Raw genomic sequence first — 115,717 nt, forward strand, 5'->3', positions numbered from 1 at the left:
CCGGCCCGCCGCCCGCTCCCCGGGAGCCCCGGGCCGGGCACACGGTCCGGGAGCGCGTCCTTCGCTCCCGCACTCAGCTGGCACCGGCCGTACCAGGCGCTGGGCGGGAGCAGCGCGCCCTTTAGCCCTCGCTCTTCCCAGGCCCATCCCGTCTCGGCTCCCCGCTCCACACACCTGCTCCCTTGCCTGTGTCCGCACACCCCAGCCCCGGCCTCTCTCCTCCCTTCCCCTCCTGTGGATTCTCGCCTGCCGCTCCCGCTCCTGCCCTTCCTTTCACATCCCTGTTTCTTGCATAGTCCCCTGCGGAGTTCCACTCTTTCTCCTCCACCTTGAGTCTCCACTCCCTGTGTTTCTGTGCTTTTTCCTTTTCAGGGGCTTCTCCCGTTTCCCAATTGCCCCCTTAACATTTCCCATCATCTCCATCTTAAGACCACAGGTCCTTAGCAAACCCCTGTCCCTTGCAGGGCTCTCGCTGTACCTTTCAGCCCTGTTCCTGGTGCCAGTGGCTGGTAGTGGCTCCTGTGCCCTGCCAGGACTGGGTCCCTCCCAGCTTACATCCCCATCCTTCTGCCAAGGTCATTCAGAGGCTGCACAATGTTGGTGTTGGCACAAAGACATGGCAAAGAACATTTAATGTGGGATACGAGAGAGTGGGATGCATCAGCTCAGACTTACTAAAGTGACCCTGGGACTAACTTTAATTTGTTTTTACTTGAGGATTAGTATTTAGGAAGCAATAAGCCACTTTACATGTAATGCGATCTTGCTCGCAAGTTTCACTTCATAACAAAACAAACAGGTACTTAAATAGTTGATGATTAAGTAATTTGCTATTTGTAGCCTGAGCAAAAGTCGTGTTCAGTATCTATCACACTGAGAGAACACTATCTTCTATAAAGCAAAAAGAAAAAAATCAGTGCAATTCTTTTGCAGTCTTTGTGCAATAGATTGGTATCACATTTCCGAGGACAATGTGTATGAACAGCAGTCCCAAGGTCCCACGTGGGCAGACAATTCCTGTCAGTAGAGATGTGCAGGTAGAGAGGGCAATATTTGGCCCACCACCGTCTGAAGGCACCAGGATGGACTCTGCAATCTTTGCGTCTCTTATTAATCCAAGAGGGATCTCTGCCCAAAAAAAAAGACCCTGCAATTCTGCACTATCAGATCAGAGAGGCATTGCAGTGAAATCTGTCTAGGTAAATCGCAACTGAAAGCAAATTGTTCTCTGTAAAGCAAAGATCTGGGTGGCCACAGCAAGGGCATTGAGTGCTGATCTTACAATTTCAGTTAAAATAGTTCATAGGGCAGTTACAATTTCATTAAGCAAGACGAGGATAAGCTTTCCCATTTTGGGGAAAGGTAGGTGAACTAAAGGGGAAGAAATTTCTAACCTTTGCTCTTCTGAAATCAAGGTCCCTAGCAGAAGCAGCACGAGCACAGAGGTATTTTGATGTTCAGTGATGCAGTTCATTTGCTACTATACAGGATTTTCAGAAGGACCAATTGACTCACAGAACTTGAGTTCCTAATCACTTTTGGAAATCCTTCTGGGACCTTGATTGTGTCTTGGCTTTTCAATATCTAAAAAAAAGAGGAAAATCTGCCAAGTGTTCATCTGCTTATCCCAGCCTCTCTGTAATGATCCAGGCCTGTGCTAAAAAAAATGAGGAAAATCTGCTCCTTGGTCCTTAGCCAAGTGTTCATCTGCTTATCCCAGCCTCTCTGTGATGATCCAGGCCTGTGCAGTGGGCAGGGGCATGTCTGCATTTGGTATTGTCTCTGCTGCTGCTGCTGCAAAAGTGTTAGAGGATATTGACAAGAATGCAGCTTTAAAGTAGTTCTTTTTTTCTAATGCAGTTTCTGTCTCCAGTGGCTGCCAGCTGAAGCTTTGCCTGGTCTCACATACAAGCTATTTCTTTGTGTTACATGAACAGCTCAGGAGTGTTTTCGTGCAATGTTATTTTCTCAGAGAAGCCTATCAGAAGTGAAAGGGAAACTGTGTGCATGTCCTGACTTCCCCACCTCAAACAGGCACTGGGAAACTCATTCTCATTAGTTTTTCTTGGGAAGGGATTGACCTTATGGGATTTCCAGACAGTTCCTTCCACAAAGCTTTTAGAAATGGACTCAGAAGCTTAAATGGCAAATATGGTACTTGTATGTAATAAAGAGATGGCTCAAATGACAAAGATTTTACAAACTGAATATAAGTTGGAAATTTGTTGGTGTTTATTTAATATTAGATTAATTTTATGTTATTTCAAAGACTTAAAAAATAAATGTTTCATCAATGGTAAGTAGGTCCATGTAGGTGAGAGACACCTCAGAGTATAAATTAGGAATTTGGATAGAACAGAAATGGCTTGCATATCATTTTACATTTTATTTAAATAACAGAAATATTTTATGTTTAATCTAAGTTAGGAGTACCTTGGAATATAAACTAGGAATCTGGATATTGCAGAAAGATTTTACATTGCATTTAAATGCAGGCACTGATAGAAAAGATCCCAGCTCAAATCCATTCCCACTGTAGAAGAACCAAGCATCAGATGAAGAAAGGAAAAGGGATACAGGACTGATGCCATCATAACGCAGTCAGATTTGTCTAGGTATGTGCATGCCATGCTTTTGGTGGGGTTTTTTTGTTGGTAGTGTTGCAGTCTTCTGTCCTGACTAGTGCAGGCAAGAGGGATCTCATGTGGTTCATCACAACATTTTCTTCTATATCAACTGCGGGAATTTAACAAAAATAGCAACCAGTTCTAATTTTGGGTGTGTGTGGTATTTTTAGCTCGCTATCAGTAGGCAAACAGAGAGCAGTAATTACATGAGCATGAATTTATGGGGGTTGGGTATAACAACACAAAGCATTAAGTCCTTCTGTGTGTGTTTGTGCTTGAAAGTACTCCTGCTGGGCTATGTTTGTGGTGTGCAGGGTGGGGGAAAGACAGCAGGAGAAATCTGTTTATTACACATGGAGGAGGTTGTCCTACCTCCAGCAATGGCTGGAAAAGCTGCAAAAAGTTTCTCACATGCAGGTGCCTCTGGAATGAGGGATCTGATGGAATGGGCTCTGCCAATGGGTCACGGAGCCACGTGCTTTTTTTTTGCACTTTCAGATTTACTATTAACACAAAAGTGACTAGGAATTAAACTGCTCAAGAACCAGAAACAAGTGTACCATTGAGGACTGGAAAAGTTTTATTTGAATTCATCTCTGTGAGATACTCCTGAGCCATTTTCTTGCTGGCTGCTCCAAGCACAGCATCCCAGTTCCAGGGGCAGCAGTGTCTGCAGGATTCATCCAGTGTGGATTTCTATTTTGTCATATCCAACTTGTCTAGGCTTGTTGGTGGTTTGTGTACTGGCCATTGCACAAGTTCCCAATGCTTTTCATGTCAAGTAACCTGGTGCTTCCTTCTACACATGAGGAGATATTGGGCTTTTTTCTTTCAGTGCAGATTTATTTTCCAATCCCTAAAGAAATGCAGAAAGTGCAATTGCTTCCCTTGTGATGGCAATTTCCATACTGACAATAAAGTATTACATTTAGACAGCAGAATTAACCTCTCAGTGAAATAAAGGGGGGGCACTACAAATTCATACCTCCTGAGAGCACTTTTTCAGGCTATTTGCTGAACCAGAAAGGCAGCATGTCATCTATTTATATGCTATATATTGGAAAGTTTTCTTTTCAGGCATAAAGCCACTTTGCTGTTTTGGCTTTATAAATGCTCTGTGTGTGTATCCATGTTTATGGAAAAGTTAGTATTTCTGGAGATGAGCATGTGTATAGGTAAGGAAGATCCAGAGTGGAGGTCCATTATGGGATTTTCCTTGTTTTTATTGGTTTGTACCCTAACCACCATCAAAACAAGTGTAATCTTATAATCAAATATTATAATCTTACAAAAAAACATTAATAGAGAAGGAAAAGTAGTCCCCATTTTAAAAAGAAATTCCGTTCATCATGGAAGTAAATCACAAAATCTAAAAATGTTTACAGTTTATCATAGAACCATAGAATGACTTGGGTTGGGAGGGAGCTTTAAAGACCATCCAGTCCAAAGCCCTGCTGTGGGAAGGGAACTTTCCATTACATGAGGTTGCTCAAAGCCCCATCTTTCCTGACTTCAAACACTTCCATCATGGGGCATCCACAACTTCTCATAACCATTCTAATAATTTTTAAAATCCTCTGTATATTCAGTTTAAATTCACCCACTTTTGGTTTAAAACCATTGCCCTTTCTCTTATCACTACCTCAGTAAAAAGTCTTTCTCGTATTTCTTATAAATTAAAGGACAGCAATAAGGTCTCCCTGAAGCCTTCTCCAGGCTGAAGAACTCCATCTCTCTCAGCCTTTATTGACAGGAGAGGTGTTCAAGACTGAATTCCACCAGGGCAGGATGGCTGCAGTCTGAGCTATCACCAGTTTTGTCATCTCCAATAGTTCATCCCTACTGATAAGCAACAGGACTGGTAATGTTTCTCCTCTGATCAAGTTGTTTGTCACCTGGGTTAAGAAATCATCCTCAACACCCTCCAAGAGTCTCCTGGATTGCTTACAGCCTACTGTGCTGCTTTTCCAAGAGATATCAAGGAGTGCCCCAGCAGGATGGGAGCATGGGAGCACAGTGTTTCCTGTAGTCAAATTAAGAAAAGTTCATCAACAGCTTCCCTTGCTCTGGTGCTCTGCAGGAAGACCAAACTTGAGTTTTCCTTTGTTGACTTGCCCCTAGATTTTACTTATAAGCCATCAACCTCTTGATCACTGGTTTTCAAAGACAGTTCAGTGCATTCAATCTATTTTTTCACATGTAGGGCAAGCACCCTGCCCTCTGTCCTTGCCTGTCCCTTTTGGGCAGTCTGTAGGCATGGACTGCAGAGTTCTGATGTCAGTTTCTGTTTCTCCCTCAGGTGTCCTATTTCCCAGGTTAGAAACCCATCAAAAAGAGCTCTGATTTATCTAGTGACCAATCCCCTCGTGATTTATTGATATCTACAAGCAGGATGTGGTAATAGTTGAAGTATTAAAACATGCAGGAAAAGAGGTAAAGGCTTGTCCTGGGAATCATCATCAGATGATTTGTAGGAAAAAGCATGATGCAATTAAATGGTTAGATTACAAAACAGAATGTAGGTAGGGCAAATGCTTTCATGTCTATTTTTATTAAAGCAATCTAGCTGAGCCTCTGAGAAAAAAAACTACTCATGGTAGGAGAGAGGCTTTAAAGAAAAAGAAGGAGAGGATCCCAACTCAGCCCAAAGCTGCTTGCTGGTGGATGAGACCAACTTGTGGTGGCACTTTAGGTTTTGGCGGGCTTATTTCTGTCATGAATGCATGGTGTCACATGGGATGAAGGCCAGCCAGAAGCTGGGAGGGGAGCAAGGAATTGGCCTGGAAAGGGTGGGTGGTGGTCATTAGAGCCAAAGTAACCTAATGCTGTTCATGTCATGTTTTCAAAAGTGACTGGTGGCTTTCAGACCATGGTCTAGGTACCCTAAGTATCTAATTTTCAGAGGGCATTTTCAGTTGTTCTGCTCTGTTCCAGGATGCTTTCCAATGTCCCACTGTAAATGGCAGTATCCAAAGTCACTGATCACTTCCAGGTCTTGTCTGTGGGCAATAGGCATTTTCTAGGTTACTCTAAAATGAATGTGAGTCACTAATCAGTTCAGATACAGTTTTTTACCACTGTGTTTGTTTAAAGCAAATCACTGTTATATTTCCCAGAGGAAAACACTGCCAGTACTGTCAGCAATACATTGATTTTAAATCAGTAAGACTGCCATTGATCTTAGCAGCTATTTATTGCACATGTTCCCAGCAGCCACTTTCTAATGGAATTTTAGCAATTTAGTGGGGTCACTTGAAGGTCTCAAGGAAGCAAGGGAAAAATTTGTATCCTGCAGGAAGTACCTCCCTAAAACAGTGCCTTCACTAGCAATCACAAGACAGTCAGAGTGGTGCACTTCTCAAGTTTTGGTGAATCCTGATGATGAATTTTCAAGACATGTATAGTTCTTATTTTATTCAGCTTATCCTGGCAATATAGACATGGTTTCACCTCTGTCTGATGAATTCCCTGAGCTGCTGGTTGCTGGAAGCTGGAAAATACAAATCAAATATCTCTGGCCTCTTGGCCTCTTCTGGGGATCCACTGGCAGCCTTAGCATAGACAAACCCTTTGCTTGATGCATCTACCCTCACATGGAAAATACTGGCATAAAAACTGGTCCAAGTATGCCTCTCTTTATCTTTTCTTTCCTGCAGAACTTGTCCTTTTTCACCTGAGTTTAAGGTCTTGCACCAGAAGGACAAATTCTTGTTTGGGTATGCCATTTCCAATGGTTTAACAGAAAGCAACATACAAAACATTCTTCTCTCACAAAAGCTATGTTAGTTGCCATTTTCATTCTGTTTTCTTGCGTGTGATCTCAACTCCAAAAGTGTCACATGGATATGCAGGCAAAAATAGGAGGAGTAGGAAGAGAATAATAATTGTCAAATGTTTGAGACAAATGATAGTTTATCATAAAACTGAAAGGGATAATAGGGGATAAAGGGAGGAGGTGTCTGGTGCATGCTTTGAGTCAGGCTGGTGCCCTGCCTTCAGTGCCCAGGTTCTGTTTTGGAATTGCCACGTGCACAGAGGTTCCTGCCGGGGCTGTTACATCCCTGTGTCCTTTGGGCAGGCATCTTCACCCTGCCTGGTGGGCTGGCTCTGCACTCTGGGTGGGACACAGGCCACGAAGCCCACAGTCCTCCACAGTCCCGGTTATTCCTGAGGAAAGGCATTAAGCTTTGTACAAATAGCAGAACCACACTTTTCTCTGCCTCCCACATACGCTTAACACACATCACCCAAAAGCCACAGGTAACACAACCACTGGACAGGTGGCTGTAACTTTACCTGAGACTTCACTTGTAAGAGTGCTGTGGTTGTATTTCCTTGCATACTACAGACTGCAACATAATCCAGCAGATAAGGAAGGATGAGGGCAGAGGAGCTCCGTAAGGAAGTGGTGGTGTCCGTTGTCGTCCTGATTTTATAAGACTTTGTTAAGCCTTCTGATGTTTGCATTCTTTCAACAAACTTTCTCACACACAGTTCTGTAAATAACCTATGTTTTGCATTCTTTCATGGAGGTGGAGAGAATTGATGGACCCTTGGTCTGTCCAGTGGCATTGGAGAGGTGGCACTGTCACCCTCCAATCCACTGTCACCTTTGGAAAACTATAAATGTTGGAGTCAGAAAATAAAGTTCTTCTTCTTCTTCTTCCTTTTTGTTCCCCTCGAGAGCAGCAGTGTCTGTGTCATCATTTCGTGAGGAAGTGGTGGTGTCCGTCACCTCCACCACCTGGCACTGAGCCCAGCAGGGAGGATGTTCTCTCTGGCACGCTTCTTGTGTGTTGTGGTGGGGACCAGGACAGCAATGTGATTGTGTCAGAGTTCCTAGGCCCTTTTGCAGGTCTGGATTATAGCATGGATATAAGTACCCCCACAGACAGATAGCAAAAGGGAAGGTGAGAGACGGCATGTTCTAATAAATAAGAATTAAATATGACCTGGGCTTCCAGCTGGGCTCCTCCGCTGACTCAATGGATGATTGTGAGCACATTTCGTGGTTTCTGCACCATTCTGCAAAAGGAAACAATGGATGACAGCTGTCTTCAAATCTAGCTTTTCCCTTTATATGAAAAGGCTAAATGCAGCCAAAGTCTATTCCTTTTTTGGACAAACATCATTTTACCTGTGATTAAGCTCTAGTGCTCAGAAGTAGCACAGCCCACAGGCATCTAAAAGTGTGGCTGGTGGGCAGGAAGGTGTTTGAAGCAGAGCCCTGCTGTGAGCACAGCAGGGGCTGGGGAAGGCTGCTCAGGAGCTGGTCACACTGCTGAATTTCTGGCTAATACTCGGCCAGGGCTTTTTGGACCTTCACAATGGTGCTACAGTTCCCTGTCACTATGGAAACTGGTTTTTGAAAAGGCACTAGTTTTAAAAAGTGAATTGAAACCAAAACTTGTGCTTCGTTTTCATTCCTGGCTCTGGGGTTCCCCTGGGAACAGGCAAAGGCTCCTGGATGCTGGCCTGCCTCCTCAAAACTCAAACTCAGGTTCCTCTTCCTGAGAGCCACAGCTGAATCAGCAGCTGGTTTTTCCACAGATACAGGCAGGAATCACGAGAGCTGTTAAGTCAGCAGGAAATAACTTGAGAGGAACAAAAACCAGTGTCAAAGTAACACAGAGTGGTCTGACCCCCCGCCACCCCCTGCATTACATGGCCCACTGGGGACAGCCACAGGGAGTGCAATAAAATTATGTATGGCTCAGACAGGTTCTTCTGAGAGCATTAAACACCTAAGAGAGATTCTCTAAATTGCTTTGTTCTCTCAGGTCTTGCCAAAGCTTAGATAGAGGAGCCCAGGAGACATCACTGGAACCTGAAATTCCTTTGCAGAGACTCAGTGAGGGCAGACACTCATCTCCTTGCTGTTCCTGCTTCTTTCCTTGATTTCATGATTGTGTCCATGCAAGTCTCTGTGGAGCTCAAGTCTCTGTGGAGCTCTGCTATACTAAAAAGAAAAGTTTGGGGGATGGAGAAGTCCAAGAGCAGGGCAATGGGTAGCCTGAGGTAGAGAAATGAAGGAGGGAGGTTTTTGAGTGAACTTTGGCACTAAAGGAAATCCTCACTTAACTACGTTTCTGGGATAAGTTCTGAAAGCCCTGCGTAGGACATACCCACTTGCAGCCCTTTTGGACACCTAATTAGCAGGTGCCAGGGTCCAGGATATGAATCAGAGTAAATAATTTCTGTATACAATTGCCAGAAGGAAGTGAAGAGTCCCCCAGGGAAGACCCAGAAAGCCAGGTAATTACAAAGAACTGGAAAGACAAGGCACAGTGTTCCTTCTTTCTGAAATTTCAGCACCCAAACCCCATTCCCTTTTCATGTCCTTAAACAAAATATTCATGTTTAAGACAAGGAAATGGAGGAGCGGAATGTTACAACAGCATCCAAATCTTATCCAGTAAAACCAGCAGAAGCAAGCAGCTGGACCTGATTTTTCCAACAAATTTACTGCTAGTCTGTTATCATGTGGCTGTGCTGGGTTCCTTGCACCTCTCAAGCCTTTCCACCATCCCTTCCCACTTGCTGTGTCAGCATCTTGCCATGGATCCCCCAGCTCTGCTAGGGGCCTACAAGAAGCCCAGGGAAAAACTGTGAGTGAGTCCACATGGGAAGGTGCCATTGCAATGAAGAGGTGCCTGCTCATGTGCAGAATTGTGGTGCAGACCCTGCTCTGGAGCACAGGGACAACCCTCAGCCCAAATGTCAGAGGCTGTCCCTTGTCCAAGACCAATACACTGTCTCCGTGGCAGGCAGGAACCTGACATGACACAGCCAGGGGCTGTTGGAGAGGGAAAAATCTGTTGTGGAAATCTGACATGACACAGCCAGGGGCTGTTGGAGAGGGAAAAATCTGTTGTGGAAAGGACCTGGTAAGCTCCAGGTGCCCTTGGATGAAGGCATGAGCCAGAAGCTACCAGCCCATGTAAGGAAGCCTTTGCACCCCTCTTCCACTTGCAGTTATTTTTGCTCTGTTCTGCTTTCTTTCCCCTGGGGTTTTCTCCTCTCCTGGGCTGCCAGGTCCTGTGCACTTTGGCAGCAGTGCAGTCCAGCACTGCTGGACACGCCATGCCCCAGCCTGGGAGCTCCTGCTCGCAGCGTGCTGACTGCCATGTCACCCAGCCAGAACTGCAAGGTGGCAGGTGAGGGCAGACAGACATGCACCCATCCAGCCACCTGGGCTGACACTCATTGCTCATTCTGATCAGAAGGATGTTCGGAAAAGAGAAGTGAGGCAGGATCCATGTTTGATTCATTTCAGACACAACCAGTATGCCAACACACCAGGAAAGGAGAGCCTGGAGAGGTGCTTAGGATATCTATTAGCATTTCCCCCTGACCTGGAATAGCATTTTTTTCTGTCTGTGAATGTCCTGGGTGCTGCAGTGGATAAGCTTGGGAGGAGCTCCTTGGTCAGCCACGCTACCCCTGTGCTTTACCTGTTTTAAGCTGCCAATCTGGAAGGCATAGCCTTGAATTCAGGCCAGCATTTCTTTACCATAAATACCTATGATAGCAGCCTCAAAGACAAGGATTTTCCCGACAGACTTAGTGGTCTTTTTAACATTTCACTGTGCTACCAAGGCATTAGACTTCAAAGCACTTTCTGGTTTGTGGCTCCCACATCTTCACAGGAAGGACGAGTTCTGCAAATAGAGGGCATGAGTGCCCTGATGGGAAGGGGAGATGCTCTTTCTGGCTCCTGTCCTTTCCACCTGCACCAGGGCTTTAGCACAGGTGCCAAGAGCAGAGAGAGAAGGCAAGAGGTTTTAGGCTGAGCAGCAGTGTGGTAGAACCAGGCTGGGACCAAGCTATTGGGCTGCATCCCAACCCACTTTACGCTCCCACAGGCAGAGGAAAGACAGCAAGGTCACGTTTGCCCTGTAATGACTCTGTTCTAGGAACTTGGGGATTGAATTACTTGAGGTAATTCAATCATTAGCTTTTGTTCTTGGAAATATTTTAAAGTCATTTGGGATTTTTTCCAGCTATTCCTTAAAAATGTCCAAGCTTCAAACATTTGTCTGTGGGCGAAATATGGAGGAATGTTAGAAACAAGATCAGAAGTAGGCAAAGCTGACATTAACTGATGTCTTTGGAAAACAATTTCAGGCTCTGAGAAACATAAAAATCTGGATACTGGTGGCTCCCTTCTTGGGGTGACTGACTGCCTTACTAGAGGATTGCTTTTTAGCCAGCACCTTTCATTTGGGGAAAAAATACAACAATTGTACCTTGTACAATCTGTGTGATCTCCACCATCCTTCTGCTCATCCTGTGCCTCATGTTCTCTGCAAGAAGAGGTGGTTACACTGGGATTTTTATTGAGACTATTGAAGATTTTTAGCAAAAGAAGGAAAATTGTTTTACAAAGGAAGATCTGGATGGTGCCTACAAATTTCTGTCCATATTACTAACCATCTGGAGGAGGCAAGTAATTTAAAAATCCCTATTTTGGCAGTTGAGACTTAGGCAGCATTTGGGAACTGAAGTCTAATACAATTACTCAGAAAGCAAGTTAGACTGCATTCCAAAGTGACTCTTATTGATCAAGTAAATAATGTGTCCTTGCAGTTATCATCTCCTATATTCTTGCTAAACACGGTGCTAAGCTGGCTGTCTCCTAATCTCTCTTCCGTGGAGCAAAACCGAATGCAAACAGAAGATAATGAAGATCATCCTACCCTTTAGGAGAAGTCCAAAGTGCTTCCCTGCACTATTATCAATACTGTCATATCAGATAAACAGTTTTGAATTTTTCCTGTTTGGCATAGAGAAAGGCTCTCTCTGTCACCAGAGTTCATGCAGCCTCTAAAAGAGAGTCAGCAAGTGGCCAGAGCATAGTGCATAATAAATCCAGCATAAATAACTGAATCTACATTTAGATCAATGGGTGAATTACAAATGTTTAAGAAACTTAAAGAAGAGATTTGAGATATCCTAATTTCTAAAAATAGAGTTTAATTTTTTTAAAAAAAGCTGTTAGTTTTTAAAGGTTCTGGAGGGTTAACATCCATTTGTTTTCAGGAGGTGGAAACAGTCAGAAGATGACAATGTGGTTCTGCTGAGATCAGCTCAGATGTCTGTCCAGAACTGCTGACTTCAGGGTCTGCTGCTGAGTGTCTGTTTTTCACCTCATGATAACTCATGTGTGTTCATGATGTTGCCGTGAAAAAAATACAATTCTTTTAGCAGTTAAACTAACTTTGTAGTTAGCTCCTATAACTTGAGAGCGTGGTATGTGTTCCAGCAGACAGTACACTAATGCTCATGCTTTGTTTTGAGTAATTAGTGGGAACAAGGATTCGCTTCCAGTTGAGCTGGAATTTTCATGTTTTTACTCCCTTGGTCACAGATGGCTGCTTTCAAGCAGGATTGGGTAGACTGGGCAGCAAACATCCCTTCAGCTCAAGCCTCTCCTCCAAGGCTGGATATTGCAGTGCAGCTGATAATGCTGAAAAGTGGAATGGCAAAAGAATTAGGAAACTTTGAGCTCTGTGAGACATGTGCACATGATCTCTTATCGGAGAGACACTGGAAAGACTCATTCATGCTGTCTGTGGCAGAGTCCATCATTACTGCTGTGCAAGCAAACAGCTCCAGGGTTCATAGAAACACCCCAGAGTCAGCCCTTACTTTCGGATTAGTATTCTGCCTCCTGTGTCTTTATCAAGCAGACAGGATTGGAGAATACTGCACAGGTGCATGTGCTGTTGTGCCTCAGCAAAACAAGAGGCATAACTGGGAGCAGGGAGAACACTCACTGAACTTGCAGTTAATGTTACCTGGTTTTAAGCCTCAGTTCTGCCACAAACTGTCTGTTTGCCTCTCTCCATCTGTCTCTCTCTGGGTGCTTGAGTGAGGCACAGGGCAACCTGTGCTGTGGTTGGCATTTCTATGTCTTGCTGTAATAAATGTAGTGTAGACCTCTACTTCCCAGTGTTGTGCCTAGGAGAGTTTGCATTTCTGCATAAATGCCTGATGGAGCAAGCTGAAATAGCAGTAGGAACACAGAGTAAAACAGGTGTTCTGCATTTCAAGTCCTTGACCTGTGCCTATTAAAGCATTTGCAGCAGGACTGATCACCAGCCTGTTCAAGTTAATGATAGACTGTGCATTCACCTCCATGGGCTTCAGATCAAGCCAAATGAAATTAACTACAGAAACAATTGGCAGGAAAGAAACAATTAAAAGAAAAGCATAGAACTGGAGGATGCAAAAGAGTGTAATGGCAACAATGCTTAATCACTTAGAACTGCTTAAAGGCTCTTCTAGGCAAATGATTATGAGTGTTTTGTAATTATTGTGAATATGCAGGATGACAGAAGAATTAGATTTTATATATAAAATATATTACATTGGACCACTAGACACTGACTTCTGCGTAACTGCATATAATTGACTTTACAGCAATAAACTGACCAAGAAAATGACCACCCTGTTGATTAGAATAAGCGAAGCTGTAAAGACAGGCCAGCCTTGCTAATGTTCAGGCTACAGGCACCAATGCAACTGCTCTGGTCGAAGGCAGTGACTCCAGAAGATACAACATTTGGCAGTAATACCAGTCAGAGATATTTTCCTCCCCAGCTCCTGGGCTTGCTCCATTTTCCCCTTGCTCCTGCCTGCCCTCCTGCCAGCACAGACCTTGGTACAGCCTTTCCATGAATCACATGGGGAAATGGAGCCTTTCAAACAGTCACACACACAGACAAGCAAACAAACATACTTTGCTGGGTTACTTTTTAACCCAAATTGGCCCCAGATCTGGCTTGGAGCATTGGCTTTGGAGCGTGGGTGTTGACACCAGCACCAGGATAGCACAAGATGAGGAGTGACAGGATCAATGGGGCAAGCACAGAGCAGAGGCTGGTGGGCAGCTCTGAGGCATCAGCCAACAGCATTCCAAGTCTCCTTCTCCATTGCCAAGGGATCCACAAAGCTCTCATATGATCTAAAGCTCACCAGGAATACCCATATTTGGGTTTCCATTTGTTTGTTTTAGTGCAGTCAAAGGGTGTTTTACAGTAACCATTTGCTTTAAAAAAATTTTTTAACCTTGTAGGAAGTAATGGAGTGTTGATTACTCATTCACTAAAATTTAGGAGCCTGAATATAAATCCTCCTCGCACTCCCATTCCTAGCACACCATTATTCCAATTAGGAGAGCATTTAAGATACTTAAATAATCTCCCATTCAGCTACGTGTATGAGAAAATGCATTCACTCAGTACAATAATGCAGTTGTGCCGTTTCTCTGAGATGACAAAAGAGAGGGGTTGGAGCCATTTTTGAAATGAGTAACTGAAAAGTAAAAGCTGTCAGACAGACTGGGCATGAGAAAACACGGAATCAAATAGCAGATGTGGGAAAAAGCCTCTCTGCATGCACAGACAGCAAAGAACAAAAGGAACAGATACAATGAGATACTGCATTTCTTCACCAGCTAGAGAGGTGTGTTGGTTTGGGTTGACTCTCTTTCATACTGGCCAGGAAAACAGAGCATGAGTGGACTGATGTTCTTCTGACTTCCACTGATGCAAATCAGGAGAAACTACGCTCAAGCAACTAATTTCAGCACAGGCACAATGACATAACAATGATTTAAGTGAAAAAAGGGTTCAAGCATAAAAGAAGAGGTGCAAAGCCTGGCAGTCAGCCCTAGCACTTTGTAACAGCCACAACATTTTTTTGGGGCTGACCTAAAAAACCTCAGAGTCCCAGCACCAACTACTCACAGCACAGATGCTGGGACATTTCACTGTACAGCCAAAGGATCAGCAGCAGAGGAGGCCTGTGTTTAGCCACAGAGAACAGAATGACATTTTTACAGTTGTTTATGTCTATTTGGTCCATAAATATTGAGAGAAGATTCCTTCTGGCCAGTCTGTGGATCCAATTAATTTGTTTTTCAGTTTCATATTTGTGACTCGAAGTTCAGAGGTGACTTAGGGTTGTGATACACAGCAACCACAGCTGCTAAAAATAGACCACAGAAATGTAAAACACAGAGCAGCCTTTAACCACCACATTCCCCTGTACCTCAGCTCTTTGAAGCCCCTGTACTTCATCACATTCCTGTATTTGGAGGCATGGAAGCCTACGGTGGTTGTGAATTACCATGTCCAGAACAACATGGGGAAGGAGACAAGATTAAGCATCTCAAAGAATCATCCCAAGCTGCTGGACACATGGCTGAACTCTGATCTGTCCCATAGGGATGTGTGGGGAAATATTTTCCCTCAGGAAAGCTAGGATTTCATCCTTTTCAGCATGGCATGGCATTGATTTCAACTGCAAACAGTTATTAAAATAGCAGCCTGGAAAGTCAAGAGGGAAGAGAACAGAAAGGATGTGACGCGAATCAGAACGATGAGATTTTGATCGATTTTTTTTCTTGCAAAGTCACAAGCCTAGAAACAAATCCTACAAAGCAAAGTAAAGATTCTCTCCTTTCTAAGAGTGGGGAAATAGCCATTTTTATCCTGAAAATTTTCTGATGATCAAGTATAAAACAGCACTGGAGAAAATCTATTAACTCAGTGATGGTGGAAGTAGGCTCACCTAAGCCCTTGTACCCAGGGCTCTGTTGCACAGGGCTTGGCCCACCTTGCTGGGTCAGGGGACCTCCAGCTGGGGTCTGCAATGGGCACCCTGAGCAGAGGGCACTGCCCTGGGAGCAGCTCGGTGAGCGGCCAGGGACCCTTCCAGTTGGGCTGGCAGGGATAGGGTTTTCCTGACTCCCTCCTTGCTCTCCTCTGGATAACTGAGCTGAAGAGGAGGCCTGGAAGAGGCAGGAGAGCAGCCACTGAGGAAAGGTGTTGGGCCAAGAGGGACAGGACAGCTTCAGGAGGTGGGGGTAAGGCTGGAGAAGTAAGGGAAGGGCTAACATAGTGGCAGTGGAGGTGTCTAATCTTGAACATGTGTCAAAGTAGACACAGGAGAGACCAAAGCAAGGTCAGTTAATGACCTGCTTCTTCAGGAGCTGCTTTCTAATACTGTAACTAGGAGCAGTTTCCTGACTGGCAGGTCTGGGAGACATTACCCCACATAGAGATGCAATTTATACTGTTCTGCTTGGCACATTCTTTTTCTCAGACCAGGAAAAGGAGAAGCTTTCATACAAAAAGCATAAAAGGTTTGGATTTGGCAAAGAAAAGCAACATTTACAGGCTAGAGGGATGCTACGCAGTAGGAAGGGATGCAGCAGAGACCTCTGCCATTAATGATCTTCTCTGAGTTTTTTCAGGTGATGTTGAGGTAAAGTTACTTGTCCAAGTAGTTTCATCAGTAAAACCAGCAGCAGTGCAGAAGGTAGCCTGTGTTTCCTTGCTCTCTGACAGCCCCCATCTTCCTCATCACTGGGGGGAGTCTAACCAGGCAGAACTCTCTGACAGCTCAACAGTAGAGCAGAGAAGAGCCAGGCTCTGCAACTCCGTTGTGAACAATGCAGTATCTGTCATGATCCACCACATCAGGGCTTTAGGTTTTTTAGCTGCCTGTACCTAATTTTGTATTTAGGGCCTCCAATTTTGTGCTTATGGCATAAATTTGGCATTTATGCAATACTCCAGGTGATCAGCCATAGTCCTGTCTTCAGCACCTCTTTTCTGGCACTTTTCCCTTCTCTCACTTCATCCAGCTCTGACCTGGGTCTGCCAGTGCTCCAGTGATACCACAGGGTCTCAGAGCAGCTGCTGACAGGCAGATGGAGATCTCTTACACATGGGGAAATGTAGCTCTACCTAGAAATTATCTATGTCCCATAATGTCCCAGTCCTCTTAGACAGTCCTTCGTTCCCATCTCTGTCTCCAGTGACTGTCACCTAATCCATTCCTGCTGTACCACTTCCTGCATGCAGGGGTATTTGCAGGAGGTGTGTTTGCAAGATCACATTGGGCGATGTGTTTGTGCTCTGGATTAGTTTAATGGAACGGCAGTATATCCTGCAAGACAGTTTCCCAGCTGGTAAATCATGTTTAAACAGTGAAAAACAAATATGCTTTCTTGTTGCTCCAGTCTTTTTGCATCTGGTTGCTTAGCATTGTTCCTATCTTGTGTCCACTTTACAGTGCTTCAGCACGATTGCCAAACAAACTGACTAAAAATCAATTAACAGAGATCAGAGGGAAAAAAAAAAACAAACCCAAATGAGATACAACAGCCACTATTGGGATACACAGACATATCAATTTGGCAGCCAGTCAAACTTCTTAGAGCCATCGGCTGTGCTCATTAAATGTCAGAGTTGTGAATTTTCCCCAGGCATTTTCAGCAAATGCTTGAACATAGCCCAGCTGAATTGTAAGTGATTTTCTTCCCCAAATTTCAGGTAAAAAAGATTAATGTGATGCCTTGGGTTTTAGCTTTTATATTTTTCAGATTCTCTGCTGCCTGGTATGCAACTCTGAAACTTCATATTAGATGTTAGTAGGTTCTCTTCACAGGGTAGTTAAACAAAACAATCCCTTCCAGCTAGACAATCAAGGACAACAATCACCCAAAAAGCACAAACTAGAAAAGATGGGGTAAGCCAGGGGGATGAGACTTCATGGCCTGAAGCTGTAATTGGACCATTGAACCCCATATGTAGATGAACCAAAACTTATAAGAGTTTTGGATGCATCTTGGATTCTCCTGGGTGTAGCCCTGGCCAGGCTCTTATGCTGCCCAAGGTGTATTCTTTTAAGGCCTTTCAATAAATACCTATTTTGTCCATTTAGCTCTGTCTAGTCTCTGTTCCAGACCAGCCTGTCAAGGTATCAAATGAGAAGAGATGACAATTAGCAAGTCCATACCACAGTTTTAGTTCTAGAAGCAAATTTCTCTGTCACAAAGCCAGGTGGTAAAATTTTCCTTTTATTCCAAATAAAAATAAATATTTTCCCTAAGTACTTACAGGTACTTCTCAAGCCATGTCTCCCATGTGATACAGACTTGAATTTGAATGCCAGTAGAACTAGTACCAAGCTTGTATTCTGTAATGCTCATTTATACAGCAGTGTAAGACCTCAAATCTTTTTCTCTACAAGCAAAAGTGATAAGGCTTCTAAGTGTATTTTGGTGGGAGTTTTTTGACATGGAAAATTCAAGAAGCAGGAAACCTTCTTTAACACTCAAGCTTGGAAAGAAAGTTGATGCTGTTACTGGAATATGTTTTCTTTAATATCACAGCAGCTCACAACTGCCAGGAGGTGACATAAAATTAAAGATAACTAGGGTGAGGTAGAGAAAACTGCATTCTTCTACAAACCAGCAAAGAAAGAGCAACAGCTCCGTTCCCCTGAGCAGTGCAGGAGAAGGCATGGCCAGACCCCGAGAGCTCCCCAGCCCTGTGAGGGTCTTCTGCTCTCCACATCAGGAGCTTCTCACTGGTTTAGATTCAAAAAGCATAAATTAGAAGATCCAATGGCTTGCTGTTTTGTATGGGCTTTGGGAAAACTTTGTGACAAGAGTTTATACTGAGCAGGCTTCAGTATAAAGAAGGTCATCTTTTTGCACCTGACAGGATTTCAGTCAGGTATTATTCAGGTAACTCTGCAGAAACTGGGGAGGTCTCTCACTACAGCCTGGTTACCCAGGGTGGTCTAGGTTGTGAAACACACACCTGGCCAAGGACTTCAGGATATGACCTTTAATTCTGAACATGTTGTGAACCCATTCAAGAAAGGACCTGGGGGTGAGGAGCAGGCAGAGGCCATTCTGGCAACATCCAGGCCTGGTGATTTCTCTGAAGGTGAGACCTTTTTAACCTACACCACAGGTGGATGGGGAGCTGCCCAGCTTTGTAGCCAGGGCCCCAAGCACTTTGCAGACCCCTCTATAGGATAGCCATTGCCTGGAATCTTCATGTATGTAAGCATTTGGGAAAATGTCCAAGAGTCACTCATTCTCCTCTGTAAGAAGGAGGTATTGTTGCTTCCGGCACACAGCATTACTATTGCATTATGTAAGAACCACCATCAGTGTTTAGATTAATGCTGCTGCCTGTATCATATTTCAAAACAGCAGCTCTGTTGGCAAATGCTAGCAGCTCTGTGGCCTTTGCTCCCAAGCTCAGGTTGTGTGGATCCAAACAGAGGCAGGGAGAGAGGGCACCTGCAGCCTGGCTGAGCTCTGAGCTACTGAACAACCACATTGGGAGCTGCTTTGAGAGTAAAAAATCTGTGTCAGACACTGCATTTCTCTAGCACTCGACCCAAAGGTATCAGTTCCTTTGCTCCACTGCTCAACAGCTTCAGTAGCACTTTGGTAGAAAGCTGCATTTATTTATTTGAGTGCTGAGTAGTATTTTCAGTGAATAGGAGAGACAGTTACCCTGGCTGTTCCTTGCCAGGAAGGAGGGTATGCATCCCCACCTTTAACGTGCTAGTTCTCAGGAAAGAGTTAAAATTGTAACTACAGCTTCAGAATCTGCAGCTCTTTGCGCCTTGTTGTTGTTGGGTCAGCAGTTTGCCTGATTAAGGAGCCCTGACCTCCTCACCTCTAGAGGAAAGTCCAAAGGAGGACTTCAGAAGGTTTTGGGGTTGTTTACCAAAAAGCAGAAGTCCAAAAACCCATATAGGGAGGCAGCCTGGGAATACAGGCCAAAATAGATGACGTAACATGCTGGAGGCTTCCAACTTCCGAGAGGGAGTACAAATCTTGACTCATAACTTTGCAATGTCCCTCAGCCATTTGCAATGCCCCCTTCATCCCAAAGGATGTCTCCTTTGAGTGACATGAACTGGATCTTGCTGGATCTTCAATTCAGTGCCATAGTTACACTGCTTCCTGTAATCCCTTTGATGCTGAAGAGAACGACTTCTCTATTATCTTTACTTTTAAAACTTGGATTTCCTGTGTGGGGGAAGTCCTCATGTTAACAGCAAGCAGAGAAAATGCTTTAAAGAAGTAGGTGAATGTGCTCAGATTGTGAAGCAGCTGATCTAAAGGCAGCAAGACCCTTGGGGAACCCTGGGCCACAATAGTTGACATTTCAGGCAGGAAACTATGGTTTATTTAACTAACTGAACTGAAAACTCCAGGGAATTTATACAAGTAGAACAGAATTAGTAAGAGCATTTAGCTAAGACACACGTGAAGACTAAAACTCCTATGGCTATGGGAAAGAGGGATTTTACATCTGGAAGTGGAAGTGGCCTCTGCTCTTTGATTCGTGTAAAAGATCAGGTGGGCAAGGGGTGCCATGGAGGGGTTCCTACTTGCTTATCAGCACAGCTGGTTCCAGTGGCTGCTGCTTCTCCACACAGTTTCCCTTCAAGCCACAGAGCTGCCTTGAAGTTTCTGAGATGAAATAGCACAATCTTGCAGCCAGGCTATTCTGCTCCTAAATATGCATGTTCTTTCAAATGTACTTTTGAAGCACTTTTCTGAGTTAAAAATTACCTTTTTGATCAATAATGGTGTTTCTTTTCAGAGGTTTTATTCACTTTTAGCCATATGCAGTAAACACTGTGATTTTTCACTTCCTGTGGCAGTGAATGATATCCAGGAGTTTGACTTTCCTAGAGGATCTGGCTACAGACACCAAGGTGACAGAACAAAACCTGTCTAAGTCAGACAACTGTAGTAACAAAAACGGAAATTGAGAGAATGGCAAAGCATAAAGGCATTCATTATTCATCAGTTGATACCCTGGGGAAAAAAAATCTGAGCAGATTTTGGGTTTCGCAAGCCAAGTCTGACTTTGCCGGGTCCTGACAAAGATCCCAAAGGTGAAGTGCTCAATGATCTCCTCTATGTCTGATCAGCACAGACATTCCCTATGGTCCAGGTTTCTCTCTTGCGTGTCCCTCTCCCTCCTCCCTCACACCCTACTGCCGGCCAAGGAAGTGTGCCAGGCCTGGAATGCATTGTCCCAGCTGCACTTGAGCCTGTCTGACAGTGAAAATGGCAGGTAGGTGTCCTTCTGCAAAGCAGTGACCTTAACCTCCTTCTGCAGCCCACTGGGAAAGCAGAGTTCAATGAACAAGTCTGGCTGCACTGCTGAAAGCCGTGGCCTCAGGGGAACGAACTTGTTGTTAGATTTGTTTCCAGCTGGATGGTTCCTGGTCAGCTTTATTGTGCAATTCTTCAAATTCTGATGCCAGTAAAAATAAGCCAGCGATGCAGGCTGAGCAGAGGTTTCTTCTCAGAGCAGCTGTGCGGGCTTAGGCCATCCAGAAATTCTTGTGGGATGCCCACTCCAAGAAAAGCTTGGCACAGCCCTGTTGAATGTAAAACCCTCTGAGATGATTTTTCAGTCTCCTGCAATTCTGCACAAATCTTGGCATGGGCTTGCTCCTCCCTGTACTCCTCCTCTGCTCAATTCCTGTGTGCTGCAGCTCTTTAAACATTCACAGTGCACTACCTGGAGCAGAGTGCTTCAAAAGGGAGTGAGTCTGCAACACCAAATCATCTCCTGCTGAGCATCACCAAATCATCGCAACCTTGGGCAGTCAATCAGATTTTGTGTTATTTAAGTTGTCCTAAAGGCTACATTTCAAAATCTGAAATGTATGGATTGAAAAAGGTGGCAATAATTCATTGTGCTCAAGCTGTTTAGAAGCACTGAAGAGATCTTGCTTGAAAAGATGGCTTTCAAGAGAGGGAATTTAACCAAATACCACACTAGCTTGCTCTTCAGCTACAGTGAACAAAAAGTCTTCAGAATATTTAGAATCCGATATTAGCTAACAAGTCACGGAAACAGGTGTTAAGACTCAAACTCCTGCTTGATGCTGTATTTGTAATTCATCCAGTCGTTAATGAGCCAGATTCTTGAGTAGTATATATGGGCACAAATCCGCTTAAGCCATGCAAGAATGTTGATTTATGCTTGCTACAAATCTGACCTTTCGTTCAGTGCTTCCTGGTAAGTTCCAATCCTCTTTGCACTGTTCATTTAGTGGAATGGAATTAGATTTACCAAGGTATGCTCTGACAAAATGGATTGATTTTCCCTTATATTTTTGTGCCAGGGATAAAATGGTGGCCTATTTCAATGTAGCACTGTTAATAAGATAGGTTTTTTGAAGGAAAGTCAGAAATTATAATATCATTCATTACAATGCCACATGTTTTTATTTCTCAAAGTTATACCAAATTATACCATATGCTCCACAAATTACAACCTCCTTCTAGGAAATCTGAGATATATCTGCAGAATAGAGGTTAAATAAGTTTAGCTAACAAGAAAATGCATAAAAGCTTAAATGTATGAAACCAAATCATTTGCTGAGAGTGTATTGGGATGAAAATACCCTTGTATTTGCTTAACTGAAACTATTTTGCTCCAAATGACCTTATGTTCTTTATTTCCAAGTTCACAATTCCTGCACTGAGACTCAGCACACTGCACAAAGCCAGACTTACCAGGAGATTATAATCAAGAATCTATTTTATTGGTTCAAATATAACACTCTCGATGTGTGACTATGCTAACTGCATTGTAAATACAGCTCAGGCCTGCAGAGAACTTTGCTGAGAAGATTGTGTGTGAGATTATGCTGCTGTGAAGTGCTCAATATGGGGGCTACACTCAAAACACAGAGCTCACATAGGAGGCAGCAGCCTGTTTGCTAAAATCTGCTTCCCACAGGTAGCATCTTACACTGCTGCTTTCAGTCTGCACCAGCTTTTGGTGACCTTCCTGATCAGACTGAAGCAGTTTGCACTGAATTGTTTACAGCCTGGACAGGTAAAGAGTCCTCTGGCTTGGCACTACAGCCACGGGGACTTGACATGAAAACATTAGCTCGGTATGAATGGGGTGTGAATGGCGGTGTAAAAGTGTGAAATCCTTAGGAAACCCAAGAAGGAGCAAAGGAATGGCATGTGGAGCTTCTGAAGGCACCAGGGGATGGAAAACCAAGAGCTGCCTCCTGGGTAGATTGCAGACTTATGCTGGAGGCAGTTTTTTCCCAGTCCTGACTCCTACATCCATACTGGAGCTAGCATGTGGCCAGCCATGGCTCCCAGGTGAACCCCTGACTTGTGCCAAAGGTTCGCCCTCAGCCCCATCTCCTGAGTGGACCATGGAGCTTTGTGTCAAGCCTTGTCACTGGTGCCCTTGTTATCCTGCTACTCCTGGGTGCCTCCTGGCCCTGATTCATTAACTCTGGTTTGGGAAGAGTTGGTGGACCCTGTTATCAGTATGCAGGTCGGTGTGCCAAGTTCAGGAGCTGGACACAGTAACTGAAGGCACTGCCTGTGATGGGACTGCCTTGGCAAATTAAGGAAATGAAAAGGAAATTTCATTTCCTTTTGGGAAGGGAAACGAAATCTCACGATTTCAATGGGGGTCACTTTGAGCAAGCTTCGGTCCATGTCCCAGCACTTCATGGCCACGATTTCTTAATTTTTCTTTTTTCAGTATCCACGCCATATCTCTCATATCTATGAGATATCTCTCATATCTCTCAAAGTTGTGTTTTCCTCCTTGATTTTCTCCCTGCTTTTGCAGCATCTGTGAGCTTAGTTTTGGTGTGTTTTAGTCCTTTGCACTGCACCTCATGTAATCCCAGTCCATTTTCTTGTAGTCACTAAATGTCCCAATTTTCTGGGTTTTTTGAGTTATTTTCAATTTCATTTTGTTTGATCATATCTCCTTTCCAGAGTGTTTGCACGTCTTTCTGTTTCTGACTTGCACCATGGGGGCTACACGGCCACAATCATCTCCATTCTCATACATGTGAAAGAAGGAGTGGAAACTCTTTATGAGAGAAAGTTAGTTGTGAAATCACATTAAAATAAAATAAACTTCCCCTTCTATCTGCTGTTGACAAATATGACTAAAGAAAACACTCAGGATAACACTGATTTCCAGTGGAGGTGCAGGGGTTTTTGTGCCCTTGATTCTGGAGTTCATTCACTTACATGAAGGAGATCAGATTTGTCAGTCTTGGAAAGTGGGGGCATTTGGTGATGAGGGCATGAGTTTCTTCAAGGCAGGGAGAGGATGAGATGAAGAGGTGCAGTAAGTAGGTTAACATAATTTTAAGAAACACCTCATTTTAGGTTGCTTTCATTTGGCAGCTTTCTATATTTTTATTTACATGTGTAATATAGTAGAGATCAATAAAAATGTCTAGGAGCCTAACTTTCAGAAATGACATAGCCCTTCCCCAAAAATGAAGTAGATCCTTAAATCAGGCTCTCATTTGGGAAATAAATCCAAATAATTCTCTGTGTATTTGAAAATAAGGTATTTTGGCTTCCAAGCAATGTGAGAAAATGTGCCATCCATTTGATCTGCTTCACATGCCACAACCATCTGCAACTGCATGTGGCAAACACATTTCTCAGCTTTGCAGGCATGTATGATTATGAAGAGCTTCGAATAAAATAGATAAACCTTTGAGATGCTCCTTTTGTTGTTTACGTGTCTCTCAGCAGCGTTCTGTGGGAAGCCCTCCTCCTGGAAGGCTGCGGGGGAGGGCTCTGCGGAGCCTTTCAGCGCTGTTCGGAAGCGGCTGAGAAGCGGCCACGGTGAACAGCCACGGCTGGCACCAGCAGAGGCTCACAGATGCTGCTGTGAGCACGCCTTCGTGCAGCATCCCCGCGCAGTCCGGGCTCCGGCTGCCGCCGAACCAAGGGCGCGACCGCCACCTGCCGTCCCCAGCGCGGCCGGGAGCGCCGGGAGGGGCAGCAGCCGACCCGCCCCTGCCCAGCCGCGGCTCCCGCGGGACGGAGCCTTCGCTTCCCCGCTGCAGCTGCGGCACTTCCAGCCTGGGCTTCAGTCCTGGTCTCCGATTTATTCCTCTGCCGGTTCTATGAGCTGGCGTGTGCATCAGCAGCCGGCAGTGCGTCCTTATGGCAATGCTGGCTGCCGCGTGAGATGGGGACAGAGAGGGACACCTTGCCGAGGCAGCTAGGACAGCCAGCCTATACGCATGGCTGTGTCTGGATAGGTGACACTCAGCAGCGCTGGCTGTGGCTTTCCGTGCTCCTGCGTTACCCATTTCTCAGAGATTCCGCTCCAGCTGGTCCCTGAGCTGGGAGCTCGGGTGCAGTGCACCAGGGGATGGGTTCAGTGCCGTTTCCAGGCAGAGCGCTTGCCCGCACTGAAGGATGCACCTGTTGGAAACGGCTTCGGAACTGAGGCCGCTGTCTCTCAGTCCTGTTTGCATCTGGGATGCTCTTCCCGATGTCTCATGTTTCTCCCGTAATCCAAAATCAGACTCATCCTGTCACAGAGGAAAGCCCTTGCTGCTCTGCAGTCCCTTACATGTGTTGTTTGCTTTCCTATTAACTCTGTCATATCTGGGCACATGCCTGCTGTTCAGTGTTTAAATACTGTGTTTTCCACTTTTCTGCAATGGTGACTTTTTTTTTTTCCCATTGCCTAATTTTTAGGATCTTTGGAAAGGAGTTAATTCTCATAGAACATCATGAATACATATTACAGAGGGGTTATTTTTGTCTATTTCCCATACACTTATCTTTTGGGATTTTTGACAACAGGCACTTTAAAGATACTTTTGTTAACTTAAATATTGAATAAGTTAAGCAATTAATTGGTTTGGGATTTTGGCTTTTTTGTTATTGTGAGGGGGGTTTTGGGTGATTTTTTTTGTTGTTGTTGTTTTGTTGTTGTTGTTTGGTTTGGGGTTTGGGGGTTTTTGTTTGTTTTGGTTTGTTTTGTTGTTTTGGGGGGTTTTGGTGGTGGTGGTGGTAGCTTTAGTTTGGTTTTTTTACCCTTTTTAAATCTTCTTTCTTCTCTGATTGGGAGAATACTTTGCAAATACAGCTATTTCACCAGCTGGTGTTATTAAGTATCACAATCCTCACTTTCTGCCAGATCTACTTTTTTTTTTTTTTTTTTTTGGCAAAAAATGCACAGTATCATAATCCTCACCTTCTGCCAGATCTACTCTTTTTTTTTTTTTTTTTTTTTGTTCATGTGGTCATTTTTTGATGATGAAGAAGTCAGTATTTTCATCAGTAGAGTCCTGATTTGATGGGTGGTCCAAAGGGCCCGTTTCTTCACTCTCATGACACAGTTTATCCCTGGGGTATGCTGAGTGCTCACAGGCAGTCACAGTGTGATGCAGGTCACTGCTTGGTGGGGTGCAACCTGTTTGTTCACACTTATCCCTGGACTAAAAAGTTTCATTGCCTTTGTTTAAAGCATGAAGCTGAAAATTGTCCTAGAAGAACCCAAGAAAGTTACCTGAAATCACTTTTCATTACTAGGGAAGTTTGTTGACAGTTTGTTTCTGTCCCCAGTGCACAGCAATGTAAAAGTGATATTTTGTGATTGTTCTGGATTTGAAATAAATATATTTTAGATGAAAGCAATTTTTGATCACATGCACAGGAATTCAAGTTCTCTCTTGCTTGCATTCCTGTGTTAAGAAGCTGTACCTGTTTTGTGACCTGCTGAGTCATTAAATAATGAGGTGCTGGAGTTAAACCTCTGCCTCCACTGACACATTTAAGTACCTAGAAAAGAAATTTCTAAGTTTACTTTGCCTATAATAAATTATGTCAAGCAGGCTCATTTCCAGCTCTTGGTTTTAGAAGGACTCCTAACACTCTCTCACATGGCCATCCATCTCACAAGCAAGTCCAGAAAAACACAAATGGATGAGTACAGAATTGGCTGTAAACTGGACTGAAATATTTAAAATTACTATGTTGCTAACTTGGCTGGACACAGCAAGCAGAATTCTGCAGGAGTAGCACAAATCTGATATTTTTATTAAATAATTAAATGGCAGAGCAAACAATGTTCTTGCCAGCCCCACTGGCTGGGGGGGCAGGAAGCGTTAGAGGACAGGGCTAGGATCTCAGCACACTTGGCAAATTACAAAAGGGGGAAAGGAAGTAATTCAAAGGATGTGCTTTCACTCTCTGCAGAACTAGCAACATCAGAAATGCAGGCTGTGGACTTACTGGTCTGATAGCATCACGGTATAACCTGTCATGGTGCTTAGCAGGGATCACAAACCCAACAGGAACCAGCCATGCCACCACAAAAAGGGCAAATAGCACTGGGAGCTACATAAAAAGGAATATTGTTTGCCAGGCAAATGAAGCCATTCTACTGTCATGCTTGGGGCTAGAAAACCTTCAGTCAGGGTATTGTATTCTGCTTGGGATAGAGAGTTAGAGGTTTTATGAGGAAGCATTGGAGGAATTGGAGTGGTTTATCCCAGAGAAAGGGGAGACAGTAGGAGGGCCCCAAATATGTGTGCTTATATCTAAGGACAATAAAGGGAGAGGACAATAAAGTCTTCTCATCAGCTGTAAAGGCTCAGTGAGCAACAGAGATCTGGGTTAGATGTAACAAACTGCTTTCTCAAGGTGTAGATGAAAAAAGAATGAGAGAATAATATAGGGAATGCCAGCCTTGCTTTCTGGGTTTCAAATGCAAATTGAACAAGTGTCTGTCAGAAATTACCTAATGCAATTGATCCTGCTTTTTGGGTGGGAGGAAGAAGGCAATTTCTGTCCCTGTTTTTCTGATATTCCTGTTTGGAGCCAAAGACCATAATTTATACATCTAAGTTAGATGTCTAAGTTATACACTGTCAAGACCAGCTAATTATCATCCCAAGGCTCTTCCTTTCCATTTCTGTTTAATATATCATAAGGAAAAAAAGTCTTAGTGATTAATAATTCAAATCAGAAGCAGCCATAAAGTAGGCTGGCACTACGCTATGCAAACTTGATTTATTCAAATCCATGTTCTCCAAGTCCTAAACTTCTTTAGAGCATATATGGCAGCCCTGCTAATGTCTAACCAGCTGATAATCTGGAGACCTGACTGTTGGACATCAGGATGATTCAGCCTAGTTAATAAATGCCATATTGGAACACCCATTTAACTCTACAGCAGAAAGAATGCTGTGTGAAAAGGGGAAAGGAGACCTCACACAAATATTACTCATTCACTCATTCAGAAAATGCTAAAACTCAGGCTCTGAACAGCCTTTGATATTTGACCTCTGTAGATGGACTGTAATTAAGATTCTAATCCTTTAAACACTTTAATACACTTCAATTCAAGTTAATAGGATTAGTCACATGCCTGAAGTGTGCATGGCTGGGGCTGAGCTATTGTTGAGCACAGCTGATTAAAAACTTGTAGACACTTTATGGTGGAATATGGTCTTTTATTGTCTAACTCTTTTCTAAACAGTTCTAGTCACAAGTAATATCCAAAAGTGAAGGTATTTAAGAAAAATAAAACTTATCCAAGTTCTTGCTTAAAAAATATACACACAAGAAGAACAAATCTGTCTGAACTTTTTCAGCAGCACCAGTCAGAGGCTTGAAAGGAGAGATGGGAGATCTGAGCGGCATTGTATTGGTTTTCTGGAAGATGTAGGCTTAAATTCTCAGACTTTTGCAATTCTTTCAAAGCTAGGGTGATGTCAAACATGCACAGACTCAGACAGAACAAAGAGTTACAAAAAACGGAAGAAGCGTTTTCTATCCTGATTTGTATTTTATAGAAACATCAGTTTGCTTAAAGGCACAAAGTTGTTTCTTCCCCTGCTGCTAACAAACTAGCTGGGCTTGGGAGTCCTGGCAAGCCTAGTCTGGATCAGCTCATCACACTGTAAACGTGTGCAGGGATTGTGAAGAGTGAAGATAATTTGGGAAGCGAGTGAAGGCACAGGGAGGACAGAGGTGCAGGCACACACAGCACGGAGGTTCCCATTTGTTGCAGGATGTCTGCCAGAAGAAGAGGCTGGGCCGCATCAAGGCACTGTGCTGACGTGTAACTTGTGCTAGAGCTGGGTTTAAATGCCACGGGAGCAGTCTGGGAATCCCAGCACAGCTCAGCATGGCTTGCTACTGCCCCATAAAATGCACACAGCACACATTACCCTCCCACTGGAGAAGCACGGAGGTAAATCCCCTCTGCTGAGGGATGTGATGTCACAGTATTGTCATTTACAGGAAAAGCCAACAGCTGTGGTTAGGGGTTTCCAAAGAGTGACATGCAGCAGACTGCAGCTGCAGTGCCATTCCCTGGCCTGCTTGTAACTCCTCTTGTAATGCAGGGAGAGATTTTTTCCTCCACTCATCTTGAGGATCGCAGTCAGCAGAATGAAGTCTGCATTTAGCCAAATGTTCCTGCCAACTCTAACGTGGACCAAAGAGAGCACGCACAAAAGTCAAAGAGCAATCATCGCTCTGTCAGTACTGCTGTCATACAGGAACCTGAGTCATACTGAAAACCTCTCAAGGAAGGGCACAGTGGAGATACCAGAAATTCAAGCTGGAGCAGGGAAATTCTGAGATGAAAGCACCACAGCAGTGATGAGGTAGCAGATAAGACTGCCAGAAAATAGCACCACAACCTTATAGACAGTAGCACAGAAGGAAACACAATGACAAGAATGTGAGGAAAATTGATGAAGCACTAACTTCCTGTGAAGAGAGCCACACTAGGAAGTATTAAAGTAAGAACATCATAATACAAAGAGGGCAGGAACCAGAGGAGGTGATCAGGTCTGAGTCAGAAGTAAAAAGTCAGCAAATGGAGATGAGAATAAAAAGGGAAAAAGAGAGAGGGATTAAGTTCTTACAGGATAAGGGGTTGAATTAGGACTGTCCCAAGAAAAAGCAGTGGTAGGTCAGGAGGACTGTCCACCCTGCACGGTCTGACGCCATGCAGAGACACCAGAGCAAGCATTAAAGGAACAACTTGGATCTCCTGTGCTCAAGAACTACAAAGGCCCTGCAAATTAACTGGTGCAGTGCCTGGCTCAGATAAATTGCTCTGTCCCTGCCATCAGCTAAGGCCTCACTGGGCATCTTTACACCAGGCTTACAATGTGACTTATAGCTATGCCCAGAAGGGAATATCAGATACAACAAAAAAGTGAGGGCACTGGAGAGGCAAAGGGAAACTGGAAAAGGCAGGAAGGAACTGGAGGAACTGAGAGTGAAAAGTTGTCAAGTACTAGCAGTGTTAAAGAATTTATGCTAAGGAAGGTTTAAATGAAGTAAAAAAGCTTTCTTTCAGTGCCCACGTTTCTAGGAGAAGCAGTGTGGAGTAGAGGAATTTTTGTCAGATGGATCTCAGATAACAGATCCAGGTGGTAACCAATGCAAGGGAAATCTACATTCAGCTGGTGTTCTTGCACAATTTTCTGGTTTGTCAGACTTAGAAAAATATTTAAACATACACACACAGAGAGCATTTTGTTTGGCCACTCTGCTGGTCAGTATTGCTCCTGGGAGCCCTGTTTATCCAGCAGTATTCCTGCAGCTGGGAGAGCACTGCTGAAGCAACTGTGACACCCCTACAAACCAAGCACCAACTCTGAAGCCTCGACAAGCCAAGAAAGATTGCTGAGGAAACTTAATCCATATTCCTCCTTTGTTACAGGATTTCTGCCTAGCTGATGTCCACTCAGGGACGAGCTGGCAGCTGGGAATGCAGGAGGGACGGGGGCAGGTGTCAGGGTGTGCTTGGAGCTACTGGTCATTGCCCCCAGAGGCTTTTTCCTTTCAAACCACCACAATTCTGTCACTGAAAAATGGAAGAGTTGCTATTGGAAAAAAAGAAGAAAATACAAGTTTTTGATGTTTTATTGACACATCGCCATGCCGAGGTTGGGAGTGGTAATCACAGAATCATAGAATGGATTGGATTGGAAGGGACCTTAAAGATCATCTAGTTCTGACCTCCCTGTAGTGGGCAGGGACAGCTTTCACTCGACCAGGTTGTGTCAAACCCCATCCAACCACTCCTTGACCACTTCCCGGGATGGGGAACCCACAACTTCTCTGGGCAAGCGGTCCCGGTGCCTCACCACCCTTTCAGTAAAGAACTTCTTCGCGACACCTAACCTAAGCCTACTGCCTGTCAGTTTGAAGCCATCACTCCTTGTCCCGTCACTCAGCCTCTCTCTAAGGCGTTTCAGGGGCGCAGCCGAGGCGGGCGGAGGCACAATCCCGGCACCGGCGCCAGCTGTGAGCGGGGGGCGGCGAGAAGCGCCGGGCGGGGCCGGGCGGGGGCTGCCCCGGGGGTCTCAAAAGGCCGCCCCCGCCGCCGCTCCGAGCCCTGCCGTCCTGCGGGGCTCCCGAGACGCATCTCGCCGTTCCCTCCCCTCGTCCAGCCCCGTTTCCCGTGGCGAGGCTCCGCCACAGGGAAGTGACGCCGGCGCCAGGCGAGCTTATATAAAGGGTAGGCGGCAGCGGGCGGAAGCGAGCGGGGCCGAGCGGGCGGGGGGCGGCGGGCAGTGCGAGCGGGGCGGCTGCCGCAGCCCCCCGTGTTCCGGCCTGGCCATGGATTTCCACAACATTCTCGTGATGGCCTCGGAGCAGCAGGGGCTGAACGCGGTGCCGGTGAGCTCGGGGGCGGCCGGGGCTGCCGGGGGGCGCGGGGCCGGGGCGCGGCGGCGGTCGGGGAGCCCCTCCGGCCTCGGCCCCTGCCCGGGCAGCGCCCGCCGCTGTCTCTGCCGGGCCTTTCGCCTCGCCGGCCGGGGCTGCTCGCTCCTGGGGGCTGGAAAAGCGGCTGTGTGCGAGGAGGGGGCGAGCGGGGCCCCTTCTGTCAACAGGTGCCGGCACCCCCGGGCTGGGAGCGGGCGGCCGCGGCTTGCCCTCCTGGCCTGGCAGTGCCGACATCCCTCCCGGGAGCGGGGCCGTGGGGCCGGGGAGGGCAGTGCCCAAAAGCCGGCTGAGTCCTTTTGTTCGCTCTGAAAACGCGAGTCTGCCACGTCTCAAGTGCGAGTCGGAGACAAAGTGACAAGTTTTGGGTGAATGGGCTGCGTTGTCTGGGGTCTCGGTGTGCGCCGCGAAGGAATAAGGAGTAACAGCGCTGTGGGGAGGGCTGGCGGAAGGCTTTTGCTGTATTATTAACATTGTTCTGAGGGCTGCACTTCAGCAGCTTGTGTTTTAGCTCAGGCTGTCAGTAACATGTGGATGCCGTGTGCAAGAACCCACTGACTTGCCTGGATGAAGTCTGGCAGGAGGAAGGGCACGTGGCCTTTTCATACATTCGTATCCTGGGTTCCATTCCTCTGGGAGGACCCAAAGTCATGCGTGAATATAAAAAATATTTTCTCCTTACTAGCCACCAGCTAGGGAGACGCTGTTTGCTCTTCAGCAGAGTTGCCAGAGTTCTGTTTCCGTGATTAGTTTGCTTAAACCCAGTGTAAAGGAGGGGTAGTTGTTTTTAGCAAAAGCTGTGGGAAAATCAGAAAAAAAATACTCTCAGCTGTACAGCATGTTCATTTGAGTGGTGTCAGAACTAGTGAATATCTCAGTGTCTCTGTATCATTAGTAAAACTTTGGTAATGTTCACTAATAGCGTGACCAGTTGATAATATGTACCAACCATATGGTGGATGTGAAATTGATCAGATTCCATTGTGGGTTTAAATCAACTTTTTTATATTTAGGCATGTTTAATTTGTCGCTGACCCTACATAGGAATCTGGTTCATAACATGAATAATAAAATAACAAATACAGAAATACTTTAAGATATTTAAATGCCCATTTGGTTGGTCTTAAGCTGTTTCACTAAGTTGTCACTGGGTTATTATAATTATTATTTTAGATATTTAAAGCTTCTCTTTACATTCTCAGTTTCCCCATGCAGCTTTACTGTGTGACCACTACTTTTTTTGTCACAAGTTTTAATCTGTGATGATGAATTGATAAAATATCTGCCATAATCTCCATTGTGGCTGTGATGGTGGAGGGTGGGGAAATCTCACTTCTTGTGCAATGAATGAGGGTTTAGCTACTCTTTTTAGTAAAGGCAGCAGTTAGGATTTGCTAATTCCTGATTAACTCATGGAGTGAGAGTGCAATTGAATCCATAGTTGAAACAGTTTGGTTTAACACATTAGTGTTGCAGCTTTTAACTCTGAAGTTGGCCCCGGTCTGAGCAAAAGCAGAGCTGCACTTGGCACTGCTTGAAGCTATTTGCAGCTGCTGGGCTTTAAAAGAGAGCCCATGGAGATTTTACAATCACTGGACATCTAAACAGCTCCACTGTGTTAAAGCTAGTATATTAAATGTGTTTATATAAGGAGAATATAATTATTTTTAAATACTTTTATTAAAAACACCATATAGACTAATTACACATTTACTGGTATATAAAATTACTGGGTTTCCAGAAATGTTAGTTGCTGCATTAACAAGCATATCCTCTGAATTTCTCTCTGAGAAGTTTGTTTTAAACTTTACAGTGCACCTAACTAAATGTTCTGTGCCCTTTGTAATGAAAACCAGTGACATGAACAAGTAGTGTACATTCAAAGTGTATATAAATATATATACATACTATAACAGGTCATGTTTAGTTCAAAGTGGAAACTACATAAAAACTAAGAAATAATGTGGCCTTGTATTGTAAAAGAGAGGCCTGGATAAAGTAGATATTACATCATGTCCCTGTAAAAACAAATCTGCTTGTTCATCTCCCTATGGAAATCCAGATTCAAAAGGAACATTGCTGAAATCAGCCTTTTGGTGCCCTTGTTAGTTGCATGAGGTTTTGTTTCTAAATAAGACAGTGCATATATGAACTACTGCCTAAGCTATTAATGATGTGCTGCTAATCATCTTCACAGCAGTTGCTGAGTAGAGCCCTGGGTTTTCTCTAATATTCCACAGGAGTTTCATTGCTGTGTTTTGTTACCTGTGTTCATGTTAGCAGTTCATCAGATTTTCAGTATGGTCTTGCTTTGACTAGACATGATAACAGTTAGGAGATTTAATGTTGACTTTAGAGAGGTTTAAATAGATTGTGTCACTCTTTTTGGTGAAATTGGTATACTGTGTTATGCCACGTGTTTCACATGACATGACGAAGCACTTTCAGATATTTTTATTGTAGCTGTTCTTTAAAATATGAAATTTCATTGCAGCTTAAAAAAAGAAAACCCTGAGGACAGTTGGAACCAAGTCATTATTTTATTTCACCTTAGTTTCTAATAAGTTATTAATGACAGTATAAGCATCTCATATTGCTCCCGATTCCTTTTAACTGAGGGTGAAACTTTGGTGTACAGAATTTACAGAAATGCGATACAATTTAAACCACAAAGAGGTGACGCAAAACTGAGAGAACTCTTCATCCACGTCAGCACTTGTGAGGTCTCACTGTAAGTTGGACTGACACAAAGCCACCTCCAGCGAAGCTGACAGATACAAGTAGCCAGGAGGAATTCGGTATTTGTGAAGTGAAACACTAACAGAATCCCGGAGTTTGTTCGGAGGACCTTGAGTTACGGAGCCTGCCTGTCGAATTCTAATCTACAAATTATCGAGCGTTTGCCCGCAGGCAAGAGAAGCCCAGCATGAGAAATAATGGGAATGGCTGTCAAGTGCAGATTGCTGCTGCAGGAGCAGACTCCCATCGATTGATGTGTGTGCATTTATTGTGTGTTTAAAACTGGCCTCAAAACTGGGCTAAAATTATTTGGGTTGCATCAGCCTCCACAGGAGGGAACTGCAAGGTCCACAATGTGAAATGTTGGCAGGGCTGGGGAGGGCTTTTGCTCTCAACTTGACTGACCTGATAGTAAAGTTCCACACTGTTGATGTTTAAATGCTGACTAGTAAAATTTCCAGCTTTTCCTATTCCTGGTCTCTAATTTTTTTTTTTTTTTCTTTTTGGCAAAAGAAGATGAAAATGGGGACTACAATACCACTACAGAAAGGAAAGAAAGGAAAGCATGAAGTTGGGTTTTTTTTTGTTTTTTTTTCCCCTCTGTGAATTGACTTCTCATAGAAGAAATCTGCCTTTTTTTTTTTCCAGCTAAGGGTTCTGCTTGGGTGTTGTGGCAGCAGTTGCAAAATTGGAAGAAAATATTTTTTGCTTTTTTAGGAGTAAAATGTACGAACCTGTTGGATTGGTTTTGGGAGAGAACAGTGTGAGCGGATAAGCTGAGCATTTTATCTTTCTCCTGGTAGGAGTTGTTAGGACCTGAAATGAAGCGCATTTAAACATGCTTGTTACCTGCTATTTACTTTGTCACAACCAGAAATTGAAAGCAGCAGTTGCGAAATCACCGTGTGTGTATTCTAAGACAGTCTCACTGCAGAGTCAGCTGCAGAAGCTTTGGAAATACCAGTTCAGGATGAAGGGCAGAGGCCCCTGGGCAGCGAACACAAATGGCCACTTACAGTGTGGAAAGCTGTCTTTTGAGGGACTGGCATTGACACAAACAAGGATGTGTGTGGTGGATGAACCATTCTTGATGTTCTCAGAAAATTATACCCTTGTCTTGGTTTTAAAAAAGACAGCTGTCTGCTGAGGAAGGCAGCAGCCTTTCTTGAAATGGGAAATGTAAATCCCCTCCCTCTGAATTATTATTAATTTTTAAATTAAGAGGCTCTTAGGCCAAGATACAGGAATAGGAATAACAATTATTTACTAGGAAAATTAAAATAAAAATGCAGTAATACAAAAAACACTGACAGAGTCAGAATACAACCTGAAACCCTGTGGGTCAGGGTGTTGGTAACAGTCTGAATAAATGGTGGCTGCAGTCCTCCTGCAGTGACAGATGTGGTTCTGTTGAAGCAATGATCCTACAGAAGGATGTAGTCTTTCTTTGAAGGTCCAGTGGTGGTGTAGATGGGCCTGGTCTTCCTTTGGGAATTTAGTGGAAAAAGGCTCCCCTGGTGTACCAGTGCTCAGATTTTTATCCAGGTAGGAATGCTTGGTTCCTCCCCCTGGGCAGAGCATCTCACAATGAGATGATGTAATTTTATCAATCATGTGGTAGGACTCAGTGGCCCATTTACAGCAGATATCTCCCTGATGGAAGATGGGTGGTGGAAGAGATAAAGAACATTGCCCCACCTGGTTTCAACAGATGGTGATAGAGTACTTAGTTCTGGTTACATCTTGCATTGCAACTTAAGACAACCCTGAAGAATATTTGGGGGAAACGGGGACTTCCCATTGGAGAAGGTTACATGTCTTGGCAAATGACAAGGAAGAACAACAAATGATAAGGAAGAAATGATCTGTGAAGAACAGGCAAAGTGTTGTAACATGCTAGTGAAAAACAAGCAAATAAAAATCTCCTCAGTCTGTGAGAGCCCCTGCAAGTTGCCTGCAGTGGATAACGCAAGTGGAATTGTCTTTGCACAGCATGTGCAAGCCCATTTTAGTAACTGAGCTGCTCAGGTGCTCTGCTCGAGAATTGGGTTTGGCAGAATTGATCACTTGCATTGATCTTGCATTGCCAACTGTGTAAATATTAACCATTGTTAAAAGCAATACTACTACTGCTACTTCTGGCTGGCACTGGTGTTTGGTCTAGGCCCCTTGGGGCTTCATTTGGGAGCCAGAAAGTATGCAATTATTTTATAAATTCTGTTTTGTAGTCCAAGATTTGGTTCTTGAATGCTGACATCAAAGTAGCTACAACTCTGTCAGGATCATGTGCCACATTTTGAAGGAAGTCAGTGACTTCAGAGCAAATAGTCACTGTTTACAGCTCGAAGAGTGCAGTGTTCTGGGAACAGCATGACCTGCTCTTTCCTAAAGACTAAACATTTCTATTCCTCTGTTGATTTAACCAACTTAGCAATAGTTATTAAAAGCCTCGATAGTGCAGCTGCTGTTTGGATGGTATAGTGACGTGTGCTGGCTTATTTGGCCTGCTTTACCTGCAGTCTGATGCATATTCATTTGCACTGCATATAAAACACTTTATTAGTGTTTGCAGAATGAGTGTATGGTTCAGTGCTTTTAGAAAGGCTGCAGTTCAGCAGGTTATTTTATGCTGTTACTGAATGAAAGTGAGCAAGACTTGTATCAGCAATAGTACAGAAAATGGATATTCATTTATGAATTGTTTTGCTGTATTTTCTGTTGTTAGTCAGCATTAAGAAATGCTACTGATTGGAAATGTAAATTTTGCATGATTTGTTATGTTAACAGCAGTCAGAAACGAGCTTGTCTGTCCAGCTACTTTACAATCCTGCTCCTGGATAGGGCTGTTGGTCACAGTGCAGCAAAACAAAGCCTGAAAACTGCTTCCCCATCACTTTAATTCTTTATAAGGTTTCCTAACAGAATAGATCAATCTACATTTGTCTGCTCTTTAGCAGTTTCCAAAGGTGCTCCTTAGGCACAAAATCATTTAGGCTGGAAAAGATGCTTGAGAACTACACAGTTTTTAAAACAGAATTTTCCAAACTGAGGGCACAGTTGAAATGGAATAATTAAATGAAGCTTTGCCAAATTAGGTTACCAATGGCAAAACATGACGTGTTTAACTTTGTAAGATAATTTACAGAGACATCATTATATTAAGATGAGTATACTACAAAGTACTACAAATAATTTCTGAGGTACTAATTTGCTTCCGCCTGTTTCTGACAGGATTTTGACTGATAGTGTATGGATTGCTTTGCCTCTCTGTCTGTTCCAGTTCAAATGGAGTAAACCAGATTTCTTTGGGACACAGAGCCATGGGCCACATTTGAGCAAAAGCTGAGAGGCAGCGCTGCATGGCACTTCAGGTTTCCTGAGCAGTCAAGTCCTGGAACGCTTTTGGTGCAAACAGGAAAATCGATTCTCAGGTTTTGGTAAACTTCCTTGCAGAGAGGTGAAGCTCAGTAAATGAGCTTGGCTGTAGCAGGTATTTCATGTGATGAGGTGAGATGGCAGGTTTTAATATGCAATGTATGTGGATGGTGCACCTTAGTAGTTGTGCTCTGGTCATTTCAGAAACTGCTTGAGAAGACTACAAGTGGCTGGTATTGTAGCTGCCCTTCTTGGAGCCAATTTTGGATGCAGCTTAGAAATGAGCCTCCAAACCTTGCTTAGTGCATGTACATTGGAGCTAATTTATGGGTTTGCATGTTAGTAATTAAAGTAATCCAAGATTATTCATGTGCTGCTGATCAATGAATCAGAAATGAGAATGAAGGCTTCCATTGTGTGATATTGATGTTGAGTTAGGCTGCCAGCCTTCTGATTATTGCTTCTAAAACATTTGGATGTAGGTTTCCTTACCAGATATTTTGTTTTGATTATTTTAGTTAAGTTTCATAAAGCTTTATGAGGACAGAAAGGTATTTATAGAAATGCTGACTTGTGTCAGCATTGTGGCTCTTTAGTGATACTTTTTTTATTTGGGTCTTTTTTCACATCTCTTTCATTTGGTGAGAATGTTAATGTCTCATGGGGGAGATCTTGGTTCAGATTTTAGTCTGTTGGCTTACTTTTGAAATTAACAAAAAGCCCCGCCCTCTCAAACCTCAGTTTTGGATTGGAGTTTCTTTTATTCCTAAATATATTCTGCTTTCCTTCTGCTTCTGGGTTCAACTGCCTTCTATTGTATTTGTCTTTACAACTGTCTCTCTCATTGCTTTGGTTTTTTCTTTTGTATTTTGTTTGTGGGAAGAAGTTAAAAAAATTTCTTTTTTTCCCATTTCAGGCACAACCTAGTACATTTGTGAAAGGCCGTGTCTGAACAGGTGCAGCACACTAGTGCAAGTGGTTGTTATAGAACCCAGTAAGAGGCACTTGGGCACTTAACACTGATTTAAGTAACTTTTATTGGGTATAAGAGAAGCCAAAAAGGGGGTAGCATAGATAACTTTACATCTGTTCAGTTGCCAGAACCCCAGGTTGAAGAGCTCTGGACAGACTTTTAAGCATGGCAAGCTGTGCAAATCCTGTCTGTGGTGCATGTAATCAGTGTTGTAGTCTTTAGAGCTTTTGCAGGATGTCCTGGGAAGTTAATAGCACAATTTATTATTTCCTCTGCCAAGGAAAAGGATGTTACATGAAAACATGCAGCTTCACCTCAGGATATAACGAGATATAGAATCATAGGCTAGGAGCCATTAATGGTGATCTAGTCCAACTCCCCTGCAATGGGCAGGGACATCTTTAAAGAGATCAGGTCACCCAGAGCCCTGTCCAACCTGACCTTGACTGTTTCCAGGGCTGGGGGGTCTACAGCCTCTCCTGGCAATCTGAGCCAGTGTTTCACTGTTCCCCTCAAACTTCTAGTCAGAATCTATCGTCTTTTAGTTTAAAACCAATATCCCCTGTCCTATTGCTACTGTCTCTGCTAAAAACTGTCCCCATCTTTCTTATAAGCTCCCTTTCAGTACTGAAAGGCTGCAACAAGATCTGCCTGGAGCCTTCTCCTCTCCTGGCAAATTACACCACGTGCAAGTGCTGTAATTGCCGGGGGGGGCTGTGTATTCTCTCACAGTCAGTGCTGAGGTCACACTGATCTCAGGTGATAAGTTGAGTTTCAGGTCACCTGGTGTGTGGGTCACTAACTCCTTGATGTATGGCAGTATTGTGTTTAAGGTCACTGCCAGCAGGAACTAAAATCAGTATTGTTGGTTTTACTTGAGCCTATTTATTATTTTGGTAAAGTCCATTCCAGCTTTTGGAGTAATTCAATTTTTTGAGTTGATTTATCTATTTTTGCTGAATTCAGTAACCTTAAACTGAAATGAGTGTCTACAAGCAAGCTAAAAATGGAGCTGTAAACTGCAGTCTGGAATTTAATTGACTCTGGCAGCTCGGGCTGTAGTTTGCTTTTGGTTGCTCTTGGTCAAAGACTAAGGCTGAACTGAAATACTTTTATTCCATTACTAATGCAGCCATTGCATTCCTTATTAGTCCAGTTCATTTCACTCATTTTGTTTCCCTACCTGTCTTGTGGTTTCGTGTTCATTCGTTCCAAAAGCTGAGTGAGCCCTTTTGTGGGTGTATCCACATATTGTGGATGGTTCCATGTGAATGTATCACACTCAAAAGATAGGCAGCAATGTGTTTTGAGATAAAATAATGATTTGACAATTCACTGGAATTTAACAAAGTTCAACATGGGTTGACAAGGTTTAATAAGTTTATGCAAGATTCATTTCATTATTTAATTAATGGAAGAAACATACCAAAAAAAAAAAAAAAGAAGGTTGAGTTCAAATTCATTAATTTATGGGCTCATTTAGAATATTCAACATGGGTTGACAAGGTTTAATAAGTTTATGCAAGATTTGTTTCATTATTAAATTAATGGAAGAAATATACAAAAAAAAAAAAAGAAGATTGAGTTCAAATTCATTAATTTATGAGCTCATTTAGAATAATTCTCAGGGACTGGCAATGCAAAGAGCAAGAAGCACAGTCCTGTTGAGACACAAAGTTCTGAGTGGACTCCTTGCTTTCTAAACTCAGTTTGGAGTGGCTGGATCCATTCTTAGTCTCAGGCTTGGTCAATGGTATATATCTAATGGAATTATGCATACAGTGTTTGTAATAATATGGGGTGGATGAATTAGTAATGTTTCATAACACTAATGCAACATCCTCTCTCACCTACTGAGGATCTGTCATGAGTAAGGAATCTTTCCACCTTGGGTAAGGAAGGATCTCTTAGTTTCAGGTAAGGAATGTTTAACCCTGAGAGGCATCCCTGCTCAGGGGTTACCTGGCATCCAGTTAAGCTGCAGTTCAGGCAGAGCTCAAATCAGGCTCATCCTGATAGCAATATTTATAGGGTGAAGTAGTTGGCTGCTGGCCAATGGTATGGACAAGACAAATGTCCTTATCTTAGTGCTGATATCTTGTTCTGGACTTTGGTTATCTTGCTTTTCTGATGATTATGAAGAGAAAAAAATTGTCAAGACATATCTACTCCCTTGGACCAGGCACTTTCTAGCTTGCAGGTTTATCCCAAGGACTTGGGGCTGGTTGCTCAGCCTAAAAGTACAACTGTGAGTCCAGTGTATCCAGCACAACCCTCAGTTTCCGTGGGAATTCATTGTTTACTCTGTACCATCTCTGTGCTTAAGTCAAGTACAGGACTGTCATGCAACTCCTCAGTTTTAAAGACTGATTTTTTACATTTCTTAACTCTTCTGACATATTTCTTTGTTCTTTGCAGAAAAGGTACAGTTTGGCTGTTGGGCCTCCCAAAAAAGTTCCCAAAGTCAAGGGTGTAGAGTCTGCAGCAGTGCAAGCATTTCTCAGACGACAAGAAGAAGAAAAGAGAAAAAAAGGTAAAAGTACAAAATACCTCCTATGAGAGACTTTAAATTATTCTTTGCCATTTGTCACCTTATTAAAATTTCTTGCAAATACAGCTGCACATCTGTTTCAGAAATTTATGCATAGACCTGATGCTGAGAGAAAGCTAGAGCTAAGTAAGGGCTGGGGGTGTTTACTTGCTTTCCTAAGGGGTTAAAACATTATTCAGCTACATTAGGATTTATGGCTGGAGATTGAGAAAGCATTTAAGGTGAAGGGCAAAAAACTATTTTAACTTTCAGTAGCTTAGCTGTGAAAAATTCATCTGTGTGAAAAATGGAAAGAGTTGCCATTGTTCTGTCTTAATCTAGTGTTTCAATACAGTGAATTTTAAAGAGTCTCTGAGACATGATTTCTCCACTTTTGTACTTCCTTTAGTCTGTGGAATAAACTAGTACTGCATTGCTTCTGATGTTTTGTTAAAGGTAACCAAATCTGATGGACTGGATGGCCCAGGTTATTCCTCCTCTCCTGGGCCAGTCATGACTGTTTCTTAATCCTGCTGCCAGGTCCAGAAGCAAGATTAGGCACAAATTCCACATGGAGCATGCTGGTACACTCTGTGCTGTCACAGCCCTTGACAATAGAATAACACAGACAAGGAATGATACCTTTATAGGGACCCTATATGAGCAGCCTGATCCATTTTCTAGGAATTTTTGTTTTCTGAATCTTTTTGGTATTTAGTCCCTACTCCTTGGTCTGTCTGGTATTTGGTATTTAGAGGTCTCATTCACCAGCTAGTTCATCCTGACTCTTGTCAGCAGGTCACAGACACAAGATAGAGAGAGCATACTTATGCAGAAAACAGCTAAGCCAGAACAGTAAAGATACAGGACAGACTGTGGAGATAGAGTCCTGTGCCCTATCACACTTGTGTAATGACCAGCTGCTTGTTTATCTGGGTTCAGCTGCTTCTGTGTGTCCCTTATATCCCTCTACACAGACACACACTTTGGCTACTTTCCAGTTATTATCTTCCCAATACTCTCCCCTTCCTCAGCTTCCTTACATTTGATTGTAAGTTCTGTATAGTTGCAGGATTCTTTTGCTCAGACTTGGAACTCCATCCACTACACAGAAATCCCATAACTGCTGTACCTCGTTATACAAAGGTTCTCCACAATTTTCATAGCATCCTGGAAAGCTGCTTCTGGAAAGCCTTAGTGGGTTTTGTTAGAGCAGCATTTCACTCAATTGCTTGCCTTTGTTGGAACAGCTGACACAGGAGGGTGTTGGCAGACCTGGGGTCACTTTCTTGTCTATTTTGGATAGCTATTAGCCAGATATCCTTAAGTGACTGTCCTAAGTGGTTTGTTAGTTTGGAAAATATTGACATAAAAAGTAGTGCTTTTTACTTAACTTCCTCCTGGTTTTCTTGCAGCACTGGAAGAAAGAAGGAAGAAAGAGCAGCTCTTGGCGAGGCGTATTGAACTGAAACATGACAGAAAGGCAAGAGCTATGGCCTCACGAACAAAGGATAATTTTTATGGCTATAATGGTGTTCCTGTTGAAGAGAAGCCTAAAAAGAGGAGGGCTTGTGAGAATGTTGCTCAGGCCTCAGAGGCTGAGTATGCAACAGAAGATGAAACTGAGCAACTTGAATACAGTCAGACGGAATCTGAGCATGAGCAAGAAGAGTATGAAGAGAAGCCATCCAAAGCTGCAGTGAAACCAAAGGCACCTCCCAAAAGTGCACCAGCACCTCTGAACTTTGCAGAGCTCTTGAGGCTTGCTGAAAAGAAACAACATGAACCGGTGGAAATAAAACCAGTGAAAAAGGTAGAAGAGAGGCCCAGAACAGCAGAAGAGTTGAGAGAGAGGGAGCTTTTGGGACGCAAAAACAAAAAAGTAGAAATGCATAAGAAAAGTGAGAAGGAGATGAAGCCTACAGGAATATCCAGTTCTTCAAAAAAACTGTCTTCTCAAAAAGCATCTGTAAACACAAAACTAAATAAAAGCTCCGTAGATAAACATTCCACATCTAAAAGCAGTCTATCGCTTTCTATGGGTAGTATTGATAAGAAATCCAAAACACCAGCATTGTCTGAAAAACACCCACGGTCGTCTTCTTCCAGACTTGATCAAATGGAAAAAACCTCACAAAATGGTTCCTTAAAAAGCTCTACTGGTAGCAGTCATGATAAATTACCTGTCAATGGTATGAGAAAGTCCGGCTCAGGTTCTCACGTGCCACCCTCAAAACCCACGGCCAATGGGGCTCAGAGAATGCCATCTGTGAAAGAATCCAGCCTGAAAAAGTCTGCCCATGCAAAACCAGGAAAACCTGCGGCTCTTCAACATGGAATCAACTCCAATGCAAAACGATCTGGCAGCAGCTTAGGAAAAGGAGGACCTGGACATCCCGGTGGTGGTTCAAGTGCAGGACCGGGACGATCAAGCAGCAATCCTGGCGTGGGACCGGGAAGGCCAGGAAGTGGTTTAAGCTCAGGACCTGGGCGACCGGGCAGCAACTCAAGCACAGGACCTGTGAGGCCTGGCAGCAACTCAAGCACAGGACCTGGACGACCGGGAGGTGGCTCAGGCGTGGGACCGGGAAGGCCGACGAGCAGCTCGAGCACGGGACCTGGGCGACCGGGCAGCAGCTCAGGCGTGGGACTTAAGCGACCAGGCGGCAGCTTGGGCACTGGACCGGGAAGGCCGGGCAGCAGCACAAACATAGGACCAGGGCGACCGGGCAGCAGCCTGGGAACAGGACCAGGAAGGCCAGGAATCAGTCCAAGCACAGGAGCCAAGCGACCAGGCAGCAGCTTGGGCGCTGGCCCAGGGAGGCCGGGCATCAGCACAAGTGCAGGATCTGCGCGGCCAGGCAGCGGCCCGGGCACAGCTGTGAAACCCAAGTGTACTGTCGTGTCAGAAACCATTTCTTCTAAAAACCTCGTCACAAGACCTAGCAATGGACAGATGAATGGAATGAGACCTTTTCCAGGGCATAGACCTGTTCTTCATCCACAAGGTATGCATTTATAGAACAAAGCATTTTTTCACTGTTGTGCTTTAACTCTAATGGGCAACTAAGTACTGTGTAGCTGCTTGCATGCCCGCCCTGTCCCCCAGTGGGGAGAAGAATTGGAAAAAAACCAAGTGAAACTCGGATAAGAACAGTTTAATTGAAACAAAATTAAGCATAGCAGCTTTTAATTTATTTTACTTATTTTTACCTATGCTTGTAGTTTTTGAAATACAGGTGGTGTGAAGTATCACATGAAAGAAAACTAGGCAGCCTGTGATGGATACTGGTATATGAATGCTGTTAGAAGAAAAAGAACTGAAGGATTTGCTTCCAGCATGGCTTTATATTTGGTCTATAAAAATTTGTTGTGTCCTAAATAACAGATGCTTGAAGGACTAGATGAGAAATCACTCACAGGCTTTACATTTCAGTGTTTTGGCAGATTTATCTTATCAGTGGCAAGCTGTTGTAAAAATTCATTTCTGATCAGGAGCAAGCAGTGTGGAGTGTAGTGAATAAGTGCCTGGAAAGCCATGAGCAGAGAACAGATATCTGCTGAGTGGTTTCCTCAGGATGCCGTTGCCAATCCTGATAGGTAATCTCCTCTAGCACAACTCGGAAGTATTCTCTCTTGCTGAATTTCTAAGAAATGCTGGTTAACCTGAGGCAGACGTTTTCCACCATGAAGCCCAGAAAATGTAGCAAGGAGAAGTACTGTTAAATTAAAATTGTGTGCATGTTATTAGTTAATGATTTTATTCTCTCCTGTCATTTAGGTCTTGGAAGACCACCTATTAGTTACAAGAGACAAATAGAAGATGATGATGATGATGATGAATATGACTCTGAAATGGATGACTTCATTGAAGACGAAGGGGAACCTCAAGAAGAAATATCAAAACACATTCGGGAAATATTTGGCTATGACCGGAAAAGGTAAGAGAAGTAACAATTTTAAGATACTGCACAACAAGCAGTAGAGCAAGTAATTATTCTTCCTAAGAAGGGATATTAATTCATTACCTATTTTTTAATGTGCTACAAACTGATATTTAATTTTCAGGTACAAAGATGAAAGTGATTATGCCTTACGTTATATGGAGAGCAGCTGGAGAGAGCAACAGAAAGAAGAAGCTAGGAGGTATGCATGGATTTGAACTTGGATACAAATTGCAAAGTTGGCTTGCTGAAGTCATAGGGCTAAGCTAGCGAATATCCACTCTGCTTTTAACAGCAAGCCTTACAATTTTTTATAAGAAAAATTAAGTAAAAGATGGAATTCATACAGCCAGTGGTGAATACACTAAGTCCTGTATGTCCTTATCTATCACAAACCTTGCTTGTTAAGAACTAATAAGAACCAAAACCAATTCACTTCAAAAAATATTTTATAACTTATACATTTCATTTGAAATTCCAAATTCTTTATTTGATCCCAAGCATTACAATATTCTACCAGTTTGAGGTCTGGAAACTTTATTTGTTTTTATCTATATGTGTGTATGTCTATTTCTATAGAAGTATAAAAAGTATGCTGACAAGCCTGTATAGTCACTGATTTAAATTATGAAGGTGATATTTTCATGTTGGTTTTGGCCTTTGGGCTTGCAGAATTCTTAAGAGATAAGCTGATTACTTGGTTTTGTGTTTGTGAAAGCTATAAGGGTTTTCTATAGAAAATGCAAATATTGGAATGCATGGAGTCACCAAATTCTTTGGTTCTACTGAAGTTTCTGTGTGATTATTCAGAAGGTGCCTTGAACATTAGAAACTTGCATCTTTGAAGTTACAGTCAGTGTTTTTATTCTTTTCGGCTCCTGAGGATTGTCTGCAGCCCATGGAAAGCTGTAGTCTGTTAAGAGGAGTTAGGAGAAATAAATGGAACTTTAAAGTGATTGCTGGTAACTAAACTCTGTTAACATCTTAGAGTGAGATTTTGTAGAGTTGAATTCCTGACTCACTTTTAACTACATGTTGCATAAAGGAAGTGGAGATGAGAAACTTGAATTAAATTCAATATTACTTTTTCAATGGATGTGTTTCAATAGCTGCTTTTTGGGAGGAAAAAAGACCTTATATTTTCCCTTGAAATACTTGATTCTGATCTTATGATTAAAAAAAAAGTTGATTTCTTAAAGCTGCATTCATTCTGTAATTAAAGAGCTGATATGAAATTATTCTTCAAATCAGCTGTAGTACTTTTAGCATTGCTTTTTGGGTGTGTAGAAGTAAAGCCTCAAGTGTCTTGAGTAGCAGTGTAAAGGATTTAATCTTGTTTGGCAGCTTGAGACTCGGTGTTCAGGAAGACTTGGAAGAGCTGAGACGGGAAGAAGAAGAACTGAAACGCAAGAGACAGTCTAAGAAGCTGAGGACACGTTAACTGACTTACGGTGTTGACTTTGTTCATGTTTCTGCTCCCCTCTGCCTCCATACATCTCTCATTCTACTTCAGTTTCCATTTGCTTGTTAGAGGGCAAAAGAATATTTAAAGGGATTAAAGTACTGAAAAGCAAGGCTTTAGCTTGACCTAAATAAGATATTTATTTTTAATACTTGCCAGGGTTGGTTTTTTATGAAGAAATTAATGCACTAATGCATATTAAATGGAATAAAATTAATAGATGTTTCCATTGATTTAACCAGTTCAAGATGCCAGCAGAAATATTGACTAGCTATGCACTGACTTGGAACTGCGTGGGCCACGTACCAGTAAACCAATTTTGCATTCACTTGAAAGTAAGGAATAGCATTCTTCTTCCCTGATATTTCTTGAGACTTGGAGAGATTGTTCTATATCCTGTCCTGTTTCACAACCTGAGCCTCAGAGTGTTAAAATGTCATCTTCTGTACAGCAGTAGCTTGGGTGTAAATTCAGCCACAGCCCACAGGTGTTGAAGGCAATAAAGTGCTGCAGATCTGTAGAATTGAGGACCCATAAAAATAATTTGAACCTCTTTATTTCTAAACAGAAAAGTGCATGTCATTTGCAAACTGTGCAGTGATGGATATGGCCAAAAGATTATGTTGGCTTTTGCTGTGTCTGGAATTCCAGTGCCAGTCTAATTCAGTATGAGAAACACACACCCTGGAAACAGAAATTTCTAGTGTTTGTATGTAACCTGTGCTTTTGGGCTCAAGCATATGCTTGGGAATTCTTCTCCTGCCCTGTAAATTTTCAGATTTATTTAACAGCTTCTGCTGCTTTACAAATTGTGTTTTTTCTTGCATTAAACATCCGATGGTTAAATTATTTAAAATGTGAAGCAGTCATTTATCTAATTAGTTGTACTGTTAAGAAAGAACATCAGACTTAAGTTCTGTTAGAATGCATTTGCAGCTTTTCAGTATTAACATCATGTTAACTAGTTAATACTTGTGATTGATTTCAGCAAGCCAAAAACCTAAAATAATATGTATAGCAGGAGACTTAGTTCAGTTACTTACCTTAATGCCCACATTTGCACATTATTTCTAACTATGCATATAAAGACTGTTTGTTTCAGTAACTGAATTTGTTTACAATCAGCACAGGATTCATGTAAGTCGACAGGAGTTGCACTGAGACCTTAAGCTCAAATCTGGTGTTGCATCTACTTGGATTTCCCCAAGTTGCCCTCCAAAGCTCACCAGTGTCACTACTCAGCTTTGCCTCAAGCTCCAGGACTCCACTGGTAGCATCTGCCTTCAGCTGCTTCAGGCCATTATGTTTTAATGCTAGGAATAGGTCAAAAAGTAGAAAAAGAGCTTTGGGCATTGGTTGGGGGTGGGGAAAGAGGAAAAATTACCTTGTGGAAAAACAACAAAAGGACCTTTCCTACTGGGGCTACTCTTAACAGTGCTGCTTCTAAGAAGCAGTTCAGATAGCAACCTGTAAGGAACAGTCTTGGAAGCTGCTGAAGTTTAAACATCTGATTCTTAATGTGAGAAAAAACAGCTTTGCCTTTTTAAGATGTTTTCTGTCAATGGTGTACCGTTTCACTGCCTCAGCAAATACTGATGTAAGTTACTGGTACAGATTCTCTAGACTATCCCAGTATTGGCTGACACGGAGCCCAGGTGAGGATACCATTGTTGCACTAACTTTCTCTGTTAACTAACAAAAACTGTTTTTCAGTGTATGCACTTGAGACCATGCAAGATAATGTAGCCTCACTGTCTAGAAGTGTGTTGTATTCTCTGCTGCATTGGGACCATCTCAGATCTCCTGTTGGAGATTTCCTGGTTTCTAGAATTACCCATTCAGGACAATGGACTATGGGACCATGATCAAGTTCTGGGTTTGTACTTTTTTATTCTTTTTAGCTGGAGAAAGACTCGAGGTCCATCAACCCAGACAGCTGTATCATCTGTGAGCAACTTCCTGCCTGGCTGGGGAGAAAAAAGTCTCTTATGAAGCAAAAGAAATATATTAAGTTGAAATTGATTCAGTTGGGAAAGAAATCTGCATTTCAGACAAGTACAGGTTAAGTAAAACCTGATTATTTCACCACTTTCCAATTATTTAACCATGCAAGATCAGTTAAACTTCTTAATCTGTAAAGCACTTTGTCATTTAGATGGTGACTGGAATGTACTCTGCTAGCCTCCCTAAGACACTGTATAACTTTCTTCACACAGTGATCATTGCTTAAGTTTTGTCTATTTCATATGAAAAATTATTCAAGGACACATTTGTAATTTTACAGTCAAGAAGTACTTTCTCATAATTGGCATGGGATGCTGATGGGTTTCCTATTTTGTACAAATGTTTGGCTTTTAATGTGCTTGCATATTTGTTGCATATTTGTATGTCAGCTAGGAAGGAACTAAACTAGTTTTTAAATTCCTGACCTTGTATCCAAAAACCTGTTTACTGTTTGCCAGATTAATAGTATTCATCTAATGACAGTATTTCAGTACTTCCAAAGTGCATCTGAATTTGAGGTGAAGAAAAACTGGAAGAATGCTTACATTGGTCTATCGGGATTGGATGTTCAGCTAATTTAATTGTATTTAAGGAAATTCTGGTTTGGTTTTTAGAGTTTTAATTCACTGTTTGACAATGTGCCTTTTTACTAAATTGTGTCAAAAAATAATGAATGTAGGAGGATAAAAAGGTTGGTTTCTGCTATCTCAGATTCTATATCCTTAAACTTGAGAGTGTGAAATGACATACTTTTCATAAAACCCTTCCAGGTCTGGCTTTGATTGCACAATTAAGGTAGCTACTTCTTTACTGCTAATGCTAAATCAAATGAAGGGCACTTTCTATTGATGACTACTTTTTGAAAATGTCTTGTATTTACACTTGAGCTGTACTTCACTTTACAGCGATGTCTTTTGGAGGCCAGGGTTTTGCATATCACAGGAAGCCTTAGTGTGCAACTCTGTGCTGTGCTTTAAAATAAAAATCTTTCAAGAAGTATATGAGATCTCTATGGAAATCTGGATTTATTTTTGTGTAAAGCCCAAAATATTGTCCAGGAAAACTAATTTTCTTTTTTTTTTTTTTTTTGCATTTTGTAACATAATCTAGTAGCTGATACATATTTCTAGATATAGCATATTTCTGGAGACCAAAACTTGTCAGAAAATAAATATATGGAGAGACTGGTGTTTAAATTGTGGTGAATGTACTTCTATTTATTTTGGTGAGTGGGTGTGATGCAATATTAAAGTGTTAGTGTGTAAATAAGGGTGCTTCTAGTTTTAGCCAATGGTTTTTTTCCTTTGGGGATATCATGTGTGCACAGTGTCTTTTTACACAATGTGACAAAATCAGGTTAAAAACTCATACATAGCTTACCTGCTCTGGTGCTGTCAAGGAAGTGTGTACTTTAGCACACACCAAATGCATATAAATTTTGCAGAGTATGTATACAATAAATTATAGGCATTAAACATTTTACTGCTATTTCTCATTGGTTTACTTTTATAAAAGATTTATCAGAATTACTTCCTGCTGTTTCTTCTGAGCTCTCACATATAGCAGTGTCAGTCTGAATGTTCTTGGAGAATGGTTCTCATGCAGCCAGCAAGAAGGTATGAAAAATGTAATGGAGTCACTTAAGACTTCAGAAAAGATGTGAAAGTTCCTGGTGTCTCCTGCAGTTCAGGCTGTGACATGGTATGTATTTGGAGGAACATGTATTCAGAATTATAATATACCTGAGTGTGCCCACTGCCTTTAATCTTTTGCATTTGAAGTGCTCACAAGCAGCATCCTTCTGGATTTCCATATTCCTGTATAAGGAGTCTGAACTCCCTTGATGGCTGTCTCCTCTGGAAGGGTTTTCTGCTTTGATGGTGGAAATAAATGATTGTTCTGATCAGCTAATGCTGTGACCCACTTCCAAATGGATGAATGGATACACATCAGTGAGCCCACCTGCCTTTCTGAGGAGAAGCAATGCTTGCACATTCTTGTGCTTAAAAAACCAGTCTTTAAAATATTGCAAATCTGCATTTAATGTGTCCTATGACTACCTTGTTTTGAAGGCATGAAATCCTATCTTCTTTGGAGCTACCTTGTATGGAATTCCCATGAGATTTTAAATGTATCTTAATAGCTGTGATCAGGCGATCTCTGCCACTATTTCAGGGCAGGGGTGTTCTGTTCAGGTGGAGGGTGGTTCTACATTGAGTCATTATCTCAACCCATCCAGTAAAACTACTTCTGGAAGCAGAATTATTTTATTCAGATTGGGGATAAACAAGTAATTACAGGTTTCCCTTGTTTGAGGGCAGCTTTTAGTTGAAGTTTATTTGGAATAAGATTTCAGTTCCACAAGACAGAACTGAAATTTATTTATCCCATAGATAGCCTCTTCTTACCCCTGGAACTGCATATGGAAACATTTGTTTTTCCACGAGCCTGGTAATCTAAAAAGCCTGGGCATACTATGCTTACCATACTCTGTGGAATGAAATTAAGGACAGAGGTAATTCCTGAAGTAATCATATATATCATGAGTTTAGTTCTGACTTCTCTGTCCACAGCTGTTAGTTCCAGCTGTCCATACCACCTGGTGCCTAATTTGCTTTGAGGGTTCCTCTCTTTTGTTCTTTATGGAAGTCTTGGGTTTTGCCTACATCCTTCTCCCTCCACTGGCAAATTCATGATTTTTTTTTTGTATCCTGGATGTAACTTTCTCAACATTCCTTGCTTAAGAATAGGCAAGTGTTCTGAACTGACGCCATCTCTCATACTGTGTCTGAAAGTTGATGGCAATCAACAATTTAAAGAATCAAGACCTTCAGTAGGTGTTTTTGGTTGAAGGAGTTGGCTTGATTCTGATTTGAAAAACACTTGAGTGTAGAGTTCCAGGTTTTGCAGTGTATGGGAATAACTGAACACGTACCTGTGAACACATTGAGTACAAAAGGCTGTTTGAGTGCCTTACATGCACTTCTCTGTGTATGAAACCTCGTGTGAATTTCTTCAGGAGAGGTAAGTAGCTTCCTTGAATGATGCAACTTAGGGTACATGATGTTTGTTGTGGGTCTGTCCTCAGCTCCCTATCACAATGAGGCAATAATTCTCCCTGCCACCTTCTTCCAGCTCTTGTGTTGTATGGATGCCTTGCGGTCCTTACATATGTTCAGTATGTCAAGATTTGGCCAAACAAAGAAATGTGTATGGTAGAGAAGAGCGTCTGTGGACTGACCTGCTGCTCTGTAGCTGATGGATAACACTGATTATGGTTATTTTTGGGCAGGAGGGGCACTTGGTGTGGTTCTTGATCTGTACAGAATGTGCAGGAAGGGTTTCTGGAACCTCCACAGTAGTGTCAAATGTGACTGTAAATGATGTGTAGACAGGCACCTGGTCGCACCTGCTCCTGGTGAATGTTGGGAGTTCAGGCAGAGGGATGTGCTGCTGTTACTGCCCTCTTCCCCAGCCAAAAGAAGGGAGCCAGCCACCCCTTTATTAGCCTGGCTTCTGTTTGCCAGCTGTGTACACAGGGAATGTGGCAATGGCAGTGCATGGTGCATGATGTGGCCCAGGGCTATGGGGAGCCCTGTTTACAAGCAGTGTGAGATGCTGAAGCTGGCAGCAAAATATAACACTTTTGTGGAAAGTCTCTTCACTATTTTTACAGTTGGCAATGAGGGTTGATGTACCTCATAGCTGCTGGCTGAAATCTAGCCTTGGTTGGTTGGTGCTTTGTAAGTGATTATGACATACAAAATGTCCCAGTGTAGATCACACACGGGTGACTTGCTGGTTGTTCAGAACAAAGGGAAGCATTGAGATAAATAATGTTCTTAGTCATGATATTCCCAGAGCTGGAGGTGGCTTGGGTTTCATTAGGAAGCTTGTTCCTGCCACTTGTGCTGTGGTTGGTCTGCAATTATTACCTGGTCTCTGGTATCTGGGATGGTCACTTGAGTATATTTTAGAAGTGCAAATTTTTCCCTTAGCATGTAATATTTACAAGTTGAACTTGTAATTTCCATTCCATTACTCTGAAGTTAATTTAGACAACTCATAGCATTGCATGATTTTCTCCACAGGAGAAAATCCTTTAAAATGCTTCCTGGATAGTAGTTTCATGTTGTTGAGAATAATTTCCCCTGGCTTTTCTCTAAGCTAGCAACGGTATAGATACAGGATGTTCACAGGCAAGCAGAATAATAAGACTAGTACTTAAAGAAAGAAAGTTTGAGGCTGTAAAAATGTCATTTTCATCTTGTGTAGAGCTGAATAAAATTTCAAAGTCGTATGCTGCAAGACAAGATCCATGTCACCCCAAGACTGTCATTTTGCTTTGCCCTCTCCCTTAGCACTTGAGAAATTGCAGTCTATTTTCTGTTTCATTAACAGTCTTAACTTTTCTACCAAATCTCAAAGAAAACATCTCAGTCAGGAAGGTCTGTACTGCTGGCAAAATGCTGGTTTTTAATACATAGTGTAACCTTTTATGCAATGAGGAGTTGTAATAATAGAGTTGGATGTATTGCTTGATAAGTCCCAGTTTGGGAGAAATTCTACAGCTTGTTTGGTAAGAATACATGCAAAATTCTATGGCTTCATTTAAAGGAGTGTTCCCAGTGATGGGGGCAGAGGAACTACTAGAGGGATACATGGAGTAGCAGGGCTGTGTCTTAGCCTGCTAGCAAGATGTTTCATTACCTAGAGATAAGCTGGCAATACTCTGTTGATGTAATACAGAGTTATTCATTGCAAATGATGTTTAGAAAAGATTTTGAGTCAGAGGGCACAGACCCAGGCTGGAACTGAAATGAGTTGGAACAGTGAGTACTAAGCAACTTGCATCTGTAGTTTGGGTGCAAGCTTGGTTAAGGGTGACTTGTGAGCCTTAAATAGAAACACTACTACCAGCAGCAGTGTGTCACTGCCACGGGGATGTGGTCGCTGTCCTGGTTGCTATGATTATTTTGGTTATGTGTGAACACAGATTTTTTAAATGTTTCCAAACATCAGACTTATTAATAACTGTAAATATCTATCAGACTTTCCCAGTTATTTTTACTGTGAAATAATAAGAAAAAATTGGATGCTTGAGATTTAAGATTTAAAAGGAATGTTTTATTCTCAAACATTAGTCTATGCTAAGACCTTTGTAAAACAAAATTATTTTCAAACTGCCACTTAAAAGGTTTAGATAAATGTTCATGCTGGTCATTCTGTAACAGTTTATGTGAAGATGTACTATGCTTGCTGGGCAAATGATGTGTAGCACTTGCTGGAATCTGCAATGCCAGTTCCTGAAGGACTGATCTTGTGCTGCTTTCCAAACTGAACATTGAAGCTGTAACATTCTTCATTACATCACACACAACTTCAGCACAGAAGCAGAATCAGCATCATTAAGCATTATATATGATGGAGAAGCTTAATGAAGGTTCTAAACCTAATTATTTTCTGCTATGGCTGTATCAACAACTGTGCTTTTAGTTACTGTCTGCTTCTGGCCTTGTATCAGTAGCCTCAAGTGAGGGAGCAAAAAATTGTATGAGCTTGCTCAAGATCTTGCTCCTTGTAAAAACGTGCTACTATCAAGCTCGGTCTGTCCTGTTCTGTCAGTTTTTCTGGTCAGTTAAGGGGATAGAACTGGCATTTGTCAACCTTGCTGGACTTACTGTGTTTCCCACTGAATTGGCCATCACACTTGCAGGGCCCACTTTCCAAAAGGCAGTTTTCCAGTCTCGCTGCTATGTTGTAGGGAGGCTTAAAAAATAAAGAGACTAATGTAGGGAAATAAATTCATGCCAGGTTTGTATTTACGTACTTGTAATTCCATGAAGTTGCAAATCAGTTTTGATACCGTCAACACAGAGGGAAGAAATCCCCGCATCCCTAAAAATCTGTGTATGGTCACAAGGATGTTGGAGGGGAAGCTGTAGAAGTGGTGAGGTCACTTGGCTTGTTCCGCCTGAAGGAGACTGAGAGATGTCATTGCAGTCTACAGCTCCCTCATGAGGGGAAGCAGAGGGGCAGACACTGATGTTGTTCTGTGCTGACCGGTGACAGGAGTGGGGGACATGGCACGGCGTGGTACGGGGAGGTTCAGGTCGGATAGCGGGAAAAGGTTCTTCACCCTGAGGGTGTTTGGGCACCGGAACAGCTCTCCAGGGCAGTGGTCACAGCACCAAGCCGGACAGAGTTCAAGAAGCATTCGGACAACGCTCTCTCAAGCACACAGTGTGATTCTCGGGGTGTCCTGAGCAGGGCCAGGAGCTGGACTCCATGATCCTGGTGCGTCTCTTCGAAATCACCACAGTTTGTGATTCTATGAACGACACCTTGATTTACTGCATCCTTAAAGCTTGTTCGTTCACGCATGTCCTTGACTGGACGCTGGCTGCTGCCTCTTAATCTAATGAGGCTTGAAAGTATACAATGATCTTACATCAAAGAAGATCCTGGCTTAAGATAATCTCGACACATTCCACACTGTGCAACACCATGGCGGGTGGAAACAGCCCCTAGCCCAGACGGTCACCAAGCGTTTATAACGCCTCCCACTCGCAGATACTTTAGAAGGATACTGAAAACCCCCGAGCCTCCCCAGGTTTTTCCCTTCCGAGCCCCGCCCGCCTCCCTGAGGGGCGGCGCTGCCCCGCGCGGGGCCCGCCGGGAAGCGGCGCGCGCCGCCATGGCGCTGGCGGAGGAGGCGCTGCGCCGGCAGCTGGGCAAGGTGCGCGCGCTCGCGGGGCCGGCAGGGGAGGGGGCGCGGGCGGCGCTGAGGGAGGGCAGGGGCGGAGGGAGCGCCGGGATGGCGCCGCTCTCCTGGGGGTGCCTGCCGGGGGGCTCCCGTCCTCCTGCCCCGTCCCTTCGCATCCCGGTGCCTGCGCTGTCCTAATACAGCCGAGCTTTAACTTGCGCCACGCATCAATTTACCCCCCGGTTCACGCCGTGCCTCACGACTACAACCTTATTCTTCACTCCTCGGAAATCCATAACTTTTGTTTGTTTGGTTTGGTTTTGTTGTTTTTTGGGGGGTTTTGGTGTCATTCCCCGCGTTAGCCACTCCCCGCCTTAGGAGCACGGGCGCGTTGTTGTGGCATCGCTCTGAGCCTTTTAATTCCCCCGTGGGAAACTGAGGGGGCGTATTTAGGCTTCGGGCATGCCAAATAATTTTGGGTGAGAAATGAGGAAGGTCTGTGTCTGAGTCACCCCGCAAATCCTGTGATCTTTAGAAGAGGACGAAGTGCTTGATAGGAATGCCTCGTTTGGTATTATGAATAGAAGGAGGCCAGACTTTGGTTTCACAACCAGGTATATCAACGCCTCCAAAAATTGCCCTAAGTTGTGTAGACATTCATAATTAAGGAACGCTGGATTCTTTTTCTTTTTTTTTTTTCTGCATGACTTTGCAGAATATTCATAATTAAGGAACGTTGGATTCTTTTTCCTTTTTTTTTTCTGCATGACTTTGCAGAATCCAGTGATGGGAGAAGCTGACTGAAAGGTGTTATTTGTCAGTAAATGTTTTCTTGTAGACTGTGCAAAATAACTGTGCCATGCCCGTAGCTGTCACATTGCTGCTGGGGCAGCAGACCCAAGAGAAATTCGATTTTAGTTACTGGTCTGTGACAATTATTCCAAGGCAGTGAGCAGCTCTTTAAGCCACTGTCAGGCAGCAGTTTTGTTTGCTTAGGCAAGGTTTCCAAAAAAACAGCACCAGGTTTCCTAAAGGAGAAGCAGAGACTCTAGTCTAGGAAATGGAAAGTACTCTTTGTAACTCTGGGATGTGGGAGGATGCAAATCTCTTGGAAGTTCAGGTATTGGACTAGCTGGGGACAGTCTCAGTGAAGCAGCAGCAATTAATTTTCTCAGCTCTCAAGAACAACTTAAAAATGAAAAAAAAATCCTGGAGGCTAATTTCTTACACACTTGACACGTTTGTGGAAAGTGACATGTTAGTAAACTCTCCTAAAATGTGTGCAGGTGGACCTGAGTTTAACTGTGTCAGTAAGAAAATAACCTCCTTTTCCTAAGAGGTTCATATTTTTATATTCTTTTTAATATGGGCAGAGGAGACTAAGTTTTACTAAACTTCTACTCACACAGCTGTAAAGGGGAAGAGATGGTATATAAGGAGTGATGTTCAGAATTTCAACAGCAGACCTGCAATAGAGTCAAAGCTTTTGTAATCGATTCTTTTTGATAATTTTATTCACATCAAAACTATTTATAATACTGAAAGTAATTATTACCTTCCCCTTCTTGTGTTTCCACCTTCTATAGTGTCCTTTTCCCTATCTCTGTACAGAGGCCTTTGAAGTAGAACTTTTTTCCTTCTTTTTGTCTCCCTCTTTGCAGTACAAGTTCAGAGACCTGACCATAGAAGAGCTGAAGGATGTTAGCAAGACCTACCCCAACTTCACGTTCTCCATGAACACATACAGTAAGAAGTGATACACTTACTTTGAACTATTTGTGGGGATTCTTACTTGCCACAAGTGCAGACTGTGTGTAATAGAATGTGAATATATTTCTGTTGTGTTCCTGTCTTTATGTTGACTGTCAGTAAAATTTCTCATGCCACGTTACTGTTCCTGAATGCTCTTCCAAGGATGCACGCATATAAAAACCTTGGCAAGTCATTTACTTCACCTTACTTCAGCTTGCCAGTAATTATGAAAGACTGATAGTTTAAATTATTTATGTTTAACACCATTTTCCCCATAATTCATTATTGTATTAAAAGTATTTTGATGGCTTTAGGTTACAGAGTGTGCCATCCAGAATCCATCAGCCTGACTGGAAATTCCCACAACATCAGAATTACCCAGGACAAAGGGTTTTCAGTCTAATGATGTGCTTCGTTGTACCAATGCAATTTTTGTTAAAATTTCATTAAGGAAATATTTTAAAAGGGAGGGGGTGGCCTTAGTAATATTCTAGCCTTAGCTCTTTCAGAAGCATTGTATTTGATTTCTAAAGAAAAATCACTGTTGTGTATTTGTAGTTGTGGATGGGATTGCTATGCCAGGTTTGAAAGGCATTGTTTCTTTTTAACTGTATTTTTAATTTCAGCCTTCAAGGATGGATCCCAGAAGGACCTCCTGAATTTTAGTGGCACTGTCCCAGTAAAATATGGTAAGATAAATCAAATGTAATTTTCTTGCCAATCTAAATGCAGAATCAATCTAAATGTAGAATGTGTTGGGTGCTGCCTCTTAAGAGTTCACCATGCAGTGTCTCCAAAGGGGACTAGAAAATTCTTTGTTTGAATTGGCAGAAGTCACTTCTACTGCACAAACAAGTGCACAGATGCTTAGATAAGGTGCTATTAATTAAATAAGTAAATGAACTATTTAAAAAATAGTGTTCTTTGAGTCCATCTTGGCAAGCTCTTTGATGCTAAAGGAGCTTGTGTGAACTCTCTAAGACCTACACTTGTATAGTCAGTGTCCAAAAATAACTTGTAGGCAGTTTTTTGTTTTCAACTTTGAAGTCTGCTGCAAAGCTCTTTATAGATGCTTTTTTGCACTAGGTGTTAAGTCATAAAATAGGTTTTATGCATATATTTCATACTTTGCTGGGAAAGGGGGACACAATGGCTGAGAGAGGACCCTGGGAAGCAAAATCAGCAACAGACCTTTATATTAAGAAAGGCACAATAAGCAGCATTTCAAGTTGATCTGGTTTTATTAATTAGCCTAAGTAATATAAATATTTTCCAGTGTGAATCTGGAAGTGCTCTGTCAGGCTTTTTTCCTTTGTTACTACCAAGTGTGAATTACATCGCACACGACTGGGCTTAGGTGCCTCTTCTCAGTGCAGAAGTTAATAATGGCTTTTATTTTAGCAGGTAATTCCTATAACATACCTGTTCGTCTGTGGATCCTGGATTCTCATCCCTTTGCTCCCCCCATTTGCTTCCTGAAGCCGACTGCAAACATGGGCATTGCAGTGGGGAAACACGTGGATGCACGGGGCAGGATTTATTTGCCCTACCTGCAGAACTGGAGCCATGTAAGAGGTGGGGTGGCTGACAGGGGAGGGAAGCTCTTGGGAATACTGCAGGGTATCATCTGGAGCTTTCAGACAGTCTGAGGCTTGCAAAGGCACTTGGAAGTAATTCTAATGAAAAAAGGGACTGATTCTTTACAAAGACCTCATGATGCTTTATTGCTGTGGATAGTGAGACCAGTTGAGTATCCCTCAGGAAAGTTCACTGTAAGTTTCTGCCTTTTGGGTATGTCTCTTTTGGCAGAACTCTGAAACAGCACAGAGATTCAGAAGTCAGTGGTGTTGCTGAATGATTTTATGCACTGTATTAAATTAGTCACTTAAATATGACTGCCAGGCCAGTAGAAATTATTCAGTGAATGCCAGCTTTTGTAAGTGAATGGGCTGTATTTTACATTATTGAGACAGAAGTTCCTAAGGGAACTTCTGCTGACTTCACAGTGTGTTTTACCTGGAGGAGGACTGAAATGCCAGAACTCTGGACAGTTGAGCTCATCTAAGAAGACTGAAATAACTTCTCTTTAGCTAGGATTTGTCCCTTTTATAATACTGGATGTGGCCATATCAGAGGCTTCCATATATTTAGTGGATGCCTTCAAAAACTCCTAGCACTGGTAATTTCAATTTTAGAATTCCTCTTGTTAAACTCCTCATGCTCCTGTTTTGAGAAAGTATTTTCTCAAAGTGATGGTTTTCTCACCCTTAGGTGTTTGTGTAAATGGTAAGAGTGTCAGTATTTATCATTTGATTAAATTTTTTATGGCTCTGGCAGTTCGTAGCTGATACCACTACATGAAATAGCTGTTCAGCTGGTTTGTCTTCTGTTTGTCTGCTGTATTTCAGCCTAAATCAACTGTCATTGGATTAATCAAGGAAATGATTGTGAAGTTTGAGGAAGAACTTCCTTTGTACTCACTGTCATCTTCTGATGCAGCCAGGCAATCAGAACTTCTCTCCTATATTGCAAAGATTACTGAAGGTGGGGATGTGTTCATGGACTCGTTTCTAATGTTTTTTATAAATATATTCATTTATTGTCATTACTTCATGTCACAAAGAAACCTACATGGTTTATATTTTACAAATTCTATGACCATGGTCTGTATGCACACCTGTAACAGCAGCAAAGGGAGTGCTGGTTTTGTGGTATTAGTGTTTAGCTTCCTGCTGTTGTGATGCTTGAGTATTTCTACTTAGTGAAAAAAACATTCCTGTCTAGAGAGGAATATTTGTTTTACACCTTGCAAGTTGTGATGGACTTTCTGTGGTCAGTCTTGACTGCTATTTTGAAAAAGTCCATGTAACTTGATTTAACTCTGGCACAACCATGATCCTTTAGGAAGCTGCAATACTTGTGTTGATGCAGTGTGAACCAGCACCCAAGTTTGTGGTTTTCTTTTAATTGCAGGAGAGTCTGACATGAAGTCAAGGAGTAAAACTGGAAGCAGAAATGAAGGATATTTTAACAAAATCACTGTTGTTGGAGCTGGAGATCTTGGCATTGCATGTGTACTAGCAGTTGCAGCAAAGGTACAAAATTATTAAAAATAGCAAGATGCCTGATTAAGAAAGAGGATTCCAATCTAGTTCTTAATATCTGACACTAAGGAATACCTCATCAGTTTTAACAGCTGTCACTGCATAGGTCATTTGTCCCTTCAGTTAACTTAGGGATACACAGAGGTGTTAGTTTGCTGCCCTGGTTTCTCAGTCAGCTTTTTTAATTCAAAGGGTTGAGTACTGAATTCACTTACTTTGAAAATCCCTAAAGGATTCTTGTCTCAGCAGTAGCCACTTACAACTGGGATCTCCTGGTTCCCTGGAAAAGGGTAGTCTGTAGATGGGCTGTACTTCATCACAACTGTATGTTAGATAAAAGAGTAACAGCATTTTTAACAGTAGTTTTTAGCATCAGGAACAGTAATTTTTGACTTCCCAGAGATAGTTTAGGAAGTCTAACTGGAAAAAACACATTACAAAACAAACAAAAACCTCACAAAACTAAGTCCTTTTCCTTGTCATTTGGCAGTAATTTTGACCAGTAATTTTGCTTGATTTGTACACAGTACAGCAAACAATGAAATGGGAGGAAATTTGGTTTTTATTCCTCATTCCCACATGAACAAGTTTTGTTTTGCTTTATTACTGACCTGTATTATTTTTATTCATACAGGGTGTTGCAGACAAGGTGGTTCTTTTGGACCTTTCTGAAGGCGCAGCAAAAGGAGGGACCATGGATTTGGAGGTTTTTGCTGTGCCAAATGTGGAGATCAGCAAAGGTATGAGATGTTTTTTCTGGAACAGGAGTGGGTGCTATACTGTGTGTGCTTGTGCTCATTTTAACAAGAGCAGGACACCTGGGGAGATACAGTGGTACATAGGCTGTCTTTTTTTAAAAATCTGTACTTGCAGGTAAGATGCTAATGCTGAAATTGGACTCATGCAGAAATACAGAGAAGCCAAGCTAGAACTTCTTGTCATGGGCAGAGAGAGGGAGGGAAGGGGGAAAAATATTTGCATAGGAATTAGTGAAGGCTGTGAAAGCAGTGTTCAAAAGGCTGACAAATAAAGGTGTGTTTCAAAGTGCTGCTTTTCTAGCTTGATGTTCATTAAACATGCACATGGCCAATAGTGAGTCCTTGATCTCTATCACTGCATGCTCAATGAGTTCTTAATACCCTTGTCTCAGTCAGCTGTGAGCATACAAATCAGCAGAGTCAGTGCCATGTGTCTCTAATTAGTGATTAGTTCTAGCCTTTGATGGTTGCAGAGGTCGAGGCCATGCAGCTCAGAAGTTTTTCCACAGGGAGAGCTGGAGATGAATTAACATTCTTGCTTGCTTATGTGTCATGTTTCCATGTTCCTTGCACCCTTTGCAAGATTAAATGAGGGGTTTTCGTATGCTTCCCTTTTCATTTATCTTATTTTGGGGACAGGGACTAGTTCTGGTTCCACCAGGCATTTTTGTGGCTTATTCTGCACCTGGCATTGCCTGCTGTACATTCTTTGATCTTATCTTGCAGGTTTTACTGCTAGCACACCTTTTTGCCTGAGCCCTGGTTGTGCAACTGTACCACAAATCTGTTTGTGCCTCTCTGGTTGCCTGCTGTATGTTTGCACTTAGCTGTGGTACAAGAAGCTTGGTAGTGTTACAATACTACAAAATGCTTCTATACTGTCACCTGCTATGTTAGTATGTTTATATCTAGTTTTGGGGCAAGCTAGTATTAATTATATCCTGCTTAGTATGGTTTTAATTTGTCAGTGCATTAGACCTCTGCTTTGGCTTTAGTTGATTCCACAAGTGGTGCAACAGACAAATCACCCTCTTTCTCTGTCCAGGCTGATCACCTGTGTGGCACTCAGATATTCAGAGATACCTGCTCAAGGCAGCTTTGACTTATAAATTACTGCAGCAAGTGTAGTTGTGTGTTTCTTTGGGCTAATAAGTATAATTTGTCTTTTATTTGAGTTAATAAAGAGACTTTTGGAGTGCTTTTCATGGCTGTCTACATGTCCTTATATTAAGGTATAAGGTCAAAAATTATAGAGGAAGCCTCAGATAAAGGAGTAAGTCTTTCCCCTTCTTTAACAGTTGGAATAAAACTTAAGGAGCCTTTTCACTGATTTTTTTTCTTTCTTGCCAAGAAAACTTGGAAAAGTTTATCTATCAAAGCTGTTTAGATGTTTTCTGGTCTCTGCTCTGTAACCTTGGACAAATGGTCGTCTGCCTTTTTTGTTTGACACCTATAAAGCAGGAAAGTAGCTCTGTGGGAGAGCTGTGTTTTATTGGTGCTGTGGAAGTGCCCTAAATTCAACACTGCAGGATATGAGGGGACAGGAGGCAAAGAATCCCTAATTAAGCTGGATGCTGTAGTTCAGCCTTTAGAACAGCTCTTGGTTTTGCATCCAAAACTCAGCAGAATGACATAAATTTCAAAATTTATTTTCTTTCTATTTTCAGATTTTTCTGCTTCAGCTGATTCCAAAGTTGTGGTGCTTACAGTTAATTCTCTGGGTAATGCTCAGACTTACCTTGATGTCATACAAAGCAATGTGGATTTGTTCAGAGGAATTATTCCAGCAGTATCCCACTACAGTCAGAATGCTGTTCTCCTTGTTGCTTCTCATCCAGGTATGCTGGTACTTTGCATAAGGTTCTGCCCCTCACCTGGCTTCTTCTCTGGCCTGTTTTAAAAATATGTTACTGCTGAATGCACCTGGTTAATCAAAAATTCTTGCTACTCTGAAAGATGTTTTCCTTTTCAGCTTTGAGCAGGACACTGTCTTTGAGGGTTTTTTCTTTACTGTTACCAAGATAACAGAAAATAATGTACTTTGTTTTGGTTAACAGGTATGTATTTCTGTATGTTTCTGTGGTTTCAACCTGACTGTGTCTACATCATTAGCATCCATTGGCCATTGTCTTGTCAGTTGTGAGTTTTATGTGCTCGTTTCTCCTTGCAGGAGGGATAGATCCATGTGGGTTATGTGCCATATGATCACACAGGCTACTCAGATACAAAGTATAGCATTAATAGTAAATATTGCAGCTAGATTTTGCTGGAAGGTTTAAATTTCCAGGCCAGTGGTACTGTAAACTAAGACAAAATAAAATCACTGCTTAGGAAAAGGAAAGAAGTGTGAGCCTCTGTCCTGTAATGCATTGAAGACAGCTCTTCCTACTCTCTTACCATTATTGTTCTTATTTTTTCACTTCTTCCCCACCCAGCTTTATGTTTTAGGTTGAAATAAACTACCAATATGTTCTCACATGCTTATGCCTTTTCTAAAGTAATGAAGTCCAGAGTTTTTCATAATGATGATTGCAGTTGAATTGAATTTTGAGTTCATTTACAACGTTTGACAACATTATTTTTTCTTTGTCATTTAGTTGAAGTAATGACGTTTGTGTCGTGGAAGCTGAGCTCGTTTCCCAAAAGCAGAGTAATTGGAGCTGGTGCCAACCTCGATTCAGAGAGATTTCGGTACATTCTGACCAACCTTTTGAAAGCAGAGGTGCTGGCAAAAGATGCCTGGGTTATTGGTGAACAAGGGGAAGACAAAGGTAAAGTGATGCTTTTTTATGACCATGTGCATGTTATGTCCTGGCAGTGCCTGAGTAACTGAATAATGAAAGAATAATTGAGAAAAGTAATGAAGATAATGAGAAAAGTAATAAGAAGAGTGGTAAATTCTCATAATAATGGCTTTAAGTAATGCAGTTGTGGGGTACCAAATCCACAGACCTGGAATAGCAGCAAAAGTATTTGGCCTTTGTCACAGGAAATAAAACAAACCACAACCTCAAATGCTTTTTTTTTTTTTGGTTGTTTCTCTTTAGTACCATCATGGACCAGCTGTAATGTAGGTGCAAATCAAACAGAAGCAATGGCTGCTCGTAACTCAAGGGAAAAGGTGGCTAACAGGTAGCGCCATTATAACCCTTTTTATTTTGTTTTCTTTCATGTTTAGGCACTTGGTGTTTACATGTTCTTCAGCTCTTGAGGAAGAGGGCGAAGCTTGCTCTAAAATGTTCATACATTGAATTTATAGGAAATTGTAGGTCAAGTCATCATTCACTTTTATGGATCTGTATATGGTCACTGTTTTTCTGAAATTATTACTAACATTGTGCCTGTGGCAATGTAAAGAGACACCACAATATAAGCAGAATATCAGAGCTGTTTGATTGTGTATTTAAAACAAATACTGGATGGGCCTTCTGGCCCACTTTTCTCAGAGCTTGTGTTGGAAGCATTTTCTTCCAAGTCAAGCACCAGTTTGGAAGAATTTAACTGACTTAATTATCAAGTTACACCTCTTGGTAGAAAAGAAAATTGTTACAAGTATAGACAAAAATTATTGTAAAGAAATTCTTTTCAGCAATTCTTTATTCTGTTGTGTTGTTTTCCAACACAGAGAATCATATTTTTATAGTACACTTTACCTGATATGGTACACTTAAACCTTTATTTTGGGTTTTACATAAAAACCAAAATAAAATGAATTACAATCTCAACATCACATTTTTCTCCTTTTCCTGGTTTATGTGTAGAGCTATGGAAGTCCTGAAGGGAAAAGGTCAGAGATCTTGGTCTGTTGGGCTGTCAGTTGCTGATTTGGCTGACAGCATTCTGAAAGATAAAAGAAAGGTTCATTCTGTATCCACTCTGGCAAAGGTAAATGTGTTATTAATACCTTTTGGTTGGTACTGTAATTGTATTATTTATACCAGATATGTCCATTAATTCCAGCAGCACAGACATCTCAGTGTTCTGAAGTAGTGCTACTGCCATTACGTTCTTCCAATAACAGCTCTCAATTCTAGTCCAAAAATGAGCAAAAATCACATACTGTTTTAACCTGAAAGCAATAGTAAAACTGCATTATTCTCCTAAAAATACAAGTCCAAAGAGAAAATACATTTAAGGTTGCTGCCCAGCACCCCTAGAATAGCTGGATTTGGCAAATGAAAAGTAAATTGTAGTTCCAGAGTACTTAGTATTAAATGTAGGCTTTTTTAGGAGCCAAAAGAATTTTGTCTCTTTTCTGACAGTGCACAATGCATTTTCTGCCAGCATTTTATTTGATTAAGTTTGAAACAGCTGGTTTTTTACTACTTAGTACTTTCCTTCAGAGGAAAAGATTATGAAGCAATAGTTAACTTAAAATTGTAGACTGAATTTTGTTTGAAGTTTCTCTAAGAGGCTTCACTAAAGCATTAGGTCACTCCATATGATGAGAAAACCCATGTAGAAACATTTATTTGTCACTTCAGTTTAGAGCCTTCAGAAGGACAATTTGCATGTTCCTGTGCAGGGAAGTTGAGCTGGCTGCTTATTTTATTGAGTACAAGCACATACCTAATTAATTCATTATGTTTCAAGTGAAGTTTTTAATAATTCCTGAACTAAATATAGATACAGAGGAGTCACAAGTCTCTTAAAGTATCTACAGAAGGTAAAATGTCCCAGATTACAAAAATAAACACAATCTACAATGTAAACTTGAATTATAGGGATACAAGTTTGATAAATTCTTTTGCAGAATCTGTATGGGATCAATATTTGAGAAATTTTCCACCATTCTTAGGCTGCATTATTTATTTTGTTCAGTCCTAAAAGAACTGATACTGTACTATGACGTGTCCCTGCTTGTTCTAGCTAAGAAATGGTGCTTAGTGATATAAACTTTGTCTGCATTATAGACATCTATCTATCTTGGAAAAATGCCCCAGTTGTGGCATGGTTCACAAATTTTTATCTGCATGATAATATTTTACAGTTTCTATACAGTAACCCACTGCACACTATCTAAAATTAATAGAATTTGACCTATCCAAACATGCCATATGTTGGAATATCCTTGCTTAATTAAAATAATCAAGTCATTTTGTGTAATTGTACGCTTTTGTGTAGTTGCAGCAGAAATAAGTAACTGTGTGTGTGACAGTGTTCTTTGTGTCTTGTTTCAGGGATGTTGCAATATAAACAGTGAAGTGTTCTTAAGTCTCCCATGTGTTCTTGGAGCCAGTGGAGTGATTGAAGTGGTCAGGCTGGAGGAAGACCCACTGGTGCAAGAGAAACTGCAAAGCAGTGCAGGCTCAATTCATGACCTGCAGCAGCAGCTGAAACTGTAAGGAAGGAAGCCCAAGGGAAGCCTCTCGCCTGCTCACTGGAGATCTGCAAGGCAGAAGAGGTTGCTTCGTATATAAGGATTTCTGTAGAAAGCAGGAAGCTTTGTTACTTTACTTTCCAAAAGTGCTTTCTCAGTTTAGGTTTAAATAATTTAATATCACACTGTATGGCAATATTTTCTTTGAAAAGTGCACTTTTGGTAGCCAAAATGAGGCAGGTAACACACAATGTTTTACCTAAATTCAGGTGGCACTTCCCTGTGGGTTTTGGCTGCCAGTTATAGCCTGATTCTTGGGTTATTCTTAGCTTTTTGCACCCCTTTACATGGCAAAAGAGAGGGGCTTACCCAGCTCTGCAGAAACTCCAGCTTGCAGAGCCCACTTGAACCTTTCCTCACGGCTTTCAGATGCTGTATCTGAGGCTTGTTTAGGGTACAGTCACACTCCAGCTCCACAGGCACTGGGGATGCAATTCCACAGCTCCATCTTCCATGGCTGTCAATGCTCTTATGTCAATGGACTCCTGGTATTTTGCTATTTACTAAGGGGAACGTGGTGTTCACAGTATCCTTCAAACCTGAACTATTGGCTATGGATTTCTGTTCACACTTTATCATGTCTGAAATACTCCAATCATTTTATTTTGTGAGGATATTCAGAGCATTAAAGCACCTGCAGTTCCCACTACACACGGGCAGCACTGGAACAGGGGCTCTTCCTGAATGGGAGGAGCAGGAGCTGGGCTTCAAATAAAGATAAAAGATAAAATCCAGCAGCTGAACAGCACAGGAGTATCTTCACATTCAGACGTCAAAACAAAGCCAGCTGGGAGCTTTACATCAGCCTCAGGAGAAGGCAACAGAACCCATTACCCTCCTCCCTGGAGGCCAGGGATGTGATGAAAAAGGAGGATGTGGATTTGTAGGTAAAAAACAGATGGTTTTGAGATCAAGGCGTTTTTTGGGCTCTGACCTCTTGATTTACTACTGGTAAAAGACTGTGTTGCTCCTGATTGTTCCTCAGCATCACATGGCAGGCACAGAGGACTTGGGCTCCACTCCTGCTGTGTGCAGCTTAGGAATGTCATTCTATGTTTACACTTTGAGAGGTGGCTGGTCGGAAATTTTCCAAATATTGTTGCAAATTTGTTCTGAGCAAAAGTAGGATCTGTGGCAGAGCAAAAGATCTGATCCTTTGTGCCTTCCAGTTGCATCTCACAAAGAGCCAGACATGCAGAGAGTTCTGAGTGTATGCTGATCTCAGAACTGGATTAAACATAGAAGGAGAAAACCTTCAGTGATTCAGACCTTTATTTTTTTTGAATACCCAAATGTCTTTCACTGTAGTGGTAAATGATGGGGCAAAATTAGTGATGGCTGCAGGTAACCAACTTTGCTGCTAGCATTTTGGGGTTTGGTTGTCTTCACTTTGAAAAAACAATATGAATTTAAGGTTTTACATTGTTTTTCATGGTGGTGTTTCTCATCTGTTGAGAATTTCTTTTCACGCGGATACTCAAGCTGTTTTTTTAGTTGCGTTTATGTAATAATGTTAACCTTAAAATGCTGCCAGCCCTTACAATACTCAAGCTGTTTATTTAGTCTGGCGTTTATGTAATAATGTTAACCTTAAAATGCTGCCAGCCCTTACGGGCGCGTTTTGTGCATCAGCCTGATGTTTGGTGCGTGTGGTATTCCTTGCCGATGACACAAGCGGCGCTCCGCTCCGCTCCCGCCGCTCGGTGCCCGCCCCGTGACGCGCGGCAGCGGCGCCGCCGCCGGAAGCGGGCGCGCGGCCGCTTCCTGTGTTTATGTAGGGCCGGGCCGGCGGCACCGGGACCAGCGGGGCGGCGACACCGGCAGCGAGGGGCGCCCGCCATGGCGGTGTCCGAGAGCCAGCTCAAGAAGATGCTCACCAAGGTACGGGCAAGGCCCGGCCCGCGGGCGGGCGGCAGCGGGGCCCAGCGCCGGGAGGCTCCGGGGAGTTGTGTCGGGAAGGGAGGAACGGCGCAGCGAGCCTGAAATGGTCGTGCCCGGCTGCGGGGCTGGGCTGGGACAGTGCCAGGCACCGGCGGGGCACACGGCCCTTGTGCTCCCCGCTTACAGGAGGGGGAAGGCGAGCTCAGCATCGCTGACCGGGCTGCGGTGGGCTTGGTTATGGCCCCTGTGTAAGGAAACGGGAACGTCTCATGGAAGGCGAATCATTAACGACTGAATCATGCAGAGCCACGCGTGCCGCTCCTCACTGAAAACTGGGCTTTGTCCAGCGGCTGGGAATGAAAACCCCTAAGGCTGCCGCTTAGGGGGAGTTACGCGTTTCTTGGGGGGATTTTGGGGGTTTTTTTTGGCAGCGTTTAATCATACGTGTGGTGTTTTGAACTGAAGTGCAATAGTTGAGAATCTGATCAAAACCAAAGGCACATTCACCTGCATGGAATCATAAGCAGGTTTTTTTAATCAGCTTGAAAATGAGTGTGGAATACCTAGTCAGTGTCAGCAAATGAGATCATGTGTGTATGTGTATACACCTGTCTTTGCTAAGTTAATTACTGCAATGCCATAGAAGAAATACAATTTAAGGTTGTCCTTGTTCCCCCACGAAGGGGGAATTTATACTCCTGTCTGGCTTTCTGTATGTGATGGAAAATGAAGATGCTATTTCATTCCATTTATTTTTCAAAAATAGTTACACTTTCTGTTCTAGAGAGGGAAGTTTAGTGATATTTCATATATTGAATAGTTCAGTGTGAGGTTACAAAAGCTTGATCCTAGTTTGGGGGAACCTAAGCTTAATTTAACTGCAGGTATTTACCTGCTGTCAGATCTTGAAAAGCTTCATCTTTCTGTGATCTGTTTCCTGGTATGTAAAATGAGGGGAATGCATTTGCAATCTGAGAATGAAGGAGGAAAAAAGAGTCTAGAAATTAAGAATTCAAATTAATCAGTTTTAGTTATCTTTGTAGAAATCACTAGAATCTTATATTTTCTGAAGAGGTTTTGACATTTATTGGGAAACAGTCTAAGTACAGAAATTAACAGCTGAAATTAACATTTCATTTTGCTTGTGGCAGTAGCTGGAATCATACAACTGTCTCTCTACTAAGTAATCATCACTCACTGTAAAAACAGTTTGTAAGAATATTATCTTTCTGTGTTTTAATAGGGATATGAAAATGCTTGCTTAATGTTCAGGGGTTGTGCCTTTTTGAAAGCACGCCTGATAACCAAATTTGTGGTTCATCAGCCCCATCATGTACCAGATTCACAGAGTGCCTGCTGAGCAGGCAGGCATTGTTTTATCAGTTCTTGGCTCAACTAACCTGAGATTCTTGTGCCAACAGTGGAAGTAAAGCCTGACTCTGCTTACCTCTTTAGTGTAGGGGTGGTGAGGCACTGGCACAGGTTGCCTGGAGAAGTTGTGGGTGCCCCATCCCTGGCAGTGTCCACGGCCAGGCTGGATGGGGCTCTGAGCAGCCTGGCTCAGTGGAAGGTTCCCTGCCTTGGCTTGGGAACAAGATGATCTTTGAGGTTGCTTCTGACCCAAACCATTCTATGATCCTTGTGCATTTGTGGAGCTTCTGTTAGCAGAATCCTGTTCTCTTTTTAGTAGTGATTATGCCAGTCTTGTTCGGGCTCTATCCTGGACCATAAGGTTTGTTCCTATGAGAAGGCTCTGCCTTTTAAAAGTAGCTGGTGAGCAGCTGTCATTTGTCCTGTCGTGACACCTGCAGTGGTGTGGGTATGTGCTGCCAGTCTCTGGCTGGTGTACATGAAAATTCTTCCATGTCCAGGCAGTGCCTGTTCCTGCTTCTCCAGGTGCTGGGGAGTGAGGGAGGAACGTATTCAAATATTAACAAAGTTGTCTCTCTTTCAAGCCCTGCTGCAACTCCCAGTCCTGCACCAATTTTACAAAGGAGGCTGAGATGCTTTGCTGCAGCCCTCCCACCAAAACAGCGTCCAGGGGCTGATTGACCTCTGCTGGTGCTTCCCTGTGTACACAGGATTCCCTGCTGGAGAGGTTGCCTTCATCCCACAGACCAGCGCTTTGCAGACAGCCCATGTGGCTGTTTTGTCCTTGGTCATTTGAGGAAGGGCAGTCACAGCATCACCCGAGGTGCTGGTGCTTCCTCTAGGCTGAGGTGGCATGTGGGTTCATCTCTGCTCAGTAAATCCCACTTGTCATGCCCGGGAGGAGCATCCTTGTCAGTCTCTGGAGGTGACAGGAAGAAGAGTTAATTTCTGAGCTTCACAACTCACGAGTGTTTGTCAGGGCCAAGGTGACCTTTAGCTGTGGCACCACAGTTTGCTCTTGGATAATGTCTGAATTAATTTGTTTAGATGTTGTTAACATGTGCTTGCTTTGGATGTCAGACATTTCATTGTGCTGGGCCCTTTGTCTTCCTGCCATGATTCAATGAAAGGTTGCTGGCTGTGTTCCTTAAGACAACTGATTGCAATTTTGTAAAATCGTATTAGAATGAAAAAAATGTCAAGGGACCATTGCTGACTTTTTAATAGTAATTATCAGGAGAAATGACAACAAGGCTAAAGGGCTGCAATGTGTCATGAACCAACTCTCTGTTGCCCAGGAGCCTCTTTGCTGCCTGTGGGTTGTGGCTCTGAGACTGGTGAATTCTGTAGTGGTGTATCTGTGGTTGACAGGGCATCTGTGCTGTTACTCCCTGCTCCTGATGAAAGTAGTAAAACCAGTATTATTGCTGGTAATATTATGCCTTGATGTGCCTACTTTCTGGCTGACAAAATACACATAAATGCTAATCAATGATTGATAAATATGGTGTTGCTTTGCAAAGTGCTATGAAATAGATCTGTGTGGTTCATATCCTAGGTAGCTGTTCATCAGGAATGTTCAAAACATCACCATATTCATTTGGAGATTACTTTTATTTTTTTTGAAGGTTCACTCGTATTTCTGAGATACACTTGGTTGTGGTAGAACATGAAAGAAAATGCAGTAGCTCTTTGCCAAATCAATTGATGCTTACACCCTTGTTAAGACTTAACATCTTGTTAAATTCAATGAATTATATAGGCAGTAGTCATTTAAGTAATATGAACAAATATATTATTATTCCAGACTGAGAGTGGGGAAGAATGTCCATGTATACATGTGAACTCTCATAAATGTTGTCAGGTAAAATAAAAAAATGGAATTAAATTATACAAAAAATCTAGCTTCTGAAGTAATTTCTTTCTCTTTTGTTTTTCAGTATAAGTACAGAGACCTAACCATACAGGAGACAACCAGTGTTATTACTCAGTACAAGGACCTCAAACCTGTCATGGATTCATATGGTTAGTCTGTGCATGAGAAAATTTTTGTTGGTGAATTGTTGATGTGTTAGATGTCTTTGGTATTTTTTTGTGGGGGGAAAAAAGAAGATTACCACCAGAAAACATAATTTGAGTTTCTCTTTTTTGTCTCTACATCAACACTTCTTTAGAAGCACAGACTCAGTAATATAGTAAGGTTACTTTAGAAAATAACTATCTAATGTGCCAAGAAGTGTCACGTTTTTCACAGCTTAACTTTTGGTTAATCACTCACTGATGTCATCAGTTGGTGTCCTGAGATTGCTGCTATCTTACAAATTCAGCTTTGCTGCCATATAAAGACATTTTTAAAATTCTGTGTAGGAAGAACTGTAAATCAATGAAGAAATGCTTCATTTAAAATCATTGTGGTAGTCCTTAAGAGTATGAAGAAAACAGTCAAGTATACATAAAATTGGCATGAGAGTTTTGTAATGTAAATTATCAGTAATAATCACTGTTTGTTAGCTGATTTAAAGTATCTAGGTTAATTTAAGTGTGTTAAAGGAAGATGATATCTAGGGTTTCACATATACAGTGAGCCAGTGTAGGTGCTGAGGTCAGCCTTCTTAGAAAAGGCTTATGGTCACCCTTTTTTAACTGTTACATGTGGGAATCCTTTGTGATCTAATTTATATTACTAATACATCATCAAAAATTGTACCAGCTTTTGCTTTTTAAGCTGTGTATCTGGATTGAGAAATATTAAGAAGGGACACAGACAGGTAAAAGATGAATTAGTTTTAACTTGAGTAGCTGCAAGCCAGCAGCTGTCACAGAAATAAAAATTCATGCAGTGACTGGAGAAACAAAGCAGGAGTAAAAGGACTGTGGCTGGAATAGCTGCACAAGTTTGCATAAGATGGTGATCACAATTCCGGATATCCTTGAGCTGTAGCCATTTGTGTTCCCTAATGCTCTTTAAGCTGCCTGGAAGAGGCTAAGCACAGAATCACTTACAGATAATTGATATTATTTGTAGCAGTGACATCAGCTGCAAGAAAGTGATTACATGTGAGAAAGGGATTTGTAGAGAATTCTTGTGTACTTCACTGTACACAACAAACAATGAACAAAGCTACCAAAAAAGTTTTTTCCAATCAAGAGAGAAGGGGAAATGTGGGAAATGGATTTGCAGAGAATTCTCAAAGCCTGACAGAAGGCTCACATAGTATGCATCTGTATGCAAACTTTGAGATGAGAACTGCTGACTTAGTTTCTAGTTCCATCTAGAAACTAGTTTCAAAGGATGGCCTTGCAAATAAGACTAGATACTTTGGAGAAATAGAACTGTGAGAGATACATTGTAGTAGCACCCACAAGGCGTAATTTTACAGGATTGGCTTTAAGATATTTACAGCATGGTGTAGCAAAAGCTGATAGGCCGAGAAATTGTTATAATGTATTGTAATTAGAAAATAGTTAGCTTCTAATTGTGATGGTGTAAATTACAACATCTGTATTGTCTCACCCTTCACATGAGACTAAAAATGGAATAAGTTTTTTTTAATGCCTCTCAGTTGCCCCATCTCTAAGTCAGAGAAGAGCATAATCCAGCAATTACTTTGCTGATGAGACAGTTTTCCAGTTCATATTAATAATGAAATACATACCCCCGTTGACATCCCAGCATGTTCTACCTGCCTTTGCAGAACATCAGCACCACTATAACTGTGCACAGTAACCTACATTTGAATTATGGAATTCAAATGGCTAGAAGCTTTCAGTAGGAATTAAGAAGATAAAAGCTTCCTCAACAGAAGCTGATTCATTCAGCAAGAATAATGTATTGGATTAGAAGTATGAGGAAACTGAATACAACAACTCAATAAGTTTAGGTCAGAGTTCTTGTGCAGTTTGTGATTAATATTTGTCAGAGTCAAGCACTTTTTCTTCCTCTTCAGTGTTACTGTGTGGTTAAATTACCTTTACTGATTTTGTAATAAATGTCTGTGAACAAGGAGTTTTCAGTATTCTTGCTAAGCTGTTGTTTTGAAGAAAGCATAAGGAATTCTTTTATAAACCTCAGATGACAGTTGGTTTTTTAAATCAAGTTTGAGTTCAGATTATCTTTGCAGCAATTTACACTACTTGCAGTTTGCAAGGTTCCATCATTTCACTTGGTTACTGAATGAGGAAACAGTTTTATTTGTAGAGCAGGTAGTTTGACAATGATTAGTCATTCATTTCTCAGAAATGTGTTATTCATAACTGTGGACAGTCATCTGCTAATCCATAAATGTGCAAGAGTTCAACCTTTCAGGCTGAGTTTATATGTGTGTTACTTGTGAAAGCTTATGCCAATAAATAGATGAGGAATAACCTGAACCGAGATTAACGTAACCAATACATTTGTTTTAAAAATATTTTTTGTTCTCTTTCAGTTTTTAATGATGGTTCATCCAGGGAGTTGATGAGCCTCAGTGGAACCATTCCTGTGCCTTACAGAGGTATGCATGTGTTATAATTATCATCATCCCCATTATTTTCCCAAATTGCATGAAAAATTTGGATTTGTCCTGATCCAGCTTCACTGCTTCAGTGATCACTCTTCTCTTGAAATCCTTTACTTGTCCAAAGTAAGATATTTTAAAGAAATTGCTTTCATTTTTGCTGCAGGATAACATTTGAATGCCAAGCATTGCTTCTTCAGTCATATATGGCTTTGTAACATCTTTTTTTTCTTTCAGCAAGGCACATTTTTTCAGGCTTGTCAGTCGAATGAGGATTGCAAACCATTTATTGCTGCAGCTAATGATAATTTGAGACTTACAATGTTGCATTATAAAACAAATGAGAATGTGTATTAGTGGTGAGTGATGATTGCAAATCAAAGTTAAATTGTTCAGAAATATGTTGAGTTTGTGGCACTAGTGTTACCTATTCATTGAATGTTATTAGTAGATTTTGGCTCCAGCTTCTAACTTTGTACAGTTGAGTTTACTGGGTTTAGAAGTTTTTTATGAATCTGAATACAGGAGGGCAGTTGAAGAATTGAAATAACTTGTAAAATCTTTCAAAATATCTTTTCTAGGTAACACATATAATATCCCAATTTGCTTGTGGCTGCTGGACACCTACCCTTTCAACCCCCCAATTTGTTTTGTTAAACCCACTAGCTCTATGACAATAAAAACTGGGAAGCATGTTGATGCAAATGGAAAGATATACCTTCCCTACCTGCATGAGTGGAAATATGTAAGTATAGAGAACTTGAAGTTCTCAAACTGTTCATTGTGCATTCCTTGAGAAAGTTGTATCATTTTTAATAAAAACCATAGTCTTTCTTAGAGATCTTAAACCATTTTGAAAATGAAATGAACTGTTTGTTTTTTGGAATGTCTTAAAGTTCAGGATGTTGCATTTTGTGTTCTGGTTATTTAATGTAACTAATTGTATATTCAGTTATAATTGTCTGAATAAACAGTGCAGCAAAAGGTGTTCTCTCCCCTGGCAAGATTTGTGAGATAAGAATATTTACAGAAAGGAAATTATAAATTTAATTAAAACATCTCTGTGGCTAAAATGGACTTTTACAAGCTCTTGGGCTTCTTTATGCTTATATTCCTGGAGCCTTATATATATGGATATATTTGCTTTATCAGTAAATAGAGGCATTGAGCAGTACAGGCCTCATAGCAGTTCTGGCCAAAACATGGACTTGTAAAGAAGCTAAACTGTGTTGACAAGATTAGAAAAATGATACAAGATGCATGGTTCTGTAAAAATTGATTACCAGGAATGCATTTTCTAAGGCTGGGTGGTAGTTTAGTGCTTGCATAGTAATGGTGGAAAAAGACTGCCCAGGTCAGGTGTTGCACAAAGAAAGAGGATCATCTAAGTTACAGCTGATACAGAATTCTTTCATTTTGAGAGGTTGGTAAAAATAAGTAAGTGGATTATAGAGCTAAGTAAACTCTGAACTGGGGTATTTAATCTGGTGCTGCATTCATGATGCTTGTACTTATTTTGGCAGAATGAAATCATGCCTATATTAAGCAGTTATAAACAGAGAGGCCTGGTTTAACTGTATTTAAAGGAGGTTTGTGCCACTCCTTAGTGGGTTAGGATATTTTTTGCTGTTGAGACATTCTGAATCAGAGCAAAAGCTGTGATGTATAAAATTGAAATGTCTTAAAAACTTGAGGATCTGTATATTTTTCGTGTTGGGGGGTGGATTTAATTTTATTATAATTCATCATTGGATGTTTATACCCAGTCATTTATTGTCCTGCAGTTGATATGGAACCATGTATTACTCTGGGTGTGTTTTGCTATATGGTTTTGAGTACAGGCTGACTGGGTTTGGTATGTGTAAAAGAATCCAGAAAGGAAGTTAATTATGCACATACATATACACATGAGAGATACACATTTTAAGAACATTTAAACCCACAAATAAAAGGAATGCTTTTGAGAGCTGATGGAATGGCATCCTATTGTTGCTACAGTCAGTTAAACTCTGCTAGCAAAATGAACAACTTGTGATTTACTTTCCTTCCCAGCCCCAGTCAGACTTGTTGGAGCTGATCCAGGTCATGATTGTTGTGTTTGGAGAGGAACCTCCAGTGTTTTCTCGGCCTACTGCTTCCTCCAGCTACCCTCCTTACCAGGCAACAGGCCCACCAACCAGTAAGTGCTCATCACTGCTGATTTCTGCAAACAGTCATGTCAGCATTTCAAAGGGAAAGTTGCCCTGCACAGTTTGCCCGCAAATAATGCATTTTACTTTTTATATTGCTCACTAAAGAATTCACCTGGGCTGTGAATGCACTTCACTTTACCTTGTTGGACTCAGTGATCTTAGCGGTCTTTTCCAACTAAAAACGTTCTGTGAGCGTAAGAATTCCTGTGAGCCTTTGGGTTTTAGAGGGGAAAAATCAAATTTGTATTCTAACACACAGCAAAACCCAGACAAAACCAGAACACACTCAAGCACCCTCAAAACAACCAGTGTCCTGTCAACATTCCAAGATAGACTTACAAAGTGATTATTCAAATAGCTTTGTATCTCAGTTTTTTGTCATTCTAATAATACAAGCCCATCTTTTAAGTATCCTGCAACCATTGATTTCATAAGCACAAGCATGCCTACAGCTTGTTTCATATGCTCACAGTCCTGCTTGTGTGGTTGGTTTTTCTTTTTTTTCAGATTGCTGGTTCAATATTAAAAAACCCTGCCTTGTGGTTGTTTTATTCTTTGTTCTCTGTTAAGTTGGTGTTCTGACTTCGTACCCATTCTTATTTTCTTGCAAAAATCCTCAAGACTTTTAAAATTATTTATTTATTTAAACTTCTGGATTCATCTTATTTTAAAGATGGGGATAGGTAGGTGGGAGAAAAAGAAGTGGGAAACAAAATCTAAATTCTCCTAGGAGGAGACTCTGTATTAGGTGGGAAAAAGCCAAAAAACCAATAGCATAGACCTAGAGTCAAAGGCTGGGACAGTGGGGAAGGGGGAGCAGTTCAGCTGGGGATTGTTTATTTAGTAAAGTTATAACAGTTATAACAGTAAATTCATAACATTTAATTTAATGGTACAGTAGCTGTATTGGGGTTATTTATTTTTGCCAGATTTTTAAGGCTGTGTCCATTCGGGGATTGTTTATTTAGTAAGGTCATAACAGTAAATTCATAACATTAATTTAATGGTACAGTAGCTGTATTTGGGGTTATTTATTTTTGCCAGATTTTTAAGGCTGTGTCCATTTTCTATTGAAATGTGGCTTTCACTTGATCACAGTGTTACATTTGAAAAGGTGGAGTGCTGTTCATTGCCATTTCCAGCAGAACCCGTTTTTAGCAGGGTGTTAGGCTCTGAACCTGTGAGAAAATGGGTAGCAAACATAAAAGGGACCATTAGGAATAATTGACTAAAGGCAGGTGTTTGGGGCTTTTCAGCTTGTCTGTGCTACCCTGCTTGTGAGAGCACCAGAGGACTGGATTGTCCTGATTTTCCAGGAACAGTGGGGGTCAGTATAAGTCTAGTTTTGCAGGGGCTGTGACTTGTGCCTTAAGGACAAACCTGCAGTGGCCCACATTTGATTGCTGTTGTAGTCACTCAAAGCTGAAGTGCTTTGAATTACTATTTCCAATTGAATTGAACTGATGTAGTATGAATTAGTTCAGAGCTGAAGTAATTCTAGGGTTTTAAAATGTTTCAGGGTTTAGAAATTATTAATAGCTACTTAGTTTTACTCGTGTAATCAGACTTTCCTTATTTTACAGCCATTTAGGGTTTGGGTTTCTTCACGTTGTTGTTTACATTGGTACATTGTACATTGATACATCTGTACATTGTTTAAGAAGAATTAAAGTCCTTTGACAAAAATTTTAATCATTTGAAAGCATTGAAGAGTGTAAATAGCTTCATTCTTAATAGTTCTAAAAAAAAAAAAGTTACTTGATTAAGTATTCCTAAAATTGCTAGAAATGTGGGAAAAGTATGTCCAAAACATAATTTTGTCAGCTTTTCAAGAAAAATCTTAAACTTGCTAAGACTATTTAGACATTTTTATTTTTAAACTATTTTAAAAATTTTAAATACAACTTCTAAATAGCAGAAATTACTAAATAAGGACATGATTGGATCATTAAACAGCTAATCAACTACTCTGAAGGTACTTAAATTACACACTCATTATTTAGTGAGTGGACATCATTGGCTAGAAAAATTAAATTATTTTTTCAGCTATTGCATAAAAAATGGAGACAGCTCTTCAGGTGGGTCATCTTTCATACCATGTTTTGGGGTTTTTTTCCTGAGTACCCTAGCTGCAGATGTTTTTGTTTTTTTTTTTCTTCTTTTTCCTTAGTACACCTATTTGTTGTGCATTTTTAAATCAATACCTATTTTAATCCATACAGTAATTAGTTTAAAGTAATGATTAAGAAAAAAATCAATATAACAATTGATTAAAAAAGGGTTGCTTTTATATATGAGGAAGAACTTCTTTATATTGAGGGTTTTAATTTCTGAAATGTAAAAATACACAAACTTCTTGATTTATTTAGCTTCCTATGTGCCAGGAATTCCAGGTGGAATATCTCCCTATCCAACATCAAGCACTCCAAACCCAAGGTAAGAGCCCCTTTAAACTATCTATTTTCCTGATAGAGAATTTCACTGAATAGTGTCTAATAATAATTGTATTTTCCTGTGGTGTATTTGTTGTATAATTATTCATGTTAGCATGGTTTGTTAAAAGTGAAGGCTGAATTCTTGTCAGTAGCCGAAATTGGAGGAAGGTCTAGCTTGCTTAGTTGCTTCAAATAAAACATACATGGGTGTGATAAATAGATTTTGAAATTACCTAACTACCAGCTGTTATCTTGCTTCACTCATATATTTTTATATATTTATATTTTACATGACATAGAAATATACCCCTAAAAGTCAAGATTTTATTGGCATCTCAAAAATTGAACAAAACTTTGCTGGATTAATACAAGCCTTGACTCCAGTGTAAATGTGGATTTAATGTAATCTAAGGGAATTTGAAGAACACAAAGTTGCTTCAAAAGCTTTTTATTAATATTAACCACGATTTTTCTATATAATAGTTAGGAATAAAGCATTTCCAGAAGACTTGCAGATCTGTGTTAGTAGATAGTGAGATGTTGACTTCTGCCTCCTAGTGTGTATTTGTATTTTTTACATCATAACTAATTGGGCTTTTTTATTAATATTCTTATGTCCTGGTTTTGTGTTAGGAGCATATGAAATTTTGGTGTAATATGGAGCATTTTTATTTTAAAAATATAAAATATTTAGAATATAAAAACCTCTGAGGATTGGGAATGGGGAAGTGTTATGTTTTAAGAGGAGAAAAGTTAGGATTTTTAAAAGTTCTTTCAGCATGTTTTTTCCTCGTAAATATGTTTGTTTAAAGTACTCTTAATGTTTGTACAGAAGTAATAGAAGAACTGTTTTTAAAATATATCATTTATTAATTAATAGGAAGGTTTTAAGATCTATTAAATTTGCAGTTAGCTGAAGAGAGACAAAACATGCTTATTTTATATTTTGCAGGGGGTTTGGGGCCACTTTGTTTAATTATTACTGTAGTTAATACTCTGCTGCATGCAGGTGTTTCTCAGTCTAGTACTGACTAATTTGTGTCCTTGTTTTAGTTGGCAGCAAATGTATTTTAGAAAGGTGTTGTAGTCTGTCACATGTCAGCTCATAATTGCTTCAGTGAGCAAATGATTACTTCTGCTTTCTTTATCCATCAGAGCAGGACTGAGAATTTCTGGGGGAGTAGGTTTCACCTTGCAACCATATTTTGCATCACATTTTTAGGTTTACATAAAGCAGTTAATCAGTCATCTTTTTAACTGTTCTCATAGTAAAAATTATTAATTTGAAATTGTTGTTTGGGAGTTTGTAGCTAGGATAATTTTATTTTTTTTATACCTGGTCATATAGCAAAACAAAGAGGTTCAGGAGAATTTGTTATTCAAATGTTGACCAGGCAATAACTAGATAGGGTTTCAGATAACATGGTACCTTAATACCAGAAATACCAGTTGTGAAAGATGTTAATGTGAACAGGAAAAATGCCTGCAATTTTAACATTTTTATTATGTAAATGAATGTTTAACATGGTGGCAATAAAGATACTCTAGGTGGATGATATTTTACTAATAGTTGCATAACATTAGCATATTTTTCTTTGTCAAAGCAGCTTCCCAAACTATCCTTACCCAGGTGGTGTTCCCTTTCCAGCAACCACTGGTGTGCAGTACTACCCTTCTCAGCCTCCTGTCACCACTGTTGGTGAGTACCTTGGAAAGGGTTTCTCTGAAGCAAAGCTTCACTCTATAGCTGATATGTAAAGAAATAAAATGGAAAAAAGAACATAATGCTCTTACTCTGAACTTCCAGAGCATTGATCTTTAATTAAAATTTATTCAAAGGAAGAAAAGTACATTTTATTCAGGAATTCAGTGAATTTCTGGGTTTATGCAATGCATTGTGTGTGTTTTGTGAATATTTTAAAGAGCACTGCATGTAACTACATGGGATTTTCCTTGCCCTTTAATTGTAGGTGACTTTTGATTGTCTGCATTGCTCTGTTCTGGTTTAGAAAAATACCTTTGTCATCATTTAAACATCTAATGGACTCTGTTTATACTTTCTTTCCTCCCAAAATAGTAACTTTCTAAAGTAGCAGTTTGGAATGAGCTTCATTTTTAGTGAGTTTCTTCTCTGGCCTCTTCCCTGGTGCTTCTTACTGATCTCTACTTGTCACTTCCTCCTTTGTTCCCTTCAGCATCAGCATTTAGGGTGTTGACCTGTGTCTTTTCCCAGTCTGCTGCTCTGTGGCCCCTGCTTTCCACCCTGCCCCTCGCTTTCAGTGTGTGTGTAGAAGACTGGGAACCAGTGATAGCTGTCACCTAGTTAAGTGGGGAGCTGGTGCAGTACCTTTCTTTACCTCAGCTGGCTGATATTCCTTTTGGCACAGTTATATGGTGAGGGTGTAGATTCTGTTGTGACCTTGTTCATTAGCAATCCATTGTAGACTCTTGAGCCCCGTAAGTTAGAAATGCATCCGTAGGTTCTTCATCTAATGTGTGAACTCAGTTATTTATGGAATGGCCTGGCTTAGAGTCATAGAATGTCTTTTCTTTCCAGAACTGTGTGTATTTTGTGATTTTTCTTCACATACATGGGGACAAGGCAAGGGAAGAGAGATGCTTCTACTTTACTCTTACTAAAATATCTGAGGAGTTCTGTTGCTACAGAATTTGAAAGCAGCAGTAAGTTGTATGTTGTATTTTTCTTGTGCCTGATGCTGTCCTTTGTGTTCAAGTTCTTTCAGCCTTTTCAATTAAGAAAGTATTTTCTGAAAGCTCCTGGTGGCTTCAGTGGTCCCCTCCACTCGGAGGTGATGTGAGTCTGCCGTGCACAGTGCAAGGAAGCTGCTGTCCCACTCAAGTACCTCAGACAGTGCTTGGTGTTGTGGAGAATTGTGTCCTGGAGAAGTAATGGTCTCCACTGGCTCTTGTGTAGGGAGCTGATAACCTTTCTAGGCAAACTTGGCTTTCTGGAGTGTCTTTCTCAAACAAATCCAGTTTTGCCTTTATGTAGCAGAGTGTGAACTTAAAATAGAAATATATTCTATTTAGTTTTTTTCCTCCTTTTTAACCCCACTGAAGATGAATAGAGGTGCAGTATCTGGCAAACATGGAAGACTCTTCCAGTCCTGAGTTAGATCATCTGTGATACCATGGTGTAGTGGCAGGTTTCATAGTGACAATTTAACATTACACTGACTGGTTTGCTGCAGCTAGGTAAAAGCCCTATACCTGGTTTACATGATTATCTCTTGTGCCAGATGAAATGCAAACACATCTCTTTGATCATCCACTACACTTAAAATATGAAGTTTGTTGTGTTTGTTTTGTTGGGTGTTTTTTTACAGTCCAGTATTGTTTTGTCTTTTGAACTGAAAATGTTTCTTTTCTGTACAGTTTGTTTGTTTGGCTGTGGTTTATTGTGGTAGTTTATTTAGGAGCACATCAGTTGTTAGAACTTCAGAGTTTTGTGTGGGTGGTGGTGTTTGCTATAGTGGACATAGTTCAAACCTAGTTTGAATTGAATGAAAATGTTCATGCAAAGTAGCTCAAGTTTTTCACAATCACTGGTTTTTCAAATAGTCCCTTAGGCTTTTTCTTTCTGTTCAGTCATCTGCCATTAATTACTTTTCTGATGCAGTTACTGGTTTGATGATTCTGTAAGGTCACTTCTGAAACTAGACTCTGCCTAGTAAAGGTTAAAGGTTTCAGAGTTCTGTTGACTGAATGACCATGTGCCATGAAATCTTCTCCAAGCTGGGCTAATTATGGAAGTGACAGAAGATGCTATGGGTACATGCTCTGTAAGAAGATACATTGATTGAGCTGTATTAAAATTATGCTTTTTATGTTCAAAGACCTCTTCCATATCTGGTGGCATTTCTGTGTGAACTTTCATTTTGTTAGATGTATTGTGATTTTATATTGTTTTTCCTCTGTCCTACTTTACTGTTAAAGTGAGCCTTGCATAAAAACTCCCAGAGTGAGGGATGTCAGGGGAAAAGAAAGTAAATGTAAGTTTTACTGGTTCTGGCTGATTCTGACTTTGTGTTAGAGTATAATTCATTATGTAAAGTAAACAGTAACTAAAATCATGCTAATGCTGTTTTTTGAAGGGAAATCAGACCTTTTTGATTGGGAGCAATTGTGTGCCTTAATCAGGAAGTCCTATACAGAGAATAAACTCTATCCTAGCTAGTTTGACTGACTTGGTTTGAGATTTACTTCTCAGTGTAGAAAGTGCTCTTGTTCTTGTGTCCTTTTCATAAGAAGCAGCAATGATGTATTCCTGGGTTTGTGTATTATATGGTGCTATTTGACAACTTCTGTTGCTGGCTCTAAAAGTTAATCAGATTTTGCAAATTATCTTGTTGACTGGCAGTAGGGTGAATTTTTTGAAGCCGGAACTGTAAATCAGATAAAACTTTGGGACATGCATATTTTCTCAAGGCTGTCTTTGCACCAGTTGTTTAATAATTCAATCTCTCTTTTTATTTTTTTTTTTTGTAATTTGCTTATTTTATAAAAAAGTACATATATTCCGGTGCAACTTATATGTATGCAAAGTGCTCACATTAGTAATGATCAAAATTTGTTTTCTGTATTTTGGAAGGCTTTGGTGGATTAGTAAGCATGTTGTGCTTCTTTCCTGTAGTTCCTGTCATGCATTTGCATAGCTTTATTTTTTCCACCCATGTGGCTTGGTGTAGGTTTTGTGGACAGGAACAGAGTAAAAAAATAGGGAAGAGATACAATTCTATGCAGTTTTATTTTGATAGCAGAAGAAAAAAAAAAGTATTCTATTATACAAGAATCATGTGAGCAGCAATGAGTATTTTTTTCATTTTGTTGTTTTTTGAAATCTAGGGCACTGGAAAATGTGATGTGCATAATGCTGTAACAGCTTCAGGGTTTTGATAGCTGTGTCTCTGGATAAAAAGATACTCTGGTAAAAATTCTTCTTGCTTATTTTCTTTGCAATTATAGAGCTTCAAATCCCTCTGCTTTTCATTCATCTGAGTTGTAAAGTTTAGGCACAAAAGCCGATGTAATTCTTGGTGTGTTGTTACAATCCAGTGTTGTTGAAATTTCACTGATCTAGAAGGTGTGAGGCACAAGCCTGGGGAAACTGACCCTCTGGTTATTCCCGCAGAATAATTGAAGTGGTTTGTGATAAATATCACCAGTAGCCACTTCACATTTGCTAGAGCCCTCTGAGTTTCGTGATCTGGAGAAATAGTGCACTTCTTGTGACAGACACAAAGTACTTGCCTTTCTATTTAAAAGTGTGTTGGTGACAGACTCTTTAAATTATCCTTGAAAGGCTGATTTTCAAAAGCTTATTCAGGTCTCCTGCCCCTTCTGCTCACTTGCCCGTAGGGATGTACTGTTCTTGAGCCTGGAGGAAGTGATCCTTGAATATTCACCTGCTCTCTTGGACCCCTCTTCCCTCTGTGGTAAATTCCCATGGAATTCTTCCAAGAAGGTCTGTGAAGAGGCCAGAGTTAGCTCTCATGAAGCCCAGGGTTGCAATCTTATTCATTGCCCTGCTTTCTACTTGTGGGATGCAGAACTCCACGATCTCATGGGCACTGTAGCCAAGGCTGCCTCAACCTTCACATCTCCAACCAGACATTCCTTGTTAGTTCTACAAGGTGCAGCAGCACATCCTTCCTCATTGGCTGCATCTGTATCAGAAAGTTATTGTCAGTGCTTTCCAGGAGTCTCCTGGATTGTGTGTTCCTGGCTGTGTTGTCCCTCCAGCAGGTGTCAGGGTGGTTCCCCATGAGAACCTGGGCTGCATGCCCTTCTGGGGAGTGTCCCCACTCGAGCTGCATGGGTGGTGTCTAGAACTCTCCTTTTGTCTTTCCTAGTTTAAAACTTTCCTTACCAGGCTAGGCAATTTAAAAAAAAAAAAAAAAAAAAAACCCAAACAAAAAAACCCCAAACCAACAAACCCCAAGTCATGTTGTTTTCTAGATAAATGCATTGTCTCAAGCCAACTTTTACATTAATTGTGGTTGAATACATCCTGCCCGTAACTCTTGTTCTTGGACTACTAATATTTATGGACTTCAGAGGAAATGGCCACCTCATTTTTAAAGTAAAAAAGGAGTGTGGCTATGGGAATAGTGACGTGGATGAATGGATGCATACTCTTAAATTTACTTGTGTCCATCCTAGTGTATGTCATCTCACTGTGGTCTCTTTGCTGCTTCTGGAAATTATTATGGAGAGCGGCTTATTTTAGTGTCTCACACTGCTGAAGTACATAGAGCAGCTTGGCCACTTGCTATTCCAGCTGGCTTTGTAGTGCAGCCCAGCATTAATCTGAAGCTTGTGAAACGTGCCTCTGCAGGACCCAGCAGAGATGGCACCATCAGCGAGGACACCATCCGCGCTTCCCTCATCTCGGCCGTCAGTGACAAGCTGAGGTGGCGGATGAAGGAGGAGATGGATCGCGCACAGGCCGAGCTCAACGCCTTGAAACGCACAGAGGAGGACCTGAAGAAGGGGCACCAGAAGCTGGAAGAGATGGTGACTCGCCTGGATCAGGAAGTGGTAAGCTGAGAGGAGCCTCTGCTCCCCACCTGAGTATTCCTAGCAGTGAACAGAAGCTTGGAATGAATTAATCATTAAGCATGATAGAAATAACAAATCTTCCGGCGCATTGTGCTTTCTCTCTTTTGCAGCTGGGAGCTTGTGCTCAGACTGAAGCAAGTCAGAAATAGCAGTGACCATGAGATGCAGTGTCCTGCATGTGTCTTACAGATGTCATTGCTCAGTAGTAGAGGAACAGTGTTATATTCCCCCGTTCTTCCTGTGAAAGATGTTAGTGGTGTGAGATTATTTCATATTTGCATCTGTTTCTTGATAATATTGTGCAATAGCAGTACTGGAGAACATTTCAGTGTCTTAGTGTAGAAAACACTGGTTTTGGTCACAGCCTCCTTGTATAACTTCTCCTTTCCCAGTAGTCTCTCCTACTCACAGTATGCTCAGAAATTCCTGCAGTTTTTCATTAAGGCATCTTCTGCTTAGTCCATCTGCTTCTTGCACTGCTGCTCAGGAGTAAGATTTTGGGATTGATGAACAGTTTCTGAAACAAGCTCAGTGTTCAGATGTGGTTTAAAAAATTATTAGAAGTTATTAATTGGACTTGAGAACTGGGGAATACTGCATTGTGAAGAAAATAATTACTTTGGCTTTCCTTTTGCTGTCTTTAGCTAGTTTAAATGGTTATTTTTCCTAATGTGGCAACTCAGAAATATTTGGAGTGTTGGCATGCCTTCTCTACAGTTATAAATGGGTAATGGATTATATAAAGCAGATGTTGCTTCTTTAAAAGAATCTGAAATCTACAGATTGATAGCTCTTTCTTCTGTAAAAATCATAGTAAAGATAAGCAGAGAAGTACAGAATGAACTGGTATGTCTAAAAATCTTTCATCTAGGCAATTGTATCACAAGAAGATAAACAAACATCTTAATTGTTTTTAGGCTGAAGTTGACAAGAACATTGAACTTCTCAAAAAGAAGGATGAGGAGCTCAGTTCTGCCTTAGAGAAAATGGAAAGTCAGTCAGAAAATAATGACATAGATGAAGTTATAATTCCTACAGCACCGCTTTACAAGCAGATCCTGAACTTATATGCAGAGGAAAATGCAATTGAAGACACCATCTTCTACCTTGGGGAAGCACTGAGACGTGGAGTGATAGATTTAGATGTCTTTTTAAAGGTAGGTTTCTTGGGATATTTTTAAGATGTGCATTTTAAATGTGTTTACTTTGGACTCTTTGGTTTGGCTTACTCATGTTCATGATCTCTTCACAGAAGAGGATCCTGTAGAAACAGGAATATTTATACATTCAAGCATAAGTTTTAGAAAGTGATTTCAGAATTTAAAGACCAGTTTTGAAAGCATTATAGATACAAAGTCAAAGTCATGTTGTTTTCTTCTTGTGGAGCCCTTGCTAGTTGTGTTTATCTGCCGTTAGAAGAACCATTCTCTGCCCCATGGGAAATGCATTAGTCAGATTTCACCTTATGGAGTTTATATTACTACTTTGATAAGAATATGTGTGGAGTTAATTATTAATTATTAATATTATAAATCAATGACTTAGTTAATAATTAAAAATAGAAACAAATAGACTGTAGTGATTGCATTTGGTAGGCACCTGCCAGTCATTTTAAGCCAAGAAAATGCCATTTAGTAGAATAATGAATTTAGTGTTTCCAAAAAACTGACATCCCATTTGGGTCACAGAGTACATTTGTATGGCATTATTCAGTTTTTACCAGACCTTTATGATAGCCAGCTGTTGTTTTTGTTTCTGCAGCATGTACGTCTCCTGTCTCGCAAGCAGTTCCAGCTGAGGGCATTGATGCAGAAAGCAAGGAAGACTGCTGGACTCAGTGATCTCTACTGAATTCCCAGACTAGTTGGGAAATTAGGTTTCCTTGTGAAGCAGCCATTCTCTTGATCTTTCTCTTAATCAGTAGGTGCCCAGAGTAAGTTATTACATCATCCAAGTGTAAGATATTTTGAATCAATAATATATTTTCTTTTTGGTAAAAACTAGCTTTTATTAATGCACTTTCTATCTCCTGTAATCTTTGTGCTGGTGGACTTAACGCTGAATAAAACTCGTTGCATATTTTCTTCCTCTACAGAACTGTGTATGACATGCCTTCTTTTCAAGTATGCAGTGTCAGCTTAACCATGCTTTCGCTTTACTTGTGAGATTTGGAAGATGTTGTGCCACACTGGAGGAAATCATATTTATTATGACCAGTGAAAACTGAAAACTCGGAAGGTTCTTGGTCTCAGCACCATAACCAGCATAGCTTAAGGCTGAGCCTTTGCCTTAAGGCTTTTCATGTTCCTGCTGGCTCTGAAGAGGTTCAAGTTCATTTTAAAAACCTGGGTGAGACTTGCATAAATATAGAACTGCCTGAAGCCTCCAGCACAGCTGTACACATAACATGATTACACAGGTGATGTTTGAGTTAGTGTGACTTGAAGAATAGAATTCATTTAGGTGGGTGGAAGTAGGAAGTAGTGACAAAGCCCTATGAAGAAAAACAAGGAGACAGAAATAACAGTTTGTGGTTTATTTGGTGTTGTAGTTGGTACTACAGTTGGACAGTCACTGTCTTGTTGCACATAGAAACCTTAACATTTTTTTAAACATGCTCTGGAGACAGAACTTACAACTAGACTGATACAGTACACAAAAATAAGGTTCTCTAAGAAAAAAAATACCCACAAAAATTCCAAAGCAGTGTTAGGAAAATACACTTGGACCTATCAACAGTGAAATATTTAAGCGATTGAGCTGGCAGAGAAGGTTGGTCAATTGGCTTGACAATCCTTTAACTTCAAGAAATGTCTTTGGTTTCATATTGTGTAGCAATTACTCCTTATTCCTTGAACCAACATGAAACAAGATGAGGAAAAGGCAAAGGGTTTTTTAGGCAGTGCTGCTTTGAATGCTGGATTTGTCATACCACTTCACTGAACAAGACTGACTAGGTAATCTAGCTCTGGCTAAGAACAGGGATGTCTGTGAACAGGGAAAACCCTAGATTAGTTTCCTAATGCTATCTTCAGGAAACTCCATTGTTCAGATTTGAGCTTTTTGTGTGTCCTAGTTGAGATAATACATTGAAAGATTTGACTTAGTTGGAGAGTGCAACGTAAGACAAACCACTAAACCCGTTAAACTGCTAAGACCCAAAAACTGCTTGGGCAGGTTTAAAACTGTAGTTCCTTCTGGATTGCCCACAGTGTGTCTGCACTCTTCCTTAATTTGTCCTCTTCCTCAGGTTTTAGGATCATCTTTACTACATCAGTGATGCCATTACTGCCCAGTACACAAGGAACACTTAGGAAGACGTCTTCTTTTATTCCATGCAAGCCCTGAAAGGTACAGAAGGATTGTTAGGCTGGAATTTATGTATCTGTATATTTCATAGACTATCCTATCAGGAAACCAAATTTAATTGAAATTAAACTAAAAAGCAATTGCTGTTTTTCAGAATTCCAGACATACTTAATTCTCAGTAGGACAAACATTAGGGAAAAGGGGCTGCTCACCTTAACAATGGTAGAGATGGGGTGCACTCTTCTCAAATTCTTCATAATACTTTCAGCTAGGTCTCCCACAGAAAGGCCAATAGCCCAGGACGTGTACCCCTTCAGTTTGATCACCTCATAGGCACTGCAGAGACACAGACACTCATTAAAGAACAAGTGCCATCAACTGAACTGCTTTGAGTTTGTCAGAAAGGCTTTTGGAGGTCTCTGGATCAATCTGGAGGCATCAGAAGCTTGACTGATTTTCTGGCAGGACCAAAATGAATTCAGCAGTGAATAATTCTATTTGCATTTTACACTATCCCCCTACAATTACACTGGAAGCCTAGAAGTTTAAGCTCTTCCCTAATTTTAAGTTTACTAATCATGAAAACTTAACTACATTACTCGTTAAAATATTTTTTCGTGTTCCATTATGTTTGCATCCTAACATTTGGGGCTACTGAGGTACTCTAGATCTGGGTACTGCAGAACAGAGATTTTTCAGCTCTTCATGATTTGTTCTTGTGTTGAAATTGATAAAAAAGCCAAGCCAGTATTTACCTGTCCACAACCTGCTTATGGACGTCCTTCCAGTGTTCCTTGTCTGCGTCAGTTCCCAAGTCTGGATGAAGAGCCTTCAGAGAGACGCCAGCAACATTCACTCCACTCCAGACAGGCACTGAGAGTTGCACACAGGTTAATTATCTCACAATTATCTGTCCTTCTCCAAATAACAGTTAACATGAGATCTAACTGGATTAATCTGCAACACATCACTTACGATTTACTTATGATCTTAAATATGGTATGACCTATAAGGCCAGCCTAAATTGCAGCCTGAGAACCTAGGAGCACATCGACATTTATACATGGTGTCAAAAGGTTTGAATACACCTTTGTTAATGTGAAATACCTGGGCAACATGAACTAAAATGACAGTAATTTTGCAAAGTTTTCCCAAGTAAGAATTTATTCCAGGTGCATTCTGGTGGGTGTCAGGAAGCAGACAGCACTGCTCTGGTGCTGGTTGGAAAAGTACAGGTTAAATAAGGAAAAAGTGCTTTCTCCTGTCCTCCAGACTTGCCTCTGCAATTCCTATATACAGTGATTGAGAGATGCCAGGAATGGCAGCTGAGTGGCTGCCAGTAGGTCTAGTGCAGATCTTTGAGAGGCCCTTGCAAGAACTTTATCCTCCTGCTGCTTCACTTTGGGTTTTTTTGGGAGTTACGTGAACAATCTAGCCTAGAAATGTTTAGCCAGCTCAGGTTACAGTAATGACCTTTTCCAAGCACAGTCATTCAGGTCAAATATAGATCATCTAGGGTTACTCTGTGCAGCAAATTACTTAAATCAGAACTTGCATTTTTAAAGGGCTGCGGTGCAAAGGTTTTGCCGTAATGTTTTGCTGTAGCTTTTCTAGGGGTGCCTGGCAGACAAAGCATCGGGGAGTGCTGTGTAACAGCCAGCCTGATTTCTCCCTTACCACTGGAGTCTCCGTGCTCTCCCACGATCCATCCGTGGCAGCTCAGCGGGTGGATGCCCAGCCTTTCTCCCATGAGGTGCCGGAAACGGGCGGAGTCCAGATTGCAGCCGCTCCCAATAACACGGTTTTTGGGGAAGCCACTGATCTTCCAGGCCACATAGGTCAAAATATCCACTGTGAGGAGAACAGGGGCGTAACAAATGACACTCATAAGCAGACTGATAATGAAAATGGTACCTTGCATTTATCTGTAAGCATTTTACCTGCGTGCTAGTTGCATGGAACAGAGCATAAAGCAGTGCCCATGGCCAGACACTGCAGTGGGCTAACATAATGACTGTTTTATAGAACATAATGACTATTTTGAACAGTCTCTCAGCTTTGCCTTTATGCTATGCATGCAATAATCAGTGACCCTAGTGTGCTCAAGATCACTCAGTCTGAAAACCCAAGAGTATTTCTCAGAAGACCAAACTGCAGAGCCTGGAAAGGGAAGATGACATTTTTTGCTCTACAGATAGGTAAGATGACATTTTTTGCTATACAGATACCATAGAATGGTTTGGGTTGAAAGGAACCTTAAGGATCATTTCATTCCAACCCGCTGCTATGGGCAGACACCTTCCACTAGACCAGGTTGCTCAAAGCTCCATCCAACATGGCCATGACCATTTCCAGGAATGGGGCATCCAGAACTTCCCTGGGCCACCTGCTGCAGTGTCTCACCACCTTTAAAATAATTTCTTCCTTATAACTAACCTTGATCTACTTCTTTCATTTAAAGCAGTTGTTCTATGTCCTATCACAATGTGCCCTTGTAAAAAGTCCACCTCTCTTTTAGACCCCTTTAGGTACTGGAAAGTTCTCCAGGGTCTCCCTGGAGCCTTCTCTTCCCCAGCACAAGTATGTTCTAAAAGCCTGTGCATTAATGCCACGTTACTGAAGAAAGACTATTCTCTAAGCCAAATCCTCTTATGGCAACACAAGACAAACCTGGGTTTGAGACAATAAGCAGCTTGCAGTCAGGACTGTATTTAACGACGTTGGGAATGATGAATTTGAAGATATTCACGTTGCGCTGGACCAAGTTAAGACGGCTCTCTCCTTCTTGCTGCCGGGCACCAGCAGTGACAATGACCAGCTTGGAGTGTGCAGTCACACTGTAATCTGCAGACAAAAGGCTGTGTCAAACATGACCTCTACCACACATGGTTCAGAACAGGAGTTCTCACTTCCTTTCTGTACTGGGATCTCAAATTCTCAAGTTGGAGGGTGTAGCAATTTCCTGGTAATTCCTAGTTATCCTAGACTTTGCCTCTTTAGAAAATGGAATTTAATTTTAAGATAAGTGGCTCTTGCCACGACATTGTAACAACATTAAGGCATGTTTCTATTGTAACACCAGCTGCAGGCAATGATACTCCTTGCTTCTCAGCCACAAATGGGACTAGGGATAGCTGCTGGGATAGCATTCAGGGTAAGTGCTGTGTAGAAGAGGAAAAAGGCTCTGCCCTCATAACCTACTACCTTTAGGAGCTGCAATTAAGGTATGAGCTGGTTAAGCCTTTGCCCTACTCAAGGCTGCCACTAAAACTTATCAGAATTAAGCAGTAATGAGTTCAGGGGTTAATTGGCCGTGAAATAAAGTTCTCTAAGGTGCACAAGTACTTAAGAAATCCATCCTTCTGTACTGAGTAGTGAAGCCTGGAAGAAAATATCTAGCTGGACTGGCCAGAAGAAGGTATATTTTGAAATGTCAGCTGATTACTATATCCATGAGCGTTCCCCTCCAACAATTAGGGTGACAGGCTAAGTGCTAGACTTGGCTGTCCAGTGTGAGACCTGAAGTGGCTACCTCCATTTAGAAATAATGAGCACAGGAGAGCCAGCTACTTGCCTTTGCCAGAGACAATCTTTGGAGTTTTAAGGAAGAGGCTGCCATGCTGGAGGTCCAGCATCTCTCCTCTGAGCTTGTCCTCCACGACATCAACAAGGGCGAGTTCATCGGCCAAGTCCTACAAGACACCAAGAGCAATGGTGAGTTTGCTGCCTCTTTCAGCAAAGACCCCAGTTTTCAAACTGGGAAGTTGCAATTATTTCAAAAGCTACTTAAACAATTTTGCTCATCTCTAACACTTCAGGTCTTCCCAAAGTCCTTCAATTAGTCCCCTGAGATATCCACTTCACTGAGTTCTCTTTATACTTTTCATAACCACATTCTGCATAAAACAGTAGTACAATTAAGCAGGACAATAACAAAGAATAATTTAATAGTGATTCATATGCAACCTATATGACAGTCAAGAAAAGCAAGCCTGATGTTAACCACAGCATTTTCAGTATAACTGAAGGCAGAAGACAAGTCATTCAGCGTGTCATGGACCCATTTTTTCCAGATCATACTGCAAAGAATTATTCCATTTGATTGCTCAAGACAAAATAAATCCTCAGTTCACAATCTTTTTGTGAAGAAGTGAAGTGTTAAGAGAATTCCTACTTAGAAGGAGTCTGCAAGTCCCATAAAGGTAAATGCAGCTCTTAAAATGATACATAAAGGACATTCTGCCTGATCTTGAGGCAAACTTCATTTACAAGAACTGCAGCTATTTGTTCTCTGTCAATAGCTTGAAGACTGTTGCTTCATGTCAGGCCCCAAAAAGGATTGTATAACCAAAAGTTCATCTAATAAGGGTGACTAATTTTTTTTGCCCCTCTTTTAGGTCTCTTCTGCTGCTTCCTCCCAAGCCTGACACTCACCTTCATGAGGATGCTGATGGCACAGGCCATTCCCACTGCACCCACGCCAACCACGCTGATCTTATTTTCGGCATGGCTCTCCTGTTTGTGGACAGTGTGGATGAGCTGATCCTTGAGAGACATGGTGCAGTGCTGAAAGGGAAGAAAACAGATCATTTCTCCAAGCTTTGGAGCTTTTACTGACACCAGAATAATTGTATCCAGCAAGACAGAGTTTATTCCAGGATGATAAGAAAATGGATACAAAACACATGAATAAAATGTCTGGCAATACTGTCTGTATGCCAAAAAATGATTGCAAAACTGAATTACTGATGACAATCCTCTGTTCAAGCTCACCCCAGGTTTGCTTCAAATACAGCCTGAGAGCCATTGATTTTATTACATAGCTGGTGGCACTCCAGCAGCAGCAGCAGAATGTTCTAAATGACCATCCATATTACACTTGGGTACAGGAAGCCATTTTAGTACTTCTAAGCACAGCACAGTCTGGCAGGCTCTGTTCTCTCACCCTGAAAAACTGGTATTCTGTGCCCTGAAGCCTTTCCAGAGCTCAAGCTGTGCAACACTTAGGCTAAACCCTTTTTTAGCACAGCATGAGCCTCCACGTCAACTTCATGAATTTGTTTTAACGTGAAACTGCAGAGTTTTGAATTAAGATGGCTGGACTCTGGTGTTACAGCCTCTCCCACCCTGACATTTTAGCTGCAGAGCATCCTGGTTAGTTGGGTTCTGAGAGCCAAGGGAGTGCCGAAATGGCAAAACGATGACAAAGGACTGTGTATTCATCGCCATCTCCTCGTGGAAGCCACCACCACCACGCTTTCCCAGGAAATGGTGCTGCACTGGGAGCAGCCTGAAGAGCCCAGGGCAGGAGCAGCTGCACAGACGGATGCAAGTACAGACACCTCACGACTCTGAACAGGCAGCGACTCGTTCAGAGCATGAGAAGCCAAGCAGAGCAGCAGGTAAGGACTGCAAATTTTGGGGCTGAGGGGAGGGCCAGGAAGCCAGCAAGGCCCATATTTAGGAAAAATCAACCAAGCTACGTCAGTCTTGCTGTGCAGAAGCCTCCTGAAGCGTGGCCATGCACTGCACTCTCCACGTGCCAAGTCCTCCCGCTGCGCTATAAGCACTTCAAGGCTGATCAGAGCCACCCACTCAAGCACGTCTGTTACACTTAATTTTTTTTTTTCCTTTTAAGAGTGCCATACCCCTCAAAGAAACAAGTTAGGGGAGTGGTAGGTGGTCCACCGATGCTGCATTTGAAACGCAGCCCTAAGCCCATCCTCAAGTCTCTTTGCAGGATCACTCCCTGGGGCCGCACGCACCGATTACGGGAAGGAAGTTAATCCACGGAGGCTCAAGGGCATGGAGAGAGGGGACGATGGGGAGGTTGTGAGTGGAAATCACGCCGGCTGGACTCGACCCCAGGGCTGCGCAGATTCCACCACGGCCGGGGGGAACTCAACGGAGCAGGAGCGAACTTTGTCCATTTGTCGCCGCCTGCTCCACCGCGTGCCCCCGGAGGTCTGCGGGACCAGCACCGCCTGCAATCCCCCTTCTCGCATCCCCCTGTTCCTGCAGCCCCGGTTCCCGCAGCCATCCCGCCCGCCGCGGCGATCGCACCTACCGAGCGTCCTCAGGCTGTAACGGCGGGCGGGGGAGGTGGCGGCCGCGGCCTTAAATAGGGCCCGGGCGGCTGACGTGCGGCGGGCGGGCTGCGGCCGTGGGGACGTGCCCGCCGACACGTCGGGGTGGAGAGACGGAGAGGGAGGAGGGGGAAGGAGCGGCGGGAAGGAGATGGAGCGGAGGGCGGAGGGAGGCGAGCGCAGGGAGCTGGGGCGGGGCTGAGGAGCTGAGCTATGCGTGCCCTCAGCTATGCGTGGCCTCAGGGCTCGTGTGAGGGCCCTCGTCCGGGGAGATCTCACTCTCCCTGCTGTTAGCCGCTATGAGTGAAATCTGACGCTCCGGCTCTGCAGGGTTTGTGGGAATTCAAGGCATTCCTGCCTTTGTTTCCCGCCCGGGAGGTCTCAGCCCCGGCCTCCTCCTCAGGGGTTTATGGCGATAGTTCCGGATGGGGCCTCTTCTCGGGTGGCTGAAAACCAGCTTCTAATTTCCATCTAAATCAATAGATGTTTGTGGGTTTTTGTTTACCTCCCCTTTCCCTGTAGTTACGTATCCAATTCCCACTCATTTGTTGTGTTAGGTTATATAAACCAAATCTTTTGAGCCCTGCACAGTCGTACAAGCGGATCCCTGGCCATTGGGATGTGTGTTCTGTGGCACTTTCTCAATTTAAATGCTTTTTAAATGCTTATTTTCCTGAAAGGGGCTGCTGCATGGAGTGTCCCACAGCGATGCCTCAAACACAAGACTAATGTTTTCCTGAAGCTAGTGGAAATTCCATGACTGGACTCACACTGGTCAGTTTCAGTCACACCATGCTGTCAGTTTCCTGTCACCCTGCAGTTGGTTAGTGAAGCCAAATCCTTCTCCCACTCACTTACTTCTTCCAATAAAAAGCAAAACCAATTTTTAAAAGTTTATTTCCTGAATGCCTGAAGTTTCAGTTTTATACTACACTATTTTGTGGGTCATCCTACAAAACTGGATTTTAGTAAATCCACACTGCCTTTTATCCCTTTGTTATTCATTGACTAAGATGTTTTTAGTTAGCTTTTCCTTTGCAAGTTTTTCTGAAGAACTGCACAGACATCAAACTCACAGACCCAAACTGCTTCCACCATGGCTTACTTCTTAGAATTTGCTGTTCTCTGGTCCTCTCGTAATGCCCTCAAGTAGGCAAATTTACTTAAAATCTTTTGGATTTGTGCACATCAGGGCTCTGGAATTGAGAATGCCTGGCTCCTCCAGCTGGAAAACAACAAACTCAGTGAGTTTTGCTCACCTTCTGTGAGTTGTGTTCATTTATTATCTTTTACCCACTTCTGCTTTCTCCTTCTTCTCTCAGACATCCTGTCTTTACCTCATTGATTATCATGTTCATCCTTACTAAAAATCAGGTCAGTATTAGTTTAATCTTGTGTGAGTAGATGTTTTTCTCATTCTTGTTTTTACAGTAATCTTTTTTCTTTTTATTTTTTTTCATTTATTGTAGTTGTGGTACCTTTAAAATCTTTGATTTTGCTTTGCTTTTGGGATTCTGACTCTAACTGATTTTTGGCCATATCTGTCCTCAGCTCCTAGGATGTGCTTGAGTTCCTTTAGAAGTCCTTATCTTGCTGTGACATGCCTGGTCACACACCATCCCAGTGACAATTCCCTTCTGCTGGGGTGATCTGACAGCAATGGTAACCCAAAGCCTCACCATTTATCTGACAGCCCATTGGCAAAATAACAGAAACAAAAAATACTGGGGAGAAAACATCTTGAGACATAGAATTGGTGTAGATTTGCATGAAACAAGACAGAAAAATACGAAATTCTGCTTATTATAAAGACCAGCACTTCCAACAAGGGAGGTTAAATATACCTTTGTTCCTTGGTGCTGCTGGAGGAAGGAGCAATGCCTGTGGGATGTGCCATGCCAGAGAAGACTGGTCACTAATGAAGGGAAGTGTGGGTAGATGCTGAGCTTGCCCAAAGCCACATGAATGCAGGGTGAAAAGGAAACACAGTTCTGTCATTCTGCATTATTCTGGGTTCACTGAGCATCTTGTTCTGTCAGAAACCTCAAGGATGGATTAGGAAGTTTAATTCTGCATCCCAGGAATCTGTATTTATAGTGGCTCTATATGAATGGGACTGAACATCTCATCCAGGTTTGAGTTACAGACATCTGGCAGGACAGAAAATGAACATTTGACAGGAATTAAGATCAATAAGAAATATTTTTGCCTATAAAAACTTTTACTTCTAATGAGTTTAAATGCAAGATTAGGAAGCTTCTATGACAATACTGGCTGAATGGAATAATAAGCGTTTTAAAATGAGTAACTAATATACAGCAAGTGGTATTTTACTACTCACAGTGAGACCAAACCTCCTAAGAGAAGACTATTGGTATTGTAAGAATCTTCTTAGCCTGTGGCTCAGACAAAATGAACTTGGACGTGGTTTTCAGGGTGTAAATTCCAGTAACATCTTCACATGCCTTCACTTGTGTTTGTGTTGCTTGTTACTGAGAACAGAACCAAGAAAGAATTGCTGTTATCTAGAAGGCATCAGGTTTGTCCTTATCTCTCTGGTGCCTATTCAGATACCAGGGGTCCTACTTTTAGTGGAGCAGGCCAGAGAAAACCAGCTGGGATGTTTCAAGACCATCCTGGTCCCAGTGTGTCCTCAGTGATGATGATAAGCAGATTAGAACCCTTTTTATAATTAAAAAATAGAGTTAGCTTTTAATATGCCAGTGCTCATTCACCTTTTAACTTATCTCAGTCACAGAACTGAGAAGGCAGCTGAGATGGCCAAATTTTTCCTTTTATGTGGCCTTTGTGATCTTATTATCAGCAGTAGATGCTCAGGAGGAAAGCAGTCATCTGGCATGATTGACACTGATTTTCTGCCTCAGAGAGCTTCACTGAGAGAAGGCTCAGACTGCACAAACAGAACGGGGTGAGCAAATTACAGGCATTTTTCTTGCACTTGGAAGATGGAGGCCAGGTCTGTTTTGATTTCCTGTAAGTGATTGATTGTAGGGATGGGTTGACTTATCTTATATGTGTACATAAGAAGTTTTATTCTTCCTGTTCTTTCTCCACTGCTGCCTTTTATTGTGGTAGCAGGAGGTGGTGTTGATAGAGTGATGGGAATGCCAGAAATGTGACAGTCTCTCCAGGGAAGCTTGACCCTTCCTCAGCTTGCTTGCACTCCTTTTCATATTAGTTTTCACAGATTAAACATGAATAATAAAGCAATAGAAGTTGCTGAAGGTAGAAACATTAATATTTTTATTTTAGGACTTAGAAGCAGAGCCTTTCCTCTGGCCTCAGGTGGCATTTGATCAGGATCTGAGCAATAACAGATGGAAACAAAAGTCACATTCTTATTACACAACATATTTGCCTTCAAACTATGAGATACTATCAGACCATTGTCACAAAAATAAAGTCTAGAGACAGTTATACAAGGTGAGTTCAATGTGTACATTTTGCTATTTTCAGTAAAACACAAAATGTTAATAAATTTCTCTCCATTTTGCTAGTATACGAGACGTTTTACATGGTGACATTTAATTTCTGCTCTCTCTATTTGCCCAGGTCCTGGCTCAGGACAGACTGAGTCAAATCTGATGGTGCTGCAGGGGTGAACAGGGACACCAAACCAGGACCTGCAGGTTTGCTGAGTGACCTGCAGCTCAGCTGGGAGGTAATCAGCAACCCAAAGCTCCTGGGGATGCTGACCAGCCCTGCAAAGGTCAGTGGCATTTCTACCTGAGACATGAGGTTTAATTTTTGCTTAAAAATCCGAGGGTCTATTCCATTTATGATCAGTCCTGCCTTTGCTCTGACATCATCAAGGGCTCTGCTTTCACATGGTGTCAGTGTGTGAGGGAACCTGGCACTACCCATAGCTACATCATGTTCCAGTCCTGTCTTTCCCTTTGATTTATTCTGAGACCTGAACAATTTCCTCCAGCTTTAATGGCTTCATTTCTCCTTTGTAAAATGTGTTTTATCTACCAACCTGATGGTGGTACTGCAGAGATTTGTTAATTATGAAACATTTCAGCTTTATAAAGCAGCATGAAATTGATGAATGGTATTTTCCTGAACCAGACACCGAAGTGGAACTTGACACCAAAAGTTTTAACAGCCAGATTTCTTGCATTATTCTTTTGAAATACTTACCAGGGTAAGATACAGGGAGCTGGTTCATACTCCATAAAAATCCACATTTTGTGTTGCTCCAGTTTGGTCAGTATAGCCACATCAAACTGTTTGAACTGATCTCCTAAGAAAACTAAAAGCTGAAATATGAGTTTCATCCTGGCTTGCACTAACAAGTATCTCTGCACAGAACTGATTAGCCACAATCCATACACCTCTGGGTGCCTCTCCTTGGCTGCTTCCATGCACATCCAAGGATGCTGGTGTCACAGAGATCCAGGGCTTTTGCTGCTTCATGCCCGTTTTCTTTGCACTGTCATTGTGGGAAGGGGAGGGGCTAGCTGATGCAATTCTCATTTCCTGGTGTTTACGGGTCTGTGTCTCTGCAACCTATTTTTAAATGTGCAGGAGGGGAATAAATATGGAGAGCTGTGTAAGTAAGAGTCAATTTCTGGAACACCCAGACTTCCACAATGGGTTTTTTGTCAGTTGTCTGGTTTGATTGCAAACTACTTTCTAGCTGGCATCTTTCAATACCCAGAACTTCCAAGTTACACCAGTTTTTCTCTTCCCCTTAAGAGGTTGGTTATGTTTGCAAGTACAGCTGCAGTGGATTATGCATTCAATGTAAAGCTAGACAAAACTGTATTTTTTTTCCAATGCCTTCCTAAATCAACACTCTAGGTAGCTGACTAAGTAGAACATGTGATTTTGTCTTGTTTCTCTAAGGAAATGAATTTATTCATGAAAGCATGAGTCACAGTGCAGGATTCCAAGCCAAACCCATTCCCTTGATGCAACTCTGGAATCTTACTCATTTACTTCGGAACTGCAGGAAACGGGATGCTCTGATAAGTGACATGCACTTAACTACACAATACTGCCTCCCTTTTGGATGGAGACACTTTTCTAGCATTTCAGACCTTATATATCTGGTTGATGCTCTGTGTTATAGCAGATTATACATTCTCTCCCAGCCAAAAATCACTGTGTCCAAACTTTCATTTCTGTAAATCAGAATTCCAAGTTACATTGCTGGAAAGTCAGCATCCTATGGTGAAGAAATTGCTGGGCCATTCCAACCACTGCAGGAAGGTGAGAGCACTTCTCAACATTACAGACAAACAGAGGGACCTACAGATGTCTATATAATAAATTATTATCCCAGCTGGAAAGTCAGCATCCTATGGGGAAAATTGCTGGGCCATACCAACCACTGCAGGAAGCTGAGAGCACTTCTCAACATTACAGACACACAGAGGGACCTACAGATGTCTATATAATAAATTATTATCCCTCCTTTGGAGGAGGAAGATGAAGTTTAACTTGCAGTTCAACAGATGCAGCAATAGAATGGAGATGGCAACCAGGTGATTTCATTTTCACATTTAGGCCACCCCTGAGGCTCCTTAAAGAGCTGCAGCTGGGCTGGCTGAGCCCAAGGGTAGCAGGCCTGAGGGGTGATGTTGGCTTGTGTTGCAGACCTCAACTCTTCTGCTCTTCTCAGAGGGGAAAAATAGCTTCACTGTTTCTGCACAAGGTATTCTTTTAAGTATTTGGTTTGGTGGTGGCTGTTTGCAGCTCTGTAGGTGGATACAGAGCCCTTGGCAAAAGACATGACTGTGACACAAGGGTACTGTCCTGAGAGGTTACCAGGCAGAGTTGTAAATGCCATTTATATCCTGCCAGCAGAGTCCTCTTGTCATATGTATGTTCAAAGTGTGGCTTGTCAGGAAGGGAAGAGTGATTTCTTATCCTTTCCAGGAAAGAGTTGCTTTGTAGTCCAAATTTCCTTCCACGCCTTTTTAATTTTAAGCGCCCGTGTTTCTTAATTGAAACATGGTATGTTGTACCATGATTCAGTACCAAAGGTCTGAACTGTGGCAGTGATTCCAAGGAAAAATGAAGTTGGGGAGAGAGGTGCAGCCTCAATTGCTGGAGGGCAATGGTCTTTTGACCCAGCTTGATTATGCAGCTGTAGTGAGATCATTAATACACTTCAAGCAGGCAGCAAGCTGAACATCTCTGTTGGGAGCACAGCTTTGCAGCACAGGCACTGCAAAGGCACACAGCAGAAAGAGCTCATCAGCCAAAGAGGCAGAATGAACCAGGGGAGTGAAAGTGGTAAAGCAGAATAATTGCCAAATATGGCTCTTGACTTGGCATGCTGTGTTTTCCAAGAATATTACACAAATACCAACCCTTATCTCCATCGATTAATTCAGGGGTTTTATTTATATTCAAGTTTTAAATAGAAAACGGAAGATTGCTGCTTGCCTGTGGACTGCCAATGAATAGTTTTCACAATGCCATGCTAAGTGTGGCATTTCTGACTTGTGTTCCCTCTGTGCCTGTATTTGGATGAAATTGCACAAATGTTTAGCAAACATTTGCAGGGCTCAACCTCATTGTTTTGCAAACTGTGGTGAGTCTTGTTTAAGGAGGAAAATATTACCAAAGGGAGGAAGAGAGACAGCATGACTTTTATCTCCTGTGGGGGAAATCCTGGTACTTACAGAGCTTTGTGGTTCTCTAAGTTGGGCCTTATAGTAAGAGGAGCAGTATGCCTGTGTCTTGAGTGCAAGGTACAAGCATTTCTCTCTGACCACCTCAACCCTGTGTTGTTTTTCTCATGGCTGTATGCAAAATTAGTTTTATCCCTCAACCTTATGCAGTCCTGGTCTTAGGAGACAGTATCTCAGTTCAGAAGCCCTTTAAAAGGTGCCATGTGATGAAAATGTGAGATGCTGGGAGACAGTACCTTGTGTTCTCTTGTGTGTGTGTGCACAGGGCTGGATTTCTGGAGGCTGGGTGTCCTGAACAGTTCTCTCCCCATATATTCTCCACATCCTTTTTGCTAGTTGTACAGCATTTCTGCTTTATGCATCCTGTGTGTTTGTGTGATATTAATGCTGTGGTCAGAAGGAAAAGATACCTGCATGCTGTATCTTTTGCTCTCTCGGTGAGGGCAAACAGTGTCTGGAGTGGCAGCAGAGCTGTGCAGTCCCCTGGGTCAGCATCACCTCCCTGCCTCGTGAGGAGCCTTGGGCAGCTGCTGGGGCAGTGGGGCTCGCCCATCGCTTCCCTCTCGGCCTCTGGACTGAAATGTTTGCAGTCTGGGCAGTGCCAGCTTGCAAAAATATCAGCATTAGAATTTGAGAGACACTGGACAGACCAGAGGCCAGGTTTCTGACTGCTGGGGTGTGATGGGGTGTATTCATGTGCTCTGACAGATGGAGCCAGGACTGTTGCTTTCTTTATGGAGCATCATTCTGTGCGTGCGTGTGGCTGCTAACCCAGCATTCTGCATTTTTAAATTTTAAACTCTGTGGGGGTACGTATTTTGAAAAGAAATCTGTTTCAATCCAAAACTTTTGGAACTTGTTCTTCTCCAGGTTTGGATTTGAAAAGTGAAGTCAGTTAAAGGCTGTGGTACTCAATAATTTTTGGAAAATTCTGGATTAAGGATATGTCTTTAGTGTTCTGTTTGTATGTTTAGATGTAATGTTGAGCATGCATTCTTGGGGTAATAATCTTAGACTTGCAGTTCATTTTAAAACGTGCTCCTTGACAAACAACATCTGGAGATTTGGAGACAGTAGTATGTTAGGTTATGAAGAGAATTAAAATTAAAAAAAAAAAAAGTGCAATGTTTCATATCTCCTAGGCAGAAGTTACTGAGGAGCAGTTAGTTTGGTGCATGATACCTCTTAGAGCTCTTAGGCATATAAGAGCAGCCAAAAATAGCTCCTTGGAAGGTCAGGGAAGGCATCTTTTCTCCATGTGGGTAGCTTTACTTTTCCATCCTGAAACATCTATATGCCTTAAGGAAAGCAAGAAAGAAGGAATGGAAAGAAGATAGAACATCAGAATAGGCTTGGAGGGCAGCCAGAGCCTGTGTAATATGTTCCTATGTTCATGGGGCACGGCCAGCCTTGGATTTTTCGTACATGAGATGGAGAAAGCCTGCATTAACTTCTAAACCATGTTTCAGAGACAGAGTGGCCAATAAAGGTTGGATTCAGTTTCTTCCATGGGTGAACAGCAGCAGGAGGGATCCTTAAGTTTTAAAATGGAGCCATAGGCGCACATCCAAGTGGTTTTAAGCTTCTGCCTGACCCTTGAGCCTGGAAGAAATTTCAGCTTGTCAGGCCGAGTGTTCTCTTTGGTCTGATGTCTGCATGCTGAGACAGAGTTTATGAGAGCATTAATTATTGAATAGGCAAGGGCTAATGTGAGAGGGAAAGGCTCTGTCGTGCTCTGTGTATTAATCTCCTCCCCCGCCCCTTCCTGCCCAAATCCTCCTGGTTAATCAGGTTATGTTTGCCCTATTTCTCCTGGGGACCGTGCAGAATGCAGTGCTGCTACAAATGGAGGAAGGGAAGGAGGAGAAGGGCATGCAGGAAGCAAGAGTGGGTAGAGAATGCTTCAGAAATGGAAGCCTCACTCTGACAGGGTTCCCAAGCTCCCAGCAGGATGCCTTCAGGCTGTGGCATGTCTCTGTGCCCTGTCACACTTGCTGACATGCATGGTCTCACCCCCAGGCCATGTGCCAAAGGACAGCAAAGGGGAACCTGTCTGCCTGTGTTCAACCTGGAGGCACTGGTGGTCTCTGTGGCCCACAGCTCCCTTCCCCAGCACCCACCCACTGCCCGTTTCGGCTGAGAGCCCCTGGGAGGGGGAAGCTGATGTTCCTGGGGGGAGTAGCTGATGTTCCTGGGGAGCTCGGGCTGCCTGCCTTTAGCCTGAAGTGCCGGTGGTTAATCCTAGGGAGGCAGAGTGTGCTGCATGCTTCTGGGCTGTAACACAGCCTCTCATTCTGGCTGCACTCATCCCCTGGGTCATGTGGCTGCAAGCCACAAGAAAATAGCACAGATGGACCCACCAAAGTAAAGAGCAGCTATGATAAGCTGGGAGCCAGCACAGACACAGTGGGCACTTCTGACCTCTCTCTTAGTGAATATAAGTTTCCTCTTGGTCTGGGAGTCCTGGAGTTTAGCTGTGAGTGTGCTATGATGAGGGTGATTCTCTATATGGGTTTCTGTCTCAGAAATGCTCTTATCTGCTCTCCTGACTGGGAGACTGTAATCCAAAGCTCTGCTGTGCCCAGTGTCAAAACCCAAAGCTGGCAGCTAAAACTGTTCCAGGAATACACAAAATTGCTCATTCTGAAGCCTGGGTCTGATTAGCCTTAGGAGAACCAGGTAAATCTTGATGGAAGAATTACATACAGTGACTTGAGTGATTTTGGGATTGTAGCAGATAATTCAGAAGGAGGTAGAGCTGCGGGTCTATATGTGCATTCTGTCTTGAGGTGAATTTATCCAAAAGCTCAAAGCCAAGCCTTTCTAGACCAAATGACAAAGCTTTAGGGAGTTTTTGTGTAACCCTCTGGTCCTGGCTCAGGATCAACTGGGTGTCAGACCATGCCTGCATTTCACTTGTGCCAGGAAGTGCCAAGGCACACAAACATTGCCTAATTCAATTTTGATAAGAAAACGTGTGCTAATGTCTTTACAAACAGTTCAATTGGTGAGGGTATGGGTGTTAATGTCTTTGAAATGAGTTTTATTGTCTCTACCAACTTGAAGCCTTTGTTACACAGACTCCTGAAATAGACAAATGAGTCTGCACGAGCCTGAGTTTTTGATTTTTGAAGGAAAGTGACAGGTTCAGGGTGGGATATGTGGTAGGCAGTTTGGGAAGGCCGTGCCTTCCTAGTGCCTCAGCCAGCGGGGAAAGGAAGAGGGCAACAGGCTGGGAGTTTAGGATAAAAGGAAGCCTTCCTCCAAAACCTTGTGAGAGAAACCCCATGGAAATATGCCCCAGTGGAGTTATCCCTTCCTTGGGATGAAGTTGCAGGACTCCTCTATCTCCTTTATGGACACTGACTTTTCGTAGTGTGATTTTTCCTCAGTTTTGTGTGCTGGCATATTTACTTGGATCACGGTGCACTGTTTCTTTGAGAGACATGGATTATTAGAGGAGGATTTTAGCATCTCTCCTTGTTCACAACATGTATCAGAAACATTTCTGTAGCTCTAAACCAGGTGAGGGCTCCAAGGCGTTCTTCCCAAACCATAAACGCTGGCAGATATAAACCAGTAAATCCTGGAGCTGTAACATGTTCTCATAATCCCACATGTTCCCCAGCACAGAGCAGTGGCCACAGACCCTGAAGAATGAAGACAGGCAGGAAATTAATCTCCAGAAACCGTTCCTTGGCAGCAGAGGGCTGTGCTGAAGGGAAGGCAGAGCAGCCCTGAGCTGTGGCAGGGACACAGGAGCCTCCAAGCCGTGTGGGGATCCCAGCAGCCGTGTTGCCGTGGCGCGGTGCCGCTGGAAGCTGTGCTGGGCTCGTGTTGGTGCCTCAGCGGCCGTGGGCTGGTTGCACATTGCTGCGGGAGCAGCCAGCTCTGGTGGCTTTGCTGTGCTTGGGCATCCTCTGTGCATCCTTTTCCCAGCTCTGTGGGGAAGCTGGGGCGCGGTGCTGCAGGTCTCACCGCCCCGGCCCGCAGCAGCAGCGAGGGGAAAGTGCCGATCCACCGTGAGCGGCTTTGGCTGGATCGGCAGCGGGCAGGAGCCTGCCCGGGCAGCCTGAGCGTGGGAGGGCTGCTGGAGCAGATGGAGCAGATGGTTGGCATTGCCGGAGCGGCGGGGCTGGCCGGCTCCGGAGCCGTGCAGGCAGGAGGAGGATGGGCGAGGCGTGGCAGCCTGCAGGCTCCCCCGAACACCAGGAGGCTGTGCTGGAACTGGCTGAACTACAGCATGATCCCAAGGGCACATCTCTTAAATGTTCTAGGCTTTTTCTACTCCTCTTTGATACTGTCAGGTAAAATGCTGTCAGTTGCACAAATATACACCTAAATCTCCTTTTCTCCCCTGCCTCCCCCACTAGGCTCCCAGAATTACACGACTTCCTTAAAAAAATCAGAATTTACCATCTGGTGTGCTTCTAATTGCCTTTCTGTCTTCTAAAACCTGAATTTCTGTTTCCAATAGTCTTTTTTATAAGTGAGGAACTGTTTGTTCACCGAGTCCCAGGACTCTGCAAAGCGGAGCTGTAGGGGAAGCTGCAGCAGTGGCTCAGCCCTGGTGGCACTGAAAGGAAGCAGAGAGGAAAAAACCTGCACTGAGAGGGTGAGCCAGGAGGCAGGGCTGGAACAGTGGCCCCATTGTTTGGTTTCTGCTGCAGCCCATGGATGTGGCTGCACGTCCCAGGGAGCAGTGTATTACAAATACATAGTTCGTGGTGTGCACACCAATCAAATCACAGGGTAATTGCTTAAGAGAGCTGTGCAAGTAGTGGAGGTTATGAAATAAGTTTAACAAAAAGAAAAATCAACTCTCAAAAGTTCAAAGCTCTGCTCGTATGATCTGGTTTTAGGAGAGAAAGAAATAGGAAGTTTAGAGATGAAGAAATCATTATCTTGCTGATGGTGATTTTGATAGAGGCTGTGGCTATACTCGTTTCTGTTTCCAAACAGTGAAGTTTTTAACCACTTAAAACTCTAGGTATCTAATGCATTGAATGTCTGATTTTGCAGAAAATACTGGTGCAAAACATCTATTAAAGTCAGGGCACTAAAAAAAATAGATACAAATCTTTAGGAACAGTGATACAATAGCAGGAGATGAATTTGATCCACAGAGTTCTTCACAATTTCCGTCGGGCTGGAGCTCCTTAGCTAATAAAAATAGAATTATTTCAATTTCAAATTTCTCATCATTGCCGTGCTGTTCTCCTGAACACATGACATGGAATTTGGAGAGCGTGGAATAAAATGCTAGGATTTTAAAATGCAACATATATTAACATGTCAGTTTTTATGTGCAGTTTCATGTATCCTGCAAAGATCAGGTTCTTGGAAATGGGATACTTCATGTCTGGACAGTACTTCCTTTAAATACAGCCTTTTTAAGCTCTGGCACAGTTTCTCTGAAATTTATTGTCCCCAGATTGAATTAATCTGTCTGGAAATCTCAAGCAGAGTGATAAGCTCTTTATTTCATATAAAATCTTGAATGTGAGTGTGTGATCAAGTTGGTAGATGCTTAATACTGGCCAATAAATAATAGTTTGTTGCATTTCTAGTATTTATAATTGTACTTGTAAAGCTTCCTGTGATAAAGCAGATTTGAGAAACTCTTTATGTGTCAAGTGGAAACAAGTTTATTTTCCTATGATTTCTGCCCTTTTGAGGGAGGATATAACATCTAGTTTCTCTGAAATGAGTATAATCACTGCTATCTTTTTCTGACAAAGAAATATAAAAAATAAAACATGTTTCCCAGAAAGTGTTGATAGCCTGCCCAAGTTACCTGAAAATGCCTGTAATCTCAACCTTGTAACTGGACTAAAGATGTCATTAAAGGCCTGCAGTAAAAATAGTTGTGCAAGGCCTTTAATATGAAAATTAGTTTGAACTTTGTGCTGGTCCCATTTCCTGACTTTATGTAACTTGCTATTACTATGTGCGAGTAATGGGGAGGAAAAAACCAACATACCCAAAAGTAAGGTCAACCACTGGACTCTGGACTGCTTGATGTAGTGTTTCCACAGATGGAAAAAATATTTCAGGGTTGAAGATTTGCCTTTGCAATCCTTCTGTAAACTGTGTGCACTAAAAAGAGCCCGAGGGCTGGCCTGGGTGATGCTTTTTGTTCATGTAGCTGTGGCACTTCCGCCAGGGCTCCTTCCACAGTCAGCCAAGAGAAATCATTCCGTGGATTTTTCCTCGGGAAGAGCTGAAATTGGTTTCTCTTCTCCTTAGATGGGTTTTCAACCACTGTCATTTGGAGATCCTTGGAGATGTGTGTGTGGATCCTTGCACACAGCTTGTTTGACCTGAGCATGTTTGCACATCTCTTGCAATTAACCTGTGGACCCTCAGCAGCCACGGACACGACTCTGATGCAATCCATGGTTTTATCTTCCCTTAGAGTGAGAAGAACTCAGCTTACATGAGCTGAAGTTAGCCCTTGTCAGTATCCTTTCTACTTCTAATCCACTCAGTCTGCTTCTGAGTGTCCTTACATATGGTGTTGGAAGTCAGGAACAATTTAAACAAAAAAACCAATTCCTCTGGGACATCTTGCTGAAAAACAAACCTCAGTCTGTGACCTAGATCCAGTGAAATTTTGAATTATTTAGATCACATCTTGCAGATGATGCAGGAAACTTGGGTTTGGGAGAATGGTCTTTTAGGTTGAATTAGGTAATGGTCTTTTCTAAAGAAAAAGGGTCAGCTGAAGGGCTTTCACCACTACTGACTTTTTGATTACATAAACATTCTTAACAGCTGATTGTCTTTTCTAAAGAAAAGGTTGATGCTGACTAGGGTCAGCTGAAGGCTTTCACCACTACTGACTTTTTGATTACATAAACATTCTTAACAGCTGATGGTGACCTTGGGAAATGACAGATCCTAAATGTTGTTCCTGAGCAGTTGTTTCCCTCATGCAGTTGTTTGGCAGATGCATACTCGACTCCAGCTGTACAGGCTGTGTGTGCAGCTGCCAAGGTTTGGGCCCTGTGCTGCCCATCTCCCCTCCTGCCAGGCAATGTCAGCAGGGATGGCCCAGGGTTGGATTTTTAAAGTTCCAGGAAGAATTTTAATCACTGCATCCAGTGGGAGTTAGATGCACAAATACTTGCTTATAAATTGTACCAGGTCGGTGGGGAAGCTGCAGGCAGAGCCTGGGGCTCTGGCTCACAGCACTGCTCTCTGGAGATGCCGTATGGCTCATGCTGCACCAGGATGTGCGGTGCTCCTGCAAGGCACACACTGCTGCAGCAGGGCAGCTCACCCAGCCCTTTAAAGTGACAGAGCTATCACCGTGTCAGTCAGCTGAAAGTGAGTAACATGAACTACTTATCTGATTTATTAGTGTGAGTTAGTGCAGCTAGACCAGTGCTTCCTGGTGGAGCTGTAGGAAAAAGTTTGAGCAGGAATTTGCCCTGCTGCTGCGGGGAAGAGAAAGCAGAAATGTGATAGAGCTGTGAAGCCTTGGAGTTTGGAGCCTGGCTTTTGAGATTAACCTTTAAGTGAATCAAAGCTATTTGTTGGTCAAGCAGCAGTGCCTTGGCAGTGAGATTTGCATGGAACTGCAAGCAGCTGTGTCTGCATTAACAACCTGTGTGCCATAAAGGGGGCTGGATATTGAGCAAACAGTTGATAGTGAGGACCCGACATCCTCTTTGTATGTGTGCTGGAGGTTTTACTTCTGGCAAATTCCAGTCTTGTCCTGTGGACTGACACCTGCTGCTGACTGGAGTTCACCTCTGGTTTAGTTTTAGACCAGGGAAATCTGCTCTCAGATTGCCTTGTCATCTGAACCAAAGCTCAGTGACCACAGCCACTCGGGAGATTTTCCTTTAAGAGTTTGTCTGTGATGTGACTAAAATGCAAATGTAGCCGGTGCCCAGGAGCTCCGAGCTGTGTTGTGTAACACAGCAATGTGTGCTGTAGGGCTGTCTAATTATAGCATCAGATTCTGATTGTGGAGAGCTCGATATTTATCACTTCAAAGGGGGTATGGGTGATGTGTGGGGGCAGTAATACTGAAATAATGCAGTGAGCTGAGGCAGCAGCGCAGGGGCCGGGGCAGGAGGGGTGCCTCCCTCGCAGGCTGGCTGTAGCCTGGCACCCGTGGCTCCTGCTGGCACCGGGCATCGCCGGCTGCGCAGGAAATGGAGCTGTGTTGCATAAAGGGAAGGCACGGCTGTGAGTCAGGGCTGCGAGGGAGAGGCGTTCTCACAGGGAACGAAATGTCAGCGTTCGAATGGAGGGGTTCTGGGCAGGGCTGTGCTGTGCCCTGTAGGATTAAATAGGAGTCTGACTAGGGCAGAAACAAAACTGCTTTCTGCTCGTCTTTCTGAGCTTTTTCTCGCTCGTGTCTGTGGGTTTTCCTGTGGTGGAAAAAGCATTGGGTCGTTCTAGACATGAATCGTGATGCTGCTCCTTTCCCAGGAGCTGCAGATTAGCCATGGACTGAACCAAGCTGGCAGAAAACCAGCCACTGGATTGAAAAGTGCAGCTTCTCTATCTGATATTTCTTCCAGCACAGGGTCTCCTGGGCACAGTTTACAGCTGTTGACACTGACAGGTAGAACCCTTCTGTGGACAAAGATCTCTTGGAGCAAAAGGACAAGGTAGAGCCCTCATGCCTGCTGGCAGGGACCTGGTTCTGGCTGCCTGATGCCAGCTGTGTCTGGAGCAGAGCACTGAGCCAAATCCAAAGTGATAAGAGGCTGCAGAAGGTGCTTTTCTGTGTCCCAGTGCACACACACACCCAGGAGTTGGAGCTGTGTTTGTGAGTGTCTGTGACAGCTCCAGCTGCACCCAGGCAGGGACTGGGTGCCAGGTCAGGGTCGCTCAGCCTTCCCTGCTGTCTCCCTAGGAATCTGCTACTTCTGAATGTAGGACAGAGCTCCACAGGCCTGTGGCATTCTCTGTGTGGGTACAGGGCACAGCTGCAGGCCACAGGGGCTGATTTGCACTAGGATGCGGTGGTGGGGTGTAACTTCCCCAGAAGCAGCTCTCCACACTGAGAGATTTCTTCTGGCTGCTCTCCAAGGGTACTGAAACAGTCACTCCCCCATGGAGACTGGGCTGTGCCTTTAGGGCACCTCTGCTTGCATCTCAGGTGGCAGGAACACTTGCTCTTTCTTCTGTGTCTCCAGATATGGAGTCTGGGGTTGGCAATGCTTTGTCCCAGTTCTCATCCAGCTTGGGCATGACAGGGAGCTCTCAGGGAGGTGTTCAGAACATGTCTGTGGCCTCAGAAACCAGGCTGCAGGTGTGGGGGGTTAGGGATCAAGTCCAGGCTCTGCCAGCCACGTGCCATGGGTGAGGAGGGGAGCAGAGAGGATACAAAGCAGCCATTTCCCTGAGAGTGAGATGTCCCCACTCAGGGGACACCATACTTATCTGAGCAGGGGCCGGCAATGGCTAGCACCACTGAATTTGGGGCTGGTAAGGGAATGAACACTGCTTTTTGGGGGTTGGTTTCTTCTCTGCCCCCTCATGTGCTTCGATATGAAGGTATGTGGCACAGAGTCAGCTTGTCAGTGGTATGGCTGGGGAGCGAGGCGCAAAGCTGCCCTCATCAGTCTCCTCTCATCAGAGTGATCAGCGCCGATGAAACTGCTGGCAATCTCTGCTTTCCACATGGGAATGCCTGGGCCTGGTGGAGATCTGGGATCATCCCCTTTTTTAGAACTAAGAGGGTTGCCAGTCTTGTGATGTGAAGTCTAGAAATGGTGGCATACTCCTGGGAAGGGAGTATGATGAGGAGGGATTTCCTGCCTCCCTGGGGAAAAATTAATCTTAAATCCCTGGTTAGAGATCCTGAATACTTTAGCTGAATAGGACTCACTTAAGGGCTGGGTCACAGCTCTGACACTGGTTCTGGTTTACCACAGTGGAGTGTTGGTGCTTACTCAGCGTAAAGTAGTGGTTATCACCTGAGATGGTAATCACAAAACCTAATGGTAACCCCTGTGTTTGTCTTTGGACTGTTGTGTGTGTTTGCTTTTGTTAAGGCAAGGTGAGGAGCTGTGCCGCGGGGAGTGGCAAGCCATGGAGAAAGGCTGTTCCATTGCTGCAGCACCCAGGATCCTCATCCAAGAGTGAGGTCCCTAAAGAAACATTCCACTGCCTGCTGTAAAAGAGCACAAACCAGTTTGGGAGCTTTGCCTGAAGGGTGAGGGAGGCAGAAGGACTGTGAGTGTGCAATTTCCTGAGCTCTGCAGGGCCGCAGGGTGAAAGGAAACCTTCTGGTTCTGGTGACATAACGTCTCTGCACAGGGACGTCTCCCCTGGTGCCGTGCCACGCTGAAGCATTTTGCACAGTGATGTGCTTCATGTGGCCTGGTTTTGCAGAACAGGGTGGCTGGTGCTTCCCAGCAGAGATCCCTGCTGCCTGCTTGTGGCCCAGCAGTCTTTGTCCTGCTGAGTCACACCTGGCAGAGCGTTGATGCCAGCCTTGCTCGAGTCCCTCGCTGCTGCTGGTTCCCTTCGTGATCAGCTCATGACCGGAGCAGAGGGAGCCGTGCCCAGGCTTTGGGATTGTCACTTAGGGACCACGTGGCTTTACAACTCTGCATTTATTTCCTTAACATACTATCTGCAGCTGGGCAAAGGTAGAAATGGGTGCTTACAGGGAAGTGGCTGTTGTGGGGCTGTTGAATTGGAGTCATCAATTCTGATCGTGAGACGTTCTGTATATCAAAGTTCCTGTCAGTGCTGTTTTATCTGGATCAGCCCATCAGCTGCAGGTGAGGTCAGGGAGGATGCCAACATGCTGCTGTGGTTCATGTAACAGGCTGGAAGTCCCTCCTGAGGCCAACACTTCCTTGTGCAGCACCCGGAGAGAGGCAGCCTCTGCCCCAGAAAGTCTGGTCGCTTCTGGCTGATTCCCAAAGTTCTTGTGACTTGTCTTTTTAGCAGAAGCTTTAGCTTGGGTATGCTCCAATGCTCCCCTCTTTTCTCTGGAACTTGCAGTCAGGGTCCTGTTGAGATGCTGCAGACAAGGTTTAGGGGATGAAGTGCAGAGCTGTGGGATGCACACAGATTGTGTTGGCAGCCAAGTCCTGGGGAGATTACACAGAAGGGATCTGGGATTCCCGGGCTGTGAGGTGCTTGGCTATGGTGTCCAAACGTGGAGACAGCATTGTGCCAAAGAGGTGATGAGCTGTGGGTGAGCACACAGGGCAGGAGCTCGCTTGAGGAGGGTGGTGCAGGGAAGTGGGGATGTCAGCAGTGTTTGAGGCTGCTTCTGCTGGGTGCAGGAATTCTAATAAAGTGATGGTTTGTCAGCATGTGCCTATGAGCGGATTTAGAGTGGAAGGGGATGGAATGGGGCTGTGTGGAAGGTGATGCTCTAGAGAACAAAACTGTGTCCAGGTTTGTGAGTATTTGGGGGAAAGCTGCCTTCAGCAGACTCAGACTTAGCTTTTGGTTTGTGAGGGCTGTGAGATAATAAAGCAACAGGATCTTAGCATGCATGGAGGACAGGGTTTAAGTCCAGGACATTTTTTTTCCTTGGGGATATACTGACACCTGAACTACTGCAGTAATTTGGCTTTTCCACAATGAAGGGTATGTGGACTTTTATGGGGAGAGGAAGACCAGAGGGTTGTCAGGTTTTGGAGGGGATGGAAATGTTCGTGGGGGAAAACACAGCAGCTGAGAGCATGTGTAAATGGCAGCAAGGAGCCCCAGCTGCATTCCTGAAGGCACTTTTCCCATCACTGTGGTGGCACTCTGCCACCCGGCTGTGAGCCCAAAGCTGCCTGGAGAGCAGCACAAAGGAGAACTGGCACAGTGTGGGCTGGGAGGAGCAGGGTGCAAGTGTACAGCGCTCCATCACTGAGGGTACCAGGGATCTGTGGGGTGCTCACTGCCCAGGGCTGGGCACAGGAGTGCCCAGGGCATGGCTGGGCTCTGGTCTGTGGCCTCTGATTCCTTCAGCCAGGTCAGCTGTGCTGGCTGCATCTTGCACCTCTGGTCTGGTCCCTTCCACTCCAAAAGAGCCCCCACAGAGCACTTTCCATCTAGGATGTTAACAAACTCCCTTGCTGTCAGCAGACAGACAAGGGCTTGGCTGTCTTTTGGGGAGATGATGTGCTGAGAGGAAATGCAGTAGCCTGAAAAACATGTATGAGATTGGGTTAGGTAATTTCGTGGCTCCCCGGGCTTTTGAGCTCTGCCGTAGGAACACGTGTCACTGGGTTTATTGAGGATGAGTGTTAGACCACCAGTGATGTCTGACTGCTATTCAAAAACTTGCTGTGTCCCATTTGCACTGAGCTCCAGTGCTTGCTGCAGGGCAACAGAGAGCATGGAAACAAGTAGAGAATATCATGGCTCACACTGAAACTCTTCGAACAAAGGCTCCTAAGCCACTGGAGTGCTTGGACAGGCTCTTCCATTAAGAAAGGGAAACAGGATGGAGAATGGAAAACTGGATCCTCACCTATCTCATTGTTACCTTCTGTTTATTCAAGTGATTTTCTGGATAAAGCAGCTGTTCCATAGGAGTATGGGTTAATGGAAAACTGGATCTTAAGCTTTCTCATTGTTACCTTCTCTGTTTATTCAAGTGATTTTCTGGATAAAGCAGCTGTTCCATAGGAGTATGGGTAAGGATAAGGAAAGCTTTCTAGCTGATATCACCTCCTAGAAGGTGTAAGGATGTACTTACAACAAAAGTAAGGGAAAATAGTTGTAGCTTTAAAAGAAGCATCTTAAGCAGAGTGGTGGAGAAACTCATCTATCTGGGAAGGCACAACAGGGCCTTGGTGAGATCTTTGCCACGTTAGGAAGCTGCAGATGACAGCCTTGAGAGCTACCCTGTGAGCATGTGAGAAGCTGCTTGTAGGGTGGCTGCAGTGGAAGGCTGTCACCTCCTGTCCCTGGCTGGGGAGAGCTTTTGGGAGAGAATTAGCCCAGCCTTTTTTTGTGATGCATCTAAATATCTTCATCTACTGAAATGCACGGGCTGGTATCTGCATTATCCTTTCTCCATTACTGGCAAACCCCAGATTAGAGTGACTGACCAAGCTCCTGTGCAGCTCTCCTGAACCAACAGCTGCTGCATCAATATATGGAACAAGCAGAGTACTAATCCCTGGAGACTTAAAGTGGCTTTGTATGATAGGGAACAGAGGGACAGTAGCACTAGTAATGGTGTGGAGTCCTTGTGCAGCAGCAGAAGTTTTCAAGTCCTGAAAATGAAACAATTTGACAATAATTATACTGTAACCCTCTTGCTGCTGACCTATCAGCACCACTGGACAGCTAAGTGAGTTACACACAGTTCTCTCAATTTAGACCTCAACAGAGCCTGTTAGGGATTTAATTCAATCAGAAAACACAGCCTAAGCATTAGAGAAGACTTCACTTCAGAATTCAGTAGGGTTTATTCTACAAATCTTAGATCAATGCCAATGATACAAGTTTTATGAATTCTCATTAAAAATACAAGTCAGTATAAAGATTCCAATAGTAATATAATGCATGATGATTCAGTTTCAAAATTTAAGGAATGAATCTGTGTTTTGGACCATGCTACAGAAAAGGGGAACACAATGTAGAAAGAATATTTCATTTACCTCCCTTTACTTGAGGAGGGGCCTGTGCCTTATTGCCACAATACCTGAAAAAGCAATATGAAGTGCATAGCAGCCTTGCCTGTACAGTCTCTAGGCAAAACTGTTGAATTTAGTATCAGTCCTTCTCCCCCTAGTTCTGGTCATTAAAGTACATTTTGATAGCCTGATATCATTGTAATAACTTAAAGCTATTGCAATACCATCCCCAAAATGGTTATAAACATCAGTCCTTGGAGTAAAATGTTCTTGTGATGCACTGACACTTTTTCACCATGTTAACAATTTTGCCCAGTCTTTTCAGGAACATTAAATACATTCCAATTAAAGGTGAATTAGTTCCATATTCAAAATTCTCCTAGGATTTAAATGAAGTCTCAGTGCAGTCTAATATTTAAATGTGTTGTTCATAGCTTCAGGCACAGTTAGAATGTAAATCAGACCTGTATTCTTGACCCTAGCCCTCTGATATGATGAAAGGTGTGCTAGCTTTCAAGGAACAGCTGGAATTTGGCCCCAGAATTGCTAGACCAAATGCTTTGGACGGGGGGAGAACAAAACTACCCTTTTTTTTCTGGGAGCTGCCTGCACTTAGAAGGGGATTCGGCTTCATAAAGCCACACCCTAAGCCTAAATTTTAGAGCAAGTTTAGCTCTCACAAGAGGTAACTCTTGACAAGATGTGCACCTCATCCCCCAAATGCTGTAGTACATCTGTTTATTCCCAGTGACATTCTCACCCTGTCAAGACCAGTGGGCATCTGTGGTTGAGCCCAGTCATTTCCTGTAGCAGAACCACCCGGACGGCGCAGAGCAGGGATCATGCACGGATCTGCAGCAGCACACAGGGAAGGAGGCTGAACAATATGCACTCAGTTCTGAACAGGACTTTGGTGCAGACAGTGATGCTTAACTGAAACACAGCTTTTACCAAAATATTATAGCATAATACAGAAATCTGAAAGAAAGGGGTCAAAGAAGCCGCTGACTTCCATGCACCAGTTAAAGAAAAAACCCCTCTTGCATAAAGAGAGCAGCAGCACAGAACAAGCACCCACTTGGCTACACCAACACATCTTTTCTGCTGTAGGAATTTTCAGTAATTATCCACCCAACATCATTCTACCATGTTTTAGCATCATACCAAACTGTAGTATTAAGCCGTCATGCAGGTTTGGGGAATTTCTTCTGCTGTACTAAACATTGCTGTGCTTGCTTTGAATACAATATTGTCAGTCTGATTTGTCTTTGTAGTAGATGCATCTTTAACAGTCACATTTAATCTGAAGTAAAAAAAAAAGTTCAGCAGCCCATACTGGGCTGTTGTCCAGTCAAAGTGACAAAAAAATACAAGGTTGTCATTAAACTGCATATATTCTAGAAAAGGGGGTTACTTTG

At 42.5% G+C, this 115,717-nt stretch overlaps 4 protein-coding genes and 1 long non-coding RNA gene across 13 annotated transcripts; 3 read left to right on the forward strand and 2 right to left on the reverse strand.

Annotated features, from left to right (window-relative positions):
- The first annotated feature begins 30,799 nt into the window (after nucleotides 1-30,799).
- On the forward strand, nucleotides 30,800-49,484 carry SPTY2D1 (SPT2 chromatin protein domain containing 1). Its single transcript, XM_041415082.1, has 6 exons — nucleotides 30,800-30,939; nucleotides 40,487-40,601; nucleotides 42,014-43,606; nucleotides 44,380-44,539; nucleotides 44,667-44,744; nucleotides 45,887-49,484. Exons 1-6 carry the CDS (start codon nucleotides 30,880-30,882, stop codon nucleotides 45,981-45,983), a joined length of 2,103 nt encoding a protein of 700 aa, XP_041271016.1. The 5' UTR covers nucleotides 30,800-30,879; the 3' UTR covers nucleotides 45,984-49,484.
- Nucleotides 49,485-54,686: 5,202 nt separating this feature from the next.
- On the forward strand, nucleotides 54,687-67,243 carry UEVLD (UEV and lactate/malate dehyrogenase domains). 6 transcript variants are annotated; one of them, XM_041415084.1, is made up of 12 exons: nucleotides 54,687-54,747; nucleotides 56,376-56,460; nucleotides 57,093-57,155; nucleotides 57,868-58,034; nucleotides 58,875-59,010; nucleotides 59,440-59,561; nucleotides 60,205-60,310; nucleotides 61,996-62,166; nucleotides 62,926-63,099; nucleotides 63,376-63,460; nucleotides 64,090-64,213; nucleotides 65,509-67,243. In XM_041415084.1, exons 1-12 carry the CDS (start codon nucleotides 54,706-54,708, stop codon nucleotides 65,671-65,673), a joined length of 1,440 nt encoding a protein of 479 aa, XP_041271018.1. In that variant the 5' UTR covers nucleotides 54,687-54,705; the 3' UTR covers nucleotides 65,674-67,243. The 6 variants fall into 6 exon arrangements, with proteins under 6 accessions (XP_041271018.1, XP_041271019.1, XP_041271021.1 ...); XM_041415085.1 differs by having other exon boundaries at nucleotides 57,871-58,034; XM_041415087.1 differs by lacking the exon at nucleotides 64,090-64,213 and having other exon boundaries at nucleotides 65,509-65,660.
- Nucleotides 67,244-67,436: 193 nt separating this feature from the next.
- On the forward strand, nucleotides 67,437-86,748 carry TSG101 (tumor susceptibility 101). 4 transcript variants are annotated; one of them, XM_041415091.1, is made up of 10 exons: nucleotides 67,437-67,589; nucleotides 70,901-70,985; nucleotides 73,388-73,453; nucleotides 74,038-74,201; nucleotides 75,509-75,635; nucleotides 78,018-78,084; nucleotides 79,688-79,782; nucleotides 84,442-84,644; nucleotides 85,583-85,822; nucleotides 86,427-86,748. In XM_041415091.1, exons 1-10 carry the CDS (start codon nucleotides 67,548-67,550, stop codon nucleotides 86,514-86,516), a joined length of 1,179 nt encoding a protein of 392 aa, XP_041271025.1. In that variant the 5' UTR covers nucleotides 67,437-67,547; the 3' UTR covers nucleotides 86,517-86,748. The 4 variants fall into 4 exon arrangements, with proteins under 4 accessions (XP_041271025.1, XP_041271026.1, XP_041271027.1 ...); XM_041415092.1 differs by having other exon boundaries at nucleotides 79,691-79,782; XM_041415093.1 differs by having other exon boundaries at nucleotides 78,033-78,084.
- A 438-nt stretch (nucleotides 86,749-87,186) lies between these two features.
- LOC121341510 (L-lactate dehydrogenase A chain) lies at nucleotides 87,187-94,179 on the reverse strand. Its single transcript, XM_041415046.1, has 8 exons — nucleotides 94,042-94,179; nucleotides 92,409-92,540; nucleotides 91,549-91,666; nucleotides 90,645-90,818; nucleotides 89,652-89,825; nucleotides 88,730-88,847; nucleotides 88,187-88,310; nucleotides 87,187-88,009 (listed from the first exon to the last, which is right to left on the reverse strand). The coding sequence occupies exons 2-8, from the start codon at nucleotides 92,529-92,531 to the stop codon at nucleotides 87,845-87,847; spliced, it is 996 nt and encodes a 331-aa protein (XP_041270980.1). The 5' UTR covers nucleotides 92,532-92,540; nucleotides 94,042-94,179; the 3' UTR covers nucleotides 87,187-87,844.
- A 3,117-nt stretch (nucleotides 94,180-97,296) lies between these two features.
- On the reverse strand, nucleotides 97,297-98,525 carry LOC121341588. Its single transcript, XR_005953448.1, has 3 exons — nucleotides 98,417-98,525; nucleotides 98,225-98,327; nucleotides 97,297-97,384 (listed from the first exon to the last, which is right to left on the reverse strand). It is a non-coding gene; the product is annotated as an uncharacterized LOC121341588 (long non-coding RNA).
- Nucleotides 98,526-115,717: the final 17,192 nt, after the last annotated feature.

The sequence above is a fragment of the Onychostruthus taczanowskii genome, unplaced genomic scaffold (genome assembly GCF_017590055.1).
Source record: "Onychostruthus taczanowskii isolate IOZ18803 unplaced genomic scaffold, ASM1759005v1 scaffold49, whole genome shotgun sequence".
Taxonomy (NCBI): domain Eukaryota; kingdom Metazoa; phylum Chordata; class Aves; order Passeriformes; family Passeridae; genus Onychostruthus; species Onychostruthus taczanowskii.

Coding starts and splice junctions, on each gene's coding strand:
- TSG101 (XM_041415091.1), top strand. CDS start 67,548: ATGGCGGTGTCCGAGAGCCAGCTCAAGAAGATGCTCACCAAG. Junction 75,636..78,017: donor GGCAACAGGCCCACCAACCA/GTAAGTGCTCAT, acceptor TGATTTATTTAG/CTTCCTATGTGCCAGGAATT. Junction 84,645..85,582: donor CTCGCCTGGATCAGGAAGTG/GTAAGCTGAGAG, acceptor AATTGTTTTTAG/GCTGAAGTTGACAAGAACAT.
- UEVLD (XM_041415084.1), top strand. CDS start 54,706: ATGGCGCTGGCGGAGGAGGCGCTGCGCCGGCAGCTGGGCAAG. Junction 62,167..62,925: donor CCTTGTTGCTTCTCATCCAG/GTATGCTGGTAC, acceptor TTTGTCATTTAG/TTGAAGTAATGACGTTTGTG. Junction 64,214..65,508: donor CTGTATCCACTCTGGCAAAG/GTAAATGTGTTA, acceptor GTCTTGTTTCAG/GGATGTTGCAATATAAACAG.
- LOC121341510 (XM_041415046.1), bottom strand. CDS start 92,531: ATGTCTCTCAAGGATCAGCTCATCCACACTGTCCACAAACAGGAGAGC. Junction 91,667..92,408: donor CCATCAGCATCCTCATGAAG/GTGAGTGTCAGG, acceptor GGTGTCTTGTAG/GACTTGGCCGATGAACTCGC. Junction 88,010..88,186: donor CCATCTCTACCATTGTTAAG/GTGAGCAGCCCC, acceptor TGTACCTTTCAG/GGCTTGCATGGAATAAAAGA.
- SPTY2D1 (XM_041415082.1), top strand. CDS start 30,880: ATGGATTTCCACAACATTCTCGTGATGGCCTCGGAGCAGCAGGGGCTG. Junction 30,940..40,486: donor AGGGGCTGAACGCGGTGCCG/GTGAGCTCGGGG, acceptor TGTTCTTTGCAG/AAAAGGTACAGTTTGGCTGT. Junction 44,540..44,666: donor TTTGGCTATGACCGGAAAAG/GTAAGAGAAGTA, acceptor TTTAATTTTCAG/GTACAAAGATGAAAGTGATT.